Source organism: Tinamus guttatus, unplaced genomic scaffold, assembly GCF_059628265.1.
Source record: "Tinamus guttatus ecotype Peru unplaced genomic scaffold, ASM5962826v1 Tinamus_guttatus_pri_ptg000004l, whole genome shotgun sequence".
Classification (NCBI taxonomy): domain Eukaryota; kingdom Metazoa; phylum Chordata; class Aves; order Tinamiformes; family Tinamidae; genus Tinamus; species Tinamus guttatus.
Window position 1 is genome coordinate 9,853,349 of NW_028288538.1, and position 143,100 is coordinate 9,996,448.

Sequence of the window (143,100 nt, forward strand, 5' to 3'; positions counted from 1 at the left end):
AGCACAAGCATTTCTCCTGCTTATGGAGTGCTTGTTTACACAGCAGCAGTTGATTATACAGCAAAAGTTACTATGTCCTCTCAGGTATGCACCCACCAACAGGAATTTTCTGTGGCCCAGCCTGCAGTGCTATGGAAAAAAACAAAAGGTTCTATATTACTAAAAATCTTTTATAGAGCTAAGAATGCAGTATACATTTAGGCAAGGCTCCATGAACACTCTCTGTATCATAAACACAACTTCCATCTTTAAAATCATCTTCTCTAATGGTATTTCCATTTGACAAAATTCCTCAAAGGCAGATTAAGAGAGCGACATTCGATGTCTAACGTAGGCAAATCAAAACCCAGTTTGTTTCTCTTCCTTTTTTTTCCTGGCTTTGTAAGAGTAAATCTTAGTTTTTGTTAACTAAATAATCTATCAGACATTCTGATTTCTACTGTTTCAAATTCCTTAAATTCATTTTCCTTTTTTTTCTTTTTTTCTTTTTTTTTTATCTCTTCAATGCTTCTAGAGAGTAACAAATGTGCTGATAGGAAAATGTGTTCAAAACCTCAGGCAAAACCACAGCATGTTATGGCGCAGCATATTAGCATGTTCTATCATGTTCTTGAGTATGGTAAAACTAATTGTATAGGCAGGTCCTCCACAATACCTTTCTATATATGGTTTGATTTTGCCTATACAAGTAAGACCAAAAGACTTTCTGGCACAGTTCCTTCATGTAAGCTAAATATTAAAAGGGACACTGCGCCCATTTTGGACAGCAGTTAGTATGATACTCAACATCAATCTGCACACAGGCCCCAGTCTTTAACATGAGGGAACATAATCTTGTTGCTGTCAGAACTTTCACAGCAATTGCAGTTATTCTGAGAAAGGTATTATACAAGAACATAGGGTTACTAGTATTATTCAGTCCTAATATCAGAGTGTCTCAACTCACTTTGATATTACTCTGTATGTGTGCACAGTACAGGACGAGGCATAGAGCTGTACTTAACTTCTCCTGGGAAGTTTTGCATATCTGGACACTTACATGAGTGCAAATTATTTGAGTCTTTCATGCTACCCACTGCTGACCAGACTACAGCATACCATTAAGTACTCCAATAGGATTCAACCCCATTTTTTTGCACAATGAATCAGTAGAGTTTGAAGCCAAGCATCTTTCTTCTCCTGTCCACCTTGATTGACTTCCAGTTTCCCATCTGATCTTCCCAAGGGAGAGGGGGATGTTATACCAGCTTCTCCAGGTGCTGGATCCCGCGGCACAGGAGGCAGGGAGCGCCAGCTCTGCTTCCCTCGTCTCCAAGCACAGCATCTCCGGCCGGCCCCACTCTGCGCCGGCACTTAGCAGGGAAGACCCCAGCCCAGCACCTCTGCCCAGCAGTGCCGAAGGGGCGCGCGGTGCAGGGAGCTCAGACACGGGCTCCGCGGCGGTGCTGAGGGGGCCAGCACAGTCATGTAGTGGCCAACATTTAGTTATTGTGGATGTTTAACCCAACATTTGCAGCATCAGCACATAACCCCTCATCTCAGTGTGTCCCCTTCATGGCTGCTTGGAGCTTGAGCAGCTTTCCAGGACACTGTACCAAGAAGAGCAGTGAGACAAGAAACGTGAATGTGCAAAAGGCAATGTGTAAATGTGCAAAATACAGCGGGCCCTTCCCTCTCGCCTAAAGGGCGGAGTTGAAAAAGAAAAAAAAAAAGAAAAAGTGAAGTTTTCGGCTTCCCAGGGCGGCGCACCCCGCTTGCCTGGGGCCTGTTCGCAGCGGGCGCGGCCACCCGCGCTGCCCGGACGAGCCCCGCGCGCCGGTGACGCGGGGAGGGGACCCAGGGGGACACGGGGCCCGCTCGCAGTCCCGCCCCGGGCAGCGGGGGCGGCGCCGCGCGCGCCCCGCCCCGGCAGCCATGGCGGCCTAGCGAGCGTCTCCTCGGCCGCCGCGCTGGGACATGGGCCTGCCGCGGGCCGAGGCAGCGGGGCTCGGGCGCGGTGAGTGCGCGGCGCCGGGCGCGCGCGGGAGCGGGCCGCGACCCTGGGGGAGCTGGCGGAGCCCAGCGGGGGCGGGCGAGGGGCGCCGCCTTGCGCTGCGCAGCGCGGAGGCCCGGCGGGGCCGGCGCTGCCGGGAGCCTCGGGCCGGCTCCGCCGCGGTGACCTTGGGCGGCCCCCGGGAAGAGCGAGCGGGGCGGCCGCCGGGGGGGTCCATGGCCGCGCCGCCCCGGGCGCCGCAGGGCTCTGCCGGCCCGGCCCCCCCCCGCTTTAACTCTCGGCCGGCTTTAACCGCCTCTCCGCCCCAGCGAGAGGTGACGGTATTTGCTTTAAACTCGGCCTGAATAATCCCCCTCTCCTTCCTGGATCTAGCCTAACTTTCTGTAACGATTCTGAAAGGAATTGCCCTCCCTCCCAGCCCCTGACAGTCCCTATCAGCTGAACTGTTGGATCAGCAAGCGCTGCCAGAAACGATCGTGCTGCCGCGCAGGGAGCGAGGTGCCCGGGCTCGGCCCCGGGCTCGTTTCCTCATGCTGCGCGGCCCCAGACGGAGCCGTGGCCCGTTGCTGAGGGGCAGCGCTGGGGCCTCCGCGGCCTCGCTTGGAGAGCCGCGGTGGTGGCAGCCTGGCTGCGCCCAGCGAGCTGCGCACCCCAGGGCGCCAGTACCCCAGAGAAACGTGCGGCTCACAGGGGTCAAGGCAGCCAGCGGATTTCAAGGCACAATCACATTAGAGTGCTGTATCTCCAGATTAATACTGATATCCTTAAGAATCGGCACCTTTCCTGTCCCGGAGGAGAGGAGTAAAGCTTAATTACAAACAAATGGAGAGGCTTCGTGCTTGTGAGAAACCCTTCACTTCTTTGCTCAAGTCTTGGACACAAAAGTCAGTGCAGTACTTCACTGCATACCTGCATTGGCAATGCACAGTGCCACCGTGTTAGTTTATTTCAGACCTCCTTAGCGTGTGCTCCTTGCAACATAGCTGCTGCTGTGCGTTGTTCTTGCCCTGGTCACTGCACTTGCGGGTTACTCATATCCTTAATAGAACAGTCATAATAATTACTTGTAGAAAAACCTGTTGTCAACAGGTATGCTTCTCTGTCAGCATAGAACAATCTATTTTAAGTGTTTTGAATGCTCATAAATATCCAAGAGAGACTTTCCTTACATTTTGGGGGTGTTACCCTTATTTTGAGCAATCTTAAGTATGAAAAAGGAGCCTGAGGCAACATCTCAGTCATGGATTAGGATAAATAGATGCAGAGTTTGATCTTAATTTTTAGGAGAGAGGTTACTAAACCTAAGTGGGTTGTTTCCTCCTCCTCACAGACTTGATTAATAGTAGATATAAGTATTATGACTTAAATCCATTTTTGTGTTTATGGTTTTATGATCTAGTTTTCACCTCTTCCTGCGGAGGGAACTACTGTCTCTCCCTTGCGGATGTATGAAAAAGCCACATACATTATTTGATGGGTTTGCTGTGCCTCTGTTTGGCCTTTGCATTGGAGGCTTGATTAGAAATGTGACAGGAAATGGAAGGCTTGGTAAAGCTGAGCACAGCCTGGTCAACACAGACTGGGCCAGCAACAGTTTCTCCTGCTAAATTGGATAAGGAATGCCTCATCAAATAAAAGCGCAGTTCAGCTGCTACTCCTCTAGACAAAACAGATACAGATACATTACAGACTGCACTTCACAGTAGTTGGTCTTTCTCTGTGCATTTTGCTGCTGTGTATTAACTACTCCTGACCTGTTTTGTGCAATTTATTTTGCTGCAGGCAGTTACGAGACCCATTCGGTTGGGAATAGGGTACATGCAAAAAACTTACGTTCAAAAATGGACACTTACATTTTGATTGAAAGGCACAAACTTTGATTCTGATATCAGAAAGTCTTCCTACTACCTGCTCAATTCTGATAGAGCGAAAAAAAACCTCTTTCAGTTGAGGTAGCAAATGGTGAAGGATAAAGGGTGACAGGCCAGTAAAGTTTTTGTTATGTAGAAGTCAATAGTCAATAAAGAGGAACATAATTTGACTTCAAAACAATAATTGGAACATAATATCTGATGGCTTTATGATGAAAACATGAAACCAATAGTGCATAAAAATAATTGTGAAAAAAATCTGGAAGGTCAAAGGAGAAGTAAGAGTAGTTAGGTGTGAGTTTCAGTAGAATCTTACAAGCAAGGAAGCGTAAATGCAGTGGAAGAAGAAACCCATGCCCGATTGCAAAAGTGGGCCAGCCTCCTGGTTTAGGAGGGTGATGATTCTAGTGCTTGGTCCTTGTCCTTGAAGTGTTTCTTGTCTCATACAGACAGCTTGTTTCCTGAAGCGTTTTTCTTGCACTGATTTTGCAAAGATTACTAGCAGCAAGAAGGCAGCAAATCGCAGTCTTTAAGCAGTGGCTAACAGCTGGAATGAGGCGAGGAGGAGGGAGTCTGGGCTTAGGCTAAGAGACAGGGAATAACAGTAGACTTGATGAAATAGTATGGATGTTAGCTGCTGCAGGGCATCCAGCCTAGGGTGCAGGCTTGCCCAGGACACATGATAATAGATCAATTTACCACTTAGGAGGAGAGGGAGGGACAACTGGGGGTGACAGTACTCTTCTTGAATAACGTGGTGTCTGTTACACTTTTCAGGCCAATACCTGGTATTTTGGGCCCATTGTTTTTCACCTTCATTTCTTCTTCTGAGAGAAAGACTGCCTCCCTTCAGAGGGGGAAGCTCTAACCACTCAGTATTTTAAAAATACTGTGCCAAAATACATTAAATACATGGGTATACTTGCATTTGGATTTTTTTTTTTGACTTACAGGAAAAGAATTATAAGTTTTTACTTCATGGGACTTCCTAAATTTTAATCTACAGTTTAGAAAAGGATTGTTGCATTGGTTTTGTTCATATTTCACAATACTAAGAAAGACAAGGGACAAGAACCAAATATGCTTCTGAAAGTAGTTAAATATTTCTTACTGCTACTTGTTTTTCAGACACAAACTTTGGTTTGGGTCAGTCTGTCATCATAAGCAGAGAGGCTTTCATCAGACTCAAAATAAACATAACTGTATCACCAAACACAGTATGGCCAGAGTTGGTGCCTGCCATTAGGGACCTCAACAACCTGAAAAGCACTGAAAAGTTTATTGTCACTCATTACACTACAGTCAGGAGTTCGAGCTTTGTTAGCATTCTCATTTTTGTCTAATAACTTACTCTTCTGCCCCAATTTGGAGTAATTGCTTTGAAAAAGTAGCATCAGGGCAAATCAAGTTAAAGTCACATCCTAAAGTTCAGTAGAAGCTTAAAATGTTAAAAGTCTTTCTGAACTAGGATTCAGAATGGTCAACTCTGACAAGTAGTGGTTAGTCTTTAGAATCTAACTAGGAAATTTTTGTATTTTTGCTGCATAAACCTCTGAAAATACTACCTATAGCCACCTAGTTAAGTTCTGTACTTGAAGAATGAATTGGAGACTACAATTGAAATTTCATATTTACTTATGACATATGCTGTATGTAATTCCATTAAGCAAGCTGTTGGGAATCGGGTTGCTTTTTCTGGAAGAGTTATTCCTAGTACATCCCCATTCATTTTACTGCAGCATATGACATGAATTGTAGTACTGTGTAAGATGAAAAAGTAATGTCTAGTTTGTGAGATACTGTGCAAACAGACTAAAAGGAAGTGGCTAGTAGCTTATGTCTGGGGAAAAAGAAAAAGAGTGTGAAAGTCTCTTGAGATCAGAAAATACAGGCAAATTTAGCATTGCACCTAGCTAGCAATTTTAAAGCCTGCAGTTACAGCTGCTATTGTTCATAACACAAAAACATGAAAGTTAAAGTGTTAAGTGTTGTATATTAGCTTTGATTTTCATATTAAAAACTCTCAGATTTTTTCTTTTATCCTGTAGCTCTACTTTTTTTTTTTTTTTTTAAATAGACTAGGTCCAGAAGACCTAGTCAGCAACACTTGAGAAATTAAGCCACACAATGAAAGGCAAGAGAGGCTAGCATCTCCCACAGAATCTTTTATTTCCTCATGCACTCACAAACATGGTAACATTATTTTCATCTTTTTCAGAATGCACATTCAGTTATAATACCTGCTTAAGTTTGTCACAAGTCAATCAAATCCTGCCTCTTAAGTTTCAGAAAATACTTGTTACATAACAAAGTAACCTTAGAAGATATATTTAGAAAGGACTTAAAGCTTCAAAGAAAAGTCTATTTGCATTTCCAAGAGGAAAAAATCCAGTTAAAGATACACTCTAAAGGCAGGATTAGACAAGCAATGTTAAAATACTAATAGGAATGAAGTTTTCCGTGTAACTAGGATTATATAAAGGCAAGTCTTCGTTTTAGACAGAAAAAACTTCAGATTGGGAATGTCCTTTAGGTTCATTTGTTGGTTTTTACCAAATCTGATTCTTCAGTGAATTCTGTCTCTACTTTCAACACAGAATACTTCATGAATACCTCATACTAAATTAAAAGATTGTAGCTGAACTTTCCGTGTGAGATTTATGGCCTATTCATGCAGAATGTAAGATTAGCAAAGTTTGACCAGAGGGGATTATTGAATCATCTCAGCTGTTTGATAGGTACCCAAACAACTCTTTCACACAAAGAGAAAGACAAAAGTACATGAGAGTTTAAGCATGTCCAAGAAGTCTCAGATCGCTTTACCAGTAGTAATCTTTCTCCTTCACCTTGACTTGCCAAGATGTTGTAAGTCACCTTTCTGTGGGTGTAGCAGCTATTTGAGGTCAGCCACAAGTGAGTCATAAAAAAATATCCATTAAAAATTTCCGAATACAGGCAGGTCAGCACACTTTTTATAACGCATTTAACTGGCTTTATAGTCAGATAAATATGCAGGATAAGATGGTTATTAGAACTTGTAAGTCATTGCAAATTTCTCTTTGTTTCATTATATTTCTAGCATCTGATACATACTGCATATGCTCTTGATAAATCACCTAAAGTTATTTCAAATAATTCTATCATTGGGGCAGGGAGGATTAATTTATTTTTTAAACTATTCAGCTAATCTGCTTACATCAGTAATACTTAGAACTGGAAAAGGACTCTGAAAGGATGATTACGTATGATTAGCTGCAGTTTAACAACTACAATATTATTCCTCTAACTTCTGGCAGAGAAGTTTTGCTGACTCCTAGAACTAATTTTTTTATACTTGTATTAAAAATAATTGCCTAGAATAAGTGACAGAATTTTCATTTTAAATAGATGGATTTGTATTTTTCTAGACTAATATCAAAGACATTGGCATGCTGATACTGATGCAGGCTGGATAAGGTACTGCAACTCCAAATCATTGCCTGACAATTAAATTATATTCAGAATTCTTGATTACAATATAATCTCTAACTGCATAAATTCCAGGTAGTCTTGTGTTACTGGTAGTTGACAAAATAGAACAGGCTAAGTATTACAGGTAACTACAATATCTGCATGAAAAGTAATTAATGGAATATAATTGTAGGTTTTTTTTTTTAAACCTTTCTTTCTAACAGACAAATATCAATAGAGACTTCCAAGTAGTTGCACCATCCTAGAAGAGACACAAGTAACAACATGCCTGCTGTGGCATCTGTACCTAAAGAGCTGTATCTCTGTACTTCATTGAAAGATCTCAACAAGAAGACAGAAATAAAACCCGAAAAGACCAGTACAAAGAGGTATTTAGGCTTTTGTTTTGAATAGTTAATTCATAATCAATTGAAGTAATCTGCAGTAAATATAGTTTTGTACTTATGTAAGTTAAATCATTATATATTAGGTCTTCATTAGTTTTCTCTTTGAGAAACTCTTACCTTTAGAAGTATTAATACTATTTTTCTGAGTCAGCTGCACTCGTAACTATGTTGTGGACCTAAATTCCCTCAATTATTTTGTTAGGTATTGCATCTTTGATAGACTTTACAGATAGATTTCTCAATTATCAAATGAGATATGCTTCCTATCTATAGCAGATAAGTTTGCCCACTGCCAAAACACACCTTGCACAATGCACATGAAAGCCTGAGTGCTTTGAAAAAGTCTATGTAAGCACAAGTTCAAAAAAAAAAAAAACAGTTAAAAGCTGAGCAAATGAAATTCTACATGGGAATAGAAAATATTTTATTCCTAGCATTTTTAGGCAATCAAACATTTCATTCTGCTTTACTGTGAAATAACAGGATGGGGTGTTTGTTTTGTTTTTCAAAAGAAGTGGTTGTTTTCAGAATAGAAAAGCTCGTATATATATGTTTCCATATCTCAGTCTGCTATTTAACTATGGAAGATTCTGTTTCAGAATCAGTTCTGAATCTGTTTGATAAACAGTGTAGTGAAGGGAAACATTGTTTGAGGAGCCTAGTTGTGGCTCATTTAGTGAAAAGCTTATCCCGAGCTAGTAAAGTAAACCTTTAATAGGTGAATAGAGACTGTGATCACTTAAAATGGCATTTTGTGCTGGGAAGGTGCCTGGGGTAAATCAACAATCACTTGCTTTGCTGCTCTTTATTTCAGTTATGTGCAGAGTGCCCTTAAGATTTTCAAGGCAGCAGAAGAAAGCAGATTGGACAGAGATGAAGAAAAAGCTTACGTCCTGTATATGAAATATGTAACTGTTTATAATTTTATTAAGAAGAGACCTGATTTTAAACAGCAACAGGTATATAAGCTTTCTGACTGGCTACTTCTGTGTTGGCAGAAACATAAAACAGAATAACACAGAAATAAAAAATATGGACACTTAAAACTAATGCCCATTCAAATAATTATGCTGATAGTAAATAAGTAGTCTCATTTGTGCTGACACTTCTTTCCTATTTTCTGTCAGTAACTGTTTTCACACTTTGCTTTGGTCAGTTACATTTAAGGTATATAAATTGCCAGATGTGTGGATATTTTTAATGGAGAGGAAATCTTTTAATCTTTCTCAGCCAGACCTTTCTTGGTATAGTACAAAGCAGTTTGGGCTTGTGTGAGAGGGTGTTGTATTCATTTCAGGCCAAGGTCACTGACGAATAAGTGAACGTAAACTGAGTTGCCATGAATACATACACAGACACACACTCCAATAAAGCTGTTGCATTTGCTAATGAATATTTTAACAGGAAATACCAGATTTAAAACATTTACTTTTGTTGGCATTATCATCATCATCCTATCACTTCTCTGTGCATTCGGTGCTCTTGATATACACAGGAGTAGATATTATTAAACAGTGCTGTTAATATGGGTGGTGATGCTTGTAATTTTAGGATTATTTTCATTCAATTCTTGGACCTACAAACTTGAAAAAAGCTATTGAAGAAGCCGAAAGACTCTCAGACAGCCTTAAACTCAGGTACGTGAATATAATGCATAGATACTGTTCTTTATACCTGAACCTGAATTTGCAATTGCAGGTTTTCCCACTACACACTATATTTGCAGTAGTTTGTGGATACCTGGAACTCTTGAGAGCTTTAACAATTTATCTAAGAAAGTGCGTTAGAGATAGTTTTTGCTTTTCCACATTTCAGTAACTTGCTACTATCTATATGCTCTCAACTATCATTTGTTGATACCTTCTCCTGTAGAGATACCTCATTTTTTTGTTTAATATCTCTAATGAAACAAAACCTCAAAATTTGAACTATATTTGATTTAGAGAGAAGCATTTCCTTATAATAGTTTTCATCTTGGGGTTATACAAAAGCCAAATAAAGTAGCAACATGCTCCTAAAGTTCACCTGTCAAAAAGCTCTCCTAATGTAGATTAGTTTAGACTAACGTAACCCCTTTTGCGCATTTTCTATGCCTCCATGTGGAGACATCTATATGGAATAACACAATTTGACCACTATTTAACTGAAGTGATGAAAGGGTTTTGGTAACGCAACTATAACTATGCTGTGCTAAGACTTAAATGTCTTTGGTCCCTAAGCCACAAAATTGTGACAGTAAGCAGATAGATGGTGAACTTCCTATTTAGGTTCTGCTTAATACAATATGTTGTCTTTTCAGGCTTGTTTGCTTATTTCCCCCCAGCCTTTCTCTGTCAGCAATCTCCACTCAGCTAAGCATATGCTTTTTCCTCTTTTGTCTCTATATTTAAGTAAAAGCACCTTGTAGACCCTTCAAAGTGCTAAACTACCATAGCTAAGCATGATTTCAGTTTGCATAAGGGAAGTAAACCTGAAGAGTAATGACTACAAAATGGAACCCAAAGCAGGATTTAAGAACAAGGAAACAATTACAAAAGTGGGAGAAGTGAGACCAAGCAGTCAGGAAGAAAACAAGTTCAATGGAAAACAGTAATTTCACAGTACTTGAATTTTTTTCCCCCACTTCCTACTCAGAGACTTAATGATTTTGATGTTAATTATACAAGGCTAGACAATAATGAGATATTTTAAAAGCACTTTTTTCCTAATAGATACGAGGAAGCTGAAGTTCGGAAAAAACTTGAAGAGAGGGACAGACAAGAGCTGCAGAAAAAGCAAGAAACAAAAGATGATGGAAAGACTTCAGCCAAGAACTCTTCAGAAAGCTCAGCAGATTCCAAAGGAAAAAGCCAAAGGGTAATCAAAAACAGCTACAAATTCTCTAATTAACTTTAAATACATAGTCTAGCATTTTGTTTCAGCAGCATTTCTAATTCAGGATCAGGGTGTTGGATTTTGTTATTATTGCTATTTGGTTCTTTAATAGCTTTTTTATTATTAATCATTTTAAATTCCCCGTAACTTTTCTCTGAGATTTCTTTGGAACAGGCCTTCCAAGTTCTGAGATGTGCAGAAAGTAGACTAGCTTTTTACCAAGTCAAATTCTGTTTATAGTAAAAATAGACTTAATGGCATTGCCAGAGCTACGTCGCATGCGAAGCCCAAGGTTTCTGTGTGATAAGAGCTGATGATGTAGATTACATACCTTCTCTTTAGGAGCAATAGTATAGTGAGGAACTCATCTCTCCACAGATGCTTTAGGAATTTCATCTAGCAGATTATATAGTCCTACATTTTTTTTTTGGCCTTTTTGATTGGTTTCTGTCTATATAGGGCAGCCACATTTATCTTTCTAATATTTTTGTCAATGTAACTTTAAGAGGCTTCTTCTACTTGGGTTTCTTCTGTGACTTTCAGTGTGACCAGTTTCCTTCAAGCTCTGTGAGAGTCAGGCACAGTCAAGCTGTGTGCTGCTTATCATCTTTCTGAATATGAGATTACCTCCCTTACACCTTTTTTGTCTTCTTCTGTCAACACAGATCAATGGTGAGAAGGCACATTCCCTGGAAAAAAAGGATCAGTCTGACAGTCTGAATGGTAAGAGATATATGCTCCCACCACTGTGAAAAGAGGCTGAGTATACCTGTGCATCTCACTTCTCCAGCTGCAGTTCTTTATAGAAAGAGTAACTTCACAGTCAAAGCAATTTGCTGAAATTGCTGGTATCCTGCATTTTGGTAACAGCAACTTAGTAATTAAAGCCCTGTTAGAGCCTTCATCACTTCTCTTGAACTTCAGCTTCTTTTCAGCTGAAGCAAGTTTAAAATACAGTGTAAAAATTAAAGCTGAACTGGCCCAAGAATGATCAGAGTACAAACAAAATGTTGCTTCAAATGATAGGAATAAAATTAGGCAAGGTTGAGATGTGTCATCTTTCCTAGTTAAATGAAGAGTCCCCTTCACACTTCTCCCCGCTTTTGTTTTTTGCTTATGTAGTAAATAGGAACACCTGCAACATGCAGTTTGACACGCATTTGCAACTGCACAACTTGATTTAAATGAAACCACAGAAAGCTTAACTAATCCTGGGGGTGTTCCATGTTGTCTAATTCAGCACATCCACTGCTGATCACTGAAGCAGTAGAAACTACAGGAGCCAATATGTTTCACCAATCATCACCATGATGGTTTGAAAGAATATACATGAATGGGTTCTGTAGACACGTTCCGTTTCATCATAGAATCATAGAATCATAGAATGCTTAGGGTTGGAAGGGACCTCTAGAGATCATCTAGTCCAACCCCCCTGCATACGCAGGGACACCTAAAGCATGTGGCACAGGACTGCATCCAAGCGGGTTTTGAAGATCTCCAGAGAAGGAGACTCCACAACCTCTCTGGGCAGCCTGTTCCAGTGCTCTGTCACCCTCACTGTTAAGAAATTTTTCCTTAAGTTCCTATGGAATTTTTGATGTTTCAGTTTCCGGCCATTTCCTCTAGTCCTATCAGTGGCCACCACTGAAAAGAGACCATGACCGTCCTCTGCACTCCCTCCCTTGAGGTATTTATATACACTGATTAGATCCCCTCTCAGCCTTCTCTTCTCCAGGCTGAACAGGCCCAGCTCCCTCAGCCTCTCCTCATAGGGCAGATGTTCCAGGCCCCTGATCATCCTTGTGGCCCTGCGCTGGACTCTCTCCAGCAGCTCCACATCCCTCTTGTACTGTGGAGCCCAGAACTGGACACAGTACTCCAGATGCGGCCTCACCAGGGCTGAGTAGAGGGGCAGGATCACCTCCCTCGACCTGCTGGAGACGCTCTTCTTAATGCAGCCCAGGATCCCATTGGCCTTTTTGGCCACGAGGGCACACTGCTGCCTCATGGTCAACTTGTCGTCCACCATGACACCCAGGTCTTTCTCCGCAGAGCTGCTCTCCACAAGCTCAGTCCCCAGCCTGTACTGGTGTCTGGGGTTATTCCTCCCCAGGTGCAGGACCTTGCACTTGGCCTTTTTCATTCACTTGCAGTCTTGACTCTCAAGTGAGATGTGTTTATAGCTATCTCCATTTAAAATGTAGCTTTTTGCTTATAATACCTTTTGTATCTCAAGGAACAGTCACTGCTGAGAAACTGTTTGCAATGATGACAGACAAAAACATTGAATTGATTATAATGGACACTCGAAGCTCAAAAGATTATCAAGAATCCTGTATTCCAAGATCTATCAGTGTCCCAGAAGAAGCAATCAGTCCTGGGTATGAAATAATGTTAAGTAATAGTCAAATACTTAACATGTCTTATTACTGCCTTATTATCTTCCCCATGTATAAACTGACTGGGAGGGAGGGGCAGGGAAGAAATCACTGTGCTATTAAAGCTTGTTCACTTAGTTTAGGGGCCCCTGTATGTGGTGAGATATCTTGACAGCTTTGCTTTTGCATGTACTGACTATAAGCCAGAACAGATGCATTTTATCCATAGATAAAAGCATATAAATGTAGGGGGATTAAACAAGTAACATTCTGTATATGTATATGTTTATCTTTAAGTGCATGTTAATACATTTCAGAGTTACCACAAGTTGGATTGAAGCTAGACTCCCAGAGGATTCTAGAGATCCATGGAAGAAGAGAGGACATTTTGATTATGTTATACTGCTGGACTGGTTTAGTTCTGCAGGAGACTTAAAACTTGGAACAACTCTGCAAAGCCTGAAAGATGCACTTTTTAAGGTTGGTGATTTTACTCTCTGTATTCTTTTATCCCCCAAAATAAGAGGCTCTGAAAATATATCTAAATACAAAGAATATGGGAGACTTGAAAACTGAACTAAGATATGTGCTAAAGCATCTCAGGATTGCTTATTTTGATAGCAGAAGCTGAATGCAGGTGTTGTCCCTACTTTATGTAGGTCACTCTTGTAAAAGAGTGCACAACTTTATTCAGATTCAGGCAGTTCTCCCTGTTTTTTGCTTTACAGAATAGGCTGGGAACCTTGTGCATAATTCATGCCCTAATACTGAAGATCTCAGGATGAAACCAATCTTGAGCCTGGGCTCTCCAGGCTCTTTCAGAAAGCTTTATAAAGCCTCTAATCATATAGGGCAGGGCTATCACTGGAACTGAAGCAAATGTAAACATTGGTTGTGTGCGGATGATCATTACCAGAACTAGTAACAAGTAGTTCTGGTTTGGGGGGGATGGGGGAGAAGCAAATCAGATTGGTCAATATAGGTTTAAAAAAAAAAAAAAAAAAAAAAAAAAAAAAAAAAAAAAAAACAGGAGCCTACAGCATTAACTTTCTCCAAACACGAAAGGATTCCCTGCCCCCAAAGGAATTTTGCAGCCTTTTTTTTTTTTTTTTTTAATTCAAAAATAGAATCATAGAATCATTCAGGTTGGAAGGGACCTCTAGAGGTCATCTAGTCCAACCCCCTGCATACGCAGGGTCACCTAGAGCACGTGGCACAGGACTGCATCCAAGCGGGTTTTGAAGATTTCCAGAGAAGGAGACTCCACAACCTCTCTGGGCAGCCTGTTCCAGTGCTCTGTCACCCTCACTGTTAAGATATTTTTTCCCTAAGTTCCTGTGGAACTTTTGGTGCTTCAGTTTCTGGCTGTTTCCTCTAGTTCTGTCAGTGGCCATGACTGAAAAGAGGCCAGCACCATCCTCCTCACTGCCTCCCTTGAGGTACTTATAGACACTGATTAGATCCCCTCTCAGCCTTCTCTTCTCCAGGCTGAACAGGCCCAGCTCCCTCAGCCTCTCCTCATAGGGCAGATGTTCCAGGCCCCTGATCATCCTTGTAGCCCTGTGCTGGACTCTCTCCAGCAGCTCCACATCCCTCTTGTCCTGTGGAGCCCAGAACTGGACACAATACTCCAGATGCAGCCTCACCAGGGCTGAGTAGAGGGGCAGGATCCCCTCCCTCGACCTGCTGGAGACGCTCTTCCTAACACTTCCCAGGATCCCATTGGCCTTCTTGGCCCTGAGGGCACCTGCTGCCTCATGGTCAACTTGTCCTCCACCATGACACCCAGGTCCTTCTCTGCAGAGCTGCTCACCTGAACCACTCTCTTTGTGATCACTAGATACAGAAACTTCTACGAGTTAGGGTTAAAAAGTTTCTTTGCCTTTTTTTTTTTTTAATCACTTAATCTCAACCTTTTTCCTTGAAGTGGGAAAGCCAGCCTCTACTGCAGAACGAACCTTTAATCCTAGAAGGAGGCTATGAAAACTGGCTCCTTTGTTTTCCCCAGTACACCACAAATGCTAAAGTAACTCCACCGCAGCATGGCAGGAGAGAGGCAGTGACCGTTTCTTGTAAGTATAAAGAATGACTCTTCTGCCAACATTCATACTTTAATTTGTAACTTTAATTTGCTCAAGTATATTTGTGATAGCTGTGTTCTTGCCTTTTTCTCTCTCTAGTGGATTTTACTTATCCATCTCTGGAAGAGCCAGCTCCTGTTCCACCTGTTGCTGCTATAAAGCCAACTCCAATAGAAATAACTGAGAATGAAGAAACAGGAAGTAACTTGGAAGAGAGACTAAAATCTCTTAACAGACCAAGGGTACAGGCTGCAACTATTCCCAAATCTGACATCTTATCTGGAGTTAATCCGGTACCAATTACAAGAAGTATCCCTGAGGTAAGTTGTGTTTTTTTTAAGTCAATGCTAGTGTAATGCTAAGCCACTGGAGAGTCACTAATCATAGAAGCCTAAATTCATAGAGAAATATTTTCAGTAACCATCTTTCCAGGTACTGCATTATGTAAGTACAACAGTGCAGAGACCGCTGATGGTCTATGAAACTACAGTAAGTAATGCACAGAGCTGGATTAAGCTGGACATATTTAACATACTTGTAGAGTTTTCAATGAAGATTTTGTCATGGATGGCTGAGAAATTGAGGGTCAACAATTACTCACTGGTTCAGAAACTCTGTAAACAAACTAACCTACTTAGAGTATACATGTTATGAAATAGGCAGAAAAGAAGTCTTACCTTGGTTGTTCCAAGGCCCATTTTCCTGAAACATTCTAGGTAGTCTCTTGCTACTCCCCTTGTATGATGAACCATTCCCCTCCTTGTTTCTCCCCTTTACAGGAAACAAACTTTCTTTACAAAACAAAAAACTTGGTAAAATGCTTATACTAAAGTGATTTGTTTTCCTGGGGAAGAAACATCCTTTAGATGCTTCCTCTAAGTTAAGATTTTAAGCTGAGGCACCCTAACTTGTGAAAATGATCGTATCTCTAGTCTTAGCTCTTCTCTTCCCTGAACTAGATCTTCCCTTTCACTATCAACACAACCTGCTGATTTAGGTCTGACCATCAGCTGTTCTTAAATACCTCTCCTCATGAAGCCTTAATCATTTGCTGTGTCATATGATTGAGAACACCACACCCCAATTAGGGAGTCTTGATTGCCCTAAAAGGTTCATTTTTGAAAGCTTGAAAATAAAGACTGAGTTGTAGTAATGAGTGCTTAATACCATCCTTATGATTTTGTAGAGCTTGTTAGCTCTTGCCTCATAGCTGAAAATAAAGTGAATACTTAATTTCCTTAATAAGGAATCTGAATGATAAAATTTGCTGAAGTTGAAAGTTCATTATCTCTGTAGCAGAGGTAGAGTTGATATCATATTTAATCTCTCACAAATCTCACATACTTAGAAATAGTCTAGCTAGCAGAGCAGTAACAGTGAATGTGTTGTTCCACACTTGGCGCTACAGGTTGATCGCACTAAAAAGCCTTCACTGAAGCAGCCTGATGATAACAGACCAAAAGCTGAGAGTACAGTCCCTGACAGCCAGCCTGTTGAGAACGGGCGAATCATTCCAGACCGGTCCACCAAGCCTCTGCATGATGCAAAGAACATTCTGACAGAGGAGGAAAAGAGTCGCATACATGCAGAAACTGCTGCCATGTTAGAGAAGAACAAGCGGGAAAAGGAATTGAGGGAGAGGCAGCAAGAAGAACAGAAAGAAAAACTCAAGCAAGAAAAAGAACAACAGGAACAAAAAGCAAAGGAAGAGAAGAAAGAAAAGGAATACAAAGAAAAGCTACAACAAGCCAAAGAGCATAGAGAACAAAAAGACAGGGAAGAGCAGATAAAAAGAGAAAAAGAGGAAAAAGAAAAAGAGCGAGCACAGAAAGAAGTAATAGAAGCAAAAAAGCAAAATAAAAATGAACCGGAAAGTATTGATTTGAAAAGTATTGAGATTGAAAAAATACCTATGGATGAAAGAGAAAAGGGAACCAGAACACCAGAAATGCAGAGAGGTGCACTGGGTGATGCATCTCAGACCTTTGGGACCACCTCAGGCAAGGTTAGTAAGACAAAAAAATCATCATCAAACTTTAAGTAATTATTCAGTATGATTTGTGAATGTACCTTGGAGTAACATAGTATAAAGCTGGAAACTTTAAATATATTTGAATGTTATCTATGCCTGCCATTTTTACATAAATACAGAGGGGAAAGTTGGAAACAATACCCAAAGGGGTAGATTTTTACAGACAGCTTAGAGCACTTTGAGTCTGGCTGTAGGTGGACAGTATAGGATTCCCATAGGATTAAAAAAAAAAAAAAAACTTTCCACAGATGTGGAAATAGAAGGAATGGCCCATGAGCTGCTACTTTTTGTGTCAACTGTAGAGAGGTGGTTAACATACAGTCTCTTGTGTCAGCCCTAGTATATGCTCTATTATTGTAACACATTCTAGCAAAGGATCAAATCATATTATCATATCAAGTTCTCTAATGCCTAAACAGTGATACACAGAGGGATTATTTCGTTGACTTGCATGGAAGCAGAGTGATACCCTAATCTAGTATTGGTTAAGAGCAGCCAAGTCCCAAATCTTCTGAAGTCACATTTCCTTCTTTCCTCAGACCCATGAAGAATTTCCAAATTCTGTAGGTATAAAATACTCAAGTGATTGTGGAAGAAGGGGCTGCTTATGAAGTCCAGTCTTATATTTAAATAAATTTTAAAATCCACTGTTTTTATTGTAGAGAGTGACACAAAATTGTGGAGAGAACACAAAATTCATCTATAAAGGCTATTCCAAAGACTTGTTATATAGAAAAATTAAAAATGATTAGTTTATTTGTACATACCAAGAGCAGGTGAATTTAACAGCAGCAGCAAAATGTAACTCTGCTTTTTCCCAATTTTGCTTTCTTGGCCTTGTTTACTGACATCCCACATGAAATTTGAAAGCCTTCTCTCAAAATCTTTTACAGCAAACTGGGGTTAAAGGAGAACCAGAACCAGGAGCCATTAGAGAGGATTCTGAACAAGATACTGAAAGACTTAAAGTAAATGCAATGTGTTGTATGTAGCGAAAAACATACAAAATATAGATGCTTTATTATCTCATATTATGCTAAATTTCATCTCATTTTAATGTTCACATGTCTCCTCCTTAGGAAAAGACAGTGCGATATTCTACAGTTGCATTTGCTTTTTACATTTGTCATTCATTTTCAAAAAATGTATTTGAAACTTTCAGTGGAAATCATTATATGTTTTTGATGGGTATTAACAAGTATTCCACATGTGTTCATCATCTCATTCATACTTCCTTGCATCCCCCAAGATCATCCTCCTAATGCAAGCATGTATTCCTAATAAAGTGGCTGCTTTAGGGAAGGTACTTACTACCATATTGTTGTTGAAAAATAAGTCACATTTCTAGCTGTAATCAAGGACTTTTTATTGAACTGTTTTTGTAAAATCATTGAACCACAAGAGAAGTTGCATACAGATTGTTCCTCTGCATAACTAACTGTACATACCTTACATTTCCATTGCATTTACTAGTCTCAGCGGGAGCCATTAATGAGAGCACGAAGTGAGGAAATGGGAAGGATAATACCAGGACTGCCTCCAGGTTGGGCAAAGGTAACTTTCTATTCTGAAATTTGTGCAATTTTGTAGTGAATTTTAGTTAAGTCATATTTCTAAGTTTGATCTAATCTTGTTTGATTTCTTCTCTTAAACTTTCCCAGTTATTTTCTGAATCCTAAGATTAATTTTTAAATAAACAAGTGGAGTTCATCTCTAGCTTTTTATACCGAGCTGTTGCTTGTTTATTTTGGTATAAGTGATCTTCCACTAAACTTAAGCTATTAAGCATTGAGTCTGTCACTACTGTAACATCTCAGTGTTTGAAGTTCTTACAGTAGCTCATACCTAGGTAAGCAAGTTGATTATTTTTTTTTTGAACCTGTCTTTGAAACAATTTGTTTTTTTTTTCCCAAGTTTCTGGATCCAATCACTGGAACCTTTCGATATTATCACTCGCCAACAAACACTGTTCATATGTATCCACCAGAAATGGCTCCTTCATCCACTCCTCCAGCTACCCCGCCAACCCATAAGCCCAAGCCCCAGGTGACTGCTGAACGGGAAAGAGAACACTCCAAACTGAAGCGCTCCTATTCCTCCCCGGATATAACCCAAGCCGTTCAGGAGGAAGAGAAGAAGCGAATTCCTGTAACCCCTACAGTCAACCGTGAAAATAAGTAGGTTTGATAAGTTACAGTATTACAGTCTGTGCACTCTGCCAGATTTTAGGAGTTTGTCTTTATCCAAAATTATCCGTTAATATTTTCTAAGTACTTTACAAAGGCATGCAAGAGTTTTGCTGACAGACTTGCATTGTTGCAAGTTCAGAGAGGAATGTGCTGCCAAGATTCCCGTTATCATCCAGTTATATGAACTTTGGAGGTCACAGTGTTAACTGGCCAATAGTTGCTTCCTGTGGTAGTATTTGAGTTGCTTCCTGTGGTAGTATTTGTGTCAAGGCTTCTGACAACTTGTGAAATTAAGAGTTTCAGTTTTAAACTGAGTAGTTAAATCAACTACATTCATTTTTCATCTATGAATTTAGAAAGAAATAATTTTACTCTGTAATTCAGCTTTCTTATAGGCCAGTATGCATGCATTTCTCATTATTGCATTGATTAGTCTTGAATACCTTAAATGATGGATTTGGTGAATTCCTGTGACAGAATACCTCATATCCCGTGAGGGAGAGTTAAGTTTTGTCCTGTTAAGCTCCGTGCACACAGTCTTGCTTTTCTGTGTCCATTGCTGCTGCGAGACCACCACTCGCAGAAACAGGGATCTCCTCAGAGGCCCTTGGTACTGCTTGGCTGGAGAAGACTGTGAAGCGACACACGGCGTGCTGCTGGCCTGCTGCTCACTGCCAGCCTCTGAAACAGGCTGCTTCCCAGAGCGTCGAAGGGGAAGGCTGTCTGTAGGACAGCTCGGTGCCGCACGGCCGATGGAGCGCTACGCTGTGCCTTGTACGGTGCCCAGTCTCAGAGAAGTAACAAAACATCATTTCTTCCTTACAGACCGGTCTGTTACACTAAACCTGAAATTTCAAGACTCTCTGCGTTACAAATTCGGAATCTCAATCCTGTGTTTGGGGGATCGGGACCAGCTCTGACTGGACTTCGTAATCTAGGGAACACTTGCTATATGAATTCCATATTACAGTGTTTGTGCAACGCACCACATCTGGCTGATTATTTTAACAGAAACTTGTATCAAGATGATATTAACAGGTAACAATTTCTTCTGTTTTAATTTATAATTGAAGAATGTCTTTATATTTTTTTTATATTAGTGATTGTAACGGACCTAGCGTTTTAAGAAAGAAAACACTAATTTCAAATCTGTGAGTTTCCTCGAGTTCAGGTGTGGGACCAGATGAGCTAGACTAGACAAGCTGACTTAAATTATGCTCACCACATTGAGTCTTCTGATTCAGACAAAACACGTGAAAGCAGCTTACAAAACAAGCTGAAAATACTTGTTCTTTCCACCAACCCAGTTTTGAATATGGAACTAATTGTAAATGGAACTGTGTAAATTATATAAAAAAAATTGTGAATTGTGGTTCAGTCGTACAGGTAGTTATTCTGGGTGCAAAGAAATTACACTAAAATTGGGCTAAAGTTTTGAATTAATAACAATCTTATTTGAATGCCTCACTATATATTACCTCTGTTTAATTGTACAGGTCAAACTTCCTGGGGCATAAAGGTGAAGTGGCTGAAGAGTTTGGTGTAATAATGAAAGCTTTGTGGACAGGACAGTATAAATATATCAGTCCAAAAGATTTTAAAATTACAATAGGGAAAATTAATGACCAATTTGCAGGATATAGCCAGCAGGACTCCCAAGAACTGCTTCTCTTTCTAATGGATGGCTTGCATGAAGACCTAAATAAAGTAAGTAATACACTTAATTATTTATACACCTGTCAAATGATTGAGAGAAATGTTAAAAGTTTTTTACTTCATAAGGGGAATTAAGTAAAAAAGTTTTATGCTAAGGCAAAAAGATTTAATTTTTTTTTTTTAAAGCCGGCTTCTGGGTATGCTTGAACAAGCATTTCTGCTGGCTTTACCTTCTCTAGTGCTGTTCAGAGGCCAAGTCCTGTTTCCTTGACCTCCCTCTGTCCGGGAGGTCCCAGAGTTTCTAAAATGGGAACTTCCTTTCCCTCTGTTATGTACAATTGGAGGTGTTGATGTCTACTCATTTCTGCATCACCTGCCAGGAGTCCCCTGTAGAGGGAAGCTTTAGTGCTACTCCAGGCCAAGCAGTCGAAGAGGCTGAACCCAAAGATGCTGTGGTTTATAGAATAAAGGGATAGTAAGAGAGAGAAGAGGTAGCAGTTTACTTTATATCTGTGCCGTGGGGGGAAAAAAAACGCCTTTCTTTGACATCTTTATCACATGTTAACATACAAAAAAAGTTATTTAAGTTTCTGTTATTCAGGCAGACAACAGGAAGAGACACAAGGAGGAAAACAACGATCATCTTGATGACTTCAGAGCAGCGGAGCTGGCTTGGCACAAACACAAACAGCTCAATGAGTCCATTATCGTTGCACTCTTTCAAGGCCAGTTCAAATCCACAGTGCAGTGTCTTACATGTCACAAGAAGTCCCGGACATTTGAGGCATTCATGTATTTGTCATTACCACTTGCATCCACTAGTAAATGTACGCTGCAGGTAAGGTGGCACATGAGAGAAACAGCTTTCACAGGAAAAACATTTATTTTCACAATGTTATGATGCTGGTTCTGTTCCATCTCTTGTTGAAAGAGTTTGTCAATATGTCCAGCTTAATTTACACTAATCTAAAACATGAATATGCCTTCCTTTATGTTTTTTTCATTTCTCCTAAAGTTAAAAGACATTTCTTAAAAGTTTTAAAATACAAGCAGCATGGAAATCCTTAAGTCACAATGACAAAAAAGACTTAATACTTACAGTATTTGTCTTTGTAGGTCATAGTATAAATGTTTGGTGTTTTTTTTTGTTTGTTTGTTTTATACAAAACATTGTTAGTACATTTTGGAAGACTTGTGCCTGATTAAGGTATGCACTAAAATCTACTTGTGCACTTGCAGCTACCTCAGCCTTCCTCATCTTTGCAAAGCAGAGAACACGTTTGTGCCGTACTTCCTGGAACACCTGCCCTTTACAATGTTTGCTCTGTGTTGCTTTAGGAATGCCTTAGGTTGTTCTCCAAGGAGGAAAAGCTCACGGATAACAACAGATTTTACTGTAGCCATTGCAAAACTCGAAGGGATTCTTTGAAAAAAATAGAAATTTGGAAACTACCACCTGTTCTTCTTGTGCATTTGAAAAGGTATGGCATGGAGTGGTGACCAGGGCACTAGAATGAGGTGACTAGGCTTTCCTGGAGATTGCTGCAATGCAATTGCTAAACATGTTAACTAGAGAAACTTATACATTGTGTATCCATCTGTAATGCTGCAAGAATTTTCATTTTCACCTGATGCCTGTTTTGCTGGACTGTCATTCACAGAATACTTCTAGCAGCCTTTTAAATTTCCTGTAGTAAGAAACATACGTGTGCAAGTATTAACAGAACTGTGGGCAAAGTTCTCTCTGACTGTTTCATCCTAAACTGGGATTATGACCAGGTTAAAAACAGAGAAAATGAACTCAGCTTAGCATTCTCGGATAGATTGTGGAAAACCTGTAACTTACAATAATGCATTTTAACTCAATAGATTTTCCTATGATGGAAGATGGAAGCAAAAGCTTCAAACATCTGTAGATTTCCCCTTGGAAACTCTTGACCTGTCGCAGTATGTTATTGGTCCAAAGAACAGCCTGAAGAGATACAATCTATTTTCAGTATCAGTAAGTAATCGTGTCACACTCCAAAATTTACCTGGTCTTTATGTCAGTTTGTATGATTGTCTGGGTTTCAAGGCACCTACCTGGTTGCAGACAAAATTGCAGGCCTAAGATAGTTTGGTATTTTGTCAGAAATCTCATATTCCAGTTTCTTATCCTAACCAGGGAACAAATGGCAGCTTTCAAGGCCATAAATTATTTTCTTTTTGTTTTACAGAATCACTATGGTGGGTTGGATGGAGGACACTATACAGCCTACTGCAAAAATGCTGCAAAACAACGTTGGTTTAAGTTTGATGACCATGAAGTATCTGAGATCTCAGCATCATCTGTGAAATCCTCAGCTGCATATATTCTCTTTTACACCTCTTACGAACAGCGAGCAGTGGATATGGCCACATAAAATAGTGTTGTTTAAGAAAAATAGCACTAAGATTCCTTGTATAAGAGCAAAATAGCTATGGGAATGCTTATAAATATGCAAAATTGTGACAGAGTCACTTACAGAACGTGGGGAGGGTTGCAGCAGCAGCACTATTGCTTAAATCTGAGGACTGATTAAACAAACGCTTGTGGTAATTCTGGCGTCTGTGAAACCATTTAAAAGGCAAACTGGCATTACCATCTATTTAAAAACAGCTATATTTTCAGCCTGCTCCCAAATTAAATTCTAACCTAGTCATTTGAAATCTATTAAGTAGTAGTTCAAAATGTCTTAAAATCCCAAGGCATATCTTGAGTTTTTTTTTCTTTCACTGTTATGGCCTTTTCACATTTCTAACCTTAAGCTTGATTCTACTGTGAATACTCTAGAATGATGTAAACAGTTAGGAATGTAAGTGTACATATTGATTGCATACTTGCACATCAAAACTATGTATATAATAAACTGTTGTCCTTTTTGTGAGAATCCCTAAACTCAGAGGATTGCTTTTTTTTTTGCCAGCTCTAAGTAATTGCAACACTACTAAATAAAAAAAGCAGAGCTGTATTTTCTGTTAGCTTTTGTCAATATTTGTGTACTTTCCTTTTTAATTTTTAATATTTCATGTACACATGCATTAAAAACTTTAATGAAGAAATTATTTAAAAATATAATATCCTCTTAAATACACATTTAGATGTGTTTTCATTTACTACCATTTGTATAGTTACATACATAATTCTACATAATGACAGTCTAACTCCTGTTCACAACTTCAGAGTTTCTTCAGATGCAAAAAGAATGCATTTTCTAAACTAATGCACTTTTAGACAAATAGTTGCATCTTATGCACTTCTCTGATATTGTTTTGGGTCAGTTTTGCTTTTCCTAAATCTTAAATCCTAGGCTTTTATCTATACATGTATATTTTACTGATGGAATTAAGAGCAGGTTTGATTGTTTTCCAGGAGCTTGCAGCCTGGGAAGGAGTTAGAGATGCTAGGGGGAACAAAAACAACATGAGTATTATGGGTATAATAGCATCTTTTTGTGTCTTGTCATTAGTGATTGCTTCATCCCTTCCTGTTTTCTGTGCTTTCACCTTAGTAGCCTACTGTAAGCTTCTGAAAGGGACCTTAATTCAAATAATAGAAAAACAAGATTTTTCAGGCATCAAGTGCTTCTGCAGACTCAGCATTTATATTTTCCTTTTTTTTTTTTTTTTTTTTTTTGGCTGAGGAACATCTGAATTTTGGAAAGCATAAATACTGGGCCATAGGCAAATGGAAGTGCTCTATGTTCCTCAGTGGGCTTGAGAGACAAAACTCCAGAGTTTGCAATAGGAATTACCTTCTAAAAGACCACAGCAGATTATCCAGTAATGCAAATACTGTAGTTTATTGATGAAACAGGACTGAGTAAATGCTACCAATGAACTTGGATCACTGGCTTACTCACTGTTCAGTCTTTCACTGCTAGTGGCTTTTTGTGGGTGCAGAGAAGGCTTGGCAGGTGTAGAAGAGGAGATAAGCTGCAGCAGTCTGCACGGAGGAGCTGGGGATCGCCGTGATCTGCGCATCATCAAAGCTGTACCAGCTCTTGGTGACTGAGTGCCTGCAGAACGCCGTGTAGTGGCCGCCGTCCAGAAAGCCAAAGTGGTTCTGGAACAAGCAAGAGGGTTTGTTAAAACAGAAGGGTCTCCCTCCCCGGCAGCAAAAGCTGGGAAATGGCTATCATTTCCTATATGGCATGTCTGCATGTGGGGGAGAGGTTCTGGCTCTCTTTGGCCTGCAAAGAGGACTATTAATTTAAATAAATACTTTAAAATGGAGTAAACAATCCATAGATGATGACTGCGCTCTCCTATTTTGCAATGTTAAAATTACAGCCCAGCTAGTAGTCCTGATACGGGTTGCTATAAGCAGGTCCTGGCTGGCCATGTTTGTGGTAGAACAAGAGACTGCTGGTTCCTTATTTACAGACAAGGTCCATGCAGGAGCAGCAGAGTTACTGCTGGGAAGGCTGAAGAAGCTGCAGCTTTGCAGTGTTGGTCACTGTCCAAAACTGGGGCACCAGGGGGAGAGGGAGATGCGGGTAGTAACTTTTCTCCTCTTTGGTTACAGACTGTTACTGTATTATGATGTTTGTGGAACAAAAGGATTTGCATGTATGAAAAAGTAGCAGCCCTAGGGAAAATGTACATTAGGAACATACAAGTTTAATATTACTTATAAATATGCTAAATTATAATTCTAAAACTAGAACTTTTCTATAGCCATGTGTCTTATTACTCAAGCAAAATGAGACCATCCTCTCAGACTCTGGCTGCAGTGATTACAGGCAACCAAATGCAGTGTTTGGACTAGAGCCTGCACCACCTTCTCACTAACGAGAAGTGGGTTATTTTTTATTACTGACATTTTTATTTGGGAAGCACTTCAGCTCAATGGACACACTTGTCAGTAGAGGCAGAGTGGGGTTAGGGCTGTTCTGTTTTTTTTTTTTTTTTTTTTTTTTTTTTTCAAGCCTCTGAAGTGCCTGGAACAGAGACAACTGCTGCTCTGCCCAAGCCCAGGCAGCGGGAGGTCACGCAGCGTGGGGCCGGCTCGCTCACCACCACGGCGCACAGGCTGTACTTGGAGTTCCTGCGGAAGAGCGGCGAGCTGTAAGGAGACAGGTCCAAGTTGCTCAGCGGATAGCAAATGTCAGTTAGAAGTTTCTTTTTGTAGTTGCCTTGACAGTCAAACCTGAAATAAAAAATGGAATTACTTTAAATACCGGTCATCTTTGGTCTTGAATCGTGGGAGTTTCTTTAATGCTACCCTAGCAAAAGGGAAGGAATAAACCACACTAAACTACTGCACAATCTCAAAGACCTGTAGTCCTGGGAAGCATTATGGTAAACTGACACACAATGCACTAAACCCACAGGAGATGTTTAGCAAAATAAGCAAATAGCTTCAGCATACTTCTGCTTATTAAAATGGCCCCAGGTGCCAAGAGCAGTCAAAGCTCTCGTATGAGCATCACTGTGTCCCACAAGGTTTGGACTGCACCGTCACTGACAACAACTCTTTCTTGCCAAGCTCAATGCCTCTTTACTATGTAATATTTAATTACAATGCTGTACTTCTATCTTTTACAGTGTGGCCATGTGTGTGATGTGGGAGAACAGAAGCTAAATTCAGCATGTAAAGGGAAAAGTGTATTCAAAGAGAAATACTAGCATTATATAACATAGTTATACACAGAGTGAGCAAATACTCAGCATGTAAGTGGTGTGTAGTACAGAATAAGAAAAAAATAGCTCTTGAGATTTTAGGAATGCAACTTGAATGTATGATGGGTCTGGTTTTTGTCACTGCTCACCTAATCCTCCATTTTGAAACCTCCAGGTTTCAAAATATTTAAAAGACCCAGTTCTAGTGATTTTTATCCAAATATAAGTGGCTGTCTTTCATGTCTCACAAATCTCTACCATATGTAAACTGTACCTCTTTAAATGAAAAATAATTATCTTTGGTGCCTTGGTTAAGTTGGCCTTTACTGCAGCATCTTGTTTTGTCCCACACCATGAACAAAGGATTTGGTTGTTCCAAGTCAGTTTGTCTTGCTGAAAGAAGCATCTGAGACAGTCCTGTTGGGAGAAAATAAGTAAATAAATAAGATCAATAGATCTCTTCCCGTTACTTCTGCAAATTGAGGTGTGACACAGCGAGGCTCATGAACACTCACAGCTGCTTTTGAACAGTTCTTCACATGTCTTTCACCCCATGGCAGCTCAGGGGCAGCCCTCCCACACTGTCACCAGCCTCCACACAGGCTACAGGCTGGTTGAGAAACCCCCCTCTTCACAGAACCCAATCCCCAGCTGAAGAGCATCCCTTAGGCCCCAGGGATCCATAGCAGTTAAAAACCTGCATCTTCTTAGTAACATGTATTAGTCTAAACTTCCCATCTCAAGCAGAGACCACCAGTATCAGACATCCTACCTGCAGAGAGCACGCACTCTCAGAGGGGATGGGGAGAGAAAGAACTGTGAAGATCTCGGGTTTGTCAGTGGTGGTCTCGCATTCCAGGCATGTAATATCGTAACTGAGTTGTCCCTCAAATAGCTGTGTGATAATAGATGTCTCACCGACGATCACTCTGTTTTCTCTTGCACCAGTTGCACTTCCTTGGCATCTTCTGCTGCTTGACTATAAAAGGGGAAAAAAAATTAGCAAAATACAAGTAACCCACTGTTTCACAAGTGCCTTCATAGCTATTAATGTTCACAAGACTGTATCTCATGTCTTGACAACTAAATCTGCAGAAGAAACAGAATGAATTACAGCTGCTCATGCCATTAAAATTTTCATCATATACTTAACAATTTTTCAAGAGAGTCTATGGATAACAAGGGCGTTTCTAAACAGTCTCTTTTCCATCCTCTTTTCCATACTATTCCATCCTCCGCATTACTAAGAATAGTAATTACCCTTACCTGAATAACACGGTTCATGAAAGCAAGCTGCCATCCCTGCGATGCCCAGGAGGGGACAGGCTCTTGCAACGTGACAGTTAATCATTGGATGTCTGTAATCTCATTATAAAGTCCCAGGGTTTTCATTGGCTGTAGCAATACTTACAGGTATTGACCAGAGCTGTGGCTTGGTTTCTAAAGAACTAGAGTCAGAGGGTCCAGATAAAAGGACAAGGCGGCATAACCAGTGTTCAAAGTGTTTTGTCCCAGTGCTATTATTATCAGCAACCCCTTCCAGCTCCCTATTAGCTTGGCAGCCTTGATCACAGACTGACAGACACGGTGCTTTGGCCACCCAGGGTAGGTCCATGTCATCCCAGCAGCTCCTCACACAGTATCAAACACGAGTGTCTGTGAAGGATGAGCTCCAACTTGCTCAGCGGTTCTGAAGAGGAAACAGTGACAGCCCCAAAGGTCCCCGTGGGCTCTCACCTTCTTGAGAGCCTCATGGAGTTCATTGAGCACACAGATCAGAAACTCCTGCGCGTCCTGCTGAGTCTGCTTGGTAAACGCCGGGTACCGCTCCCCAAGGACCGAACGAAAAACCTCCGGGGAAACGCAGTCAAACTCCCCCAGCCACATGTCAGACATCAGATAGCCAAAGGCAGTCGCAGACTCGCCATTCTCCCTTGAAAAACAAAAAAACCCAAGTTTCAGGTAACGTATGATAATGTGGTAGCTCTCCTTCCTAACAGGACCATAACAGACAAGCTTGGAAAGCATATATAGGTACAACTCTGATTGATTGCCTCTGTTGTTTGGTTCAAGGGTCTTTGCAGATAGTAGAAAGCAATAAGAATCATCAGTGAGCCAAAAAAGGCAGTAAGAAAAAATAATCAGTGTGAATAAAACAACTTACTTGCACAAGGCCGCTACATACTTTCCCGAGAGGAAGTACTCCACAAGGGGTGACATGCTGCAGAGGCACTGCAGGACGGCGTTCATGTAGCACGTGTTGCCCAGGTTTCGCAGCCCCGTGAGCCCTTGGTACAGGTGGTTCATCTTATCCATTGAGTCTTTGCTGGAATCTCTCAAGTTCTCCAAGCAAACAGAGCTGCATTTCCAACTAGCAGGGAGAAACACACAGCGGTGCAAAGTTAAGATGCTACAAAGCACTTGGTATTGAGCAACTTGTCTCGAGGCAATGTTTTCTGCTGCGTCAAAATCATTGTAGGTCCATTCACATTTACTTTCCCTGAGCTAATACAGTGATAAAGACCTCCTAAGCCTATAAGTCTGTAGAAAACTACATAGGCCACACCGCTAGCATCCAGGTAGGAAAAGCCATCTCTAGCACTGATCACGCTTCCCTCCGTCCTAGGCAGACCAACGTCTCCCCTCCCTGCCTTGCACTTCGCTTGTTCCTCACTGCTGCACCCACCTGAGATTTGCCCCTGTTCCCCAGCAAGAGGCTCTGCTCCAGCCCCTCGGCCGCGGCGCTCCCGCGGCACCACTGGGAGAAGCCACACGGCCGCTTTGCTGATTGCAGCGAGCGCAGCACATGGAAACACCACCCGGCCAAAGCACCGGGACGGCTGCGCCTTGGCCGGGCAATGCAGCACAGAGCCAGGGAGCGCTCAAAATCAGGAACTAATTTTGGACCTTGTATGGAAGCTGGATTTTTGACAGAAAACTTGAACAAGTGCATACGCTGTCCACATTTCTCCATATTTAAGACAGTAGTAGTACATAGCTTATAGCAGTATTACTGTGAATTAAATGAGCCTTCCTCACTGGAAACAGCAGTGACGGCACATCACAAAGATAAGATGGACACAGGTTCCCTCTTCTATCAAATGGTTCCTCCCAGCCAAGCAACTTCCAAGCTTACAGTTTTAAACTTCATTTTGATATGGAAACATCAGAAAAGCTGCACTGCTGGAGAGACAAAACCCGTCACCTCTCCCAGGCTGAGGGCTGTTTTCAACCATCTAACGCCCGCACAGCCGCAACGGTACCGAGAGCAGCAGCGTCTCCGGGCAGCGGCACCTCTAGCTCTGCGGCCACCTCGTGCGGCCCCCGCGGCCCGCGCAGGACTCACAGGGAGTACAACAGGTCGGCGTCGTCGGGAGCGGCCGGTGCGCGGGCTGCCATGTGGGGCCGCGCGCGCGGGAGCCGCCGCTCGCCTCAGCCTGCCCTGCTCATGCCACCCCGCGCCCCCCGCGGCGGCGCATGGCGCGCGGCTCGCGGCCCCGCAGCGCCCGCCTCCGCTTTGTGACGCTCCGGGGTTCCCCGGGTTCCTGCATTCCGGACGCCCGGCGCCCCCGGCTTCCCTGCGCCCGCAGCTCGGGTGCCTCAGGGCTTGTAGGGGGTGGGCGCCCTACGGGAAGGGCGGCGAGGGCCGCAAGGGCGAAGCGAGTCCGCCCTGCCTGGGCCTGCAGCCGCTCTGGGGCCTGCAGCCCCAAAATTCACTACAAGTGACAAAGTAACTAAACGCAAAATAACAAATAAACCTTAGTTAACCTTTCTCCGTTAGCCTGGTACTAGAAAAAACAACAAGACATGTTTTCTTATATGGACTTAACAAGAACATGATGTGCCTGGAGAAGATTGAGAGGGATCGATATGTAAAAATACCCGAGGGGAGAATGATTCTAAAGAGGATGGGGTCTAACTCCTCTCGGTGGTGGCCAGCGACAGGACAAGGGGTAATGGGTGCAAATTGAAACCCAGACAGTTCCATCTCCATGTGAGGAAGAACTTCTTTCCTGTGAGGGTGACAGAGCCCTGGGACAGGCTGCCCAGAGAGGTGGTGGAGTCTCCTTGTCTGGAGATCTTCTAAACCTGCCTGGATGCCACCCTGTGCCACATGCTCTGAGTGTCCCTTTCTGAGCAGAGGGATTGGACTAGCTGATCTCTAGAGAGCCCTTCCAACCTTAACCATTCTGTGATTCTGTGATATCAGATGGAAGAAGCTGAAGATTTTACCTAAACTTTAGGGAAGGCTGAGACAGGGCTGTAGCACAGGCTGAGAAACGAGCACCAGTACCTGACTCAAGTAGAAGTTAGAGCAGATCCGTGCAGGAGGAGATCCACTGCTCAGCTGCAGCCAGGGCTCCAGGGGAGGGCAAGACCCTTCCCTACTGTTACTTTTGACAGGAAGTTTTTTTCCTCCCTCACTAAAGGCCATTTTGGGGCAACACCAAGAGACAGAGCTGCCAACCAGTTGCAACGGTTGTTACTTACATCTTTTGAAAAGAGAAAGCCAGAAGTTTCAACCTGAGAAAATAAATCAGCTCGCCACTTATCCCAACTCCAAAGCGCCCTGCAAAAAAGGGGTCGTCAAGTGCTGCTCAAGTGGCATCTGTCTCGACCTCCCCTGTCACCACCCAAGGGCCCTCAGCAATCACCATCTCCCTCCCACCTCCAACACTGCTTACAGAGCAGCGATACGACACAAACATGGGAAGCACCCCCGGGATTTGCTGATAATAGTTGCTAGTGGTTTTTGGTATGAGTTTGTGTCTTTGTCCTTCTATAAGGTTAAATAATATTGAGATAGATATCATTATTACTAATAAAATTGTAATTATCCCTGTAAGACCTGCTTATCTTACCTTTCCTGATCAAATTCATCTGAAATCTCCACATCAGGAACTTATTCTCTGGTTTTCTTGGAAAGCCCCTGCTACCTGGCTGCATATTCTTCTCATCATCTGATGTGAGAAAGCAAATACACAAAAATAAATTAAACCCCCAAAAGCTTAACGTCTACAGATCACTGAGCTTTATGTTTACAGCCCCGTATTAGTGCCAGCAACATTTTGTAATTTAGTACACTGAAATTCTGGCCTTGCAGATGGTCTGCACAAAGCAATTGTATCTTGATTTCACTAATAAATTAATTTTCTTAGTGTGACTGAACCATATATTTAGAGCAACTGCAGTGCTGCTCACTACGGTACAGATCTAGGTATGTCTAGTTAAATATTTCTCCCGGACCTGTATCTGCCAGTGTAGCCAACGCTGCACCCGACCCACCACCCATTAACACAGCCTCTCCTGGAAAAGGCTTACTCTTTCCTGGCATGTTTCCCCAGAGGAACGTCTTCATACTAGGAAAGAGAAAATCTAAACAGCACAAAAAAGTAGATGAAAAAAGTTCAAATAGCGTGTCAAAACCAAACAAACAAGAACTTAGCTTTGCTCCTTAGCAGCAGACTGGGTGCAGAACACGGACACCTTGGTTCTGTTTGGAAAATTGGCATCTAGAACCCGCAGCCAGGTCCCATTTTGAGGTAACCAAGCAAACGTGTTTCACAGCAAAGGCTGTGAAACTTCAGGATTTTGCAATTCTCTCCTGTTGCATACGGAAGTCCCAGGGTATCAGTGTGGATCCATGTGAATTTCTTGATCAAGTTTTAAGGACAGCACAGAACTATGGAGTATGGTTAACTTGTAAATAAATCTATTTTAAAATTCCGTTTGAAATACCCATTAAGATGTGCTCTAAAACAAGCCAAGAGAGGTGTACAGATGAATGGAAACTTTTTGTTGTCTGTATAGGATGCCAGACAACGGCATTGCAAAACACATAGCAGTCCACAGCACTAACGAGCATTGGTTCTGCTTTTACTAATTGTTAAAAATGTTCTTATTGAAAATAACCGCATTTGCCTTGAAGAACTGGGAGGCAAAATAATAATAATAAAAAAAGAGAGATAGATGACTTGAAGAAAGGCACTAAACAGAAAGTACTAAGTTAAAATACAGGTTGATGGCAACATTAAAAACTTTTCAAAACTATTATTGGGAAACATTAAGAGCTACTTATATTAAATTCAACCTGTAAGGGCTCTCATGCTGGTATAACAAAACTTGTACTGGGAATCAAGTCACTAAAATCCTGAAAGGCAGTGTCAATATTTTAAAAATACTATAATCAGATATCTCAATTTTATTCTTTGTACTGAAACTCTGCTGAAATGCATCATAGTAAAATCCCAAAATATAGGCTATTCCTACTTTTTGTGGAACCCACATCAAGACCTTGATTATATTATTTTAATGACAAACTCATGCGGAAATTCCCTGTTACCTGCTGCAGGCTCTGGGGTTTAGAATTACTCTCCTATGCTCTAAGATTCTCGCAAGGAAAAGAGATAGTCATAAAAGAAGAAATGCAAAGTCAGCAGGTCTTTTCAGAAACTTTTGCTTGCTTGTATCTTTTCTGTTCCCCTCATTTATCTCTTGCCAGGATACAACTTGAACTGTTATTACCATGCTTCCAGCTGGGATCTTTTCCCCTTTCAGTCTCTTGAAGTGGGAAGTGGTGTGGCCTTAAAAGAGATGCTGCTGTGGGAAAAAAGCCTTTTCCTGATGGTGTGGCTGCTGATCAGTACTAGGAAATCAGGTCCCCAAGAGCTTCCTCTGCTGTGATTTTGCCACAGTGAATTTGGCATTGCCTCGTTCTGAAGCATTTCAGCACTTAAAGTGCTGCAACAAGGCAGTCAATGCTGAACTTGATGTATTATTTTAAAAGATCTAATTAGCATATTGGTATATTCGAGATGATCTGCATAAAGAAATGCTGATGTTGGAGGGAAAAAAAAAGTGCAATTTAAAACACGAGTAGCATAAGCAACCAACACTAATTTGGGTGCATAACATTCAGTTTAACCTGATTTCAAGGGAGTTTCATTCTAATTAAAAATATTCTGAGGGTTATGGGAAAAACCAAAACCACCTGACAATACCATAACTTACCTATTCCTATTTCTCCATGTAGAAAAAAATCCTTAAGTGGTTTAGTTTGAGAACTATTGAAGCATCTCCAATTTTTACTAAAAATAATTAGAAAAAGTTTGAATTGATATCCTCGTACTTAAAAACTAGCACGTAAGAACATATGCTGATGCTCTGGTTTGGGTTAGTTAACAGCAGCTCTATGATGTTCAGTGGGGCCTCTCCTTTCTCCTTACAGCTGAAGAGGCACAAACGCTGCTCTGCTCCTAGGCAGGGACGGACACGCGCTGCAGGAGCGGGGAGGTTTCTGCAGAGGAGCGACACTCCTGATGCACTCAGCCAAATTAAGCTCATTTTGGGGTCATTTTGATGTGCCTGCAGCTTAATTTAAAAAAAATGACAGGTCAATAGCACAAGGCAAATCCTAGCAAGGCAAATTACTACTACTACAAATTTTCTTTGCCATCATCTCTTTCTAATGCCTTCTCTGAAGAATATGGATTTGTTTAATCTGCTGGTCTGAGAGAAAAGACCATGTGTAAAGTTGCAGTCAGGCACCCAAAGAGAAGTTCCTAATTCAAAACAACTATTTTAGGTTTAACACATTTAGGTTCATTTACTTATTAATCTTATCATACATTTTGTGCATTAGTCGAGTTTCACACTTGTCTCATTTGTGGTTTAAGCCAAAGTTGAGATACCTCAAAGACGAGCAACTGCTTTGATCCAGCATGGCAAATTCTACTTTTCCACATAAAGAGTTACTCAAATTCAACCAAATGAACTTTCAGACTAAGATGGACAGCAGAATTCTGTAAACAAGAATAAATTTATTTTAGATTCTTTAAAGATTTAATGATATACAAAATGTATACAGTATTATATCCTTATAACATTTTACCTTTCCCCGTCAAACATAAAACACCATTTAAACAGCTATTGTGTTCGTGCCTTAGGTCTGTATCTATAAGATACACTACTGAATAAAAAAATTTATAGAGCTTTATACTGCCCTTGTAATTAAAAATTACAAATTAGTACCTATGTAACAAAAAAAAAACAAAAACAAAAAAAAAATCGCAGCATGAAACTTCAGTTGGACAACAGGTTCTTGTTGCTGAATATTCAACAATATTTGGGACAGTTAAATTACATTTTATTGGCATAAAGGTGCATTGCAATCTCCCGTACTTTACATAATGATAATCCAACCCTAGTCTCTCTTAAATAAGTACCACAAATAACATAACATTAAAGATGTTTCTACACAATTTTAAATACATTTAAAAGTTATGTGTACATTCGGTTTTGATATACTGGTTTTACGAGATCTTTGGAAGGCATAACTTCTGAAGCAGTCACTACGTACAAAGAAAAGCACTTCCAACTTGTGTTCTTACAAGGCAACTTATTTGGACCAGTACATACTATTTCTTCTATTAAATGTGATTATACCAGTCTATCATGGCTTTGTTCATTTTACTATCTGACGGTGACTTGATAAAACTGAAATGTATAAAACAAGAAATTACATTATGCACAATTAGGGCTCTAGTCCACAAAAAACCCCAAACGATACAAAAACAGCTTTACAGCCCTGAAGCTGAATCCTGATTCAGGAGACTCTCTCTTTCCTGCTCTCTCTCTCAGAACAGATCAAGTTTCTGCCTTCAACCTCAGCCCATGGGTGTGCCCACACACATCCCTCATCTGAATCTGTCCACTTAAAAAAGACATCTGCCAAGAAAATGTTAGCAAAACACTTCTGAAAATGCTCAGAGAGTACTCTGGCATCACAGAGGTAGGTGCTGTCTCCTTCAGTCTTTGGCTGATTGACAGTCAGACAGCTGCCAAACAGACACTTTACCTTAAAAACATCAACTACCAAAATCCTTTTGGTTGAAGGCATATTGCACACCACAGGATTACAGAGAGGAAATCCTCCACTAAACCAAAGCAAAATTAAAAATAAACCTTCTGCTAAAAAGCCCCTTTAAAAACATATCATAAATACTTGTCATTATTCAACCTTCTAAAATGATCAGCTGCCAAGCTGTTCTCTGTAGATGGTTATCACAAGTTGTTAGGTCCTCAGATTTGGACCACCTAAAATTCCACTTATAACACAACGATCCTTGTTTTGATATATCTTTCTTATAAGTGAAGACAAGATAAGTGACAACTTTGTGACATTCCATGAAGTTTGGATGAAGCCACTGATTTGGTCACATCATTTTAGAGCATCAGACGAATAGAATTAGCTGAATCTGATTCTTTGGTGCAGCTTCCAGGCTGAATTGTCAATTCAGGGGAATCATCCTGAGGAAATATAATCTTGTCAGGTGTGTAATCATTCCTCTTCAGATCTACAGAAACAAAATGAAGTCATATGGATTACTTTCAGTATAGTAGAATCACTGAAACATAAAAACCCTTCAGAAAATATACTTTCTTCCAGGTTCAGATTGTGTAAGCTTAAGGATTTATAGAAAGAATTCCTCAGTATGCCTCCACTGTCAGAAATAATATTTTTTACTATACATTCAATGGGAAGCCTAAGGAAGCTCTATTAAAAACAGAAGTGATGAAAATTTCAGAATATTATTTATAGATATAACAGCAAATATTGAGTCATTCTGCAAATAGAATTTGGATCTTTCCATAATCTGTTTTGATATTACTAGGAGTTCCCAAATCAAAATTAAAGGGAACAACCCTTCTTCCTCTGACAACCAACTTGGAAGAGAAGTGTGAAACAGGCAGGAATCCTGCAAGTTTCCTTATGTTGTTCTGCTGGAATCTAAACCCCAACACAGAAGAACAATTTGATGGTTTGAGAAGAGCACTGTTTAGTCCATGTAACAGAAGTATCCAAAACCAAATGTGTTAACAGAATGGATCTCTGCAGTATAAAACATTTTAATAACATAACTCCCCCACCACCATTTTGCACAACATTTCAAAACTTTTGCAATTGTCTTAATCTGCTTTTCGTTTTTATCCAAGACCTTTTTTTTTAATTTTATTTATTTTTTTAGAGTGACTTCTGACATCTAGATTTTTCTAGTGCACTTTCCCAAAATGCCCAAATACTGTGCATGTGGATACAGAATACACAGACATTCACAATTTCTCCATTTCGGGTTTTATTTTAAAATGACATATCTTTTTAAAGATGTCATGTTTTAAAATTACAAAACTGCCGTTCGTTCATTACCCCATTTTCATATTATGACACAGTTATGGCACAGCATCTCATACAACATACGACACGAGTGTCTTAGAAGAAAAATATCAGCAGCTCTTACCAGGAAGCTTAAGTTTCCTGCAACAGGAGTTACAGTGATGCTTAGCTCTGAAGTTTTTTATTGCATCCTCTCCTAAATTGGCCGGCCCAAACACCATATCATATGACCTTAAAAATAAAGTGTATGTAAGCAGGGATTGTATGAATTCAAGTTCATTGAAAAAATAAAAGTTTTTTTTTAAATCCTCCTTTTTTTACCTTTTTTCTCCAGCTTTTATCACAGAAGGATCTGTTAAATTTTCACCAACACCTTCAGAAAGCACACGAAGAAAAAGTTAAATCTGATATATTACATAAATGCACTAATATTGAAGGCTCTGTTTCCTCAAGAAAGGAGGGAGGGGGAAATCAAAATGATAAAAGGAAACTTTTGCCATAACACAAATTGCTTCTAAACAAAGACTTTGCTATTTTTGTATATGCCAATAGCTCTTCACTTTTTTTTTTTTTTTAAACCTTTTTTAAACTAAAGAGAAATTTCCCATGCAGATTTGCTCACAGCCAGAATATCTGATAAAATTCAGGTGTTGCAAATCATTAGAAAATAATAAATATTAATATTTTAAGCCCACCATTGATTCCAGTTACCTAGATCAAGATGCATTAATAACGCTTATTATTTATTATGGGTATATGCATTATTATTAGATGCTACAAACCTTATCTTGGGCCCAAACACAATTTCAAAATCAGGACGTTACCTTGCAGATCAAGCACCAACAATTCCCCTCTCGTATACTCGTAAGTCCAATGGCTGAAGGCTAGCATAACCTCCTCTAGCATGTTAGTTGGAATTATTTCATCACCATTGTTGTTGTTATATTTTCTAAACTCTCCAGTCATGCACTCTTCAACCGCAAACCACTGACCAGCAGAGTGGCAATATAACAAGAAAACTTCCAGGAATCTAGTTAAAAAAAAAAAGTTAATGAATATGTTTCTAAAACAGGAGACAAATATATCATTTTTTAAATTGATTTACAAGTCATTTACAGGTTTTGAAACTACTATAGAAAGTCATTCATATTATGATACTAACTTAGAATCAGTACAAAAGTGTACAACCAAGGCTAACTGCAGTTTACACATTTCTAACAATGCTCTGAGACATCTACTCACAAATAAGGACATAATGTATTGAGCCATGTGTTCACAACTTTCTAGGCACCCTAAGTCACCAATGTGTAATGCAAGGAAAGCTTAAACACACTTACCTTGGAGAGTATGGAATAGATTTGGGCTTCATCTGATTGAAAGCAAATGTGAGCTTCTGTGCTGCCCTCTGTTGTTGAATTTCCTACAAGTCAAAGCTCATATTTCAGTAGCCGTACTATACAAGAGGAAACATTATTGAAAAGATAGCAGGAATGGTAACTGTCTATGCCTACAAAAAGAGTGGAAATCATTTCATTTCTTAATTACGTCTAGATTTTAAAATACTGGACTATTTGAGCAAATAAACCATACTGGAGTACAGTTTTTAACCCTTTAGTTCATGGAGAGCTTGTTATTTTTTAATAAAATAAATTATATAAACATACATTGGTTTTCAAGCGGAAAAAATCCTATTTCATATTAATATTATGCCGGTGTTTGATAATTGACAAGAATAAAACTTACTCTCAAGCACAAATGTAACACAGTGTCCTCTTTATAAATGCTTGACCAAGTATTCACAACTTCAGGAAGGAAAGACTTGATGATATAAAGATGTCCTGATTTCAAGATATCATATTCTGACCATGTGCATACTACTTTAAGGGCTCGACGTAAACCTCCTCCCATCTCCTCTTTACTTAAAAATTCAATTTTAGCACAGAGTCCCAGCTGTGACCAGGAAGACATGCTGTTGTTCAAGATGTTGGGAGAACTTTCTTCGAGGCGATACACAGTGACCGGTTCACCTAAATTACAATCAAAAAGCAATTGCTGCATTTATTTTTCCAAGTTTAAAAATACAAGCAGTGAAAACATCCAATTCCTTAAATTTCAACACAAAGTGATGTTAAGTTGTTAATAATATTCTGAAACACTGTAAAATTTTAAACTAGCCAGTGGGAATATCCCTCTCTAACTTCTTTCATAGAGCAGCAAGGTAACACTGCATTTATATCCTCCTGATTAGAATTATTAATGACACTGTCTAAACAGTGTTAAGAACACCATTTATTTATTTATTTACATTTTATACGAGTCAAAACAAGTCTCTATTTAAGGACTACTTCCAGAAGAGTTTGTTATAGAAACTGTTTTTTACTACAAGACCACTATCAGCATTCCTGAGGACAAACAGCCAACTGCCATTAAACACTGTGCTAGAAAAGGTGTCATTAGACTCATCTGAGTGCTGCAAGACAGATGCTAGATATTATTTTAGTCCCTTATCTACATTTAAGACGCTATGAGAAAATGTCAGGTTTGATTTGATCATTCCATATTAGAAGTAAATCTATACTGGGTTTTCTTTTCTTCCCCCAAAGACTATATTGAACCAATTCTTTGCACTTTGACCCTCTGTCCATTAGAAAGAATTATGTTCTTACCTCTTGGAGGCACAGGAGTGAATGGGATGCTCTGTGATAACCTCATCAAGTTATTTCTTTCTACCGCTAGAGAAAAATTATAGCAGTTGTCAAACTTAAATAAATAAATAAATAAATAATGTAATTAAAATATGAACTGTTAGTACACGAGACACTAACCTGAGTAATAGTAATTGATATCCATGATAGGCTTGAAAGGAGAAGCAATACCTGAAAGAGATCAAGAAATGAGAGATACACTATCTGCTACCTACGTTGGATACTAAAAATCACTACATGTAAAATAAGTTTTCAAAGCAACTAGTAAGTCTGAAGAAGATTTGATAGGCAGAGGGTTAAGTATTACATTTAGCTCTTTACTGAGAGCGCGCAAAGGTGAAAAAACCTACAGGGCTCAATGGTAGGCTATTTATTAAAAGAAAAATCATCATCACAGTATTATCTGTACAGTAAGATCGAAATTAACAATAATTAAGTACATTCTCATACAAGACCCGAACTATTGCTTATATGAAAAGCTCCCAGTTTGTTTATATGAGAAAGAGTAAACTTACCATTCAAAGCATCTTCTTCAGATGGCCTGTGAAATGTTCCCCCCCAACAGAAAAAAGCAGTCATTAATTCTCAAAAAACTTGTTTGGTATTCACCGATTTTGCCACATTATTCTGGAGTCACCTTGTTAACTTTACAGTACTGTTTTACCCTATTTTTCAAGGGCAGTACAGGTTTCTTAATTACAGCAGAGTAAGGGAAGGCTGTTAAGTAGCCTCCTGTTTTTAGAGCTACACTTTAAATACCAGATCACGCACAACATTATGGTAAGCTTGCATCACAAGAGCTCTTTCCCACAGAGGTGCTTTAATTAAGACTTGTTCACAACAGCTTACCCTTCCCTTATCAGATTAATAAGGTAACAATTAACAAACAATTTAACAAACAATTAACTCGGCGGATAATTGTTAACAAGAGCAACAGTCACACGATTTCAGAGAACATTCACAGCTTGAAACATTGGGTAAAGACCTTTACCAGGAAGCCAACTCCTTAGCAAGTGTCAACATAGACCTCTTCATTTAAGGACGTGCTTAACCATCTGATATGTGATCCCATTAATTTACATGGAACTTGTCCAAGCATTTCACATGCGGAACAAATTCAATTACTTAAATAGAGAAAAGCCTTTGCCTTGTTCTTGCATTAAACATACTGCTCTAGCAATAAAAAAAGAACACACACACACACAATTCAAAACAGTAAGTTATCATAGAGCTTACTTACATTTGACTGCTATTTGAAGGTCTACCTTGCAACCAATCCTTTAAACCAAAGTGCAGAAAAAAGGGGGTTTCAGTTGCATAAGCAAAATTAGTGTATTTAGTTTTCTTGGGGGTTACATGTTTTAAGAACTTGCACCACAACCTGTATACTGGAAATATTTCTACAGACTGTTCTAAACTGTGTTGAAAGAAAAGACTTGAGCACAACTTAGGAATGGTAGCTACAATTTAAAGAACAGAAAAGGCATTATATGCATCACTCTTTCAAGAGTTATTTAAATATTCTATTCTAAAATACAATACCTATACACAAGAAGCAGACTTTCTTGTCACAGTTCAAGTTGGTCCCCTTCTGTTCCCTCCTTGACAAATAAGGGTCCCAATATCATTATTATTTTTTATACATTCTGTTTCTTTTATTCATTCAGAGCTTCTTCTACTTAATAAATATACAAACCGTCAGCAAGGCTGCTTTAGAGTCTATCTGCTGAGTGTCTTCACTTGATGCTCTTCTACTCTTGTTATACACTACAAATAAAAGAAATTCATAATTGGACAAGGAAAGGAGTATGACATTGTTACTCACCTATTTTCTAATACAGGGAGTATCTAGACAGTTTAATGCAGCTCTTACAAAAAAAGGCTTGATCCACACGTACATGACTGCTGCAAGTTTCCCAACCAGTCTTGGCTAGATCACTTTGCTTTTTACTACTTCAACTATTTGTGACAAAGGCAAAATAAGAGGATTCATCTGGCATGACTAGAAGAACCAGAATGAAACAGAACCAGATGCAAATAAAGCAGTAATGGATGTTAAGATGATTTAACTTCTTGCATTTCTTTTGTATCCTCTTTGAATACCTACTGTCAACATAATTTGGAGATAAAATTGGGTAACCTGAAGAGACAGCACACTTACATTCTTCTGAATGAACCACCAAAGGGTTCAGGGGATAGTCAGGAAATCCACCACAAGAACTAGACTGCCTCAGACTGGAGTCAGTTTGAAGACCCTGAAAAGAAATACCATTATTAGTCATCACTATCCCTGTTTTCTACTGCCAGTCTTTCAAATGAAGACATTGGCAATATCAAAGCAAATAGGGTGTTTTTTTTGGGTTGTTGAAAACGTAGCATAACTACTTATAGCTCAAATCCCCTCTGTTTCCCTCTCACCCACCCCCAAAATAAAACAAAACATTACTTTAAGGCTTTATGAATACTTTTTGGATAAAGATACAAGAAAGTAGAGTTTCCTATTTTAACTATAATGAACAAATTCAGCATTGAGGAGCAACCATGGCTCTAATTAACACAAAGAGTCTTCACTTACCTGAAGTCGAGTTGTCTCTATGCCCTCCAAAATGGCTTTTTTGAAGTCTTCCTGTTGCTCCTTTTAAAAAACAAATATGGCAATTTGTAAAATTATTATCAGAAATAGACAAAAATAAACTTTGTGGTCACATTATACATATTAGATGGTCCAGAAGAAGCACCTCAACAGAACTTTGGCACTGCAAACAGTCTGACTAAATTCTCATGTCAGAGTCTACCTCAAATAACAGGCAACTGCAAATGGGAATTTGTATTTACTAATACATTTATCTTAGCAACCAAAGCAAGAAAAACGGCGCTTTTTAAAAATATACGATAGCATCTAGAGAACAAGTTTCATATGATTAATAACCTTACTACAGTTATTTTAATTATTCTTTAAGGATACTGAAATTATACATCACATAGAAGTCTCCTAGAAAAGTCTTTTTCCCGCCTTGGAAACATAATGAAATTTTTGCATGGTCACTTCCTTAAGTCACATACACTATCATCTTGCTCTATCACTAATCACTAATTCACTGAAATTTTGCTACACCCATCCTGAAGCTTATGAGTCAAGTGTTTCATGTGACAACACTAAAACATTCTAATTTAAATATAGTTTTATCTTAATTTTAATTGATAGTTATATTCATCATCTCAGCTTTCACACAATCAGATCTTTCTTAACGTTTCATTAGTATCATATTACGAAGCAACAGTACTGATGGGCAGTTAAGATTGCATGGCTTTCCACTACACTTTCATCATAAAACTGAATAGATACATAAACATATACTGGCAAGAATGCATGCGTAAGTTCTGTAATTATATTTGCTCTTACATTTTTTCAAAACATATTATGAAGTTAACAATTTAAAAAAAGCCACTATCCCCATTAACCAAAGTTTCACAGAAAATCTTCCAAGCTTACCTCAATATCAGCACTCCTTTCCTTAATTCTGTTTGCTGCCTCTTTAAACCGCTGTAATTCCATGCTGTCCCTGTGACCTTTGACACAGTGAATTAAAAAAGAGTATTCAAAATCCCAGGCAGTGTGCAATAGTCTGACCATGCCAAATAGTTTGTATCATCATCACAAAGGATTACAAATCAAAGTTTCCATTTAAGTTGTGCGTGCCTGATTTCACTAGAGAAATTTTTCCAAATTCATAAAAATTATATCAAATTTTGGGACAATATATTTAGAGAAAACTATTGCTTTTCCCACATTAAGGTGCAGAGCACCACATTCAAACTGCAAATCTAACATTCTAAAAAATTCACGTGTTTAGGTCTTACATGAAGCAACTGGATAGACCAAATTGCCATATTTTTTGCAAGCATGATAAATGAAAGAAAAGCAGACAGTTTTCTGTAGTAGCTTTTACAACATACCCTCCATTACCTGAGCTGCCAAAAATATTCTTGAGCTTGATCAAGCATGTGGTTTTACAATAAATGAAGACCCATTTGAAGTCAGCAGGTAAAGCTGTGCCCTACCAAAAGTTTCACAAAATCTGGGCAGTAAGAATGAAGAGTATGTTTTAAATGCTACATATCACAGGATCATATGATAAAAAAATTGGCTTTGATAAAATAAGTATAGTTAGTATATGAAGTTATTAGTGGTGAAGTACATTCAAAGATCTAGATAGAGTTATACAATCACCAAAGCAGTTATTTTTTAGTCTTGCTTTATGAATAATAAGTGTTTTGTTTCTTAAATCATGAGGAAGTTATAAACAAGTAGCCGGTGAGTGTACAAATACTCTTCCTACAAATACACAAATCTAAAAATGCTAGTGCATCGAGTTATCTCCTTCGCACTCCAAGTCTTATAGTAGAACAAGCCCTTGTCTAAAGAGTTAAAAGCTCACATCTTCAACAAACTTTTGAAATACACTGAAAACAATAGGGATATTATAACACTTCTACAGGCAACTTGGCAATTCTAGATCGCCATCTTGTTTTATAAGCTAAGCCTAACCTAAAGCATTACCTATGTTGAAGTAATCAGTTAGTAAACCCACACCTGTGTTTTGCAATGAATCTGCCACTGTTTTACCATTCAAATGTGTAGGTACTCTAACCAAAAATATACATCTTTTTACTGTTAAGCAAAACTCAAGCAGAGGCACGATGCTGTATTTAAGAAAGGGACTTTGGAAGCTTCCAAAAGGACTGCCAAAAGATACATTAGCATAGGCAACAGTGGAAGATCCCAATTACAACTGTGTTTAGAAACATAGTACAGGAGGATCCCTCAGCTTGACACAGATACCACAAAGATATTTGTCCAGGATTCCATCAGCCTAAAAAGACTTCTGTAATTTTCGTCAAGAAATAGACAATATTTTTAGTTTGTGCAATGAGAAGGTAGGATCTTTGTAATAAGTTCTCCAAAGTTTGTCTACCATGCCTACATGAGGTAGAAGAGATGCTAATTGCACAAAACTGCTGTACTCAATAGCTATTTTTTTTCCTGAAAAATATTGTCTATGTGACAGAATTGACAAGAAATAACAATTTTTAAGTTAAAAAAAATCCAAGCAACATAAGGAAATTAGAGATGTTAAAAGCAAAAAAAAGCAGAGCATAACAGTAGAATAAAGTCACCTTCAACCGGAATACACCCAGATTACCATACAATTCTTGGTAAGTCAAACCTTGTGGTTTAGATTTGGTCCACAGTTTTTGAAGTAGTCCCATAAGGATGCTAGAACATAAATCTTGATTTTGTAGTTCCATTGCAAGGACATGTTGACTTTGGGAAAGTTTGTCTCTAATATTCAGTTTTCCATGTGAGTCACCACTTGTGTTACACTTGACTGTTGATGTCACGTCACAAGTTGGCAAAGGCAACTTCATTTGAGTATTGTTCTTCGATAAGTTGACAGAGGTCTGCTGATCACATTTGTCAACTCTGCAGCTGTAGTTATCATTAGTGTCACTCTCGTCATGAATAAAACCGCAATTAACGTATCCTCCATTTTCAACACAAGGTTGGGTGAAAGCAAGGCAAGCAGAGCCAGAAGCAAGAGGATAAGAGCAGCTAATAATGACTTCAGGACATTTAGAATCTACTTTATTATACTTACCCACAAATGCACCAAATTCTACATTATTATCTCCTTCTGTAGCCTTAGAGCAAACAGTCTCTTCATGCTTTATTGAAGAATCCAACTGACTTTTACAACTGGGCCGAGATGGCGTGCTAACAAAAAATTTAGCTGTTGGGGATGTTACATGTGGCATGCTGTTGGATGAATTGCCTAATTTTTTACTCCTGCTACTGGATTTTGAGATCTCTGCAGCCTGTATTCGTTGACGAAGTTCTGGAGGAGAAACAACATTTGGAAATAAGGCACTGCCTGAGGAACCTGCCTCTTGAAAGTTTATTTCTTCTCTTCGGGGAACTTGAGCTAATTCCTGACCAATTGTCTTATGTTGGCCTTCTTTGTCATCACGTATAGAAATGTTACAGAGTAAAGCATTATTTCTTTCAAGGCCTCCTTGAGGAAGAGTACCAAAAACATTTCCGATGCTATGTTTTTTCCATACAGAAGATCTTAGAGAGCCATCATCAATGAGGTTTTGTGCCAGATGTTTTGAAATGCTCAATTCCCGTGTAATTTCATTATGAACCTTGCTAGCTTCTGAAGCTTTCTGTGCAGTCAGTGTTTTCAGAGTGTCCACAGTTAGAGCAGACAGATCCTGTAGATGGCCAATCTGTGAATCTAAAGACTGCAGTGACCGCTTTATATAGTTGACACGATCACCAACTTCCTTTATCTGAATGCACATTTGTTCCACTCTAAGAAGAAGAAAAAAAAGAAGAAAAAAAAAGCATCTGTGAAAAATTCTCAATAGGCAAAGGAACTTGCAACCTTCCTGCACATCTAAGTGGGGAGGGGGAAATCTCTGAAACTAGAAAGGTGATATAAGAGCATTGGACTGATTTCTAACAGTGTTTGTAAACACTTTTGAACCACAAAACTAACACCCATCAACTAAGGGCCTACAGCTCCTTCAGATGTATTACCTTATAAACCATAACAAACAACTAAATTACACCATATCTTCCTCCCCAAGCTATAAGTTTCTCTGTTCACAAGTTTTATTTATAAATACTATACCGTTCAAAAGTGACTCGAATCCTCTCTTCACTTCCAGAATGGAATTTATCATCTTTTTCATTGAAATACATCTCAACACACAACTCTTCAAAATCATGAAGTTTCTTTTGATCTTCTTCTGTCAGGAAGAGTTCTAAAGAGAGAAAAAACAACAGGTCAAGAGATGCATATATAGTAAAGTAGTCGAGGTGATGAAAATTCGCAGCCATAACTTTACAAAAGATGACAAAAGAAAAAACACTCGATGCCTTATAAGTCTCTCTCTCTCTCCTCGCCACAGAAGAATCTCAACATCAAAGGATTCAATCAAAATAAAAATACTAACTCTGAGATGATCTGTGCACAATGTGCATATTCTTATGCACCTCCAATACTTTTTTTTTTTCATTTTTATGATTGTGAAATAGGCTAGCTTCCTTTGCTGGATTTTATAATTTGAATCTTTTTTGGGGGAAAAAAAAAAAAAAAAAAGAGAGAGAGAGAGTTTCACAAAAGGTTTTAAATAAAGACGAACTGTGTTTTTGGGGGTGGGGAGGGAAATGGGCTTCCCTCATTAGTATTATCAAAAGACCAAGTTAAGTCTGTTAAGTCTTTCTATTATTTATTTTTGATGAAAGTTAGCCTAAAAAGATTTTCTAGGAGCCATGCCCCTTGTAAGAACATCTCAGAACTTTGAAGAGAATTAGTGTTATGCAAAATTAAAAATACTGAATACTAGAAACTACTCCTCCCTTTTGTTGAAAGCAATATGCTTATGAACATGGAAGTTAACACTTTTCTGGCAGTCTGCTTTATTTGCATAAAAATAATAAAACAACTTTTTGGATAAGAACTGTTCATACTTGGCCCATCTGAAGTCTTGTCTTTCTTTCTTCTTTTACATATACAACAAAACAGGGAAGCCATGTGGCTAAGAATAATAAGTGGTGGAGGAAGAACGGGTTTCTCATGGTAGGCCATAATGAAATGATAACGTTGATACTTCCACACTATGTTTGAAATAGCCTTTACTTGTAAATAAACATTGCTGAAAAGAAACAAAAAGAAGCATTTTAACACAGCAAGTATTTTACTTAATTGTCTTCAAAAAAATCAATTTAATTACTGAAGTGTAAGAAAGAAAAATGATTTTAATGGAAACTAAATACATTCTAGAAAAACTTGGCTCTAAAGCTAGCAGTTATGAACTTGTTTCAACTAAGCTCAGTACCTTTTTACAGAAATTTCCAGTCTGTTAAATCTATTAAAAGACAAATATAAATCTGAAAAAGGATTAACAAAAAAATAACAATTATCAATTATTCAAATACTTACTTGAAAAATGCAATAAGGAGATTAACCATAATAATGTACTGTACAAAGAGGTAGACGGCTTGAAGAAATGGGGTCAACCATGTTCCTGGCCCACAGAGATGAGTAACTTTTTCATCAGAATTTTTTGCACATACTATTTTGGGAAAAAACAAACGAACACACATAGAAAATAGGTACAGCTTTTAGCACTCACAGTTACAACAGAAGACAATTGCCTTTGTGAAAATATAGACAAAAAGACCATTTAGGACCATGACACACTGTTCTGCAATTCACTAAATCGCCATATAGTAGCAATATGCTAGATAAGGTTTGATTAATGACACAGAGGAATAGCACTACAGTGGGAATCAGATAATTTCTCCCTTTCTCCCCAAACACCTAGCCAAAATTTTGTCATGATAGCTGTATAGAAAAGAATATTGCTAAGAGTAACTTCACAAGAAATTCTGTTTGAGTTTAAGCCATCAAAGATTTACACAGGAAAATGAAAAAGTGAGAATAATAGATGTCAGGCCAAGAACTTATGCATGTGAACACAGAGACAGTAATTCAATGACCTGACTCAATATGTCAAAACTACAAGGTATTTCACCTCATAAAATAGGAGCTTCAGAAGATTTTGTCAAAAAACGTCTTTTATAATACATTTAAGAACTGCAGTGTCTTACCATCAATTTCATATGCATACACTTCACCAAAAATCATCCAGTATGGATAAAACACAATGTCTCTAGCAAGAGTCCAAGACGGTGCTTCATTAGGATACAGTATTGCCTTTCTAGGAACACCAAAACTAAGCAGTACAAGTGCCATAATCACCACAATGTAAAACATGTTGGCCACCTATTAACAAACAAACAAAAAACAAAACACACAGTTAATCCCACAAAGTCGTAATTGCAACTTCTCACAGTTACAGTATAAGCTTAATGGATTCTGTATATTCCATAATGAAAAAAGTTTAAAGCACTTCATATTTCAATTGAAAATTTGTTAGCTAAACACTCAGAAGATTTGTTTCCTTGCCTCCTTGCTCACAGCACATTTACTTTTCTTGGCCAAAAGGCAACTGATAAGATTTTCTTCATAATGTTTAAATACCTATTATATGGAAGAATAGAAGCTGATAAAGCAAGAGAAATATCCTTCCTAATTTTTTGAATAGCTGTACAAAATACATGTGCAGTTTTCCAAGGGCTGATTATGGACTAAGAAACAATACCTATGCCCCAGCAATAAATCAAAGTGGAAAATCATGTAACTGGATCCTCTAAGGAAGGGGGTTCAACTTTGTAAGAACTATTTCATAGGAGGCAAAAAAAAAAAAAAAAAAAAAATCCATAACAACACAGTGCCGCTATGCATGGGTACTTTCAGCTCCCAACTTTAAAAAATTATGAAAGGCTACCTAAAATAATTTACAGCAACTCACATATAATGACATGAGAAATAAATAAAAACAATTCAAACTTTTTTTTTGATATCAGAAGAACAATGAGCCAGAGGGCAACACTCCTTGGCTTAGAAGTAGCAAGTAAATATGAAAGAAGACATGAACAGGAAGGCACAACCCATTTTGGGTCTTCCACAGGCCAAAATACAAAGGTGTTTTAATACAAAAATATAAGTTAAAGTTTTGTGCTAGAAACTTCATAGGCAAGAAAACCCAGAACTAATACTTACCATTTTACCAATCATCATAACATAAGGGCCAGCCTGTTGATTTACAGCTAGAAAATCCAGTAATCGCACATACCAAAAAATTATATTGAGACAGTATGTTATTCTTCCAGCAACAAAAACATAATTTTCTTTGTAGGTATTTTCACCAAAGTTCCCCTTTGCTCCAAATCTTAATGCAAACCCAATGAAGAAAGTGACAATAGCAACTGTGTCACTAATATTGAAGTAATCGCTAAACCACACTTTAATCTTCTGATTAATCTTCCCAGCCTCTGACATAAAAATCTAAAGAAAGAAAGAAGAAGAAAAAAAAAAAAAAGTCAGGTCTCCTCACACTTACTGCATGCAGAAAAACATGCAAATTAGTATAATTTTTTTATACTTGCAAACCTAAAATATCTACTCAAATGTATTACTGTTTACATGTAAAAACTGAGAGATCCAAAAAGCTGTATTTAACCGAATCAGGTTCAGAACTCGAAGGCTGTATTATGTTCCTATCTGCTTGAACAGTGTATAAAGATATTGCTTTTATTCTGTTCGCTATTTTTCCCCGCTCTGCCCTGAGACAGCTATTGTTACAAAAGTAAGCTCTAGTTTTTGTGTTCCAGTTGGACCTTGAAGTACCAGGTTAATGGATTAGTGCTTCCAGTTTAAAAGATTCTTTTAGGATTTTTTTTTTTTAAGTCTTTAATTTATCAGCAAGTTGTAGCCATAATAGCTATCTTGCCTGGGTAAAGCTTTTTGGTTTTATTTTGTCTTGGTCGTAGTGGCAGAATCTGAGTTATATTTGAAGGACGCAAGAGGGAAGGGAGTAGGAAGAGGAGAAAGCATACACAAAACCCCAAGTAAGCCTAAATATAGCCACCTTTTAAACAGAAAGGCGCAAAAGCAAGTCCAAGAAAGCTTTTGTATCAAAACTAGCAGTTTACATCAGAATTTAAGATAGAGCTATTACATCATGTACTCTGATGTTCAAGGTTCCCTAGGTTTTTGTTTTTAGGGCAGATTAACGCATATTGTTGTAATTAATGATGAATCACGGAGTCGCCAGTTATGCAGACATACCTCCCGAACTTTCTCAATTGCTGATGTGAAAATGTAGGCAATGACAAACCACTCTTGAACAGATGGCAATTCTTCCATTTTCACAAGCACCACAAATGTGTAAAGCATGAGAAATCCTAAGTATGCCAACTAAAAACAGAAAGGAAAATTATTCATAAAATTACATAAGTGTTCTTTATAAAGATATTCAGATTCTTTTGATGTAGGATAAAATAAAAGCTTCATATTCAGTTACAGTACTACATTTACCTTAGTGGAAAAGTTATTATTCAGAATGAGATACATTTTGCTCTTACTGAGAGGAAAAGTAGCAGCAGTAAATTATTTTTTCTGTAATAAAAATTAGAGAGTTTAATACTACGATGCTTCAAACAAAGTTGTCCATGAACACTTCTTGCAAGAACACTTTTTAACCTAGATTCCCTGCTAAACACTGATGAAACTAGTTGTTAGACCCCAAATAAATGTTCATGCTAAATACTCCTTCTTAATCACCTTACCAAGGGGGAACAACAACAACAACACCACCACAACTCGATAGAATTACACATCAAGAAAAAACCCAAATTTGTATTAGATTTCCAAACAGAAACACATTACACAGAATACCTCCTTTCAGTGGTGGCCACTGATAGAACTAGAGGCAATGGCCACAAACTGAAACACCAAAAATTCCACAGGAACTTAAGGAAGAAACTCTTCACAGTGAGGGTGACAGAGCCCTGGAACAGGCTGCCCAGAGAGGTTGTGCAGTCTTCTTCCCTGGAGATCTTCAAAACCCGCTTGGACGCAGTCCTGTGCCACGTGCTCTAGGTGACCCTGCGTGTGCAGCGGGTTTGGACTAGACGATCTCTAGAGGTCCCTTCCAACCTTAACGATTCTATGATTCTATGAATACACAGAGCAAAACTCACCGTATTAAACCAAAACTTCACAATTGGGGCATGATAAAATGCATAAAATTTCTGGGTAATTGGAAGCTTTTTTGGCTTTGCTGGTGTCTCCATATCATGCTTTTCTGAAGCATTGTCCAAGATCCTTACTTCTTTAAACACCTCCTAAAAGGTGATGAAAGGGTTGTTAACTTCAGATACAGAAATATATGATTCTGGAGATTTGTTTGGGGATTTTAGCTCTTATTTTTAAAATGTAATTACTATTTATTTTAAATTAGAAGAGTTGTTATTTCTGCACCCTTTTCCCCTGCATTACCATAGGTATTTCATCTACAGCGTTTTGGAAGTTGTTTTCACTGTCATCCATTGCCATTTGATGTGCATCCTGGGACTGAGGGATATGTGACATTTCAGCCTTGGTTTTATATTCCAACAGCAGTATAGCAGGAGGCAATAAAATGCTCAGTATCACCTGGAAAAAACGAAGACTAAGTGCAAACACCCTTAAAATAGTTCACGGCTATATCAAAATACCAGAATACATCAGTATACAGAATATCCCTTGTAACAGTACAAGCAAAATTTCTCTTTGTTAGTGAGACCAAAAAAAGTAGAAAAATAATTAGTTGCTGTTACTTATATACATACTTAAGAGGCAAAGATGACATACATAGAGTGTTCCTTGACCTGAGGAAATAGGAAAGGGGAATAATCAATAAATGCCAGAACCAAAGGCCACTAGAGAGAATGTGCTCCAAGCCTGAAGATCCAGAGATGACCCATTTACACTCTGCTCCTCAGTTTAATGCCCAGAAACTCTGGAACTGTGTACTGCCAAGACAGACTTAAAAGTATACATGAGTGTTACTTTTCAGCTCATGGTAAAAAAAAAAAAAAAATGAAAGCTAAGGATGGGGAGAGAGGAAAACAAACAAACAAGCTTTTTTATCATTAGCCTGTTAAAGGGCAAGCAAGAAAATGGCGAATCGGTTATCGAAGAGGATTTTAGTACATCACAAGTTGAGCGATGCTTGTTGGTATTTTGTAGCAAAGTTGTATTTCACTGTATGTCCAACAGCAATAAGTTTTTGGTACGCTATCTCAAGGAAATATGCAACTCTCATTTTGGTTCACTTGATCTGTGCCATACAGTGCACCATTAGAAAACCTACGGCCGATTTGCCTAACTTGTTTCACTCTGTATCCTCCCTTTGCTCAGTTTCTGCCTTCAAAATAAAGTATATAAAAGATTTTCTACATCTAGTCACAAGCACAGCCTGAAAAGCCAAAATGCATGAAACTATTCTTACAGTTTTGTTTTTATTTTTACTGTTAATTTTTTACCACTATATTTTTAGTAGTGGATTAGTATTCACATGATCTATTTAAGCCTCTGAGTAAAGGCTACTTGCCTGTTTTCTGCCTTCTATATTTCTGTACCTTATTTGAAAAGACAATAGATTATCAAAAGAACAGTTAACAATAAATATTTCCAGCTTTGATTATGTTATAGAAGAACTATTTCACAGAATTACTAACTTAAGTAGAGGTGGTAAAAAATTGTTCCAATAGCATTAAACACACATGTTTTCCTTCCATTTAAGCATAATGGAAGTATATTCTGTTCACTCTTCTTATACCAATAATGAACTGTGATGATGCTTACCTTGTACCAGGAATTCTTCCTCATATTCAGTCTTCCCATCCACATATCTGATAATAACATTTGTGTACAAGTATGTGCCACAAATGGACGAAGCCTTGAGGACACTGCTAGCTTCAGACAAGTCGAGTTACTCCAATTTTTAAGCTCATAGGTGAGTAATTTCATCGCCATGGTCTCATCTTGTCGGAAGGACTGCTCTAACAGTTCAACTGCCAGCTGACCAAACTCGCTAGAATGGAAAGGGGAAAAAAATAAAAATAAAAATAAAAGCATCAAAGAAAACAAAACTTAGTATGTGCACTGATGATCTTGAGCTCAAGCTTTATGTTCCTGTACAATCAAATCTTTAGCAATACAACCTGAGAGATACCTCCCCTGCTTTCTGGCAGATGCACCTTATTGTAATTCTAAAGAACATGTGCATTTGTGACTTCCACTAAGAACATACACAGACTACATAAAATTGTTAAAACACTATGAAGCAAAAAGTCATCAGAAGTAAAGTTATATTGGCATTGAATGTGCCATTTGATAAATAAAGTGGGAAATACCTAATACACAACAAAAAAACACATCCCCACCACCACCACTTCAATTTTCAAGCATGCTGAAAGAATATTAGGGTTGTGTTCATGTGTAACCTACTACTCTTTATAGCAAATTCAAGAACAGATCTTGAACAACAACAAAGTGCAATTTACTTGGAATACTGTTTCAATTCTTCTGAAGTATCATCAACAAGGTCACTTTGTTTTGCTTCATACGCCATTGAACGGTACACTTTGCAAGCAACTAAGGCTTTAGCCATGGATTCTTCCCCATGCTGCCAGAAGAAGAGGGCCATCTTCTGCCTCTTCATTAGCACTGCCCAAAGTAAGAGCTCGTTGAGAGGATATGCAAAACGTCTCGTTTCGGGATCATCTATGTCTACTATTTCATCTTTGGTTCTTTTCTTTTTTCCCTCTTCTGCACCAGTGTCAATCTTTAAAATACAATCAGAAAGGTAAATTTTAAATCTCCGAATTGTTCATCAGAAACTGTAATAAAACACAATGATACAACAGCTCAAGTAATATGCATTCAGAAAAACAGAGCTGAATTTCTGAACATATTTAAGAAGCAGTTCTATCTCCTTCAAAAATTCAATTGAATCTAATTTATTCTAGGAACTGAGAGACTGAGCTGGTTTGATTGATAGATTAACAGAAAAGCAGTAACTAATATAACCTAAAACAAATGACTTATAGTAACAGAGCCAAATCATGCCCGTCTGCACAACCATATATGCAGCAGCCCTGCCAAGAAAAAGCTTTTGCTCCTTCACATAGAAGAGTTTATCTGGGAGGGGAGACTATAATAAAGTCATTCTTTACACAACCCTGTAATCACGCTGGAGAGGTTATGAACAAGCATGAAGGCAAGACTGAAATTCCAGCTTTACACTAAAATAGTTGCTATTCATTTCAGTGGCACTCAGATGTCACCCAGGTTCTCTCCTCTTTAGGATTTGAAAGGAAAGAACACCGCCGCGTGCCCCCTCGCATCTGTACCTTTGGTTTGTACGGCTGTGCTGTTTTGATGAAGTGATTATGTCGCATTTTTTCTTTCTTATCTGCCCTGTTACCAAAAGGCTCATGGCTTTTACACATCTGAGGAGTATTATTTGAAGGATTTCGCCCAGATCGCTGAAACAAGAATGACAGTAAGATTTTTTTTTCCTAAACATCTACCTAAAAGATATTATACAAATCAATTGTTTACAGCCAAGTGCTCAGCTGAGCAACTAAACACTTTGTCATGAAACAGTGATAAATTTATACATAGCATTAACAGAGCTTACATTCAATGTTTAAGTATCAAATTTAAAGCAATTCAAAAAAATAACTAAAGCAACGAGCATAATTGTCAAGAAGCTGGGATAGTCTTGAAGAGGCAGTATGTTTAGCACTCATTCTCCCCCTGCAAGTAGGAAAACGGGGAACAGAAAAGGAATTTGGATGCTAGAGCAAGGAAATGCTTTACATATAAATATATATTTTCATCATAAATATATGAAGCAGTCTGTCTTGTTATCCAACTGCTACATACCCGATTGTTCCCGCTGAGACTATTGTATATAGCTCTAAAGCGTTTTCTTGTATAGGTGCATCTATAGGTTCCTCCCATCAAATATTCAATAACCAGCCCCACATCAATCAGGTTGATTTTATAGCCTGGAGGAAGATTTCCCTAGAAATAAAAAAGTACTTTTAGTTTCGCAAATTATAACCTTAATTTAATCTCAGAATTAAGATCAGAATATTTCTACATGTTACATCATAACTCTAAATCAAAAAGAAAAAAAAAATCAATCATTTCATGATAAAAACCGATCTACACAGCTCAATATTTAGTAGTTTCAAAGTAGACAAGTTTGTACTTGTTCTGGATGATCTTCCCTGGCAGATCATGCAAGCAAGAAGCATACAAGCAATGAAAACAACAAGTTTTGCTGCTGTGGGTTTTGTCTGTTTGTTTTAACAGCCAAAACAACTCCACCTGCGCACATTGGCTTCCAATCCCTCAGAGAGCAAAACAAATCAGAAGCAAGAAGGAAAAAAAAAAAAAAGACAACTGTCTCAACAGGGTTAGCGCACGGAATGACAGCAGAGAGGTAGCTTATTGCTTCAAGCAAACCTAATCAATAAATTCCAGATTAAATTGACAAACAAGAGAAATCATCAAGGAAAAAAAAACAAAACACAAACACACCATAACCACCACCAAAACTCCCAAAAGTCAACATTGAAGTTAATATTGCTAGTTTACAACATACCTGCTTGACATCCCGAACAAGGTGAAAGAGCGTTGGATTAGTTGGGCCTTGTTTCTTTATAAAAGACAGAAAAAAAGAAAGTTGGAACAAGAAATTAGAAGTGCAAGGACAACATAAGATCACAATAGAAGTCTCCCAGTCTTACCACATGTTGTCCTAATCTTTAAAAACAAGTAGTAATCATTAAAGACAAATATTTCCAACTGTAATATTTAAGTATATAGCATTTCCTTATTGTATCATTCTGTAACTTTCATGATATTTTTAATTTGGAACCTAATTAACACACCTATACTTAGTCAACAAAGGAAAAAAAAAAAAGAATGCAAACAGCACCAATACGCATACTGTTTGTTATAAAATTATAAAAACAAGCTTTAGTAAATAGTCATTTTAAGTCATGGGAGCACAAACAGGCAGATACTCAGGTTTAGGGAATTGAAGAATCCACTATAAAAGCTCCTTTACTTCTTTAGTTTGTAATCTGAACATCCCCACTTCTTCCTAAGATGATTTTTCTTCCTTTTTTTCTGATTGTCCCTGAAGGTAGGAACTGTTTTACTTTTAGACATATGGTTACCCTGGCACCAATACAGATCTTGATAAAAAGCAATTCCATAAAACATTAATTAAAATTCTGTTCGTGCAGTATACAAATCTATTAAAAATTAATTTCAAGGTTTTTCTTGTCATAACCAGATGAGAGAATTAATGCAACTCTAAAACTTATTTGTATACTACTCACTACTCATTTTTGTCAAAAGTTTTGTGTGTAAGTACTTAGTGCTATACAAAAATTACCTTAATTTTTAAACGTTTAAATCAGCATTCATGAAAACAATTTTTCAATACTATGTTTATAACCATGTAGGTTCACAAAAAGAGCTATTTCTACAATTACTTATTGTAGTAATACCCATATGTCAGACTCAAATGAAAATCCTGCTGACAAACTGGCCATGGTGCCATTTGTGGGGAGGCTGAAGGCAGCTGGGGCACTCGAGAGCAGCCAGACAGCTTGCACTTCTCAACCCTAATGTCCTGTGAGGGACTGTCCTGAGCAGCAGCACATGGCACCAGGCTAGCGCACGTGACCCGCCATACAACACTCAAAGAAAAAGCAATCTGTCTAAAAAGCGGTCATGCACTTACTGTATTATAAAGTTCTTCCAGTCTGGGAATTGTAAGGAACTTGTGCATGCTTACACCATTTTCAATCAGAAGTTTTACAAATGCAACTCTATCCATCACAAGGGCATCTAACATAGCCTGTTCCAGAGAGCCAACCTACAACAAAGAAGTACAGGGTAGAGGCAGGACAGAACCAGTGAAAATGTTTTGAGAGAAGTATACTTAGGTTACAAATTGATCTCATTCCTTTATAGAGGGCAGATGCTTTTATGTCTGCAAAGATGCCTCCTTGGGTTCAGGAAATCCCCTGAGCTTCATACAACACCATGAGGAGGGAACATTCTGAGGACCTATCGCTGTTTGCTCTCTGGTCTTACACTTCCATAGAGATTTCTTATGGACACGCTCAAATACAGTGTAGTGGGCTAAAGTGACATTTAGTCTAACATAGTTCAGCTGTTCTCATACTTTGATGCCAGATGAAAGGTAGGAAGATCTAAAACATTTAAACTGCAACTGGCTTCAAAGGCAAACGCTCAAAATTATCACTGCTATCAGCAAGCCTTCCAGTATGCACTTTTGACTGCACAGTCCCACAAGACTGTATTTTATCCTTACATTAATAGGGAAAAAGGCAAGATCACTTTTTCAAACTCATTTACAAGCCACAAAACATGTACTTCTCCCCAAAAGGCACAGCAGTACTGCCAGCCAAAGTTAATATATGTATTTTATTGGCTTCTTTTTAAGAACGTCATGATTGCATAACTAAAAAATAAAAACAAAAAAAAAAATTGAACAGCATGAATTCAACTTTCACCTTTTGTAGTGTCTTTTCTCCCCTTTTTTTTGGGTTACTCAGCACATTTTTCTAATTCTTGGACTATTTTAAAGTACACAATAATAAAACTATTACAATTCTATCAACTATTCAGAAATTACTGTCCTAAAACAAATGTGCTCTATAGACTATTTCAAGTCAAAAGACTTATTCTTCACAGAAAATGGCATTCTGCTTAATCTACACTCATACATACCAGCCACTGTTGCCCATAAACAAAAACATGATTTTTGGCTATGTCAACTCTATCCCACGCTAGTGTAAGGACAAGCTGGTCAAATGCAGAGGCGTTCGTGCCTTAAGAAACAAAACACAATGAAAAAAGTTAAATGAATTAAGACATAAAACCTTAAACATTCTTACTTCTCAAAGTGGACAAATTAAGCAATACAATATAACTTTGTAGTAGGTATTTTAGTAGTTATGACATGTAGACGACGATGACACTGTGAAATGAGAAAATAGTAGATAAATATTTGCTTAAAAATAAAAGTTTCCTACAGATTATAAATAAATATTCCAGTATCAAAAATAAATAAATAAAATCACTGAACTGCAGTATCTGAAGATTCTAAATTCTCCTTAAGTCTCACCTTTTAGCAATGCTGTAAGTATCGCAACGTCAATATCTTGATGCTCATCTGACCCAATATGAAAAACAGTAATCTGTTCAAAACAAAATATATGATTTTCAAACACATTCTTGCTATTCTATTGGACAAAGCTTACTAGCCCCAGTCTTTTATATTAGGAACAGAAATAACATTGAAAAATCTTCAATGCATATTAAACCTACCCTCTAAATAACTTTTACCTTCAGTGTATTCTTTAAAAAACTTTTCCTAAGTGGAAAAGGGAAAGCAATGCAAAAGTCCTTTACACTCCTCTGAGTCTTTTCTCTCACTATGATGAGAATTTCCTACTGGCTATCACCATCTGCCTATCAGTTACCACATAGTGTTCTATTTACCTTCCCACTTCATTCTAGTTTAAAAGATTAACCTGCTAGCAAACATGTTTAGCCGAAGATGTCCATTTAAAAAGTTGGAACAGCATAATAAGGCCTCCATATAAGGTTTCCATGAGGGACACCAGTAACTGAATTAAGGCTATATAAGTTATATATAAATAGTTTAGACTCTATTAAGTGCTTTAACTTCAAGCATTCAACAGTAGCAGTCCTTCATTTGTATACTAATAACTAAAAGACAAAGCAAAACACCTAAATAGGAGCTTTGAAAAATAAAACAAAATCAAGAAAGTAATCCACACACAAAATACACACATTACTATGCACAAAACAGAATATACAACAACTATACACAAAACAGAATTTTATCAGTTGAAAACAAATAGGATTAGAAACAAGGAGGAAACTCCATTTACCAGGAGCAATCACAAGAATTAAGTCTTTCTTGGCAAAAAGAGATAAAGCATACAAGAAAAACCCTGGATTTGGCTATCTTCTGTGTTTGAAGAAATACATTATGGCCAGAAAAGATTTAAGATCTTAATCAAAGAAAACATTGAATTACATTTTAGATACACAGATGCATGTACCTTATAGAGAGATTTTCTACAGTGATATCTACTTACAAGCTCTTTTTTTTTCATGCATTCCAACAATGTCTGAAACAGATGAACCGCTTCACTTTGACCAAAGTTAAATGTCTTTTTGATGGTTGAAATTATTTCAGACTCTGCACCTTCAGGAACATTCCTGAGATTATAACGAACAGAGAAACACTAATTGTTACAAATGAACAGCTAGAATGGTCACATATTTAATTAGTCTGAACATATAATTGTAATTGTTTCAGGGACAAAGCTTGGCTAACTATTATAAAGAAGTATAGGTTGCTTAATCTAAAGACTTGCAGCTACTGCTGCCTAGAAGTAATTCAACCTCCCTCAAACTCAGTTCTGACATATTCTCAGGTAAGTATTCACTCCTCTAAGCAAGACCCTCATCTGATCTCACTCTCAATGCAGAAAGCTGTCTAACACCCTATTTATCTTCTCCTCCTGGATCTGAGGCAGTCCATGCAGCTAGTATCCAACATATTTAAGAAAATAAGCACATCTGACAACTAACAAGAAGCTACTAAGGACTGCGGACCAGCAGGAAACCACACTGTTCTCTGCACAGAAGTTGATATAAATTTAAATTTTAACAGTATGCAGAAGAAACAATATAAATACTGTTCCTTTTCCTGCAAGCTGCTACCATGCAACACCTAAATACATAGAAGTAGTATTTCCATTCAATCGAGTGATATTTTCAAATAATCCAGTAATGTATTCAGGATATGTTATTCTCATATCTCTGGAAGATCTGGCCAGTTCTGAGTTCTGTTGAGCAAAACACTGTATTTCAGATACTAAAAAACAGTCACGTTCGTCAGTTAGCAGGTTACTGCTGCTTAGTTTACATCTGGAGACAAAGCAGACTGAGAGCATTTAAATTGATAGTTGGGTGCTCTAGTTAAAACAGCATAACACAGCTCAGAGTAGTGAATTAACATGTGCAACGTTTCCCCTTATTTAGCTTATAAGTGTATTTGCTCTTCCTCTCCTTTTACAAGTATTGCTAAAGCAACCTGCCAGTTGCACCAAGTTCTGTAGATGGCATGTGGGAGGAAACCAGAACTAGAAAGAAATCCCAGTCTTTAGCAATTCTTCGTATCCAACCTAGCAAACATGACCACATGCACGACTAAATTCTACTTTTAGCTTTTATGTTTCCATGGCTAAAGTTCTCGCACATCTTCATCAAAGGAATACTCTCAAAAGAGATCGCTGTATAACTCATAGCTTCACTACAAGTACTATGACTTACCCTCCCTCCTCCGTTTGCTTGTGAACATAGGCCAGTATGTCTGCAGCTCTACCAGTCCCTTCACAAACTACCACCGGCACGGGAGGACTTTCTTGAAGGAAGTCTAAAACTGTCAGTATGACATTGGGTCCACCTTCAAATACCAGCGCTACCACAGGAACACCTTGGCCAATTCCTACGAAGTTGAAAACAAACCCCTACTTCAAAACATTTTTTAAAACCTTTGTCAGTATAAATGAAAACAGAAGCAAAAAGCATTAAGCATTTAATCAGGTCTTGCAAAAGAAATTTTTAGTGGCAAAGTTACAGGAGGGGCGTTAAATATTATTGTCATTATTTTGTCTTCGTAAACGCAATAATGATGGTAGACATTTCACATATCTAAAATGAAAAATATAATGTATTTCAAACCATCTGGCACTTCAACTTACTTGAAGCTATTTATATTTATTTAGCTAGATCATATAGTGAGAGAAAAAAAAACACTCAGAACTTGTTGTGAACAAGTCAAACACAGGTGCAAGATGAATGTGAAGTCAAGAATCCTCCACTGGATAAATGCAACTGGGATTTCTTGCAGAACTGATGATGAAGTAGTGATCTATTTGTGGATGTTTGCAATAATTGCATACACCTTTGCCAGCTAAAAACAATTCAAGGAAGCAAGGTAGCAGGGGCATATGCACTGCTAGGATTCACTTTTATTTATTCACTTATTTTTTAAACAGACTAAGCATGCCCATTGTACTGGATGAAAGTTAAATGCTGTTCAGGAAACATTTTTACTATTGTTAATGCAGTTTCAAAACCGTTCTAGGGAAAAATTGCATTGCAAAGCAGCCAGATAAATAGAATAGAACACACAGAACAAAAGAGATTCTTTCCAGGAACACTCCCAAGCTACTGCAGAATAGTGATTTTTTGCCCACCAGTGATTTCCAAAAAACAGAAAATGTACATGATCCAAACACAGGTAACATGGAAACCCTGCTAACAGGGAATATAATGGAAGAAGTCTCAGAAAACATCCTCCCCACACACGAAGTGATCCATAGTTGGGAAAATACTACCCAAAGCCACTTCCTCCTCACACAGCTGATCTTTTACAAACTCAATTTCTCTACGTGGGACTGCAGTTGAACACTGTCAAAATCAATCGGATTGGTAAAGCTTAAGTATATGCTGATAATTTAAGTGAGGTATATCTGCTTTATCAAAGCAAAATTACGAGCTCTGTTCAAATGAGGAACTTTCCTCTCAGGTTTCAGAGAAATCCTAAGTCTTTCTGCAACTCCTAAGGTCTAAAGCGGTGGCTGAAATGATGCGCAAAATGGTCATTTACCAGAAGTCAGGTTGAAACATGTAAGAAACTCTTTTTTGTTGTTTTTTGATTTTTTTTTTAATTTCTCATTTGAAAGTTTGACATAAACATTCAGTAAGGCACAGTAACTTTGGTCAGTCCTTGGTCATCATGGTTACTTACTTGCATGGATCCGTTGCAAATTTATAGTTTTTTCCAGTTCTCTCCGTAATTTAACTTCTGCTCCATATTTTCCGACTGTTCCATCATCCACCAGAATGAAATGGGAATGAAGATTATTTAAGACATTTAGCTTACTTAGTGGGTTTAGCAAGGTTTGATATGGAGCAACCACCTAAGTACAAGCACACAAAAATATGTTTTAATTTAAAGATTGAAATTCTTTGTGAAACCTAGCTGTTTGTCTAGATACGACAATTAGAGGGAAAACAACAAACACTAACACATGCAAGCATGCCTTGTTTGAGGATACACCAACAGCTGCAGCTAGCTACATAACTTTGTGCAGGGAAACAAGTAACTATCACAAAATAAGCGAGTTCTGGAGGATAATAAAGAAAAAGACTATTGAAAATGTGTCCGTACACACAAAAAAACTCATGATTGTTCTGGCAATATTAGCCTGGAAGACTCAGCATCAAAAAATTTCAGTTTACTATCCTCTGTAAATGCAAATTCTCCATAAAACTTGAGCATTTTTGCAATACAATCCACTAATGCTAATAGGCAGACAAGGAAGAAAAATAAAATAAAAAAAGCACCCACAAAGTTAAGAACAAGGTCCTCCTCTGCTGCATTTACATTTTGCAACTTGTTTACCCTAATGATCTTTCCCAAGTCATAGATGTCAGTGTATCTCCATGGTAAAGCAAGCATTACAATGTTGCAAAGACAGTGAAAAAACACGCTTAAGCAAATCTGACAAAAAGTCACATAGATAATTATTTCAATTAGATTATCCTTACATCTCTTCCAACAAGGTCGTTTCTGTTTTCAATTACTCCCCATGGAGCAATCCCAATAGTGCAAATCTTCCGAGATGATCTGGAAGCATGTTCTCTGAGAGCATCACCAACATGTTTCGCAACACCTGTTTGTGCACAAAAACAAAACCATTAAATTAAATACCATGCCTTATTAAACAATAACTTTAAGAAATAGACCTCTTCTATTGGTTTGGCCTGTTAAGAAGCCTGATAACTACTGGGAGACACATGACCATATATTAGTAATGCTACAAAGTAAGTATTAGTCTAGAGAGAACTATGTTAACAGCTTCCAGCATTTATTGCACTTGCTTTAATCACAAATAAAGCAATAAGAAATGGAAGTTTTTCCTCCCACAGTTTGAAAACCATTGTGTTGTTTGCCCTAGAGAGACAAGAGACTAGCCTATTTCAAGCTATGTATGTTCAAGTATAATAAAACATTTTATGTTTACTTGACCAAACTAAAACTTGAAAAAACATTTGGCTTTAAGATACAGCTAGGCATCTATTAAATCTTTGGGCTTTTATAAACCATAATCAAGTTAACTACGCACATTCATTTGTGCTTTTCTTACCTGTGTTAACTCCTCCAGTTATAATCCAGGCTCCTGTTGTTACTGCAGCTTTAATAAGACCTTTGCCAAGCAACTGCTTGATGCGTGGGTGAAGTTCGAATTTCTGCATGCCCCCGTGTACAGATATAACAAGCTTCGGCAACTCCATCTGCCATTCTTTAAGCATAAGCTGCAGAATAGCTTCAGGCTTAGTGTCATATGACAATCGCACATACTGAAGACAAAAGAAAAAAGGCTGAGTTAAAAGGTTCTCAGATGGTTCTTCTAAGAACCATCACACAATCAGCAAGGAAAAGGAATAGCCAGAACACATTTTAGGAAATTTTGTTTTTCCTAAGCCTCGCTACAGAAAATTTGACTTATTTCCATGTAGCATAGTAGATCCAATAAACGGACAAGTTTACATCGTGCCCCAAAACTTGGGCAGAGACATAGTTAATAGTTAAGAGTTAGGAAAATAAGTTTTAGAAAGAGGAAAAACCTATAGAAATAAAATGTTATTTCATTTTGCTGACACAGTATCCTAGAAAAATGAGTTTTTGAAAATATTGGATTATTTCTAAATTCGATTTTTTTAAAAAAAAATTTCATCCACCACCTTTATTAAGATATTTAGAAAAAAAAAAGCATCATAAATACCTTAGCCCTGTAAGAATGAGAGCCGCCTTGAAAGTTGATGACACCATAAGCATCGGTAGGAGTCTGTTCTGTATGCTTTTCCACTGACCATTCTTCTGTTTCCTGATTATTACAGTTTTCACCCAGCTTCACATCGGAGTATTTCATAGCAAGACTCGCAGTAAAACAGGCATGTTGCCTGACCAAGCGGCCGCAACAGCACCTGCACCACAGCACATCATTTAGAATACTTGAATGAATACAAACATCAGAAGGGTAGTGAGAAAAATTATTTTATCTATAAGAGAGATGGAATAGATTTAAGGTAAAGTTTCTAAATACCATGTAACCCTATTCCCTGCAAGAAGCCTTGTTGCCATAAGTATTCGAAACAAGGATAAACAGTAAGACACATAATTATGCAAAATATTCAAGTTTACTGACAAAGAAAGTTATAGGCCAGAATAAGAGGCCAGAAAAAAAAAATCAATATTTTGGGTCCAGGTACTTTGCGTCATATTTATAAATAAGCAATACACATATTGCAAATGGTTCCTTTTTTGAAAAAAATAATCTTCTAACATTTCATGTTGAAAACTTTTTAGAACTCCATTATGAAAGCCTATATTTAATGGAAAGAGGAAAAAAAAAAAAAAAAAACACTAAAAATAATGAAGAACTAAAAGAACACTTACCTGACAAGCTGCTGACAAATTTGACATCCTGGAAGGCATCTATAAGAAATACCATTTAAATATACAGGTTAATTCAAGTTTAAGTGTTAACAGGAAAAAAGTCACACCACTTCACATGTGCAAACTGATACCTCGTATGTAAACCCAGCTGAACTGTACGTGTGGGAATGGTGTTATTTGATCAGTGCTAAATTGCATGGGAGGAGGGAGAAAAGATGTCTGAGTAAACTTTATATAGTTTTACACAGTTATTTTATTATGTAAAAAACTTTCAATTTCTAACCTTTTCTATCTTAAGTATGTACCCTGTTTTCCTGCTAATTGTTTTAATAAAGTTAAAAGAATAATTAAGCTTATATCACCATTTCCTACAGTTTTCAAAGCAGTGTTAACCACTCACTAGCATACAAGTGAAATATACACAGATAAAATTGCAGAAATTACACACTAATTTCAAACTTTTTTCAAACTCCAAGCATAAACAATTGCTTAATTTTATCCTTGAATATTATATTCTATTGTTAATTTTTTGTTTAACTAATTCTGGCAAATTATTTAACTAATTCTTGCAAAAACAAATACCAAAAAAGTATTTACTTTTTAAAAAAAAAAAAAAAAAAAAAAAAAGATTGCCTACATATGACATCTTGGATTTTGTCTACATCTGAATCAGTTACACATAATTTGGGTACAACAATATATGATTCTTCGAAACTGATAGAAAAAAAATCTGATGGGGAAGGTGTAAATTCCCTTTTATGCTACACATGGGTTAAACTGAAAAGACAAATGTTGAAGACCATTTTGTTCTTTTGAAAAAGGTCTGGAAATTTTAACAGCTTCCTAATTACTTCATTTACATTTGCAAATTTTCCATGTGCTACAATCACAGCCATAAATTCTAAAAGCTTCCTCAGGTCACACAGTTTTAAAGCATGTGATGAATAATTCAAAATAACTTTAAAACTCTAAAGGGTTTGCTTTGTTCCTTCTATTCTGCCCAAAAATAAGTTCCTAAAAGAAAAAAAAAAGAAAAAAACATATCTTGGGATAAAAAGAAGAAAAAGCTACAGTGTCAGTAATTTTGGTATTTTGAGGTAGACAAAACAGTCTTAAAACACAAAATTCAAAACTGTTTTCAATGCGTTTTTTTATTTCACATCAGTGATCCAGATCCTATGGCTATGAACACCAAGTTAATTCATTGTAGGAATTCTTAATTCTTCATTTCACCTATGATATTTAGCAAAGGTAAATTCTACAAGTAAGACTAAATTCTAGAAGAAATAAATGCTACAGCTATCATTAAGTTCACTTGATCTTTAGTAGCACATATCTAGTTCAGTATAAAAGTGTTCAAAGAGATTTAGAATCTCTCAGTTAAAATCTCTTCCTTAGTTTCCACCTCCTCTCTAAAATCCCATTTCCTAATTTTTACTCTCACTGTTTCTTGCAGATCTTAATGGTAAGCAAAGCAAAAAACACTTATCAAAATGCTTCCTTTTTATTTTCCCTGGAAGTAGAGCTTTGTTCATCCTTTGCTTTGTATCTATTATTAGTCTCACTCCTTTCAGAATATTCCTTTTCCTGCTCCTTTCTATGAATCTCTCATCCTTTCTTACACCACTATTAGCTTTACTTTTACACATCACTATCACACTAGCATTGTTGTTCTTCAAATCTATATAAAGACCAAACAATTCTATGGGACTTTCTGATTTTTCAGAACTCCGCACAAGAAAAAAGAAAATTAACAGAAATACACAGAGAACACCCACTGCAGAGACTCCAGTGACACACCACTAAAAGCAGCAAAGAGTAGGCCAACACCTATCGAAAGGTTTCTGCAATGCCAAGGTTGCATAAGAAGAAAAAAAAAGTTACATAAAAAGGAAAAATAAATCTAAGAGACAGAGTGAGACTGCCCAGACATAAAGGGCAATTAAACACAGTATTTCGCTATGGATTGAATAGTGTTCCACTACTCTCTCATACTGCTAATTTAAAAGGTAACAGGGATTTCTCACACTATTTCTAGCTTACCTGTGGGGGTCTTTTGAACTTGGTATAATATATACGCACTCCCTCTTGGTGAAAGTATTTTCTATCCAGGATTTCTGGGACTGAAAAAAAAAGAAAAAAAATGAATAGTATTATAAAACACAAGTTATATTATCTTTATATGCGCTGCATTCTCCACAAAACAAAATCATGTATCAGCCTCTAATGACATCTAACACTGCTTGCCTAAACCTTGAGATAACCAAGACCATATTAACCAATTTCTTTAACAAATGCCACTTACTGCAATATATAAATCCCTTAGAGTCTAAAGTAGTAGTTTTCAAAGTTAACAATTAAATGGTATTAATATCTCTTGTAGTAGCCACATAAAGATGTATAAAAACGCAAAATACGCTGTTTAGATAAACTGTCAAAGAAAAAACGGAGTGAATTAAAAAGCCAGTCACCTCACTATACACTCAAGTAAGAGTACTTTCATCTACCTTTTTAATAAAGTTAAAAAAAATAATAATGCAGGTTTAAAAAGTCATCTAAATAATGGCAATGTCAGTCTTCTCTAGGGGCCATGAATCTGGACAAGCTTTGTTCTCAAGGAGAAAGCTTCTCATCTCAGTAAGCAAATGTCACGAGCATCATTCCAAAAGGTGTTTTGAGCTTAGCCTCAAAACATTTCCCGAAACTTACAACCAAAGACGCTTTCTTCATCACTTATTTGCCTATTTTAATAGCTGGACACTAACTCATTGGGTCGCTTTAACTCATACGCAACATTGAGAGTTACAGTAACTCTGAGATAATCTTGGAGTTACTTGCTAAACATGTGAGATGCCTGATGCCTGTGTCAGCTTCCAGCACCACACCAGGAAAGGAACTCGGATGTGATTTTTAGTAATTCAGAACAGGAAGAAACTTTGTAGGTTGATCTGCACCTTATGCCACATAAGTTGTAATCCTTATTAGGATTGCATCAAGATTTCTTCTTTGCTAATAGCATGTTCTCCTTTAAAATTACATTCCCCATTTAGATTTTTTTAAGTTCCTTATTCTTTCTAAGGAGGAAAAAAAGAGACTGATGTATATCATTAATGGATACCTGTAACAGTTCAGTATGAGAACTATGAATCAAAGATTGTTAGACCTGTTATAACAGAAGATTCAGTAAAGGCATCTGGTCCTTCACCACTGCAATGTCAAGATCACTTTAGGATAATACAGAGAAATCATTACATGAACCGGTATAGGTCTGCTTGTAATGAAGCCCCCTGGAAAACTGGTCCTCAACTGCCTGCCCTCTTTCAAAGCTTTCCTCATATCCAACAGATCTTTCCCACGTTATTCCTCCTGACCTCCTGCCAATATTTTGTCCTTCTAAAGTCTGGTTGTGAATGTGCCAAGCCAGTTCCCAACTGTGCTCTAGCTGGTGGCCTTCCACTCAGAGGCACCAGGCTCTGCTGGGAGAAGGGGACGGGGCAGCCTCCCATTTCCCAAGAGTGGAAAAGGAAAGATGGGAGAAAGCTGCTGCACAATCCCCACAGAGCATGACTCGGGGGACACAACAGAACAAGCGCCAAACCATGTTGCACATTTAAATTTGTATTTTAACCACGTGGAATGGGTAGCCATGGCCACAGTTGACCTCTCTCTATCTCTAACCCCTTAAAAACAAAGGGTGCGCTCTAGGCAAGGAAAGGACAGCCTTGCAAGAAAGACATGGGTTATTAGATAAGTGTATATATGTGAACACAACGCAATGACATTCAGGTTCAGATTCAGGTACACTGAGGCTTGCCCTGCCTGGCCTGTCCTAGGGATTAACAGTTGGGTCTCGCGGCAGGAGAGCGAGCAGTGAGTCACCACACGCGCAACCTGCGCGTTCCCGGCACGTCTGCTCCTGACCTGCCGCTGTGCTCAGAGCGGCAACGTCTCCTCTCCACCTGCTATCACAGTATTAGCAGTATATATTTAAAAAAAAAAAAAAAACATGCAATCCTTTTATTTTTATAGGAATAAGCATCTAGGGGCTAGCCAACACCGCAGTGGTTTAAGCTTGTTATCGTGAAGACGATAAGATAGAGAGGAGTAATTAAAATATTTTGGTTAGCACATCTTGAAGCAAGCCATCACAGGCCTAACGTGACAGACAGCAAAGCCTGGAGTATTATAAACCACAAGTAATCGCATCAGTTGCTCCATGAAATATTGCTTATTAAGTGGTGATCAAAGCTGGGAACAAGGAAAACTAGTTTACAGCATAAAACACCAGCCAACATTCCTGCTTTCAGTTGGGGCAGGAAAAGAAAGCAGTAAGAGTAGAATAATGAAAATGAGACATCTCCCATAACTGTGTAAAGAATAAAGATCACACACACACCAAAAATAAAATAAAATAAAAAGGTAGAAAGAACAGTTGCACAGTAGTGCTTTCTATGCCATAAAAGTCACTACTTATGGAATGCTGCTATGATGACCAGAAGGAAGATGATGATGTACAGGACAGTTAAGATAACTCAGTTTCAGGACAGACTCAGAAATACTTCCTTGTGAGTAAAGGGTTAAAACAGGAGGCTAGTCAGCAGCCAGAAGCCATACTGAAGTTATCAGACTTTGCATTTCTTAGATTTTGCTCCCAACTTCTGCTTAGGGGAGTGATAAGGATCTATTTTGTGGGGGTATCTTAGAGAGTGTACTTTACATGATGGCAACAGCTCTGCAGTATTGCAAGAAGTTCAGATTTTAGGAAAAAGTATATGTAGTAATATAAACATAAAATGGGGGCTTTCAATTGTGTATTTTCTTTCCTTTCAAACTTGCATCCGAAAGATGAACAAACCAAAAAACTTTCCATATTCTCTCATATGCATTTCAAATCTGCTAAACTAAATAAATATTTAAGAAAAATATTAATACAGTTATTATTCCAGAATGACCTTCATTGTTTTTTCCCCCCTACAGATGGAAGCTACATATGAAAATATCTCCACCTTAAGACGTCCGGTATTCCCAGTTGGCAGGATCACCTCTGTGCCCCAGAAACAAAACTTGCAACATCTCCTACATTTCAGGAGATGTTTTGCTGGAACCTACCAACTCCTAGCTCTGAAGTTGCCAACACCACTTTTGCTCAGTTTTCAAGCTCTGGAGTGTTATGCAAGACACTTTATTGTGCTTCCACTGATTCTGGGGTAGATAGTTAAGTCCACTGTGTCTTTCAGCATTTCTGAAAGAACTTTAAGAAACAAAAAGCGCATAGATTTGATACAATAAGCTAGAACAGATAAACTCATGCTGAGACCATGATTAAAGGAAATACTTCAAACCACTTCCAGTAAGAAAGTCTTTTCATAACACTTTCACCAGCGCTAAAACAATTGTAATGACTATTTGAAACAAAACTTATTCTAGTAGTTGCTGAACTACAAACTCAAGAGAACATGTCTGAACTGGAGCATGTACAGCAGTATTTTTCAGGCTTGAGAAAGTATTCAAACACCCCCCAAGAAACTACAGCTTTTTACAGCACACAAAAATTTTACCATAACATTTTTCACTACTGGTTATTTTTACTTCAGCAATAACATCAGCACTTCAAAGCACCACTTACGGAAGTAAAATAATTTAAGTATACCTGCTAATGGTAAGAGAATGCCTCAGGTTACCTTTACTGAAATTTATGATGGGTATTTCTAGCAAGTCTCCCTACAGAATGACACTTTGGTTCATCCAACAAATTTGACTTTTATATGTAGAAAAAGATCCACACATCTTCCCTATTTAGCAAGATCTCAAAATAACCTGCATGACTTAATAAATCCATAAACACAGCAGTTGTAGGGATACTAGAAGAGTTGACAATCATGATCTTGTTCATGTATGAAGGGATTAATTTATTCTCCTTGTTCATTTATTTGTTAATAATACTGCATGTTGCTGGAGGGTTGTGTGTTACGGAATAGTTGCTACAAAAGTATAAGCTTTTCCCCAAATATCACTCTCAAACCTGACACCCTATACCAACCTAGCAGTTCTGCTAACAACTTTTCTATAAAGCTGAACAGCTGGATCAGGAAACTGACCTGGATTAAAATTAAAATAAACCCAAACCAAGACTTGATGGAAGGAGAAGAAAACAGAAAGGACAATTACTGATTCTGCAGATGTTTGACCTTAGTTTCCAAGTTAGAAGGAACACCAGCTTCTATAGTACCTCACATTCCAGATTTCTGCTCTTTGTACCGAACGGATCTTTAATAAACACAATAGCTTTTAAAGGAAAAGATCTTCCAATTTTGTTTTTTCCTTAATAAAAACAAGTAGGTTCTATACATTTCTTTTTCTTTCCTTACCCACCTCCAATTTTCCAAAAAGCTGAAATTTCCATTTGTGGAAAGAACAAACATGTAAATTTGCACCTTCCTGTTTTGGGGCTTGCTGAAACGGAAAACGTCTGCAGCATAAGTATAGCAGTCACCACCACACAGCCACCAGCTCTCCTATACGTCCAGGTCACTTGCAACCAAAGAGCTAAACTTCACCACATTTGGAACAGACATTCTGTACTTGAGAATCTCCTGTAGTTTGTCTCGTCAAGAAGAGACCCATGGACAAGCGGCTGCTTCTTACATGCTCGTACGTACTGCACACACTCATGTGCCCCTTCAGAAGGGGGCTCCTTCCCTCTGGAGCTGCGGACAGCACCGCGCTCCCTGCCCCGTAACTGCGGCACCTCTTGGAGCACTGGGCTCCTCTTGCTACACCGGAGAGGCAAAAAGTCCAAACTAACCTTTACCTCTTATCATGATCGGATTCAGTGTCTAATAAAATCACATAAAGCCAAACATTCAGGATGAACACCACCACAATTTAAGTTAATGCATATCAAATAGTTTAGCATCCACACAGCTTTTTTTTTTTTTTTCCTTCCCCTATGGGGAGAGATGACATGACATAAAATGTGTTCCCATTGCAAAGATTTCCAGCAAAGTTTCAAATCTGTAAGGATCTCCAGTCTAAGTATCTAAGCCTGTTCTTAATATAAGTTCACTGAAAAACACTCCGAACGTATAACCCAGAAAAAAAATAAGCAACTAAAGTCACTGTGTATAGAGTGGAAAGTATCTGAAGATCGCTATCCATGCTCTTCCCAAAATAAGATCCTAAAACACCATGTTGAAGAAAAAAAAAAAAAAAAGGCAACAACAACAACAAAAAAACACACCTTTGTTTCTCAAGGAAACATTTTTCACTAAAAGAAAATCTTCAGAACTGTAGAAAATTTTACGTAAATATGGGGGAAAAGGGATGGAGGAAAGGTAAGCAGTTTGATGCTATATATTTACTAACATTTGTTTTAAACTCTTGGCTCCAGCAAGCCACTTCTTTCCTTACAATTTAAAATTACATACCTCTATAATTACTGCCCTTTTTCTTTTTTCTTTTTTTTTTTTTAAAAAAAGCATTTAGCTACCTAGCATTATGTCCTATATTTAAAATATTCCTTGCTGAAGAATTCCAGACTGTCTGCCCAGAGACTACATACACACGCACTTAGGAAATCTGTTGAATTAACAAACACAGTATCACTAAACCTTATCATTTTCAAAAATGTTTTGTAGAAGTTTATGGATACGTGCAATATTAGAAAGATAAGTAGGCCTTATAATCTCAGTGCCAAAAATATATTCATATAGAGTGCCTTGATATATCCTTATCAAACATTTCACCCTAAACAATGAATGATACTGCTTGAATCTACAAGTGCTGCTTAATAAATTAAAATGAAAATTCTTGCAAGTGTATTTCTGCATTAGAGGGAGGAAAAAAAAAAAAATCAAAAAACTTAATTTTCCCTGTAGCTTTATCTACAGGAAAAAGTTGCTTAGCTTGTTTATTTGCTTTTCCAAAATATTGACACACCCTCTATCAAAGAACCCAGTTGGTTCAGACGCAGACCATTCCTACCCTGCACGAAAGATGTCACTGCTATGTCACCTAGCTTAACACCATTGCTGGGAAAGCAACAGCTCTAGTTTTCTGGGTTTAAATATTTCTCCAAGGAGAATATTAGTACATGCCTGAAAACACTGTGTCTGAAGGCAAAAATATTATTTTTAAATAAAAAGCATTGAGAAAACAGGGAAGGAAAGAAGGCAGTCAATGGAAGTCTTCTGTTAATTCTACGGCTCACTGTATTCAGAAACAGACCTCAATCCAGTGAGCAGAGATACGAATCTTGCTATCAATGGCTCCCTTACTGCAGAATAAAAACCTTCAACAACCCTATTCTTTATTACAGGGTTCAGGAGATTTGCTCTGAACAGTCTTCCCAGCAATCTAGGTCTCAAACAGAGCAGCTATTGTTTTGTCAAATTCTTCTCTGACGTAACAGGTCACCATTTAATTCACCACATCCATTCACAGGTGTGGATGCAATGAACACTTGGAACTTCTCAAAAAGTGATTTTCACATCTGTCTCCTAAACTTTACTAACATGATTCTCATGTGCTTTTTATAGGACAGGTAGCAAATGTGGGAATTTTATCAAATAACCATAATGCACCATATTCGATATATATAAAATATGAGTCTACAAGCTTTTTTTTTTTTTTTTTTTTTTTTTTTGGTAACTCAGAGGACCACCAACTTGCATCAAATTTAACATTTTGAAGTCTTTATTTTTAACTTTGATTTTCCAGAAAAAAAAGATAATTATTTAGGGAATAATTATTATAAGATATAATATGAATATTCCATATTTAGATTCAGACTTAACCTACTTAATCCACATTATTGGGAATATTCCAAAACACATACCAAAATTTCTATCCAAAGGCAACTAACTGGGAGGTAGCACCCCAAGTTTTTAAAGGAGATTAACTCTTTCCCAATCAATCCCTCCATTTATAAAGGAAAGGACAGAAAGGGAACACATGGTAATCACAGTGAGAAAACACCAGCCACAGCTTTTCAGACAGCTTTTTCAGATTTAAGTCCAATTCGCAGTTCATTAATATGAGAGACTAAAGCAAAGACACCAACAACGCATCACATCACCAAAACAGACAGGGATGTTTTCAAGCTACCAGCCATACAGACATTGCTTGTTTTTGCTAAAATCCCGTGTTCGAAACCCATCTTTAACGAAGTCCAGCCACCAGTTGAAACCAACCCCAAATCACCCTTCTATTTGTAACACAGTCTACTTTTCTTTCCTTGTCTATGGCGAGGGAGTCATATAATCTACATCCTCATCCCCCTCAACATCGGTTATTTATCTGCAACCCACAGTCATTTTAGTCTTACTGTTGACTGCAAACCTTCACATTCCCTCACGGGAAGGGTGCCAGGGCTTGGGGCGAGCGGCGAGGGCAGACGGCCGCCCGCCCCGCTCCGCTCCTCTCCTCTCCCCAGCACGCACTGTGATAGGCCCAGCGCGTCCGGAGGAGCCCGCGCTTCACAGCTCACCACATCCGCTGCACGTGAAGGAATTCCTCTGGTCCAGACACTTGCAGATGCCTGGGAAGTACTGGCTCACCTCACATAAAGCACACAGGGTACAGGAGCACACAACTCTATAAACTCCTTCATTTTCAGAAGGAATGAGGCTCGAGGTGAGCTACCATGGGAAGAACAGTTCATGGTGCCTGGATGTGTTGGCTCTGTTTCCCAAGCAACTTCCAATCCTTCCCCCATGACATAAGGGGTACGGATTACAGGTATGAAAAAAGGAGTTAGTGGTGGCCACCTCAGGAAAACAGAGTAGAAGCAGGCTCCTGTTCACTAGCCAAATAAGTTATCAGATCCTCAAACTGTTTCTAATTCTCTCTATATATATACATAAAAATCTCAATTCTGAAATTTATTATGCATAACCAGCACACAAGTTACAAGTTCACTTTACCTAGTGTGAAGAACATATTGGAGCTTTGTATGTCCGCAAATTTAAATAAGGTCCTCCCTTTCTTGCTCATGAAGTACAACTGATTAATGCATTATGCTGAAGCACATTAGAACTACAAAAATCAAATTGGAAGAGTCTTAAGTTGTTTGTCCTGCTCTACCACTTTTTAACCTGCTTCATTTAGAGATCTGATTTATTTTTATGTCACATGAAGAAAGGGACTACTTCTCTATCATTACAGTGAGGATTTTGGTGCCTGACAACCTAAGTAGGCTATTATTAACTCATTAGAGTAATGGAAACTTATTATCACTGCAGGATGCTTCACATAGTTAGAATAGGACAACCCTCTGAATATCTGAAAAATAGAAAGGCTTACACGCACTTTTAAGTTATCACAGGTCAGTAATATTTAAGTAAATGGCAGAGGCAAGAAGGGGAGAATAAGAGAACACGAGTGGGCATCTGAAATAGGTGACAGTGCCTGAGCACAGCTAAGGACTGTGAAGTTTCAAACAACTTGTCTTTAGGCAGCATCAGGGAGAACTTTTTTTAAAATTAACCAAACTAAAAATGCTTAAAAAGAGCCCCGTTAGCAAATATGTAAAGAATCACTTGAAAAGAAATCTGGCACTTAATTCGCAAGAACCTTACTGTGGAGGTTACTGCCTTAACTCCTACTCTTTGCCTTCCCATACACATTTGCACACACTCAAATGTTCCCACTACCGACTCACAGCAATGGGAAAAATTGCTGTTTTAGTCAATGCACCACAACGACCAGAGCTCTTAAGAGATGTTGCAAACAGTGTCTCACAATCCTCATCTGCACTTCTGCATGTGCAAGTTCAAGAGCATCTGACTGTTCACGGGATCTTCCTGTACTCACAAAGGACACCAGGAGCACCAGTAATCTTAGTGCTCCTATAATTGTAAAGACAAGCTAGACAAGATAGTGTTTTGCATAGAATCGTAGAATCCTTAAGGTTGGAAGGGACCTCTAGAGATGTCTAGTCCAATCCCCTGTACACGCAGTAAGACCTAAAAGTCATTCATTCCATCTCTAAGCTACCATTGAGGCTGTTAGAAGTGCTCTGTTTTACCATACCGTTTACGAAAATACCACAAGATTTTCTATCACACCATCCTTCATGTGTGCACAGAATTGCAAACTAAAATACAATCATAGACATCCCAATTCTTAACTACTGATTTAAATCTAGAGTTGGATACCTCTAATAGGGAGGTAAATAAGACAACTTGTTTTGATTTCTCTTATCCTGGTCTTACGCGGCTGCTCTGCAAGTGTGAGCCCTCAAGCTAGGTATCAAAAGGAAATACAAAACTCTTATCAAGCACTTCTATGGACTTGAATGCTCTGATTTGCCAAGTGAAGCATTAGCAGCTGAAAAGCAGAATCGTTTGTGGGGACAACATTTTTTTTTGATAATTGCACAGAAATACAGCTATCGTCTACTTAAGCAGGAAGAAACAGCAAATTCCAGCTCTCCCACCAAACCTTGATACCGAACCGCAGGTTACCAAAAGCTGATCTACCTGCAAAGTAACCACACTAAATACCACAAGCCTAAATAATAACGTTCCTAAATATATTATTTAACAACTTCTGAAAAAGAAGCAATTTCTACGACATTGAGAGATTACAATATTATTCATGTAAATTAATCTTGTTTATTACTTTTTCCAGTGTACCTACCTACTTCCAGTGAAACCCCACAACACAAGAGGCAGTGTAAGGATACTGTCAAAACGTATCAAAGTAATCGCCCCCAGCAACCTTCTTCTAGAAACCAAAAAAATAAGAGACTTGTCACATAAAAATGTATTATTTTTAAAGCAACTGTATCCTGATGTTCAGGAAAGAGGAAAAAAAAAAAAAAAAAAAGGAAGTTAAAGCAATGTTTCTTTATTTCAGAGAGCTGCCAATGAAGCAAAAAGGGTCACAGGCAAAAAGCCCAGGGTCACATATTAGGCAAGCAGATTCCCTGGGTTTGAGAATAACATCCACTCTCATGGGGCAGTGAAGACAGTTCTTTTTCTAAATCACGGTATAATTAAAATCCAGCTATTAATATGTTAATTATTCACACAAGATTCCTCGTCCTACATGCAGATCTTTATAAATATATCCAAAACACTAAAAAAAAAAAAAAAAATCTACTAGTTATACTCAAGAGACTCACTTCATCTTAGCAGTGCTAACTTTTCTAGCTTCTTTGCTGAGAATTAAGCAAAAATTCAAGAGGAAATAGCTGCTCAGACTCCCTCTCCAACAAGGGTGCCTAGGGAGACTCATTGCCTAAATTAACTCCTGTGAATTCTCCTCATAGCTCTCTGCAAGCTCTGCCTGTATTCTACTGCATTCTACAGATTGTCTGAACGCATGTGTATCATCCTCAAATATTTTTCACAGGCTGAAAATATGACTTTTCTGAAGGTATATAAAAAAACCTTGCATGTTATCTACACCAGTTTAAAAAAACAGAAACACACACATGGACAAAACACACTCAGCCCAAGATTTAGCACATGTTCTGCTACCCGGCAGATGTTATCGTAGTACCAAATATTTCTTCTGGTGGCCCATAGAGCACCAGCTATGACTAGATCAACACACTCAAACAATAACTTGATGAGCAGCAGCTTTCATCACTGCAAGACATTCACCTGTCCCACTAACTGGAGGCACAAACTAGCACAAGGCGATAAGTGTTTCTGTCCTCTCTCTCTCCTCATAAAGCAACATAATTGATCACACAGTTTCATTCAAACAATTACAAAGAATTTAACAGTTAAAGAACCCCAGACCCTACAAAGAAAGCTAGGTAAAGATGGAATGCCTAATTTGCAATGAGAACAGCACACGTACAAGCTGCATTTTTCATACAGCTGGAAAACTTAAAAGGATTTTTCTGCATAAGGTTTTTATAAAAGAATCCAAGAATAAGTGAGATCAATTGCTTAATGAAGCAAAGGCACAAATCCCCATCAAAAACGTTTGAAGTTGGTGCAACCTAAAGGGACAAAGGTTAGCGAAGGGGACACGTCTGCGTTTCGGCGCCTCTGACCGCACAGCCGGTTTGGGAGGCTGGTGTCCGTCCCAGCCTCCATATGGCTGTTCACTGCCCCTCACACAGGCAGTGCAGGGGCTAGCAGAGCTGCCCCAGGGGCTAGTTGAGCTGCCCCAGGGGCTAGCTGGCAGCGCCAGGCCATGAGCACTTGCTGCAGGACACAGAAGGGGTCAGTAAACCTCAGCGTGTGAATGGAAATAGGCTTCCCAGCAGCTCGGCCTCCAGAGGCGCTGGCACTGCAATGTCAGACCTGTTTCCTAGAAAGCTGTCTGGAATATTTTTCAGCTGTAGCATCACTGGCTCCCTACTCTTTTCCCAGGGGTAGAAGATTACTACCACGAGCAGGAATTCCTTCCAGATCGATCACTCCCTGCTTCACAATCTCGACCAGAAGGTCACCCTTGACCACACACCATTTAACACTTTCATAAAGAAGCTCTATTAAATTTGCTGTTTAATGGAATTCTGGAAATTACAGTTTGGACAATACCACAGTCAGGGAACACAGGAGAGGCAGGTAATACTTTAACATTTAAAGCTTCATTAACTCACTCTTGTAGATTAACTGATCTTTTTATTTGAAGAGAAAGCTGATTAACAGTTCTATAATTACACAACTGGCATTTTGAGGCTCCAGTCATGTGTCACGTGTCAGCCCAGCCTGTTGAGGTGAGTGAGGTCGTGCCTGACTCAATATTTGCACAATTCTTGCATGATTCCTTGCTCTGAAAGGAAGTCGAACTTTTTCAAACTGGCTTTAGCCCCAAACCAATATATCCGTCAAACTTACTTTAGTTTTAAGATGGTTATGTCCATGTACAGCATAACTGAAATTGCAAGTCTTAATTGTATCAGAGCTACCGCTACACTAATCTCTACCAAACATTGGTAGAAAGAGGCTTCACTACCTTCTACCCCAAAGAAAGTGGTTCAGCCTCTTGAGAAAGCTAAACAGAGCCAGGAACAGCTCAAAAAGCAAATAAGCACATTAAGAACAGAGAGAAAGAAACTAGTGATATTTTGTTACATGAGACAAGTTATCAGAAGTGGATTTTTATCCAACAGAAATAATAGCTTTATGTGAGGGCCAAAGCTCATCTTGATGCAGCAGTTCGTAAAGAATACGACACAATATAACTGGCAATATTTTTTTCCTTTCCTTTTTCTTTCTTTCTTTTTTTTTTTTTTTTTTTTTTTTGAATGCATACTGGCAAATATAAAGTAAGCCAAGAGAAACATCCTCTATTAATATGAAATTAAATATAAAATTATTCAAGCATAACTAGGATATGCCAATAGTATAATTAGATGGGACTGTAATAACCATCCAGTTGATACTTTGAAAAACACCCGACTTGTAACAACAGTTTCATCCATCCCTGTACATAAGGCTGCAAGATTTAGGTAACACTGAGGTAGAGTAGCGTGTTCACAGAGTAATCCAGCCACTTATTAATGTCACAACAACACGACTCAGTTCTCCAGCACCGCAGAGCAACATTCCACAGTAACTTCGGCTGGTGCCAAGCCTGGTGTGCCACAAGCCCATTCTCCTAAGCCCCTGCACATGATCCCAGCCCATGTCACACCAGCACTGGCATTTATGCAATCATGTGGAGAGCTGATTCAGGGAAACGACCGACAAAAGAGCTAATCCTCAAAAAGGGGAACGATTAGATTTTTATTCAACACAGATCCTGAGGCAGCTGAGCAGCCAAGTGAAGCACAAGCAGAGCAGTGGGATGGTGGCAGCCTGAACCTAGGTGAATTTAAACTGACCTAGAACCACACCTTTAAGAAGAGTTTTTCCAGATTCAGGAGTGACTTTTAATAAAGTTATGGACTTAAAACACATTAATCCTGCTTCATGTCTGAGATTAGTATCCTGTAACACAAAACACCTCAACTACTGCAATCAGTCTTTGGGCTTAAACTGCTGATGGATTAATTGTAGGGAGACCTGGACTGTTAACTAATGCTAGCTTAAAAAGTGGCTCAAGTCCAGAAATTTTTAGACAGTAAGTGCTTGTGAAATACAATATTCCTTACAGAACAGCTAGAAATTAATTCATACAAGGTATGAATTTCAATTGTAAAAATCATGACTGCCCAGCCTGCACTTCTGAGAAGAAAACTGAGGGGGAAAAAAAAAAAAAAAAAAAAAAAAAAGCAGGTATTAGTACATGAACTTCCAACCCCAGATCCTGCAAAATTTCATCAAACAAGTAAGTAGACTATAAAAGGAAAGCATCACTTCTATTCGCCTCTCAGCAAAGGTGACAAGCAGCAATAGATAAGGTTGAGATAATAAATACCTGTTTGGGTAGGAAGAACGGGGAACAAAAGAGGGAACAAAGGGAAGTATTCAGTCACACCGTGTTAAGACTGAGGGAGCTATACCAGACACTTTCCCAAACCTTGAAGACTACAGTTACATTATCGTGAAAGACTTAACAAAAAGATCAAATTAACTGAGTTGTTGCTGAAAAAGTATTCAAAAGCAGGAATGTCTTGTGTGTGACAAAATATATATACTGCAGAAATTATCCAAGAGATTCAGACAGTTAATTTAATTAAAAAAAAAAATCAGCATACCAGAATTTAACAGAAACACGTCAATTCATAGAACCTATTGTTTTGTTTGTTTGCTTTGTTTTTATCCCAAGTCAACCATTGCAGGCAGAATCCCCCAGCTCTGGGAGGCAGCCAGCCTAGGCTTTGAGAGGCAGGACCTGGCTGCCACAGACCTGAAGGAGCTCCAAAGCTCTCAAGATCAGGAAGATCCCCACCTCATTTGCACACATTCATGTGCACCAGCCACACGAAGGCTCTGCTGAAAGCCCCACTGCTTCCCCAGCCGGTAGCCCCAGGGCTAACAGGAATGCAGCAGTTCCAGGAGCAGCAGCTCCAGGGCGAGCAGCAAGGCTGAGGCTTCAGCTAAGACCAATCCACATATCCAGAGCCCCAGTCACCCCAGCTGTAACAAACACTCAGGTGCTGGTTCCAGTTCCACTGCAGGGCGTCGTGAAGTCCTAAAGAAGCCTGGAAGAGAGAGGCAATCCTGAAGATGGAGCCACAGATCCATTGGGAACTTTTTCAAAAACTTTCATTTGGTCAGAATGTTTCAAACCAATTCATGTAGTGAAGAAAATATATCCAAACCACCTTAGAACTGTAAATCCAGCATTTCAGCAAGTTCCGCATTGGGTTCAAATGTCACTCTTAAATGAAGGGAGACAGAATAGAAGCAATAAAGGCAATAGCACTGGCTGTTGTTTTATAGATATAAAATGACTCTTCCTTGAAGGAAGAGCTTCCAAATAATTTCTGCTACACATTTCCATCTCGCCCTCTAAACCAAACATGTTATTGATTTTTTTTCCCCAGGTCTAACTGTTTTAATGCTTTCCCTTAATGTGTGAAATTCTAAATTGCTATTACCACTACCGACAGTAAGTCTTGACCTTGTTAAGATCCACATCAGTACATGATTTTTCTGATGTAAACAAAGCATGCGCACACACTGAGATCAACAGAGTTGCCTACTGTTTGCAAAACACATTGCACATTTAAACAAAATACTTCACATTGGACTGTATATTGATGCAAGTTAGTGATGTCAATGGAAAGGTTAAAGATAAAGTAGAAAAAAAGCTTCACGGAAGTTTTATAGTAGCTATTTTTGAAGTAAGCTTCAAGGGGAATCATATTCTGAAAGCACTACTTGTCAAACTACATGCCCCGAGCACCCATTTCACTACTTGGTCAGCAGATTACACTGATTTTGTGGCTGGGGAAGCCAACAGATAACGCCACCACACGTATCACACATATCACATGCTATCCTCCTTCAACTGAAGTAAAAATGGTTTGGGATCTATTAACTCAACCATATGTTTTCCATGCATACAGAGTTCAAATATTTTAGTTATTAGGGGAAAAAATATGGATTATTTAATACTTACACTGAGCAATATATAACACTGATCCAATTTTATGGAAATATTTGTTAAAGACACTAACGTACAGAACAGATTATTTAAGTTTATTCTTATTACTTCTTTTCTTCTTCCCCCCTTTTTTTTGGCTATTGTTTTTTAAAGTTTTAATCCAAACCTGCTACCTAAGTAGCAGTAGGGGAAAAATGCATAAGTTTGGATTGAAAGTTAAATCTGTTCTAATGTGCTGTCAGTTTGCTACCATGCCTTAAATATCATCCTTGGCAAAGAGCTGCTACTTTTATCTTACAGATTATTCCTGCGACATCCTCACACCACATGCTGTCAAACCATTTTTCACATTTGAATATCCTAGTCCTTTCATGTCCTTGTCAGAGGACGTTCTCACTCCCTGGTTAAAAGGAATAATTTTCTTCACTATTATGGCTATTCTTCAAGATTTTCCCCACTGCATGGCAGCCAAGTATTTGCCATCTATCATTACATCAGAAGAGCAGAAGTTTTTCTTACAGACCGAACACTGATATAGATTAAGTTCTGAGTGACTGTTAGCATGTTATATACTGTATGTATGTCATAACCAGAAAAATAACCACATAGCTATCTCTCACACATATAGAACACTTTCTTCCACGTCTTGGAAAGGAAGGAAGGAAAAAGGGGCATAGTGAAGGAATAATTCACTGTTCTTTCCTTGTTGGAAAGAACGGACAGAGGGATAAGAAATTTCCTCTGCCTACTTAACAGCTATCTGGCAGCCTGCATCCTCACAGCACTGATACCGATCTGCCTTCCTGCAAAAATTAGAGGTTGACGGGAGTCACACGTGAACACCAAACTTCACTGCAACGTAGTCTTTCCCCTTCTACTCCTCCCCCAAATTCACTGGAAAAGATTTTTTAAAAAATCTCAGGCCAAATAGAACAGCACAATGCATTTTCTGCATTAAAACACATACTCAAAGACTGCAAAGGTGCCCTACTAGGAAATAAAGGACAGTAATAAGATCATTGGGAATACAACTGCAGAGAAAGAAACAGTTTCAGGAATGAGAAAGGGAGTAAACAAGCCACAGATGGTTCTTTAGTTCTTTTTAACAGGTGAGTCAGTATTCCTGACTATTTTTATAGCAATAATGAAGCACAGAGGTTCATTTGCCAAAGGCCACCACTACTTGTCAGTATCAGAAGTGACATGATCTTTAATGACCATATAAATAACTTATCTAAATACACACGCAGAGTAAGATGATTTGATACTCATTTTACATGCTGAAAAATCATCTAGCTGCCAGAATTTCAGGCAACGAAGGTAAATTGTATTGCATAACAGTTTTAAAGAGTACTAGAATCAGTATTTGTTATACTTGCAATATTTCTAAATATTTCAACAGCTCAGCAAACAGATTTACAAAAAATCTATAGCTCTTTCATAAAAAAAAAGTGTTAAACTCAAGTGCTCAAATTTTAATTATGAAAAAGAACAAAGACTATTTTGATAACCATCAATGCACAGCATTTTATTTAGTTTTATCACTATACACCAAGAATTAGGACAGCTTTTCTAAAAAGATTCAGCTTTCCATGCAATGTTAAGCAGTTCACCTACCACCCCAGTCTCCCCTCAAAACAGAATTATTCAGATTAGAAACATGAAATATCTACAAGAAAAAAAAAAAAAGTTCTGCAAAGCATGCACATTACCTTCATTGTCAGTTTGCCTTTAAAAGAGTAGAACAATAAAATAGAACAAACATTACTTGCCTCGGCAAAGTTATATGGCATGCAAATATCACAGCCAAAGTAGACATGGTTAAAGGAAAGAAGAGAATCCAAGGGAAATAAATATCTGTTAAAAAATATATTTTTCGGATTAAGTATATTGGCCTGAGAAGTATCGCTTCATTCTCTTGATTTTTCCAAGTACAAATCATAGAATCATAGAACGCTTAAGTTTGGAAAGGACCTCTAGAGATCATCCAGTCCAACCCCCCTGCACACGCAGGGTCACCTAGAGCACGTGGCACAGGACTGCGTCCAAGCGGGTTTTGAAGATCTCCAGAGCAGGAGACTCCACAACCTCTCTGGGCAGCCTGTTCCAGGGCTCTGTCACCCTCACCGCTAATAAATTTTCCCTTAAGTTCCTTCTTTTGGTGTTTCAGTTTCCGGCCATTTCCTCTAGTTCTGTTGGTGGCACCCGCTGGAAAGAGGCCGGCTCCATCCACCCTGCCGCCCCGCGCGCCCAGGGAGCGGTGCCGCCACGGGGGGTGCGCGCACACGTCCCCCATTATCATTACTTCAAAATCCAATCCCAAAATTTTAAAGACCAGAATTACAGACTTGGCTTTGTTTCTGCTAATATGCTGACATTATCAAAAGTTTAGTATTCTAATACCTAGAATATTAATATCTAGGTATTAAACTTCTCTTAAATAATAGGCTAATCAGAGTCTTTCTGGAAAATAAAGTTAAACTTGCCATCCTGCCAAGTGCATAAGCTATAAATTATACAAGTGTCTTCAGACACTTCTTTACAAGCCTTCTTATAGATTTATTTGCAACATTTGGGTGCAAAATAGATAAACAAATGCAATCAAATCCTATCATGTCAATATAAATTCCATGTTCAAAGCCAGATTGGTTTGTTCAGCACATACTCAACTGTCTTGACAAGACAAACCATTACAGAAGTGGATCTCATAGAAAGACATAAAAGAGACAGGAAAAGTTGCTAGTCTTGTTGCAAAAGTTCAAAGAAGGGGAAGCACAGCGAGTGGTAAAGATGACTATGAGAGAAAGAAGAGGAGCTTGGATGCTGAAGTCTATCACCAGCACAGCAGATAAAGCAGGGCTGATGAGATAAGACTCAGAGAGACAAGTAGGCAAGGCTAGAGTTACACAGAGCCTTGAGAAGCTTAAAGTAAAATAGAGCACCTACATTCAAGAGAGGATCCACATGGGGAAACAAATGATGTGACAGAGTATCTTTAAATAAAAGACAACTGTTAAATGTAACATCATATTTTAAGATGATTTCAGATGCTTCCATTTAGATGAGAAGTGAAAAGTACGTGTCCATCCTTGCCCTGAGCTCAAGCAAATACAAAACTCAAAGCAAAAGAACTGCAAACTGAGGTATTCCTAGTCCAAAAGCAGCCCACACAGCCGCATAAACACAGCTCTCTGCTCGCTTTAAACAGTCAAGGCAAGAACCACTTCAAACTGGAATGAGGAATTTCAGGGCTGATCTAGCTAGCACTTATCACACAGAAAAGTTAACTGAATTCTTAGAGTTGTCTCGCTAAATGACTCACCTGCTGGATCTTCACTAGGATAATTACTGGTTTTAATATTAAAGGCTGTCTGGCAGTTCTTAAGACTTGCTAAATACATATGGAGTGGCAGGGAAAATTTTAGGATGTTTTATGCAAATTCAGTTCACTAAATTCAACTCAGGCAAACAGCCTGGTAAACGCAGCCTCCAAAGTATCATGAAATATTAGATAAATGCCAGGTAAGTATAAAATACTGCAAACCAGCTACATTGCCAGAAAAAAAAAATGATGGGCCAGTTGAAGATAAAGATGACTAACAGATAAGACCAATCTGTATATTTCTAAGCCATGACATCACTAATGAGTACAGCACAAGATGGCAAAAACACATTAAAAACAAAAAGCTCAGTTGAGAAGAGTAACATACAAGTGAAAGATACCAAGTACTATTTCAGCATAGAAAGGCTGCTCTTTAGGCTTCCCTCTATAATTGGCAAATACAATACTTTCCTAAGAAGAGACAGCCCATATTTCCACCTAGTTCACAAGTACAGGCAGAAATGTAACATTTAATAGGTACGTTTCAAACCATCTACCGAGTAGTAAAACGCTCTGTCAACTCAAAACATCTGGCTAGCAGCTCTGGGGGAACTGCAGCAATGCACAGACCTTCGCCCAACACCAGGATTTTCCAGATATCAGAGCGCATTTCACATGACCGATCACCCAAGAACCTCCACAAAAGCCATTCGAGAAACAAACTCGGAGAGCCCGAGGCGCGCTCAGGCGCAGCTGGACCCGCACCGCGCTCTCGCCGCGGAACTTCCGCGGCCTTTTTCTCAGAGCCTACGGGCTCCCTCGAGCATCGCAGCGCGGGGAAAGGCGGAGAGACCGAGCCGAAAGGGCAGCTGCATCCCGGGAAACAAAACAGGTCGTCAGGAAAACCCCGATCCTAGAGAAGCGCATTTATTAAGGAGAAAAACGGCACAGAGAGCGAAGGCCGCGGGGCCGAACAATGGGGCCGCGGCGGCGCCTCCGCGGCCGGCGGGGGAGGCGCGGGGGCGCCAAGCCCCGGGCGGGCTCCGTTTGGGGCCGCGCGCGGCCGGGCCGAAGCGCCCGCGCCGCCGCCTCCCGCCTCCCTCGCGGCGCGGGGAGAGCCCGGCGCGCGGCGCGGAGCCTCCTCCGCAACGGCCGGGCCGCGCAGGGCGGGCGCGGGCCGCGTGCGCCGAGGCGGCGGCCGGGGCTGCTCGGACCCGCCGGCGCTTTCCCCCCACCGCCGGCCGGGCCGAGCGCCGCCGCCCTCACCATTCTCCTCAGGGCCGCGCTGGGTCTCGGCGCCGACTCTGGCTCTCCTCGCGCCGGGCAGCTCCCGCTCGTGGTTCGGCGTCGGCGGTGGCGGGGCCTGTCTCCATCTATCGGGGCTGAGCTCGGCGGCTGCGGAGGGCCGGGTGGGGAGAAGCCGGGCGCGGAGGACACCGCCGGGGCGCAGGGGAGCGCGGCGCGGGGAGGACGGCGCTAGCTCGGCTCCGCACCGGGACCCAGCGCTGGCGGCGGCCTCGGCCCGGCGGCTCTTTCTCATAATTGTGCGACTCGGCCGGCGGAGAGCAGCGGCGCTGCCGCGTCAGCGCGCACCGCCCCCGGGAGGAGGGGGCGCCGCCCGCCGCGTGCCTCGCCGCGCCGCGGGGCGGAGCGGGGTCCCGCGCGGCCGGGCGGCGGCCGCGGCCTCGGCCTCGCCAGGGCGCGGGGGAAGGAGCGCGCAGAGCGCGGGAGGCGCCCTGAGGGCAGCAGGAAATGGCCGCCAGCGCCGCCGCGCGCGCCGGGGTCTCCGCCGCCCTTCCCGCCCTCGGCGCGCGGCGCCAGCCAGAGCCCGTCCCGGGCGGGAGGCCCCGGCGTGACAGGAGGGTCCCAGCGTGACGGGGACCCGAGAAGGAGGCTCTGCTCCCCAAAATATGACGTGCGCCTCTGCCCAGGCGTGTGCCTACTTACGTATTTGTCTGTTTTTAGTGCAGAAAAGCACATTAGCTCTAAAATGTGTCACTAAAGCTTCTGAGAGGTGCTGATGACTGTCAGGAAGTCGCTATTGTGGCACGTGAGTTTTTCTCGTGAGGCCTTACTCTGTGCCACTGAGACTTCACGCTGATGCGGGTATCACCCATCTCCTCTTGTTGACACAAAGCGAGCATTAACTCCAAATCAACGTTTTGGAGGCTGCATATCAACGTATGGAGATATATGGAAATGCAGGTGTGCGCTCAGCCCTGAGCCTCCCGGTCACAGAGCTCCTCATCTCACAGCAAGGGCTGGGGAGCTTGGTATCCTGCTTGGAGTCGGGCACTCAAATACATTGCAAATTCAGTAGACGCGCTCAGCAATCAGAACAGGATGATCCCGACCAGTGCCTCACTGATGAACAAAACATAATCAAAAAACAGCAGGACTGGCAGTCCCCGGCAGATGCTGCCAGCTTCAGTTACGACATGTTCAGCAGATGAACCAACATTAGCGTCTTCCAGTTAATGCAATGTGATTGGTGCAGTTCAACATGAACATCAATGAAGTAACTGATCCAGAATTTTTAAGCATACACACTCAAAACGGACAAAGAAGCACACTTTATCCTGAAATGAATCAAATCCTATGATACACAAGCCTTAATATAGAATAATAAAGGAAAATTAAAATAGATATCAAGAAACAAAATGTCCTTGCACTAAAAGTGATTTAGCAATTCGATAATAAATTCCAATAACATGAACTGCCAAAAAAACTACCAAATCATAGAATCATAGAACCATAGAATGCTTAAGGTTGGAAGGGACCTCTCCCTTTGCTGCCAATAGCAGACCCACTTGTGAGAAGATTCAAGCAACTAAGCAGCCATAACTGGGACACTGGACATTCAGCTCCATGTTACAGTGTTGGCCCTCTCAGCTGTAAGACCTAATGTTTGTTCTTAGATAACGTCAGAAGAATTTGTGGTATCGTGCATAGGTATGTAAATTAGGCTCCTAGGCAAGAAAATTAGGTCTTTTCAGGGAACAGTTTGGGACACTTAAATTAGTTCTGAATGCAGGTTTGCAAAACTAACAGTCTAAATTTGCTCTCCTATTGCAGGAGAAATCCCAGCCTTGCTGTTCCCCACGGCTTGTTCTCCTCGTTGTTGCCATGTGTCAGTACTTGTCGTCAGGCAGCTGAGAACTAAGCCAGGAAAATGAAGAATTGCCATCGCTCTACGCAGCAGCTCTTTGAATCCATCTGGCCTATGGCAATGCCAGGATGCAGACTGAGGGAAGGATGAGGCTGCCCCTTGGCAGGCAGGCTGCACTTTTGTTGACTTAGCCAGTCATTAAATGATACCGTGAGTCACCTTTTGGGGACTTCTGAGCTTTACAAACAGTCTGCATATCCAAGGGCTTCGGGTTTGACAGGCTGAACCTTTGCCTACCCTAGCACTGACAATGATCTGACCAAAGATCAGTGCTTGCTGAGGAAGAACAGAGGGAGCAGTGGCAGCTCAGTAAGAATTTCTGGAGATAGTTCAAGAACTTTCCAAAGGAAAGCAGAGAAAATGTGGTATTTCTGAATTCTTCAGCTAACACTGTAAAGGACTTAAAATAAACAGTGGCCCATCAGCTTCCTTCCTTCTCATGTTCCCTTTCTGGTTCATCTATATCTTCTCACATCCTAAACGAATTTAATGAGAAGTCCTTCAATGACTAGGTTCTTCATCTCATCTCATAGCAATGGTTGGGCTGTCCTGACTTGTCCCAGTGATTGCATTGGTCTCCAGACCCCTGGGAATTGTGTGCACATCTACACCAGTTATTTCAGTGAAGAACTGGAGAGCCCCACTTCATTTGAAAAGCAGTACCCCCAGTGTAGGTGCCGTTTCTTTTTCTCCTAGGACTTTTTTTTTTTTTTTCAGTACGCCCTAGAGCCTTTTTTGGCAGTGAGTGCACTCTGTTGCACTGTCTTTTTATCTGCGAACTCGACTTTGTACATTTGGACTATTTGAACTTCTCATCTCATAAAAAATACACATGGACAGATCTGTGTGTCTCCTGCTGGAGGAGTTCAATACTGGGAATCCAGGAGGAGCAGGGGAACCAGGCAGAAATAGCAGGAGGCCAGCCCAGGACACCAGGTGAGACTTCTTGTTCAAGCTATTGTTTTAGGGAACGTACTTGAGGTGAGGAATTTTCCGTGCCTTTTTTTCCTGTTGATGGTGTAAAGCTGTAAAGAGATTGACACCAAATTGTTTGGGAGTTAAACAGTTTGTGATAAGTTCAGATGGAGGGACAGCGCATTGTTTCACTGGAACAGCTTGTGAGGAAAATGAAGGAAAAATGAGTCATCAACATCCTCTTTGCCTCACTCTTTCTCTGGGGAGGAACATCAGTCTTCAGAGGACTTTGTGGAAGGGAGACAGGACATAGCACCACAGTGAATTAAATCCCCATGACTGGGAAGTGATGGCACATGGCGTAAGGAAGTCACCTTACATCCTTGTATTACCTTGAGCTGTCATGCAGAACATTACACGATCTGACCCTAAGTTAGCAGCATTAGTCACCCAAAGAGCACAAATTATTCTCCACTCGGATGTTAAATCTTTTGTTTTCATCACTGAACTTCAAGCTATTTTTACTAGGTGCAGCTGGTGAGGGGAATTACATTTTCAGATATTAATAAAGAATTCCTTAGAGGGCTAAGCAATAGGATACTTGTCAGCCTAAGTGTTACCTTCCAATTTTTCTGACACCTTCTTCCAAGTGAGACAGCAGCCAGCTGTAAATTAGGAAGAAAGAATGACGCATTATTTTATAGACTTGTATTTAAAGACCTTTAACCTGAAGCAAGCTTCTGTTATCTGAAATAGAATCTAACCGGCTTAAACAGAACTCCTTTTACTGTGTGTTTTCTGCATCTCCTTTTTATATCTCAAAGCAAACTATCAGTCTGTCACTAGCATTTTGTGTTGGGTAATTATTTGTTATGTAATCATCACCAGAACTAGTAAAATTTGTTATGTCAAACCTAATAAGCTTTACATCTCATTAAACCAGTTATAACTTGATCTCAGTGTGATAAGTGCTAAAGGATTATAAGAAACCTCTTTAAGGAAGCATTTATCACAATATTACACTAACCAGTAGTCAGGAAGAGGCTATTTGACTGCTCACTCACCCTCACATAGATGAAATACTGAGTTGTGCTCAGAAAGAAAGAAAAAAGTACAACATTCCTTTTTATGACAAATTAAATGAGCAGCCATTGAGCACAAGAGTAATAAGGTTTAGCTTTTTTTGAATCCATTATAAGTTTTACCACAATAACTCAGCAAATGTTAATTTAAAGTTGCTCAAAACGTGCTGGAATTCATGTAGTTAGCTCAGATGCAATTGCCAACTAATAAGGAAATCTAGTTAATATCCTACCAGAGGTCAAACAGATTCTGTAGAGAAACAACTTTTGTCCCTTGTAAGAGCATTCATGGCAGAAAAAAAATGCATAATCAAATCACTTTTCTTATTCTTTTAACCAGGGTGAATTCCACCAAACCTGCATGTCCTGATTTTTTCACAGGTTTGTCCATTTTTAATTTATCTCTCTATATCAGCTACCTCAGCTCTAGCTAAAGTGTCAGCACACGACTTACATTCTGACTGCTACTCTTCATTAACTCTGAAGACACTGATCTGTCAACATAAAAGTTTAAAATTTGTCAAGTAAGGCAAAAAGTATAGGGTGACCCAGGCTAATGGGATCTGTGAGTCCTATGTGTTATTGCTGGAGTTGTGGAAATTTTTGTGAAAATATTCTGCACCTTTGCGAAAATGCCTAACACCAAATAATATTACAAGCATGGAACTTTTCAGCAATTGAACATACGGTATTTCAAAAAGGGGATGAAATAGAAATAGTTTATTACTGTTAATCACAGTAACTGCATTGCTTAGGAAACACAACCTTACAGGAGTCTTGTTTCCCCTGAAGCCAGTGAGAATAAATTTCCAAAAATGTATCTTAACTGCAGTTTTAAAGCTATTGAGAAATTTTGGTTATTCTTATACCATTTTATTTCTTTATTGCTTTTGATACATTCCAGTGTTACACATCCTTTTCTCACCAGGTCCCACAGGTTTAGCATTTTTTTTTGCGTTACACCCATAATCTCCAAAGTAGGCAATCATTACTCTCGGCACTGAGTTTGCACGTCTTGTCTCAAAGAAAACAAGTGCTTCAGCTATGTACATTGAAGAAATGGGTTGTAAAATCTCCATTAAATGTAAAATGTATTTGGAGAAAAATAGTACGTAAAAAGTTAATTTTGCATACTTAAATTACTCCTTGCAATTGATATAGACTGCAATCTCACAAGCAATGTATGTATTTAAATCTAATGTACTTAGCACGTTAACTTAAGGCTAAAGTGTTATTTCGCTAACCAAGTAAACCATTTATTTTGCAATGCAGACATGGGTGAAGCTAAGTGAGGGCTGTTAGGCTTTCAGAGCTTCCTCATTTTTCTGGGACATATGAAAGGACAGGCAAATTATCTCAAATGCTAGGAAAGGACTGTAGAGTGCTTTTTTATGGTGGCAATGCAAAGGGCTGATGACCAAACACTTCATACTCAGATTGTGCAGAACCAGTAACGCAGGTTTGGCTTTGCGGTAGGGCTTCTCACATCCAGATTAGGCAAGCAAGAGTGCTAGTTATCCAGTTAAAAAATGTGCATTAAAGATATTCCATATTAATATGATTCAAGTTAATAAGCTCATTAACTTGAATATACAGAGCAGTTCTGAACGAGTGATTTTTTTCCTCATATACATTGCAGAAGTGTGTGGAAAGATTCCTTAGCCATCCAAACAAACCCTGGATGTGGGAATCTAGCACCTTCCTTCCTGCCTCGAAAGCAGGAGCGCTTAACCAGCCCAGGCTGAGGTCTCGCACAGAACTGCCGCGGGTGCCTCCCAAAGCCTCCACCGACAGGCGCAAAATCCGTAGCTGCCCGGGACAGCACGGGGCCGAGTACACACAAGGGGTGACCCTTTGCAAGGTTTTATCAGTGCCTGCCTTGGAGAAATAGCTACAGCGAGTTTACTCCAGTTTGGCTCCTTCTGGACTTTCCCCCCATCCCTGGAACTGTTACAGAGCGGATTAAGCTGGTGGCAGTAACTGCTGCATTTGTTTTAAGAGCATCAGAAAGGCTAAACTTCCTTGTGAACACTGGACTCCGTACTGGAACAGAGGCACAAAACAAAGCTGTGCAGAGATGCTCCGAAGTGTGCTGGTCTTGCCATGGGAGGAAAAGGATGGGGAGAAAAGGAAGGAGGCAACAGCAGGAACAAAAAGGCACTGGGGCCAGCGGAGCACCCCGCAGCATCCCTGAGAAAGAGCTGCGTGGTGAAAAGGTCTTGGAGCTGCAAGAAAAAAAAAGAAAAAAAAAAAAAAGTCCTCAGCTCTTGGATTCCCTCTGTGCTCAGGGAAACAGGATCTTGCACATTCTTTAGAAATAAGGTAGATTCCAAAGATACTTGATGCTCCACCATCAGCCTCTCTCAAGAATGCAAAACCCTGAACTTTGATCAACCACTTTTGACAAAAGGGATGACGGCCGCAGCTGCTCTCCTCCCTCCTGCCACAACAATTAGTTAACTAAGTAACTTTGGTACTTAGATAGGAGGGATGAAAAAAACACCTCGGTATATCTCATGAAATTTCAATTCACTTAATATTATTGATACTGTCTTGCCTTGAACATTCACAATAAGAAAGGACAAATAGTAAGAGCACAAAGCAATTACTCAATTTTTGCTTTTTTTTTTTTTAAAGTAGTAACATTTATTAATAACATCCTTAAGATGATAACTTAAAAGTTGCAAGGAAAGGGATTTTGTCAGTAAACATACAATGAAAAGCAGTAAGATTTTATATTAACTATTGCTAGAAAGGTTTTAAACATAGTGTTTAGCCCAATCAAATTTAAAATTACAACATTCAAAATTGCTAAGTGCAATTTTGCAGTCAGTTCTTCTGAACTTATAAAAACCCATTTCAGTAGTCAATACTAACCTATTATTTATACAAAAATTTAAACTCCATTCTTAATTTTTGTAAACAAAGCACCTAAGCATTCAAAAGAAGAAAAGAGTTAGTTTACATCCCATCAAACCAGCATGTGTGTGAAACCTCAGGCATGATCAGGCATAAAGCATAATTAGGCACAGAGCAATAGTTTTAACAGCCAGCTGCTGAATACACTTGCATACGTTGCCAAAGGTCTTCTTAATTTACACCAGCTCCATTATCAATTAGAGCTAAAAATTTAATAAATCGTCTACGTAGAAGATTTCAGAGACTACACAAGATTTCAGAGAGAAAAAGAAGTCGTATTACATAGTTTGTAAAGCTTCTAAAGGCTTTGAGTAGTGCACGACATTGAGCATGTTATGACTTCTTTATCTCTTTCAAAGGACTTTGAGGCACTCACTTGGGCAGAGACTGAGCTTGTTAGAGCTCATGGGGGCACATTGGGACAGGGGTCTGCAGTCTGCACCAGAACGCTGACATATGCTGGAGTTTGTTATTAAGTGCCAGTCATTCCAGCTGCCTCAAAAATTAAGATTGGGTGCAAAAATCATTCCGTTCTGGGGCTGTCTGTTCAAGCTGAGATCAGTAGAGTACTGAGAGGCAGCCACTGATGTCTGAAAACTGCTGGTCTTTGTTGTTGTGGAAGGGAAGTTGCAATTAAGATAGTTATCTCACCCATATCAAGCAGCATCATCATAAATCTGTGTGTATGGCAACAACGGACATTCACACTATAAACTTGCCTACCTCAGGACTCCTTAGAAAAGTTTAAACTTGATACAAATTAAGCAAAGCAGTACATTTGTGGTGAGTCTTTACACCTGCCAGTATGAATTTGTCTCAATTAGCATACTTCTAGAATAAATCTAGCTAAACTAGATTTAATCCAGGTAAATATGCCTCCAATATCTAGAGGTGACCTTCAGACCAACACTGAGGCACCTGGGTGACGCAGTGCAGGAAAACCTGCATTGCCTTTGCCCAGCAGGTGCTTATTCAGTTGTTTTCTCTAGGTTTCTCAAACTTGCACTGACTATAGGAATGACATTCATTTAAAACATAGGAAGAATGTTTTAATGACAACCTGACATGAGCAGTAAGTGAACTCGGTGGTTTCCTGTTGTTACCTTCTCCAGTCTTCTTTGGTGTCAGGTGTTAGCATTACAGCTATACAAATGTTCTATGCCTAATCCCCCTCAATTTTCAGTTTCCCAAGAAAGAAGTGTGTCAAGCAAACAAAATCAAAAACTCTTCTAAATGCAAACTAATGATTTAAAGTAATTTTCCATTTCACATTCTTTAGAGTATTGAAAAGATAAGATAAATTAGGATTAAACCACAAGTTAATCACATGCATTGACTTGAACTAACACAGCAAGACTAGCACTATTTAAACCTGTTGTCTGTCTATCAACTGTAAAGAATTTTCAAAATACTTTCCAAAATGCAGGACTGGTTAGATACAAAGCTATAAACCACCCCCCCTTTTTTTTTTCCTTCCTCTCCTCCCACTAACCCTTTGACCTGATCCACAGCCAAATGAAGACTATAAATGTAGACCAAGTCTCAGTGGATAGAAGAGCTGGGCCAGAGTTAAAATTCAGGGGCTCCCTCACTCCCCCCTAAACAAAATCCCTTTTGCCTTTAGCACCATTTTGCTTCCTAACTATCCCAGGAACTCCCTTTAAAATTCTAGGGCCACTATATAAATAAGCCAATTTTAAAAATGGTTGGTAGTATATACAATAAAAAAGACCACTACCACAGGTTAAGGTTGTCCTGTTACCTCTTTTATGGCTTACAATGTACATAGATTAACATAGGCACTGTCTACTCCATTACTTGTAGTAGTGGAATTAGAGTTTCATTTGTTGCTTCCTATAGGTTCATTGCCTTCAGTCTGTGCATTCAAAATCAATAAGATTTTAAAATGCTATGAAGAGTACTACTAATTTAGAGATATGAAACTTGACCAATCTTACTCCAAATTAAGAAAACGTTTCATACTTCAAGGTGATATGGGCAAGAAACTTGTATAAAAATATATTGTATAGAAACACGTTTGGAAAATTGCATAGAAAATATCCTTTTATTTAAATTGAAATAAGGCACGGTTTTACTAGCTACGGTTTGGCTGTAAAAATGCAAATCTATAATCATGTCATTAACAATATCTTTCCATAAAAATAGAGGTGCAGAAACACAAAACAGAAAGAAACCCCAAACTTTTATACAGAATGTGAAATAATCTGTTGTAAAAATTAACCAAATTTACTGCAATTCACTTGTAGAAAATTTGAACACTATTTTAAGTCAGAATCCTACATGTTATTATCCTTCAGGCTGTTCGCTGGCTGTCGCTGTTCCTTCTTCATTTCCTGCATAATCCTGATGTTCCATCATCTAAATGCAAAACAAAGATTACTCTTTATATAGAAATACTATTTTTCCCCCATTGGTCCAAAGTATTTGTTAGCTAAGAGAAATGTAATTAAACAAGTGTGAGTGCTTTAGCAGCATATAGATAGAAAATCCTCTACAAATGAGAAAAGCATTCAAGCCAAATAATCACAACTCTTAATTAATGCTTTCCATTACAAAAGCATATTCAACCCAAGGATCCAAGTCTTCTACAAGAAATTAAACCTATGAGACAGAAGCGTTCCAACAATTAAACACAGAAAAATAAAAGGAAATTGAGTTTAAGGAAGTTTTTCAAAGACACAATTAGCAGGACTTGAACTAGGCCCCAGGATCCTGCTTAATATTTACAGATAGCCTGAACAGAAAAGACTGTCTTCTTTTTTTCATGCCAGTAAAAGCTAACTATATTACAGTTAGCAAAAACTAACTGTATTAGCTACTTTCTTTGTAAAATTTCCTTTTATATATATAATAAAAGGATTTGTAAAGACCTGCTGCAGAGCACAATCTAAATCAAATTATTACATAGACCGGTTATAGTTTCAACTTAAAATAACTGGCAATAAGCCACCGAGGACATTTTTGTATTTTTCCTGGTAAAAGGCAGCTGCTTTCCCTATTTGTTGTTGCACTGTCAGAGTGCAGAGCGCCCTGGTTTCCTCCCCGGGAGCAGCTGCACTGGCAGCACCGCACACAGGTTAGCGGGAGCAGCTGAGACCCTGCGCCCAGGGGCTTTGCCCTTAACCTTGGGAAACAAGAGGCCAAGGGCTGGGCACTAGCACTGACTGCTGACAGCCACAGGCAGAAAATAAGAAAGCAGCCAAAAATGGAGCATGTTGAGGAGCTCCAATGCCCAGGGTGGCAAGATGAAGCCACAGATACCTTCTAACAAAGGCAAAATACTTTCAGAAGCAAAAGCACCCCTGTTTTCTAAACTAGGTAGAAAACCCTACATATTTTTCCCCATATTGAGGTATCCTGCCTAGTAGTAAAAAGGCTGTTTCTAAAAGAGTTACTGAATGCCTGGGTTTTAATAAAGATTCTCCTCCTAGTGCTAATGGCACAATTATCTTCTCGCCAAACTGGCGACTGCAGTAGGGGCCTTGGCAAGGCAGAGGCAGCCTCCAGTAATGCTGTGGGGTTGGGTGTATGTTTCAATCCAGTATAGATCTATGTACAGAACCAGAAGTGCAATTCCATTAACATGCCTTCCCCAGCCTTGTTCCCATCTCTGGGCAAACATTTTTAGGGTGGCAGGGATCCACGACCTTTTCTGACAATTTAAGGGCAGAGGGTCAAGAGAGATAAAACATCAAGTTACTTTAGTTATAAAATTACGTTATTACATAACATGATGGACTATGTATTAAAAAGACAAAACAACAACTAAAAAACAAACTGGAAATACCATCCCAACTGCTACTAGTAAAAGATTATGTAACATCTATACGTAGACATGAATGCGAGGGTCAATCTGATGATGTGACATTCATGAAATTCTTAAACCCATGGTTATAATTAATTTGTAAATATCCAAAAAACACTATTTAAATTTACAGGATTAAATGGCAGATACCTTCTGTGTAACATGCCAATAACAAGCATATTTATTTATTTTTTTATTTCAAAGAGAAGTAAGAAAGCTTTCTAAACACTTCAAGTGTGACAAATTCTGAAAAAGTTGCAAGACTGTATTGACACCTGAAAAGCTTTGAAATTGCATAACTCTTGTAGGTTTTTCAAAAAAAGACCTGAAAGATTATACTGATACCAACTAAAAATGCTATCTGTACTTTTTTGTTATTGTTGTTGTTTAAAAAAATATACACAAACACCACCCAGCAGCACACGCACTAAAGCCACTTGCTCCCTTCCTGTGTACTGCACAGCTGCAATATTGGCCAGTGGTCATGGGAAGTAGATGCAACTTCCCCAAGACAGACCTATGGTGCAATGAATTGTTCAAATATTTTCCTGGGGAGTGATTCAATACAAATCAAGATTAATCCATAAAAGTCATGAACAGCACACCTACAAGTTACGACTGCATTATTATGCTGAAAGCAAAATGCTCTCAGCTAAGAATCACAGAGCCTAGGACCCATCATAGAGAGTCAAATATTTCCCATGTGAACAAAGCAGTAATTGAAAAACTGTGTTAGAAATGCTATCCAAGACTTGAGTGCAGACAGCAGGACAGAAAAGTTTTAAGTTATAAAAATATAGGCTCACCATCTGATTTTAATTTGCACTCAACCTTTCCCACTTCATAAACATCTCTTGGGTTTGTATCTATTTTCTTTTCTGCTAAGGCTCTCCAATCAGATTTAAATTGTTAAAGTACTCTATTAGGCAAAAGAAGCTAATGAAAAAATACACATTTTAAATTCAGGATTTAAGACTTGGTGTCCAAGAGTTCACTCTCTGAAAATTCATTGTGTAGTGCAGACAAATTATACTTTATAAATACATGTATCAATAATTCTAGACTGCTGATTTAATTTCAACAGAAGATTATATTTAAATGCTTATATGCTCTAAGAAGCTTATTTGGAAAGCTTGCCCTGCTCTTCCCGTGTTGTGCTTAAGACAACAGACAGTCAAAATAAACACGATCGGTGTTAACCAGCATGAGCTGTAGCCTAGGAGAGGAACCAGCCTCTTGCTGGGCAACCCGATCCCAGGGAGATCGCGGGCCCGGTGACTACGGACACACCGCAACACTCAGCACAGAGGCAGGGGACACAGCCCTGCTGCCTGGCACTAGCCAGGGTTTCATAACGCAGTGGCAAAGTAGGTGAAGGAGGAATTGTGCACCTGCAAATATAAGTATTTGCACATAGATACCTGCAGGTAACTAACCCATCTTAAGTGTTTGAAGGTACTCAGAGGGGGTGGGAAATTAAGGGGTAGTGAGGTATACACGGCTGCCCTTCAGTCTTAGGAATCATGGCTCCATTGGAGAGAAGGAAAAAAAAGAAAGTGTAAGAGCAGATTCACTTCTGCAGCTTGTCTTCACTTAAAAATTTATTTTAAAGCAGTTTTTGTCGGAAAAATAAAAACACTTTCATTTTGATTGGAAAGTGAGAATAAGTTAAGTAAGCATAAGAACAGGAAGAGAAGAAAAACGTCCTTTATTACTCTAACGAAGCAATGGAAGCACCAGACAGTCTTCATTAGTTGACAAAGGAGTCAAGCTGCTGCAGAAATTCATATAAAATTATTCTTGGATAAGAAAGCTTCTTTTTAAGGTAACTTCATACCAATGCTATAGCAAGGGTATTTAATTTCAAATGCCATGTTAATGGAATTCTAAGTTCAAATTAAATATTTTATAGACAAGGTATTCAGAAATTGTCATTTGCCCTCCTCTGATGAATTACTCATATATTTTTTTAAATAAAAATAGATGCAAAAAAGAAAGAAAACAGGAAGCAAAGATAAAAAATAGCAAAAAGAGAAACCATAACATGGTTAATAACATTGCATTAAAAGAAGGCCATAATCACACCTTGTAGCAAAGGCGTCCTGCAGGAGTCCAATACCTAAATAGAATTCATTCCATTATTAAAATCACATGCAACAAAATCATAAAGAAAAACAAAACTCAAAAGAGATAATGAATTATAAACAAACAGTGGCATTCATGAAGTTATCTAAAAAGAGTCTGTGTAAAACTAGGTTCTTGTGCCCCTACACTTCAGACCTTTACCCCACCGAGTCCGCAAGGTTTCCGCCTCTGGAGGACAAGCAGATCTCACCCCTCCAGCCCAGTCCAAACTAGCATTTTTTCAGCAGCCTCGGGGTAGATAGTTACTGCCTTTCTACATCTTTCTTTCTCAGAGATGAAGACTTGGACTTTTTTTTTAGTACCAAAATAAAGAATTTGTTGGAAGCACATGTGCAAGAGAGCAATACTAGGGTGATAAAGAATTTTGCAAACGAGTAAATGAGTTTCCTCTGGGGAAAAAAAATGAATGTAGATTTTCTGTGCACAGTTCCAGAAAAATAGTAATTTTAGTAAAGTTACATGAGATGTTCAATTACAGACAAATCTAGCAGGGGAGGAAGGGGAAGAAATCAACATTCTAAATTGTGCCAGATATGAAGTCATCTGACCTCAAAAAAAAAGAAGTTCAGAGCAGTTTTAATCCTTCAAAAAAACAGTTGAAAGGACATGAAATAACTACTATGGCAACATAATGCTTCCAAGTATGAGTTTTACTGTGAGAAGTGGAAGAAACTTTGGTTTGGTAAGAAGAAGCTTGCCAGATTTATTTAGGTCAATCTTACTCAGAACTCAAGTGAGGAAAATAAAGTGTGAAACTAACTCCCCAGCAGACCCCGAGTTATTTGGCTTTGCTTGTGCAGCGCTATGCATTTTAGAATGACAAAGAGTCTCCTCTCTACACCCAAATGCAGGGTTCGTTCTGACCTACAGAGCAACATTTCTGTTCATTACACCTGTGAAGGGAGAAGGCCACTCTTCTTTAGCTCATTTTCAGCTATCCCCTAAGTAATGTCCTCACTTAATAAACCTTTTGCAGACAGAGAGGCAGACAGCCTAATTAAAGCCAAAGATCTTTTCCCGAGCAGTTTCAAATTTAGCCTTCAGCTGAAGCAGGTGTGGAGTATTTGCCCGGTCACCAAAGTGTTTAGATGGCAATACTACAGGATCTGTAAGACTGCAGTTTTACATCTCCAGGAACTAACAAAACCCAACTCCCATGGTTTCATCTCAACTTGGCAATCCACAAGTTGGAGAGGCAGAAACTATAGCTTTCCTCTACCAATTTACCAACAAACCCCACCACTCCCTCACCCAAAACTCTGCATCTACTCTTAGAGCTCCTCAACAGCCTAGATACAGGACATAAAAGTAGCCTCTTAAGTGTAACAGTAGTGGCCTTGAGGTCTCTGAGGCCATCACAAGGCTGGTCTGTCTTATGACAGCACAGTGTCCGACTGCACTGTGACACAACACAGTTATGTAACCACTGGATTATTTTGTCACCGATTCCTCCACATAATGGAGGACAACATAAGACACCAGGGGTGCATGGAAACATTTCTAAAATCTACTTGATCACTACCTTTTAAAAACTGTATCTTAATACAGGACTACTGCAGATTGGAATTCGCACACTCAGTGAGCTGAGTTACACCACATCAAGGTGATAGATGAAGACTGTAAAAACATTTAAAAGTGGGGAAAAAATGGTTGGTCTGTGTTTTTGTTTTTTCTCTCCTTCTTTATCTTCTTAAATACTGAACCAACTGTTCTAATTCCCTTCAACTTTGTTCTGGCAAGCTAGCTAATAAGACTAGGAATTTTTTAGAATAAAGCCTCCTTTTGCTTATTCTTTCTGAAAGATAACCACCAGTAAGACTAGCAAAAATTGGACTGCAGGTAATATATTATTAAGTACTCAGAGAAGAACATACACAACCAAAAACATAACAGGCATCCAACCTACCTGATAACTGCTGCCCTTCCAAAACTTCTTCATCTCTTTACGTCTCCAAGCAACAAGTGAGCAAGTAATGAGCGTACATGGCACAAGATAGAGCAGGGCAGGTTGTCCCATCTTCATCAGTGCCAAAACAACAAAAGTTAGCACCATACCAACAGCATAAGCTATAAAAAAAAGTACACATAGATATATATTTACATATTCAGAGTCAAGAATAGGTGAAATTTTATAAAATCACTAGATTAGTAAGCAAAAAGAAAGTTTTTATGTAATATTTACTTCTTTCAATGTAATTGAAGAAGAAAGATTGCAAACATATAGCAACCATTCTCAAAGCAACTGACTACCATTAAAGAACACTCACTTTAAACACAGAGGAGTACATTATAAAACACTATGAGGATATTCTTGACAATATTGAATCTTTACCTGGCGAAAACTAACTAGTTCTGCCACTAATTTTTTTTTTTTTAAAGTAAAGGATTAACATTTCTGAGTGTCTCATAATTACCTATTGTACAGGAAATGTAATATACTGAAGAGGAACCTGTTTGAACATCAAATCTTCGACAATATGCAACCAGAAGTCCTTGAAGAGGGGAGAAAAAAAAAAAAAAAAAAGTAATGAGAAAAATTAGCCCTCCTCAAATATCTCCCCCTTCTCCACACCAAAGCAGCACAAAAAGAATTTACAGTAAGACTTCCTATTATTGTGTGTTCTTCCAAGTTTCTTATCTGGAAATTGTTATCTTACGGAAAGCCAAGACCCAATTTAAGAAATCCTATGGTAAGCCTCAAAATCAAAAAAAACATAAATATGCTAGTAAGCATGGTATTACATGTTTTTCTTCCTTTAAGTCAGCTAATTACAATGTGTTACTTCCTACTTTGAAGTCACTAATACAGAGGAGCAACAACGCAGTTTGAATACTTCCCTTCAGTGGCATTTTAATATCCTTAAGAATCAGCAATTTTGCCTCAGTACAAATCACAAAATAGGGAAAAATGATCCATTCAGGAGATGCCTCTTTGCACTTGACATAAGTAATTTGCCCAAGACTCCATCCATTCATGGCAAAATTCCATTCCAAAGAGAACCGAAAAACTTGTGATAATGCAGAAAATTTGTTTTCCATTACCTTCCCTTTATCTATGCACTGCATGATACAAAATTACTAGAAATTCTTAGAAATCTCATAGAAAAAGAATATTTTGGGATATTTAATTAGTACTAGCAATTGGACTCATCTATGGCACTTATATGTGCAGAATGGAGTGCTACAGAAAAGCAAACAAAAAAGAAAGTCTATTTAAGTATTTGTTGTATTCTGTATTAACAAATCTCACCGCTGCATTTGATTCCATAATTGCTTGGTAGAATGAACTCCAAAGCAAGTCAGTTGAGAGGAAATATCAAATATTGAAACACAAGTTAAAACTGCAACAAAATAGGTGCTCACCTGGGACAATGATGTCTCCAAAACCCAACAACGAAAATGGCACGTCACAGAGTGTTGATGCAGAGTATTCAAGTCTAGGCACTCTAATAACCACAGGTAACTGTAAAACAGTATTTTAGAAGCCCACATAAATCTAATCTAAAGTGTCCTGCTGTTGGCATTTTTTTTCTCCTGAATGAAGAAGCAGTTCTAATATAACTTTAATTTATCAAATTAACGCAGACTTTCAAAATAGTAAAAACCTAAAGCAAAAAACAGAAACCAACACAAAGAGTGGATAAACATAAAGCAATAGATAAACCAGAATTTCATATTTACAAATAATATGCAAGCACCAAAAGAAGTTAAGAAGACATTTAACCATATAGTAACAAAACTGTATTATCATCATCCTAACTATAGAGAGTATTGACCAATGATATCCAGGCCCTGAAGAAAAATTTGGACAGTCAGGTTTTCCCCAAAAGAATAGTCTTTTCAGAGGGAGTGATTTAAAAATCCAGTATCTGAAATACAATCCTTACTTTCTCATGGGGAGCTGAGCGTTCAGTAGGGACTTCCACCAAGTTTCCATCACTCTAGGATCAAACCCAAGTCAACAGGTATTTAATACTTAAAAGAAAACAGCAAAAGCTGGCTATATTTTGTGAGAAGGTTATGCTGAAAAGCGCACTAATTGCTAATTGAATTAGCTGCAAAATGTCAGTATTTGTATGTTATATATATAAAACATCTATTCCTACCTTTTCACTATTTCCAAAAGGACCAGCTGCAACTTCAACCATTATACTTGCCCCGTTCTGAAATTAAGGTTTTTAAAAAAGTTAATGATTTAATATATCAAAGGCTTCATAAAACACATAAAAACTGCTTATTCCTCAACCGATAATTCCAAATTGGACAAAACCCTGACTATAGAAAAGGAATACACTAAATTCATACAATATAAAATTGTACACATTGTATAGAATGCAGTTGTTTAGTATAGCCTAATCTAAATTGAGCGTCAACCCCCTCCATACACACATACACAAAAAACACACAAAACCCATGTACAGCCAAAAGTTCAGCTGAAATTCTGCCTTTTCTGCCATGATCTTTCTGCTTCAAAAGAAGAGACAATACACATGCATACAGGTCAAAGTACACTGCAGGCAGCACTGCAGCACATTCTGACATAAACTCCCAGGAACCAGAAGACAGTCATTTTTCATCATCATCCTGTCACATAATCTGGGACAGCTTATTGCTGGTCATATGACTGCTGTAGTGAGTCACTCAACACAGTTTATGGCACCTGCACATGCCTTGAGCTCTATGGAACATACAAGAGGAAAATTTAGGTCAGTGCTGTCTTGGGTGGAGGAGGGGACAGAAGTCAGTGCATATGCATCAGGAATACTGAAAATGCTAATCTGTTCCGCAGAATAGTGCTGCTGCGATCAGAGAAGTTTGTTTTTTGTTTTAAAGAGAAACTCGCAGACATACCTTTGTGATAAATGGTGTTATGAAGACAAAAAACACATCATATAAAAGGAGAAGGCCTAGAAGTATCACACAGGACTGGTTAAAAAAGGAAAAAAGAAATATTATATTACCACAGGTTTCCATGGGCTGGATTGTTAGATCCCAGTACCACAACTCTATCACAGTTTTAAAAAATAATATCCTTATTCCAACACAGCATTTAGAACTGAATTTTTGTTTAATAACTGGCATTAGAAACTTTGCTGTTTTTAATTATTTCTTGGCTGTTGAAAATAAACTTCCTGGGACTACACACACACACACACACACACACACACACGTATGACATTCATACGTCGTTTGAATGTTTTATTAAGGAAAACAACTTACAATACCTTAAAGTTGGGCATCTTCAGTGTTTTAATAAAGTTTAGGCAGAAAGCAACTCCCAAGATATCTTGCAAAATCCAAGCCCACCTAAAAAATAAGAACAGTTTTTCACACATTGTTTAAGCTCACTGCTAAAAATCTAAGGACAAGAACAATTTTAGCTGTTACTGGAAACAGTAAGAGTACAAAGTGGAAAGGAAAACACAGAGTTAGTTTTTTGGAAGTACTGCTATTGAATAGACAATGGGATAGTCAGTTCACACTATCCTGTGATCACAAATTGCTAAGTATTCCTTATCAACTTGCTAAGAAGAAAATGAGTTGAGCAGGGGTAATAAAAGGGCCCTGCTACTCACTTTATGATTGCTCACTTGCTTAACATGCTGTTGACAGGAAGACCCAGTTAAAATGTCTGGCTCAAGAAGATACTTTGCGTTGTGCTATAACATTGCTTATTTATAGTTCTATGCTTGCATTTCTCTTTTTGCACTTTTTCTCCCCTCTGTGGTCATCATTAGCAATTGAGTTCCTCCCCTCCTTCATAATTTTTTGTAACTCCAAATAATCATACATTGTTATTCCCATGCTTGCTAAGTTTCATAATCATTTTTACACCCTTTTAAATTATCAGTGCTGTTTAGAAGGCTCCCATATTCCAGGATTAGTTGCGCGTTTGGAAGCTTGCTAGTATGAATTATTCATTTTACTCTTTCAAGTCAGAATGCATCACTTACCTATCTTCATTTCGAAACACTGCCCAGACAACAGATGCTGCTATGCAGAACCCAGCAAGAAAAATAAGCCTCACTTCGATAGTTTTGTTGCAACATGTAACCCTAAAAGATAAACATTAAGTTAAACAGAAAATCTGCAACAGTCAAAACACATCCTTATGCCATGACAGGTCTTTAAGCTGACAAGGTGTTCTCACCTCGGGAGCTCCTCCTCTGCCCCTGCATTGGAAACAGAACTCGGGTGCAGCCTGATCCAAGCCTTCTCCAGGCTACATTTAAAAATGCCCACAGAAGGTGGACCAAGTTAGGCTTCTATGGCCTCATTTTAGTAAGGACATTCAGAGAAGAAGGCAAGCAGATGAGTTATTAATTAATACACTTCTGCTGTGCAACAATTATACCAAGAGAACTATGCCAGTGAAGGAATGTAAGGTCATGATTCCAGGAGGGGTGGGGAGAAAGGAAATCAATCTGGTTTTAGGACACCTAATACAAGATTAAAATGGAATAAGCATGCACTGCAAAACTGAGAACCAGTATCTGTTTCCATGGAGATTTAAGAGGTATACAATACCTGCATAGCCCAAATGGTACTTCTCCGATTAATGCAGCAAGACAGTTGTAGAGACTCATTGCAGATGCCAGGCAAAAGACTGATATTATGACATACACTAGATAAAAAGAAAGAAAGATGGAAATCAGTGACAAAACATAGTAGGAAAAAAAAAAACATAGCAAGCAGGAATTAAATAAAAGGATGTATATTTGATATAAACTGTTCTCAGCTAGAGTACTGCTCGATACATTGGCATGAAAAGATGACAAAAAACACTGAAATCAGTAAGGCCATTCCATGCTGCCAGAGATCTCATCAAGCAAAGACCTGCATTTGAAGTTTCTGAGTGGGAAGAATGCAATTTACTTTTTTCTTCTCCTCTCTTTAAAAAGATTTTCACAGATTTTCTTTAATGATGGCCAAACTAGAAGAGCTATTCTATGACTACTTTAAAAAAAAATTTATAATATTCCCACTTCAAGTTTTCCCTGTAGTGCCTTTTGTATGCTCAGGAGGCAGCAAGGGAAATATTTTTAGCTTATTGGTACTTGGTACTACCTCCAACTAAAGATACTGGGACTTGCATTCTCAATCTCTCATAGAGATGTATCAATCTCCTCTCCCTCTTTCCTTAATAACTACAGAATTTCCCCTGGACAGCTTCCTTACCTTCAAAAAAATTCAGATACCTGTTCCAAAGGACACAGAACTGGGCTCCTTAGCAAAGAGCTACTACATACAGTCTTTGTACTATTTACATTACTTCCTCCCCCTATTTAATTAATTACATTGTCCCCCTTCCTTTACATTTTCCCTTTAAGTGGCCTCTTTCTTCACTTCCCAAAACTCACCTAAAACTCATCTCAGAGCAAGCAGCAATAGGGAATTTTCAGCCTAAACATTTTGATCAAATTAAATAACTCAGGCTTTAAATCGGAAAAGTTTAGCAGAGGTAGCATTCCCAGTAGTTTAAGTAGCCAAAGTTGAACAAAATCAGCAGTCGCCACAGGAAAATTTCTTTTGCAGAAGCAGGAGGATAATTTTTAACAAGTTCTATGGAAAGAGTGTAGATAATAAGCTTTCATAATGAAGTTACACTGCTCTTACTAAAGAATGTAATTTAAAACAATGTGTGTCTGCCGGTTGCATGATTCGAGGGCAGGAAAAATCTGCCAGCACTTTGGAAACCAGGTTTTACTGTCCCAGTGTCACTGAAGAACTTAACATCACTGTTAGGGGGTTGAGGTTTATTCCATTACGGCATTGCCATATATCCTAACACCTTAAGTAGGGCATTTGAGCCACAGACTCGGGGTCAATGCAACAACAGCTAATAAAACTTTCACTTTAAACACAGTTAAGGTATCGTGACCCTCCCAGCAACATCAATAGACTTTACTGCTGGTCGCCAGTCACCCCTCCTCCACATTACTTCAGTTAGAGTTAAGAACTGTCAAGGCAGCCTTCATAAGCAAAGTTTTATTCCTTTTTACATAGCAGCTAGATCTCTTCAGCTCTCTTCAGTCTTCAACTCCCTTAAACATGAAGAGAGCAATTAAGGAGAAAAAAAAAAAAAAGCATTCATTTTAGTTCAGAAATTTGGCTTTTCAGACTTACAGACATAAAGAAATTTTGCAGAAAAATATAAACCAAGTTAGATGTTCCATTGTTTCTTACCGAGCCATTTGTAGAAGAAATAAAGCAAAACTAGCATGACACAACAGATGACAACAAACAAGATGACTGTTAGAGGGGTGAAAGTAACATTTTCCTCCTTCTTTCGTCTTGTTTCTCTCTCTCCAGGATTTGCCATAGCTTTCAAGTTCTCACTGTTTTAAGGAAGTCACATACACATTTATCTCAGATGACAGATTCTGAAAGTTTTACCAAGGTCAGAATTGTTTGTTATAAAGCATGTTACAACATTTTACTTTAAACTTTCATATTATCATTAGACTTCAAAAATTTCAGAAAAACGGTATGCTGATTTTTGAGTTTCTCTCCATTTTAATGGAGATGTGCCCTCTTAACTGAGCTTAAATCACAAGGAAATGATTCTTGAGAACCTTTCCTTTCAACGATGATGGACTCATCAGCTTGCTAAGAAGCAACCCCCAGTCAAAATCCCAAACAGCATGAGCAAAAAGCGTCCAATAACAAAACCCTGGAAGCTCCTTTTCACAATGTGTGCCCTCAGCTGCCTCAGTGCATCACCTCCAGCTTCAGGACTTCTTGGGCTAAATGTAGGCAGCCACTTTTGACTTACTGCACTTTTATGATAAGTCAAAATCATGTATATTGCACACGGCTTTGAAATCTCGACTATAAACATTTCATTAAGTGTCTTCAAAAATGTAAGTGTTAGCAAAAGGAAGCTTGCTAGCACCAGTTCTTTTACACTTCTGCCTCATAATTAAAAGAGTAAAGGAATGGAAACAGGAACACAGAGACTTTCACTGAGAGTAAAAATTCTTTTGGTTTCTGGGCATACATACTCCATATTTATGCCTCACCAGAGAATGAGGAAACTGAAATTGTTGTGTTTTACTCTCTTCTTTGAGCAGACAGATCTGCTACTCTTTGGTACAGACACTGGTGAAACTCGCCCATCAGATAACATGTTCCCAATGAAACCCAGGACCTACCTACAAAATGCTGAATTCAGCACTGAAACAACCACCTTCAAAAGAAAGCCCATAGAAGCAAGACATTTTGTTAGATGAATCACTGCCTTAGAGGACACGCTTTGAATAAGCGGCTTTAAAAAAAAAAAAAAGAAAGAAAGAAAAGCACCCTAGATTTATGAAAGTGCACTTCTAACAAGCTTAAGGTAATTACATCTAGTTTTTGTTCAGTATGGGAGACAGCATTACATTTTGTTATATTAACATTCAGTGCAACCACACCCTATAGCACTGCAGGGGAAAGAAGCAGCATAATCAGATCCAGACTTTCAACTCCCCCCTCTGCCCCCTCCACCTTTCTACTTCTTTCATCTCTTTCAAAAAAATCATGAAGATTTGCATAACAACTAGTGGGAAAGAGGAAGCCTCTTATCACTCAGGATCCACTCCCACTTTTCTGTGAATCAGGGCAGCAGACCAGCATGGGGAGCGGGACACCCGGGCAGGACGCTGGCCTGTTTGGGATGCACAGACATCCAAGAAGCAACGCAGAGAAATCCTAAATAGCCAGCTGAGGGCAAGTAGTCGTACAGATCCCTGCCAGTGCAGGCAGTACGTACAATGTACACACACATGTACCTTTCCCAAACCTGCGCTGGTCCCGATATGGTCAAGCTGGTCAGGGCAGCTGGAAGGCAGCTGTTGGCATTGATTTGAGGCTTCATATTGCAGCCCACTTGATTTTAAAGATGCCATCACTAAAATACCTACATTGTCACAAATATTGGTGTATTATGATATTAATTTTAAGATATTTGACAATTTGTCAAAATATTAAATTAGAATTAAATACCCAACTCTTACCAGTTTATGCCCAAATCCAAAAAATTATTTGACCCAAGTTGCTCAAGAAGCTCATGGCAAAGCAGATAAAGAATTAGAGGATCTACGTGCAACTAACTAGTGCCACAAAGGAAATTACTCCTCACTGATCACAGCCTTAGTTTTCACAAAATTTCACATCTTGAACAAACTTACAGTTCTGATACTCCACTCCAGTAGCCTCCCAGTGCTACAGTAAACACAGCAATTACGAAGATGACAACCATACTGCAGTCAAACTCCGGCAAAGGCGGTGAATAGAGAGTCACATTAACTTCATTTCCCAGAGTCTGAAAAATAGCAAACAAGTGAGTTCATAAGGACAAGAAGGAATTATTTTGCTTATTTTCAATACAATGAACATCATAATTTCCTGCTCTTAACTTACACAATGTGAAGAGCAAATTTTCAGCTTACTGCACAAGATATGCTTTCCATGCCACTTTCCAGGATGCTCAGGTTTGAAAGCAGCCCTACTGCTTGCTTAGGGAACAGATACCACGAGGCACAATGATACTTTTCTGAAATCTTTCAACACTTCTGAGAACTTGGGACTCTAGCCCAAACACGTTTTTCATCCTCAAGTATACCGAGTGCAACTGAAGATTCTGCACTGCAGTAGAGCTGATTTGGAGGCAGGTTACCTTGAAATACACAGATTACAAGGCTCACTGAGATACACGAGGGAAGGTCTGTCTCTAGTTCCTGAGACCAAGAAACTCCTGGTTCAGAGGCAGGCAAGATGCTTCAGACAGGTGTTCTCTCGGGAGATGGTAAAAAATTAAGGTGGCAGAAGTCATTAACTAACAGTTTTTCAGCAACGTGATTTTGATGGATTCAAAACAAGAGGAAGAATAAAAAATTGTCTGGAAGCTCTTACAAGAAAAGAAAGATAATAGCAAGAAACACACATCTGAAGGACACTAAAAGAGACTGAAGAGAATAAAGAGATATAGATGATACCGAAATGTACAAAAAAATTGAAAGCAAAACTAAGATGCCTTAACTTGACTGAAAGATAAGATTCAAGAAACAAGGATGATAATTTGAAATGGAAGAAAGGAGAAAGGTTTGCTGTCGTAGGTGAAGTCAGTCAGGACATCTATAGCAATCCTGCAGTGAAAGCAGACTTTAGAGATGTGGCAGAAAAACAGATTTGTTAACAGCCTACACGTGGGATAAAAGCAAAAGAGCTGAACATGTCAGACAAGTTTGGCTACAGGAAGATCAAACTGGCAGTGGAGAGACCGAATGGGAAGTTCAGTAGTCAGAGGAATACACCAGCCATCTGTGCAGAAAGCTGATTCAATTCAGTATCTGAATTAGATGATTGCAGATATTAACCTTAGTGCAGCCTAAAGAAGTCAGAATCATTCCTTTGCTTTAAGTTTGTTACGAAAGTTCAGGTAATCAGATTTTTTAAACCAGGTGAAAACACATCAAGAACTAGTGAAACATTATAGTTGTCTGATGTGAACATTTTAGATAAAGGCAAAAAAAATCTGTTCAATTACAATTAATTCAATTATGTATTTACTATTCAATTCTCCCCTTATTTTTTCCATTTTTCAATTCTGAAGTTTTTCTTATAAGTTCTAAAATTCTTATAAAGTAGAATTCATGTTAGAATCCATATTGATTGCTTCCTTACTGTTCTGCTCCTTGCCAAGAACTTGCTAAGTGTCCATTCCCATCACAGGAGAACCAGAGTGAAAGGCATCTCATCAGCTCTCACTCCTGCAGAAGAGCTGGCCGCTTACTAGAAAGCTTGCGACGTTCTGCTCTTGCTACCAAAACTCATCACATATCTGATGCAAGTGGTAAAAGCCAACAGAAATGAAGTCTAATAAGAACGAGTACAGAGAATGCTTATATAAACTGGTTCCCTTTAGACTGGTATCATCTCTCTTAATTAAAAGAAAGAGAGAAAGCTGGAGGCCTTGGAAAAGTTCAAACAAAAATGCAACTAGAAATACAACTAGGCAGTAGGAAGGGTGCAACGGCTGCCAGATCCTAGAGCAGCATCTGTCATTCAAAACAACTGCCAGTGACATGACGAATGGCTCTGGCAAAAACTACATCAGAACTAAGAAAGGATCACTTGCAGCCGAGGCTTTGTTTCCCACACCTTTTATGAAAGCAGCTTTCATTTTAAGACAAAGCTGAATTTCTTGATGTCTCGTACAGCCGTTGAACCATTGGGCACACTGATCTACTAGAAAAGCTACTTCACTCAATTGTTATAGCTACAGAGACGTGATTCTACGTGACTCCATCCCAAACAATACCAGGCAATAAACTGCTGCAGAGAGAATTCAGAACAAACCAGGGGTCTAACCTTGCCCTAATTTTCTTCTTCCTGTTCCTATATCTCAAAAACACTCAAAAATGACATCCACCTTTCCTGAAGGAACAAATTTGAAGACAACAGAGGATAATCTAAAACCAAAATGCAGTATTCCTCAATGATTATGGCAGAGTGAGAAAAGAAATCACAAACTTTCAGTCACGGCAGTGCTTTGCATGAACCAACCTTTAGTGAGTGAACAAACATAAAACAACCCAAATCCTATATACATATATATGTATATATATATATATCTAGGCACAGTTTTAGTTTTCATACTTACCTAAGACAACTTTCCATGGCAGCTCTAAAGATTAAGAGCAGAAATAGTGAAAAGCTTGCAATTCAAGGAGCTAAAATTATGCAGATTAGTACTGGCCTCTGCTATGCATACGAAAATAGTGCAACTGCAAAAGTTAGCACTTATTTAACACTAAGTCAAAACAAAGTGAAACAGTACGTTTTCTTGTTCAAACCCTCCTCAATATTCTGTAACATATTATTAGATGTCAACACAAAATAAAACAAAAAACAAGTTTCCTTTTTTGCCTAAAAGCGTAGGAAATACCACAACTGCCACATTTTAAAGATACATGCTTGGTATCTCACCATGAGTTCATCACCTCTGACCATACTACCCAAATTCTCTGTAACAGATGCTGTCATGCTATGGAAAAAGAGACAATCAACACAAAAAAAAAAAAAAAAAAAAAAAAAAAAAAAAAAAAACCACGACCCTCACTCTTTCCTCAACATGCAGCCTGCTAAGGTGCTGCTTGGCTACAAGGTGTCATGCCACCACATAAAAGTTTAACTATCTTCCTTTCTGTGCTGACAGAATAGACCTCTTGGGCTAGAGCTTTCTATGCATGTCAGGCATCTGCAATTCCATTTATACCTACTGGATGGCTGTTCAGCTGTAAGGATTCTAAGACAACTCTACCTACAACTGGGAATTATTTTTCATATTCTTAGTCTTCTAACCTGGCATTCTGTAAAATTAACTTGAAGATGAAAGACAAGAGTTTCCATGACTTAAAATCTTCCTCTTCTGTGAAACTGAGAACAGCATCTATGCACGTGGAGGTCATCACAAAAACACTCGTACGTGACAAGTTTTTGAACAAATGAATAAAATCATTTTAAGTTTACATGATCTATAACATGCTGAAATTATACTACTTACCAGCTGCATATCCATTATATCACTATATCTTATAAGAGCAATTGGAAGAGTCACATCTTTAAACTCAGTCTTGTTATCTGTAAGGGGAGACTAGAAGAGAAAGCATCAGTGATAAGAATGTCCAGCTAACTGCCTGAGCAGGTGGCTATAAACAGATTATCCTTTAAATTTCCATGTGTTTATAGGATTTAAATTTCCATGTAAATTCCCATCACTTTCTAATGGAGATAGAAATAGGTCAGGGAAAACAGACAATACTACCAGACACCTCTGAATTCACAAAGGTCTAATACTATTGCAGCACTATACGAGACAAGTCAAAACTCAATTTATGTTCCCAAAGCTTTTGAAGAGTTCTAACTCGTTAAAATCACCCAAAGCTATTCTGAAATGGAAAATACCTGTACATATATTTTCACTTGTAATAGAGAGCAAAAAAGCAGCAAAAATATCCGTTGAGACACTTCAAAAGGCCTTTTTTACTTCCAACTCTGGATGACAATTTCCTGCTTTTTTTTTTTTTGCTGCACATTGTGTTTAAAACAAATTATCACCTAAGATTAAAGGGCGTTCAGAATACACCAGAATTAGGAAATAATGAAGACAAGTATTTGCATTCAGAAACATGAATAAAGATACAAGCAACAAGTTAAAAACAGAATTCAGCTATAGATTGTTTCCAATGATAGAACAGGGTTGCAGAGAGTTAACTCTGAATGACCCTCTGGTCACAGAAGGCGCAGGTGCACTATCACCGTGCCCTGCAGAGCAGGCGAACTGCCGGAATCCCACATACTCGTGGGACTTCTCTCAGCTATCTCTGCACAACACTACATCGGGCCAATTTGATAAAACATGAAAATCACATGTTGCAACTTACTAGCCCAGGTTTACTGGCAATCAGCAGCATTTTAGCACCCAGACTTTCGGCAATTATCGCTTTCTCCAGAAAAGTGCAGTTTCCTCGCATCACTACAACTGCTTTGTCCTTCAGTAAGCCAGGAGCAACTTCCGAAGAATTGCAGAGTACCGTAGAAGTCAGGTTTTCCAGGATCCTGAAAGTCTGTAGAGAGAAGGGGAAAGATAAAAAGAGGAAAAACAGTACTGCAAAATAAGCTAGAACTCTAGACTAATACGCTTCCTAATCTCAGTTTTGCAATAAAGCCAAAAGAAGTCAGGAACATGTAATCAGATTACCAGCTGCTGCAGACTGCAATACTGAGGAACTTTTAGAATAGTGTATCGCTGAAATACCCGGCTCTTGCTAAATGCAATTTCACAGCAGACTATAATTTATACAAAAGAAATCAGTATATAGGAAGATCATTGCTGGTTGTTCTGGAGAGTCCAAGTGTATACTTTGTGACATTTGCAGATCTCAAAAGCCAAAAAAACATGGATCCAGATGCAATATAACCAGTTCTGAAGTGTAACGCTTGTTGAAAAACAATACGTCAATTTGACAAAACAGTATTTGCTTAAACAAGATTTCTGTCCTTATTTTAAAGTTCAAATTAAGATTGATAGTGATTTTAAAGCCACAATCAGTTTTCTTCAGTTAGTCCAGACATCTCAGTGGCCAGTGTAGCACAGTAGGATGTAGGATGCTTGAGCAGAGGATGATTGTAGCTTCATTTTGTATCAAGGTAACCTGTTTACAAATGACAGCAGAGAAGGGGGTGGAAATACTGCGGCCTTGATCCCTTCCAAGCACAAATTAGTTCCTATTTATATTAAAAGTGCCAAAGGAAAAAAAAAATGCTTCTTTGAGCCAAAGTAGGATGTGAGACAGAAAAACACTCAAAGAATACGGCGGAATAACAGACTCCAGATAATCTATTCCACCACAGGTTTGCAAGGCAGTTAAACAGAGGATGAACCCAATGAGCCAATAAGCACACTGCACCAGGATGAGCCATTTGTTTCTCAAGTTTGTGGCATTTTTGTAAACAAGTACACAAAAAACTGTACTCCCAAATCTAAACTAACCTGCACATACTGATGACACTTGAGATATAGAAAAAAAAACAAAACCAAAAACCACAACAATATCAGAAGTGCATTCAAAACTAGCTTCTAAACAGAGAGAATACAATTTTATAAAACTTCAGAAGTTGTTTTTCTCTTTTCTTTTTAAGTGGAGAGATGTTTATTATGGAGATCATTTAAGGTGGGGGAATCAAAACCCCAAAGTTAAGTATTAGAGCTGATCCAAATTCATATTGGCTTTTACTTTTCTTAAGAAGTATGATTATAAACTCCTTACAGCATTGTTGAGGCTTCCAGGAAGAGTCGTCCAATTGGAATTGTATATTATACAGTAATCCTTTGTTTTTGGAGGTACACCATTTCCAGCAGCATGCAAGATTCCCTCTTCTGCCCTTATCTGCAATAGACCAGAATTTTCTGAATTAAACAAAACCCGGTGCAGACATCCTTCTAAAAAGATGCTAGGAAGACTTGGCAAAGGAGATGTACTCGATTAATTTACTTTCTATGATGACCGATTCCATGAAAGAGGTAAATAGCGAGGAAGAAGGAAAACAGGTAAGAAAAATGTCACTATATTATGCTACTATTCTCATTTCAAAAACAATGTATCCATTACATGGATATATGTGTCACTGAGAACAATACTAGCAAGAAATGCAGGCGAGTGATTTCAGAATAAAGACTCTACACTTTCTACAAGAGTGTAAGGTTTTAAATAGAAAGTAATTAAAACACTACATGAAAAAAGTGAATTATAGCCTTTCATTTGCCAGCTTGCAGGCTTTGGAATGCCCTCTACCAATAATGCGGCAATTCTTGGAATATTTTTAAATCAGACAGTTATAAACATTAAGAGATTAATTAGTATACTTCGAGTGAAAAATTGTTCAGGAAAATCCTTGTCCCTCTTTAATATTACTCTCAAAGTCTCACATGTACTGTGACACTTTCTGACACTTAAAAAACATACACACATTATTAAAATGATGGTTTTAAGAATATACACTTATCCCAAAGTATTAATATACTAATAAAGGTCAACTTTCTAAGCAGATAATCAATCAGATTGAGAATTAAAAACAGTTACTGCTACAGAGTAGTGAAAACAAATAAGCATTGCTTATCTTAAAACGTCACTTTTAAAAAGAGGTCGATGATCTCATTTGACTCTGACTGACCTTCATATCAGGAAGTGTCAGGACATAAAAAGAAATGAAACCTGCTGCAGATTCCAGATTTGCCTGAGAGAACACTGAGCTATTAGGCCCTAGGTACACTAAGATGTTAAGATAAGAAGTAGCCACTGGTGTGGGGAGAAAGCCCACATATTTGTCAGGTGCAAAAGTCTAATTATTAACAAGCTCCACTGAGGCATTTCTCCCCAGGCCAGCATATCAGTATTCTACAGCAAGTGAGACCTAGGGAGAAAAAGAAAAACATGTGACATTGTTTCAGAGGTCTATGTCTGCCTGGTTTGAATAGCAAAAATCCTTCTTCAGAGGAATCCATTATATTGGCTATAGAGCACAAACATCTGCTGGGAAAACTGTGTCAAAGGGCCCGAGTACATTAACTGTTTAAAATAGAACAATTCTAGCTAACAGCTCAAGAACAAGTTCCTCTGTGATTTATGATTATTACAGAAATCATCAAGCTTTCCTCTTAAAATGCACTCCTCTAAAAAACATAAACTAATGCAGAATTATGTGCAACAAGGACTTCCAACAGGCCTAAAACTAACAGTGATTATTTGCTTATTTGATATGCACATTTGGCTTGGCAAGCCTCCCTTCCCTGGGAGGGCAATCAGGGAGAGCAATTCTGCTTATAAAATGGGGGAGAGAATACCACGGAGCGATGCTTATCCCGACACATTCATCGATGAAATAAAATTAAAAAAACAAGTGTTTGGAAATTAAAGATAAACATTACATGCTACATCTTATTTGGAGCATCCCTACAGCCCTACTGCATGTGACTAAAGGGTTTTTTTATATTTATTTTTGCTACTGCAGCAGCTTCCTTGTTTCACAGCAGAAAAGGGCGGCTAGTCTGAATAAAAAGTCTTGCAGTAAATTTTGCTACTAAGGAGCAGACAACAAATCTTACCCTTGTCATTCTTCAAAAACACGAATTTCTTATTGAGCACAACATTTGCAATCATGCTACTTAAGCAGAGAACTAAGACTCTGTCCTAAACAGATTAACCTACTTGCATAGGGTGAACTAGCTCCAGCAGCAGAACCTCCCCACATGGAGGAAAGGCTTTACAGCTGCCCCGGCTCCCAAGCATCAGCATCACCTTAACTTTCCAGTTCTCTAGTCACTTAGCTTCCAACAAACTCTTTGCTGTTTTTGACAGCTGGTTCCTTCGCCATATCTATTTCATTTAATAGCTTTAAACTCTCCTGAATTATTTCTCGTTTTGGCAGAGCAGAGGCCAACTCATGCTGTTTCCCATCTTCCCTATGTCTCTGCTAGGGCAGCTGCATAGGCTTGGGCTGACCTGTTGGAATTGCCAATTAGCTGCGGGAAAGCACTGGAAATCCCACATTTTATGTCGGGCAAATTACAACACAAACCTCAGAAACATAAAGAAGTAGGAAAAGCACAGGCACGAACGGAACAAGCAGGATTTCATGGTTGTGCAAGCTGCGCCATGACTCTCTCCCTGGTTCCCACGCAGATGAAGGGGCTGGTCATGGGGCTCTCTGGCCATTACTCCGCAGGAGGACCAGCGCTGCGCGTTAAAGCAGGTGAATTGCTGTAGTGGCCCTGCCACGTACAGGTGGCACCTCCCGGAGCACCAGCTCCTCAGGCTGTTCCAGTCCTTGGATACAGTCCTTGAGGCTGAATGACCTGACCTGATCGCTCGCTGCCCTGAGAGCCGGCTCTCTGCGGCACCTGCAGAGCGAGGGCGCGCGTAGGGCCCGAAGAAAACCCACACTATGTAGTTGATGTTAAAGATGCCAACGAGGGCTTCTCGCGGGAGAGCACTCTGGATCCCCGCCTTACCGATCCAGGGTAAAAAGCACGTTTAAAAAGCCCCAAGGACGGTGTAAAAGCTGGCAGGGCGGGCGGCCGCGGGAGAGGCCGAGGCACCGGGGCACAACCGCGGCCCCGGCGCGGCGCCCGGCCCGGCCCGGTCCGGTCCGGTCCGAGGGGCTCCGGGCGGTGGAGGAGGCGCGAGGCGGCCGCGAGCGCAGCCCCGTCGGGAGGCCCGAGGGACGCGGAGGCCCCGCGGCGGACGGAGCCGCCGCCTCCCCGGCCGGGACAGGCCCCGCCGCATCCCGGCCCAGCCCTTACCGGCCCGGCGTGGCCCTTACCGGCGGCAGCAACAGGAGGAGGCCACAGAGCGCGGCCGCCGGCAGCACCGCGGCCCGCATGGTCAGCGGCCGCCGCCGCCCGCTCAGGGAACGGCCTCGGCTCGTCTCGGGCGCCCGCGCCCCGTCACGGAGCCTCCTCACAGCGGCGACGACCGGCGGCGGCGGCTCCACTTCCTCTTCCGTCCGCGCGGCCGCTGGGGGCTCCCGCTGCTGCCGCCGCCGCGCGCGGCCTCCGGCAGAGGCGCTGGGAGAGCAGCGGGGACGGGGACGGCGCCGGGCCCGGGAAGGGGGTCTCGTGGCGTCGCCCCAGCGAGGAGGCACCGGAGGCTCCTGGTTGGGCCCGGCTGCTCCGGGGGCGAGGGGGAGGCCCGGAGAAGGCAGCAGGGAAGAAGGGGTGGCGGAAGGGAAGAGGAGGCCAGGCCGGTGATAAATCAGGGCCCGGGCCGCTTGCCCACAGCGGTTACGGCAGTCGCTGCTGGGGGAGGCGAGAGGTTCTACCCCAAGTGCGTGGGTTTCCCATGGGCAAAACCAAGGAGCACATCCACAGGGGATGCTCCCCAGCAGTTTGCAGTAAGCTGCTGGAGATCTAACAGCAACCTGTACCTAAGAGTACACAGGTATTTTGTTTGATAAGTCAGTTCTGATGCTAACAGGGGAGCATTTTTTTCCCAGTGATAACCAGGTATTCAGCACTATAAGCCTGTACGTCTTGTAGATCTGCTGGACTGCAGAAACGTGACAAACATTTCAACATGCTTAAGCAGTAAAAGGTAGCAGCGCACAGGATGCAGCTCCGCGACCCGTATTCCTTACGGAAACGGTGTTTCGAAGACAGCGAGAACAGCGTCTACCTGTGCCTTTCTATTTTGGTACTGTTGTCAGAGCAACTATGACACTTTACACCAACTACTGTGTATTCTTATGAATTTAACAAGACCTGGGTGACACACCACAGATGACTTCAATAAATCTGTCGGCTGTGATCTGCAGAGTGCTAAGGTTACGTATATGACAGTGCCTTAAAGGTAGGGGAAAGGTGTGTGATTGGAGTTGCAAGTCTGCAGCTTCTCACGCGATCAGAGACCACCGGGTTCTCCTCCTTCCCCCATACTAATCATGGGAAGGCATTTTTATTCTGTCTGCAGCCAAGAATAAATGGGCTGAGGAAAAATACACATTTTGGGCCAGCAATTTCACTTTAAAAAAATATTCTCCAACTGCATTTGGTCTGTTCTCCTCCTTTCTTGATAGGTGTCTAAAGTTATTGCATAAATATCTCTTAAAATGAGAACCTTCCCTGCAGCCTGTCAGGACTGGTCAGGTAGAAACACCTGCACTCCCAAGTCCTTACATTATTTCAGAGCAGGGCAGTTCATACTCAGAGCATCAGTGCAAATTAGGTTATCTCTGCTGGCAGCTTATAGTCCCTATTTTTTACTAGTGGCTTTGTAACCAGGAAAAAAAACAAATTATATAGTCTCAACCTTCAGCACTATAAGGAAGAAAAATCCTGGATAATATTTGCAATTGCAGACAAAAGAAAATTAACTTACAAGAGCCTTTAGGGTCTAAGGAAGGATTTTAAGACCAAAAAGGTCTTGTTTGAAGAGGAAGCAGGGCCAGATGATCTCCTCAAGTCCCTTCTAAACCCAACTGCTCTGTGAATTATATCTATTAACTTAGCTTTGACAATCTAATTCTATTAATTTTGCATAAAAAAAACTCATAAACAGAAAATAGTTGTCTTGTTAGATACACAGATTTGGAAGGGTAAGTATCAGCATTAGATATTTATGAGAAAACTGCATAGTTTTGGAAGGATTAAGATTGTCGTAGAAGACTGTGCTCGCTGGACAGCTATTTCACATGAAAATCAGGAACGAAAGGATTTAGGGTTCCTTAATATTTAAGCTTCAAAACGATGAAGGATTATTATATTGTGTTAATTTCTAAGAACTGAGAGAGACTACTGGCCAAAATACTGAATGTAAATATGTTTCTAAAAAATTAAGTAAAGGCAGAGTAATAGGACAGAATAAAGCAGATGGCACCAAAAAAAAAAAAAAAAAAACACTGCCTGAAACTAAGAAAATTCACCCTGCCCTAGATGCTGTCTCTTTCAGCATCTCATTTTCACAGGTTTGGAGGTGCAGCCTGGAACTAGACAGCAAAGTATCAGTGCAAAAGGCCTTGATTGACATGATCTGGGAGCACTGCTGGGGAGAGGTGCTGCCCCCGCGAGACACGGCCACGCAAACGGAGACATCCCCACGTGGCAAATGAGGACAGGCACACGCTGCGTCACGCTGTGACTCTCGCTCCTGGCAAGAAAATGATCCAACGCATCCAGACTAGTGTGCATGGATTATTTGCTCATAGAAACACACATCCAGCGAATGCCTCCTATGTACTACCAGCCATGTGTGGAAACCGATTAACGTCAATCTAGGCAAAGAAGAGAATTTAGGCAGCAGCGGGAGAGCAGCCAATTCACATACATTTACAAAGGCGATGTTTGACCTAGGGGAGAGGGAAACTGCGGAACGCCTTCGTCACGCACCAGGGTGCAGCAAGGTCACACTGGCAGGCACGGTGAAGGTCTGTAAACCTCATTTTTGAATTAACATTCCCAAGTTTATATCACGCCCTCAAGAGGAATGACTTGGGTTTTAGTACTTCCTGATGGTAGAGATTGAGAGTGCAAACACAGATAAGTGCATTTAAAAGCACATTACTTTCTCCATTAGTATGCAGCTTTGGCACATGTGGAGACTGGACTTTCAAACTTACATGTTTTACAGGTAAACAGGATTACAGGTTTTATAAATAGATTTATATCTTAAGTGTGATCATTTGGCCTGATTTACAAATCCTTAATTTGAGACAGCTCAGTGGAAAGAGGTTAATTGCTGGTTATCATTATAGTCTTCATTCACCTTTGGACGCATTGCAGATAAGCTCTGTAAAAGGTACGTGTCTTAAGCACCAGCAAGATGAGATGCATGTAAAAATAGTACTATAAAAATACTATTTCAAATGGTATTCTCCAGTTCTTTGATGAAGAATTGGAAATTAGCCATTCACTTGTACAGGCCAATGACAGCTTTAAACACACACCAGTTTCTCTCCCAATAGTTTAAATGTTGATTTGAATCCAGTTCTAACCTCCAAGATTCCACAGAAATTATACTAGTTCTAGCTGAAAAGAATGAAATTATTTCCTTCCATACTACTAAAGATGAATGCCTACATATATATCAAGCGTATTTCATTTATGCAAATTAAGTATTCCAGCATAATGCTATTTGAAGTTTCCAAAATCTAAGAAAGCTAGAGTCTAAGAACATCATTCAAATTGTTTTCCTGAATAAAAGTTTGACCTCAGTAATAACTTGGTTTTTGTCCAGTTTGAACATTTTGAAATACAACAAACAATAATGTAGAAAGAGACTCTTCTTCCCTCCATTTACATTGTTTTAATAATATATAATAGTCAAATGTCTCACTGAATGCAGCTTTGTGGCCTCGGTTTCAGTAACAATTTACTGTAACAGCCTCAACAGATGACCCAGAGCCCAGAGCAGACATTTCTGCACATCTGCTATGGCTCTCCTGTAAACAGCATTGAAGTTAAGAGGGCTTCCTCGTGTTGTGACTATTTTTGGGTAACATTTTGTGCTTTTTTTTATTAAGTGCTTTGTGTTACCTCTAAGTTTTATCTGCTTTACGTTTCATGGAGCTTTTGTTGGAGGTGAGGGGCCTCAGCAGTGACCACAGCTACAACTTGGCATTCATTGAGAGAAACGCTGTTGCATCTTCCAGATACAGTCACCACCAGCCTCTGGAGACTCCTGGTGTCTCCGTGTTTTCTGCAGACAGCTCTGAAACACACTGGCATCCATTAAAATAACTTTGGGAACCTGTGTTTCATTCAACAGAAGGGTACAAAGTCCCATCTTAATCATGCATGTAAGTGCCCAATTTCCTCAATATACCACTTCTGCACACTTTGCCAGCATTTTCCATGGTGGTGCCAACAGCATATGCACTGCAGGAATCAAACCTATCGACTTGCACATGTTCTGTCCCCTGCAAGCTCCTCGCAGGGCTGAACACACATCATGGTGCCTCTGCCCACTGCCCAAATCTGCTTCAATCACCCACCCCATTTTCCTGCAGCTCCCAAGAGACCTGTAGGCCTCTTGCATCACCTTTCCTAGAGCAAAAAGGATTGTGTCACAGCAAGGAGAATTTGTGCTGTGGTGTAGGAAAGCACAGAAGGGGCTCAAAGCTGCATGTAGCAATAGGTCCAAATAACTCCATACCTAGAACAGGCTCTGTCGAGGAAAGACATGCCACATCCGAGGAAGGCACTAGTCATTGCAGTACTAGGGGACTTCATACGTATTTTAAACACTGCTACCAATAGGAAAAAATCACTGATATGACCGACTTGTGCTCTGCATACTAGACCAATTTCTGTGTATGAAGAAAGGGCAGTTTGTCTGCAGAAGATCAATGACCAACTCCACAGAGCACCCCCTTAGCTGCCCTGGGACCTCAGGGGAGGGGAGATCAGCTGCCGTTTCAAGTTTCAGGCAGTAACCGCTCCTTTGTATCCAGACCTTATGTTGATCCAGTCTGTTAACACTGAAAGATATATGGTAAGAGTACTATTATGAGCTAAAGGAGCTGAAGTGTGTGTCAACACCTTTATAAATGTATATATAAAAGGATTTATCCCCAGCAGGCCTGCTTTTCTAAGCACATTCCACTCCATTTATAGTTATTCTGTTTTCTGCCTTGAAGCCAATCACTACTCAAATGAAGCAACAAACTTCCTATTTCAGGACTCTGCACCTTCAGTGTTAACCCTGTGGTGCACAACTCATCCACCTTGCAGAATCCAGGATGGAAAACCCTCTGACAAGTTATGAGCTGGAAACACAATCTGGTAACTATTGCAAATGAGAACCAGTCTCCAGACCCTTCTATTTAAGCCAAATGCATTGAAGAGTTTGCTCTCTTCAGGGTGAATGGCTGAGGAGGCTGGAAGGTCACACTTATCTCTTACTCCTCATTACCCCTACCATTATCAGAATCATTTCATAGCACAGTGCTTGAAATGCCTGCATGAGATGCCTGAACAGCCACATCTGCAGGACTGCAGAGCATCTGCAAATCTTACAGGAGCCTACTCTGCAGGGAATGTCTTTTTGTCACACTTGTAACAGCCTTTTTCTCCAGATTCATCTCATCTCCCCACAGAGATTATGAAACACAGACAAGAATATTCTTATCCTCAACTGTTAAGATTACAGCAGTGTCGCTGTGCTGATACCAAAGTGCAGCTAAACACAATCAAGAGCTGCCCTGGGTTCACTTTCAGTTGAGAGTTGATTTTTCCATACTACTTAGTAATCCAAGGAGTTTCATAAGGACACCTCCACAAGGTTTAGCACTGCCATTGTAACTCCCTTCAGTAGTTACAAAGCCCCCACAAGCATTAAGGGAGATACCATGCTGCAGAAGATAAATTAGCTTTTTTTTTCCTCCCCTCCTTCCTCTTAAAGTTAGCCCAGCTAATGCTGTAACTCTGTACAGCACTGAGAGAGTGGTTAAGCCCAGCATGAAGGCTAGCAAGGAATAAGATGCAGCTGTTTAATTACACATTGTCCACAGCACCCTCTTTTCAAAAAGACTCTGTGCTGAGTCGCTGCCAGACTTCACATGAAAGGCTTAGGTCCTGCTCTGCCAGCAAGTGATTTCATTTTACAATTCCATGAGGTCAAAGCAGGAAAATTTCATTGCCACATCGTACTAAGACAACACTGCACAGCAGGTAGAAGGGTCACATCCTTGGTCTCCTTTCCTGTACTTTAGTCCAGTTTTTAATACTAAAAAATGCCCCCACACACACACACTTGAGTAGATTGTACAGACAAAAACCAGAAGAGACTTGAAGGAAAATTGTGCTCTCTAGTGGATAACTGAATTTGTGCAAGAGAGTTTCAAGCTACACTGATCCACGAATGAGGTTTCAGTGCAAAGTATCCAGATTTTTACAGTATGAGAAAAGTGAAAGTATATTTTAACAGATTTATTATCAGCTAGATAGGTTCACACCAGCCAGTTACATGACAGATAACAGGTAGAGAAGGGCTGCACTTACACAATCAAAGAAAATTAGTGAAGTCTCAAGATATGTTTTTATGTTTGTTTAAGAATGACTCCCTTAATGCAACGAAGTATTTCCTTTAGCAATTAATATTCAGCTTACTTTAATATGGTCCCAGAGAATACTGATAATTATATCAGATATTTCTGCTTGGTGTATGGACTGAAGACAAGTTTTTTCTAAAAAAAGAAAAAAGACAGTTTAATAACAATTCTCTGTGGAAGTAGTCCTAAAAAGAACTGACCAAATCACCAACTTAGTGTTATGTGCATAATTAGAAATTAATTTTAAATTGACTGAGCAGATCTTCAGGAAATAGGAACCCCGATCAGTTTGTTTTCCCACAGTACAAAGGAAGTGCAACCCATTTCATCGCCGCTGTCACGGCAGTTAATGGTGCTCTACTTTCTGGGCAGGTACAAACCAATGACCACATGAACTTAATGGCAGATGAATTAACATTTATATTTTAAAACAGCTTGCTCACTACATGCTGTCTGTTTACAAGAATTATCTAGTTTGAATACTGTATCTTAGCTAGCTTCCTAGTATAAGCCTGAGGTTAGCAAAGCAGCAGAATTATGAAAGACTTAAAAAGCTAGGCATGCACCCAACTTGCACTAATTTAAAAGTGTATTTAAAATATGGCATGATTTTTAAAGGGTAAGGATCCAGCAAGACATGGATATTAGATTTCTGTTTTATGTGGTTGCCAAATGCAATGGCCTGTTATTACAGAAATAATATTCCCTCTCTTCCTCTTCCGCCTTTAAAGAGGAAATGTGGGAAGGGCAGGGGAAATGCTTTTTTGGAACAAAGAAACACTGTGCAGGCTCTCATACTTTAAAATCCTTCTGTATATGCAGAGGAAACAACTTAGTAAGAGTTATAAGTATCACAAGCCATGAACAGTATCATATTTGTTAAGAGACCTGCTAGATACATTTTTTCGGAAGACAGATTCTCACAGGAACAAAAATTTATGGCTGATCTTATGCCTACAGCAAAAGGGGAGAGTGCCACTGACTTGCAGCATGACCATGCTGTTTTGACAGGAATTCAAACGCTTATTTAAGCTAGTCCCATGACAGCAAGCACATTTCCTCTATTTCTGGATGGTGGTTGTTCATAGTTTCGAGCTAGGGAATAATTGTCAGTGATTGGGTAATCTTGGGTAGTCATTATAGCCTTTTAATAGCAAGTCCAGTAAGAGCAGAGTGATAAACTGTAGCCTGTGTGTGGCTAAGTATTCACATACATGAAATGCTGGAACTCTGCAGGACTTTGTTTTTGTTTAATGGCCTCCTGCAGGTTTTCACAATGTTCTTTCAGCTTCCATCCTACACATGACTGTATCCATTAAGCCGTCTATTTTATTAAACCATATAGTTTAAAAACATACATAAGATTTTACTTAAACTAAAGAAAGCAGTCTTGAAGTTAAAGTTAGAAAGACAAATGGACTTCCCTGGAAGTTTTATGTGGCTACTGTTAAACACAGGTAGAGTGATCTTAAGTTTAAAACTTAGAAACATCCATGCAAAATTAGCATGCAGCTCTGAATATTGTAGCTCCATTTCAGATTAGCAAATAGGTATTACAGCAACAAATCTAACAGTACATAACTACACCAGAGTGATGGAAGGGAAGCAGCCCAGTAATTGAAGAAATATTGCATCTTAAGCCTCATTATAGAAAGGGTACATGTGCAAAAGCTGGACTTTTAGTTAGAGAGACTTTACAGTAAGACAGAATCTTCACTGGGCTCCTGAACACAGCTAACTGCACTATGTTAGAGTCCATTCCTATAAAACATCATGAGGAAATACCAAAATACAAACTAATGCATTGGTATACTGAGCTGCAAGGCATTCAAAAAAATAGCTCTAAAGTTAAGGCTACAAGATCCTACTTAGACATTCAATTTAGCCTGTGGAGGAAGTGCAAACAATGATATCTTCCAGTTAAATCAGTCTCTTTCTTGAGGGGAGATATTAAAGTCCAGGCAATTTGTACCAACTTCCAATCCTGCCCTACAAGACAAGGGGGCTTGTGAGGACACAGCTGGGAAGCCAGGAAGACCTCCAGTGAGGCAATACAGGTGTTACTGAAAATACTACCACAACAAACCATTAAAAAAAAATTATAGCAACTTATTGAGAACTTCTTGAGCAAAGAAAAATCAAAGCTTGCACTGACCTATTCATAATTCAAGGACTCTCTATAGTTCATCATAAGATGTTTTAGATAATATGAAAGCACAGTCCACAGGGGTCTTCATAAGGCAGAAAAAATTTTAGCCTTCTCAGTTTTCTATATCTGAATAGTTGCAGAAGTACCATTTGTGTAGCCACCTTTGGACTTCATGTGGTCCTGAATTGATACAGCCTAGAGAAAAAAAAAAAAAAAAAAAAAGCAATAAAGACATCAGTCTGAGGAAGCAGACGAACCATGTGCTCACAGCACTGGGTCCCAGCAGTAGTAGGAAGAAATGAGCTAAACATTTTTTTTTAAGACCATTCTAAATTGGTGCATGAAATGGATGATACAGATGTAGTGGAAGCACTTCATAGTAGATACAATATCTGTATCTAGAAGTCTCTTACCACCTTACCACACATAAAAATGCTGGGCACATCAGTGCCTCCGCCAAACCCACAGCATTGCAGATGCACAGCTCACAACACAAGTTATTCTCTTCTGACACTGGCCTAGCACAGGGCAGGGGGAGCAGGTGTTTTCCCCTCTAAATGTTTAGTATTTTAGCAGCTACTTATGGCACAAGTTACTGAGCAGAGATTTGCCCAAGCCGTGCACACTTACAGATGGAAAGCCACTGCTCATCTCTCTTGCCCCAACATGCGCCGTGTGCACAAAGTTCATGGGCTCTCCTATCATATCCCGGTCCAGTCTCCGACGCCTCTTCTGCAAGAAAGAGGATATCTACATTTCCATCCAAATAAGAGCAGGCTGCTTTCAGCAGAAGCAAGCAGCTCTGTTAAATAAACTCATCACTACCAGCCCTCAGTGACTCGCAGAGGCAGGAGGGAGCTTTCAGACTGCTCACAGTAAGCATCTAACTCACTTTTATTATTGCTTTTTAGTAAAGCCTTAAAGGCTGGAAAAGTCAGTGCTCACACAGCATGTGTGTGAGCTCCAGGCAGTCACAGTACAGTAACTTATGGTAAAACACACACACACACACACACACTTTAAACATGGTGTAACAGGTCCACTTTTAGCTTTTGCTTTCCTTAGCACAAAGCAACAGGGCAAAGAATTTTCTGCGCAACAGAAAGAAATTAGAAATCTGATAACAGACAACAACTGTGCATCTACCCACCGGCTGGGGCGGCTCGCCGTTGCACCAGCTAAAACACACCAGGAACTCCGTCATCGTATTTCCTTGGGGGATTCCAGGCCTTGGCAAGTGCTGTTACTCCTTGCAGCTTTACAGCAGCACAAGGAGCAAGAGGCAGCTCCTAGGGAGAGCTGAGGAAGGATTCGCTTGTGTAGACCCACAGGTGAAGATCACAGCAGGCATATAACGAGTACACCTGCAGAAATTGTTATTTAAAATACAAAACTTGCTTTTAGCATGTTTTGGTGCAAGTTACTGAGCAATAAATACTTCAACAAAACTGAAACAAGATTATAAGAGTTTCTAAGCATATCTGCATAGTACAATAATGTTAACTTAAAAAAAAAAGTATATTTCTGCTAGAAATGAGGGCTAGGATTACATACATTTACTCCCAAACAGACGAAGTAGGAAAAAAATTACTTTTCTGTGAAGAAGCCACTATATCAAAGTAATGCTAGAATTAAGTTAAGCTTTAACATACAGTCTGTGACCCCCTTTTAAGCAGGGCTGGCCAACAATTACAGAATTGTTAGCATTTCTAGAGATCATAGCTTTGAAGCCCAAACTAAATAAAATATTCAAATACATGAGTACTTAAAAAAAAAAAAAAAAAAAAAGAGAGACAAAAAAAATCCTTCTTCCTTAAGTCTCACATAATTACTCCTCTGAAACATAGTGGAATTTAGAAAACAGAAAATTCTACAATTCCATAAAACCAAAGCAAGACTTTTTTTCTGTTTTTACAACAGCAACAAAACAGCTCATAGAGCAGAGCCTACAGCTTCCCAGAACACACAAAACCACTAACACAGGAAGCCTAAGCGGGGGTCACAACCAGATAGCTGACTAGGAGCCCTCTAAGTTATAAGCAAATATGTATAAATAAATAAAAAACAGCCAGCTTTTAACCACTTCCATGTTATACCATCCTTTACACACCAAAAGCAGGGCTATACAGTGCCTTTTCCTACTGATACTTTTATACTACAGCTTATCATAATAAAAATTTAACTTACAGAAAATATTTTAAGAAAACTTACAAATCAACAGAAGCTGTAGTCTCATAAAGTCAGCCCTACTGAAACCTTTACAAACAGCATGAGTTCCTTTATCACAAACATTTCCTATATCACCCCCTAATTAAGTAATCAGCCCCTAATTAGGCAGTCAGCCCCCAATTAGGCAGTCAGCACATCAAGCTCTTTCACCTTTGCAGCTCTCGCTCACTTCACCAGTTCTCCTGTATAGCAAGGTTGCATTTCTGCTCTGCTATTTATATTTCATAGCATTTGCCTTATTCCCCCCTGCTTTATCTTTAGGTGCCTCCATGCTACGTTATTAACAAATGCAGACTGTGCAATTTGTCCGGGGTGGTTTTAGTGCACCTCCTTGCCTGGCCAATTTGCTGTTTTTGCTGCACTTCATCCTCTTGGAGAGGCCTCTATTCTGCGGATGCCTCAGGGAAGGGCAGCAAAAAGGGGACCTGTAGGCGCCCGGGCTCCTGCCTGCCTTTCCCTTTAACTATACCTCATTCTGGTTTGTTTCATGTTACGGAGACTGTGCTGAAATTAGGATTTCCCTTAAAAACAACCAAACGTGTTGCTGCAGAGGATCATCCCCCTGTGGCAAGCCGACCTGCTGACACATGGAACGGGTTTCCCAGCGCTGAACTAACCTGCGCATTAGCCCTGGCTCCGGGCACCTGCCCCAGGGGCTGGCACGAGGCCGGGCCCGTCGCTGCCGCACGGCTCCCGCTCCGGCCGCTGCTTGGCGCGGAAGCGGCAGCGTGATCCCGCGCCGGCCGTGGCTCCCTGTGCTCCAGCGGCGGCGGCAGCCTGTCCTGCAGCGTGCTTGATGCTTTCCCACAGGTGCTTAGCAAATAAAAAGCAGAGCGGGAGCCAAAAATAGCGCTCTAGTTTGGCGCGGAAGCGGCGCGGCAGTGCAGCCTGCTCAGCGCTGCCCGCACCGCTCGTGGCTCCCGTCCACGCGCCTGCGGCAGCGCTGCGGGTGTCATCCAGGACCCGCCGTCCCTCTGACCGACTTGTCCTTCCCTCGCGTGGGTCACAGAAGCATCGTCCAAAGCAGCCGTGGCCGCAGGGCAGCCCCTTCCTCCCCTTCAAGGGGCTCAGGCTCGACACGGTCGCTGGAAAAGTGTCGGACACATCTTGTGTGGCCGGGCTCACGCAGGGCTAATGAGAGCCCAGGGCAAGAGGCCCCCGAGCGAGGAGAAAAAACAATGTTTTGTCACCGCTGGCATGGAGGACAATGTCCTGTTGTTCCTGCCCGCTGTTTGTCCCCGCGCGCAGACACACAAAGGGCCGGGGCAGCGGCTAGCACGCGCTCGGCTGCGGATGGGCGCACTGGCCGCTGGGCTCAGCGGCGCCCAGAGAGCCCGAGAGCTTTCGGAGGATGCAGCTGTACGCGATGGAGCCCGGCGTCCCGCTCGTTCTGTCAGTGATCCTGATTAGTAACGTACAGACCTGCGGAACCGCAACCCTCCATCGCAAGCGGCCTGTAGGCTCTGGGTTCGGTCGCAGTGAACCCTTGACCCTGGGCTATCAAGACAACTCCTATGAAGTTACTGTGTGTTACCTGCCTCGAGGCAACTCCTCGCTACCCCATCCTGATGGCCTCGTGAGCCAGGGTAGCTCCTGCCTTACCCACATTGCTGCAGTTTTCATTCCCCCAACTTCAGCCCTTTTGAGTTGATGCGAGAGAAACATATTTTCAGCCTTGTTGCCTCTCTAAGAAAATCACAATTCTGTACTTTAAATTTGCAGTTAACAGTTGCATGTTTACATACTCAAATGGCAAGGTAGGGTAAAAACAGCAGAGCCTCCATTTCCAAATCAAAAATTAGCTTTGAAAGCAGCACTTGCAGAGTACAGTAGAGGTGTCTCTACCATTAAAATATGAAGAATAGCGACAAAACTACCAAAACTTTGCAAGAACCTCAGAGCTGACCAGCAGAAATCTGCTGTACAGTGAGCTTGACTGCTCGGAGGTAGGAGCCTGATTGCAGTGATACCAGGACACCAAAAATGTGGTTTAAGTTGTAGTCCTTAAACTACCTCACACTATTAGGTAATCTGGCCGTACACAGGTCTTGTGGAGTCCTGAGCCTCACAGAAACCCGAAACCCGGCTTTTACATGAGACCTCTGCTAATCTAGGTGTACTGGTAATGTTAAACTAAGCGATTTGGGTACAGTCACAGCCATTTTGAAGCTTCTCCTTTTAGAGACTAAGCAGACATGAAGATTTAGGAAAAAAAAAAAAAAAGGCTCTGGACATCAAAGTGGGAAAAAAACAGTCACAAGTCTAAAAAAAAGCTGCTGCCACCTCCTCCCTTCCCCCCAAAATTACATGTTCTGATTAAATATTCTGCCTGGAAGATAAAAATAACCTCTGGAGAGATCAACTGGGCCTTGGCTAGGGCCTCCCCAACAGAAAGTGAGTATTGAAAGGAAATGAGAAGCAAGCAGGAGGTTGCCAAACACTGCTGATGTGAACACACAAAATTGTTGAATTATGCAATTATGGATTAAGAACAAACTCCAATTACGCTTAAAATTTGCTGTGAGTCTGAGTTTTACTTCCACACAACATGGAAAGGCCTCGGCCGCTCGAGGCAGGCTCCCTCTGGCCCCCTCGGCCCCCTCCGCATCTCCTCGCTGGGCCGCGGCCCTGCGGGGCCTCCCCTCTTCGCGCCGCCCCGGGCCCGAGGCCCGCACGAAGCCCCCGCGCGCCGCCGCCGCCGCCGATTTCCCCCTCTCCCCTTCCGCAGGCGCCGCGCTGCCATTAGCGCAGCCGCCCCGCCACCCCTGCGCCGCAGCCAATGGGCGCCGCCGAGGGGCCGGCGCCGCAGCCTATCGGGAGCCGGGCGAGCGCACCCAGCCCAATGGGTGGCCGGCAGCGGCGCGGCGCGCGCGCCATTCGCTGCGGCGTCGCGGCCGCCGCCCAATGGGCAGGCGGGAGCGCGAGGGAAGCCGCACGCGGCGGGCGGGCGCTTCCCTTTGCGGAGCGCCGTGGTGCGGCGCGGACCCGCTCGGCTGCTGCTGCCCCGGCCGCCATGGCGCTGCCCGGCAGTTGACGTTGGGCTTCTCCCCTCTCTTCTCCCTTCTCCTCCCGGCCCCTCTTCCCGGCTCCCGCCTCGGGCGGTCGGCACCGGCGGCGCCGGGTGCCCCCCTCCGCTCGGACACAGGCTGTAGCGGGCGGGCCGGGCGGCCGCCGCCCGCGCCATGAACATCATCATCGGCATCGGCGGGTGAGCGGCGCGGCGGGCGGGCGGGGGCGGCGCGGGTCCCCCACGGGCCGCGGGGCCCGGGGGGGCCGCACGTGCCGCGGGCGGCGCTGGCGACGCCTCCGTCTCGGCCGCTCTCGCCGCAGGGTGACGAACGGCGGCAAGACCACGCTCACCCGCAAGCTCATGCAGGCCCTGCCCAGCTGCAGCGTGGTGCACCAGGACGACTTCTTCAAGGTGAGCCCGCGCGCCCCGCGCCTCCCGGCCGCCGCTTACGGGGCCCGTGGCAGGCGGGGATCCCGGCGGGCTCGGGCCCTGCTTGCCCTGGGCTCCGAGGAGCGGCGCTCACGGAGCTGCTTTTCTGTGCTTGTTTCAGCCTCAAGATGAAATAGAAGTTGAAGATGGGTTTAAACAGTATGATGGTAAGTCGTTTTTACAATGGTATCAAACTGTAGTTCTCCAAGACTACTTGAGTATTATTTTTGTGCATTTTTTTTGTAGTGATTCTAATATTAGTACAATTTTTTTAATGCTGATTCAAATTCTTAATTACTATTTACTGGTGGCTGTGTGTTTTGCTTTAGTGATTAGTGCACTGGACATGGAAGCAATGATGAGTACCATAAACGCTTGGATAAAAAACCCAGTCAAGTTTGAACGCTCTCATGGGATCAATAACACCCTGGATGCCCCAGTCTTGCAAGACACAGAGGGAGGAGATGACACCATCCACATTCTTATTGTTGAAGGCTTCCTGCTTTACACCTACAGGTAATCATTACATTTCATGATTTTTTTTCTGTTTGTTTATATTTTTTACATAACCTAGATTAGCCTTCAAGGGAATAAAAAGTCCTGTTCTAAAGCAGTAGTTAGCAGCTGATACAGGGTAGTGGTGAGTTTGTGTCACAAGTCTGAAGATAGTTCTAAGTAGAGGAAACAGACGGAGCTTTTCTATTTCTTACTACTAATCCCATAGGCTAGCCATAACCACTTAAAATACCTACTCTTTCAGGCCACTGATCGATGTTTTCCACCATCGGTACTTTCTTTCCATTCCATATGAAGAATGTAAAAGGAGAAGAAGGTAAGTTCATCTTCAAAAGCGCCTCTCCTAAACCAGGAATACAGTTTCTCTTTAAAGACTTTAAAGATGAGAAAGGATAAACACTGAGGTAGGTGCTGTGTGAGTTATAGCTTCCTTCACTGAACAAACTCCCAAGTACTCTGCCACCCTCTTGTATACCTCAGACTAGTGTTCAAATTCAGCAAATTGAATAGCTTTCTCATTTTCCAATGATTGTGGTTTCTACAGCTTGATCTATCCTGGGGTTTTAGACTTGGCTATATTGTTGTACACATAGTGTTCTTATTTACAAATGAAACAGGTTAAAACTCAGAGAATAGATAAGGTGGTTGGTCTAGAGAGTAGAGAAACTGCATGCTTTATGAACACTCTAATAAAACTGTAATTAGGCTACTTATGTACAATACTGTCTTAATACAGTTCAAGAAACTACACTGTACCAGATCCCCCTGGACTGTTTGATGGCCATGTCTGGCCTATGTATGTAAAGCACAGGAAGATAATGGAAGATCTTGGAGTTGATGTGGGTAAGTTTTTACTGACAAAAGCACTGTTATACAACTGTGTGCTTTTCAAACCTGGCATAAATATTCTGGTCAAGTGAGAGGGACTGAAGCTTTTTTTTTTTCTCCCCCCCCCCCGCTTTTAACATTCCTATTTCAAGTACACTTGAATGGAACCAAGTCCAAGGAGGAACTGTTTAATGAGGTGTATGGACAGATTCAGAACAAGATTGAAGAACTACTTAATGTGCAGGTACATGTTGATCCTTATCACTATACCTGAAAGGCAGTGGTGTAATTTTAAATGAATACATAGCCATTTCTAAAGGCTAAGGTGAAAAGCATAAAGCTTTAACTTAGAAATGTTCATATTTTTTGTTTAGAAATAAGCTGCTCTTGGTCCTTGTGGGTGAAGAAGCTTCCTGTTTGCTCCAAGATTGTGTACCTGACCACCACTAAAGTTCCAGCTTCTGTGAAGACTCTAACTCTTGTTCAATCTTCCCTTGAAATGCAGTTAAAGGAGGTCATAATTAAAAAAAAAACATTTCCCCCTCTCATGTTGTCTTAATTTGTGCTTGAGACTAGCATTGGCTTTACATGCAGCTTAAGTCATTTTCTCAAGAATGAAAGAACAGGAGCCTGTTCAGACCGCTTCACTGACATTTATTTAAATCCAGTGCACCCTGATTACAACCAGGCTACACCATTTAGGGTCATGTATATGTAGAGTTACATAATATAACAGCTTTAAACTGAATGATTGCAGCACAAGATTCCAGGAGTGGCTTCTAGTTCAAGGCAAGTCTACAGTTTTCTTCAAACTGCGCTGTGCAGTTGAAAGCACTGTAAGGCACTGATGTAAGTGATGCACTTAAATGCAAGTGTAAGTGCACTGTAAGTGTACTGATGTACACTGATGAGTGTAGACGAGTGGTAAGAAAAAGAGCAAGGCTTAAACCCTCTTTTAGGGGGAAAAAAAAAAAATCAGTTACCTATAAAGGAGGCCAAGAGCAAGGAGAGCTAGTGATCCATTCAGCAGCTGGTCGTTTTTCTTCAAAAGTGGTGCCTAGCATCCAGCACCATCCCTTACTTCAAGCCCAGGTGCATCAGTTTCCTGAAAGGAGCTGGTCCTCCCCAGTAGCCCCTACAAAAGCAGAAGCTTTCAACCAGCTGCATGTGCACACATGGCCAGGGGCAGGGAGGCAAGGGGGGGCGGTTTGGTGTTGGGTTTGTAGAGCAATCTTTGCTTCAGCTCTGCTGTTGTAAAGGAGGCAGGAGGGGCCCCTTATAAGTCAGCCCCAGTCTCTCTCCTTCCACAACTCCTTTCTATGAGCAAAAGTGCCAAAGTCCCTGAGAAAGCCCCAGACTAAGCACAAGTGCAGTATGCCCTGCACATCTAGCAACTGCTGCTTTCCTAGTGAGGAGTTTCAAGCCAGAGCAGAGATCTGTATCTGGCTCTGTTCTGTATGAATTACCACCTGCCCAGACTTACTTGAGTAAGGCATTCCAGTAGAGCAGGGGCATCACATCGGCTTTCATGTGGTACATGGTTACCCTCTCTTTGCTCTGGTCAACGGGAAACGTCTCCAGGGGCTGAGCAGCATAGTCAAACTCTGCCAGAATCACCTTGTTGTAGCCAGTGACCAGCGGGCAGGAAGTATAGCCATCGTACTGCAATAAAGCACATGCCCATCTCATTGTGAGTAAAGTCCACAGGCTGAAATATCACAACCTACGTGATTAGCATTCATAGTTCAAAGCCAGTTTCTAGGAGGTTTCTACATCAGCACACCACTAAAATAGGAAAAAGAAAAAGTGTATACTAATAGTAGCAATCTTTGGGGGGGTTGCTGGGCCAGTTAGGCAAAATAACCATAATATCAAAACACTGTCTTTTGAATGCAGGTTGTGCATTTGCTTAGCGGCACTACCAGTATTAGTACTGATCTAGAACAGTAGAGATTTGTCTCATTAATTGCCAGGTATTCTTATATCCAGCAGAATAGGTGACCGGTTAACTAGGATGAGCTGGTATTAGATTTAATAGACAGCATATAAGCACAATTTTGAATATAGTCATAAGAACTTGCAGACGATCACAGCAATAAGGGCTGTGATATTCAGGTTAGTATTCTCAGAAAAATTAAGTCAGAAGCTGTACATAAAATGAGAGAAACTATTCATGGTCACTGGCAGAACAGCTGCTTCCACTTAGCTCCACCTCAGCCGGTACAGTTCCACACAGAGGAGAAAAACTGAATGTAGTGCAGATGTGTAAAATTTGCAATCTTTTCCCCAAAGAATGGAGGGTAGTAGTTAATCAACAGTTTTGCTCTGAATAAGTCACTTGTATTATTGAAAATTCCAGCCTTATCAGCCTTGCCTTTCCAGAAAAGGGTACATGTTTAAGTTGGCTGACAACTCAAATCAATAAATTACACTGATAGTATTATTAAAGACAGCATTAAGGACGGGAATTACGCCACTAAACGACTATTACGTACAATACTTAGCCAGTTTTTCAGCACTCACATTCCTGAAACAAAGCCCCTTCTGTTCACTTTACACTGGTTAACTTCTTGCTTAGCAAGACTCCTCCCCCATAAGAGTGGAGAAAATACTCAAGGTAACTTTTTCCTAAGAGAAGATCTCTAGGTACCTTTTTAGTTGGTAACTGGTTCTTCATTACCATGGAGATAGTTTTATCAAGCACTCCAGACTGGGCAGCTACATGAAAGATAAAAACAATTGAATTAAGGCTTTGCTACAGGCAAAATTATTGTAGTTATTGTCAGCACTAGAGCAAACAATAATACCTGGGCGTGTTGCTAAGTCGACTGTAACTGAACTTTTATTTCAAAGCCATTTGTGAACTTTACAATCCCAGGTAGGGATCACATATGGAAAATTCCATATTGGAATAATGCTTTGGCTTTATTGTTCCCATCATGCAAAGGCTTAACAAAATTTAAGCTATATAGCTTTAGCAGGAGTTTTGCTATGCCAAAGCATGCTTGCTCAGTCTTCCCAAACACAAAGCACTGAAGTTTTGTTTGTTTTGTTACATTTTTACCACTGCAAGCGAAGCACTCCAGCCTCATTTCCTGGAAGAGCTCAATGTACTTTTCTTGGAGTGACACCAGTATTACAACAAACAGGCTATGGCCTTTCTGTATGCATGCACACACATGTTCAGCCTTACATTTTATATTGTTTTTAAGTTCTGGTACAACATGCCTAAAGTGCTTTTATACTGGATCCTGTGGCAACAAGTACTGAACACGTGATTCTTCAGGAGTGACTTATCAGCTGGCTGACATAAACGTGTGAGCTTCTAAGATAGAGCACGAAGTTTTTTACTAAGTAATGAACATGGGAATATTACATTCACTTTATGCAATTCTGCACACAGGGAAACTAGAAGTAACTCAAATGTGAGTCATGTAGAAGAGCACTCAACTCTGGGTTAATAGTGTCACTATGCTGGCACCTCACTAACTGTACTACGGAGGTTGGCTCAGGAGATCTAGGTCTTTTTGAAAGATGAGAAGAATTGACATCCAGACCTCAGAGTAACAAACTAAATAATATTTAATCTGTCTGGTTTAAAAGCAGCATTCTGCCACTCCCAGCCTTTGCATTATACACACACCTCCCCACACTTTACCTATAGCTGCTGCTGTTCTTGATGTTGGAAGGTTGGTGCAGTCTCCAATACCAAATACATTGGGATACTTTTTATGTTGCAGAGTTTCCGTATCTACATCTACCCAGCCAGTTTCATCGGAGACAGGGCTGTTAATGAGCACATCAGGTGGTCCCATTGGGGGGGTGACATGCAGTATTTCATACTAGACAGAAAATAAAGATACATGAAAATAAATATGAACTGTTTATCAGAGAAAATCTTACCTGTGCTGTTATAAGGCAATGAGAACACTATGAAGAGGGTGGTTTTTTGTTTGTTTGTTTTTACACTAGCATAGATAGTGGGAAAAAAATATTTTTTCTCAAATTTTACATTCACCCTTGCAGAATTCTTCATTAACATGAACCTTATCTTGAGATATTCCTCAGTTGTATTAACAATATGCATAGAACTCTGTGTAGGGCTCCTGAAATATATATACATATATATTTTTTCTCTCTTTTTGTTCACTTGAATTCCTAGCTTTTGACTCATCAGCTGAAGTTAAGAGACTAACATTTGCCAAGGAAGCAAATAACATATACAATGGAGCAATATATATTGTTATTATAATGTGGTTGTTATGTTTTAGTATACATAAGGAAAATAAATAGAATCAGATTAGAGGTCCAAAAGCTCCTAACCTGATGAACTTCAGTGACTCCTGGTTTGTCCAAGTTTTCAAACACAGCTTCCTGCTTGTCTGCTCGAACTTCAATGAGGTTGCGTCTATAGTTAACAGTAATATTCCTCTCCTTTATTATTTCCAGCAATGCATCAGCATACTTCTTAACACCAAAAATGACGCCAAGCGAAGTATTGAACATTATGTTCGCTTTGGATCGTTTTCCTGTCTGCAAAGAAAGATAAGAAAGATCAGATTAGCCTTTTCCTGCCTAGAAGGTGAGATAAGCTAGCAGAACCATCAGGAACTGAGAACTGTGCCATGCTACTGAAGAGCCAGTAAAGCTATTAGTGCAGTTCAATTATGGAATAAAGCGTTAATAGCAGAATGCTGGAAATGCAGGTGTTTCAGTTCATGTTAATGCTAATCTTCAGTTCAAACTTCTCACAAGCAAGAAGTGCTTGTGAGAAGAGGTGTTTGCAACTGCCCGAGCGACCTTCCTGCGTGCAGGTTAAGCGTTGGCTCAGAATCACACAGCATTCTGAGACCTGCAGTTCTGTGTGTTCCTCAGATTCTTGCCAGCAGACAGCTCACACAGCCTAGAACGTAGGAAGTGGGACACATCCGCCGGAGGCTGGTGTTTGCCTCCACAAAACTCACTTTGGCACCGAGACCGAGTGCCACATGGAGCATGCAGAGCCCTTTGCAGACTGGCATAAAGACAGGCAGCAGCAGACGTTCTGCGCTCAGGATGTGGAGTAACAAGAATGACCTAATGCCCCCCCAGGATTTTTACGCAGTTCCTAAAGCTTTAAGTTATGCTGAGAACAATGCTGGCTCTACCCACAGGTAGTAGGGTAAGCAGTTAATTCTGTATGAATCCTAAATCCTACAGGTTTCCCCTATATTAAATATGTGCTAAATATTTACATACATTCAGTGTATGTATTCAGTGTATGTATTTAAAAATTTCTCTTGTGTGGTTTTCATTTATTTTAAATAAAGTATAAACTCTTCAAAATAAGTCTCTTTCCAGCTGTAGGAACAAACATTGGCAGAGACGGTAAAATACTTACTTTCCTCCAGTAGGCCTCTGATAAATACATGATTTTCTGAGGAGCCCCTGCACATTTCACTGGAGTGTTTGGAAAAGTGAAGATGGCGTTTCCTTCCTTGAAATCTTGCAAAGCTCTCCACGTTTTCTCTACTGTGTGAGCTGAATAATTGGAACCTATCTTAGGGTGATGAAAACCCTCAGGCAAGCCTTTGATCTAAGAAAATAAAAATAAGGTTTTAAAATACAGGTGGCAAGAATTTTGTTTTCAAGTATCAAATAAAAAGTTATGATCTGAGAAAGTAAAATTAAAGTTTAAAATACTGGTGGAAAGTTTGTGTTCATCTTCAAATATTAAATGCATACCTGAGAAACAGCTATTTAAAAGGCCTCTGAGAAAAAGAAAGTCTATATGCACTAGCTAGTTGGCATTTTTGAAATAAGTCTACCAATCAATCCAAGAGATTTCCGTTAGAACTTAGTAGATGTAACACTCACTGAACCAGCAAGAGTCTGCAAGGTTGGTATTTTAAGTGGTCAGTTTAAAACCAGACCAGACCAAACCAGTTTGTAAAAAAAAATATGAAATTAGGAGCAATGATGCATCAAGCCAGTACCACTTCAGCATAAGTGAAAACTGTAGAGAAACGGCATGGTGCCATTTCTGAGGTGAATGAAGCTCTTCAATAGTAAGTTGCAGATATCTGTTTTTCCTAAGGTGTTCTGATTTTGTTGAACTCTGTCCATTAATTATTTCCTTAGTACTACTGTGCCTGAGTGGTCTCTGAGAAATGGAGTCACCTGTCTGCAAAGCCAGGGGTTACAGAACATTGGTGAGAAAATTGATTCATGTTATATGCACTGCAGAGTGTTTGGGACATTACACTCCATACCAGAAAGTATGCTGTTGATGAAGATACAGTTAAGAGAAACCATTAAACTAGGCACTTGGCTTTTAAAATAAAAAGTCTGTTACTATGAATTTATTCACTAGCAGATTTAGCTATGGAGCAGCAGTGATTAAATGTGTTACATGGCCTCCTCCATGGAATACTGAATTGAGCTTTCCCAGGTTGTGCTGTATAGGGATTTCTACAGCGCAATTCTCACTGTGGTGACAGTTAATTAAATGAGCAATTTGGGAACTATTCAAAGAGATGCTCAAATACACTATTAGCAACTACACTATATTCTGGTCAGATTAAACCACTAGAGTCAAATTATTCAAATGTGTATTTTGTGTTTCTCTCCCCCTATGTATTGCTAAAGGAATGTCTGCTTCAATACAACCATATTAATATTTTCCTTTGTGTGCCACTGTAAAACGCGCAGAATCCTAACGGACAGGAAGGGGCCCAGGATCTACTTAAATATAGCTTGCTTAAATAATGCAGCTGGCTCTTTTGGAAAACGTGGCGGAGAACAGGGCAAATCACCGAGGCACAGCAGGTTCTACCAACTGCGATATTTTCTTCATCTCTGTTTACACAGGAGATGCTTTGGACTGCAGCCACCATACCCCTCTCCCCATGTCACTGCTAGAGACTGCGTTGGGTTCCAGATTCAGCTTGTTGCCCCCATCAGCCACTATTGCCACAGTGACTAAACAGCCATCTTAAAGGAGCTCCCCAAGAGTCATTTGAATTATTACATCCAGGCCTATGGAGAGGCACACTACATTCTTTAGGCTGTCCTCTGCCTCTTTAGTTTGTATTAGTGCCCAGCTTCCTGTACCTGTACCAGATCATTCAAGTGACTCATGAGGGCATGTGATGTCATTAAAAGTCATAAAAACATGATTACTGTAACCAAATACCTTTTCATAATGCAGACTGATCCCAAGGGCAATTATCAGATACTTGTAAGATATCTGTTATGCAAGGAAAAATAATATTTTAGATAAAACATCACCTTGAAGTACATTTAAGTTTTTTTGAGAACATTTAATAGTTACAAGGGAAGGGGATGTAGGGAATATTAGTAACATTAAGCCCGTAGTAATTTGTTACAATATTAACTGCATGAAGAGTTATACACACCATCTTTGCTACACATGAAACCAATCATTTGGAGCAAACTACCTTTTCTGTTCAGGCCACTATAAAGAGGGAAATGCACTATGATGACAATATCATGAGTTGATGTTACTCCAATCTAGCTATCCACAACAATTTTGATTATGAACAGCTCCTAGGATCAAGTACTTCCCATAAGAGTAAGTGAATTGCCCAGCCGCTCCCCATCAGAGAGCTCCATGGGGACCTGCAGCAGGTTGACAGGCAACTCATGACACTGAACAACAGATTCAGAATAACAATTTTGTGCCATTATTACCTTTTTATTATTCTCCAGCCAAACACAGTTCTTATCTGGATCCAACCTCGTAACTCGACACTTGATCCACTCGACTCCTTGGGGCACTACTCGCTCAGTTGGGCGCGCAGAAGCTGCCAGTCGCTTTGCACCAGCACCAACCAGGGTCCAGAGTGGCTGATAGTAATGAGTCTGAAATAAATGTTTAAACGCACTTTTAAGAACTGTTAACTTGACTTTAAGATGAAGGAACTTCAAACAGGAAGCAATTTTCTCCTAACACTTTATTCTTAACGAAAAAAAAACTACATAAATCACCAGGACAAAGCTGGAAATACAGATATAGCTTTAGGCTGGAGCAACAAATTTCATGAGAAGCCATTAAAGACTAGCAAGTGGCTTCCTCTCCACAGTTAAAATCATTCAAGGACAGATCAAACTGATCATGCAGGTAAAATACTTCTCATCACACTGACACCTCATGAGGATTTACCTGGCTCGGCTCCACAACAGCCACGTTTGCTGCGCCCACTTTCCTCTTCATGCGAGCGCTCATGCTGATTCCCCCGGTGCCTCCCCCCAGCACCAGGACCTCGTAGTACTCCTTGGCAGCGCACCGGGCTGCCGTGTGCAGGCCGAGGGCACCCAGCTTCTGCACGGCCCCTCTCAGCGGCCGCCTGCCGGGACGCAGGCGGGAGCAGGCGGCTCCTACCCCGATCGCCGACATCCTTCGGTAGCCTCCGCTGCAAGGGAAGGAGAGGCGCCCGCTACAACGAGAGCAGCAGCGTCTGTGTTAATTTAAATGGCTCAGTGAGTCTCCAAGGCAAGAGTTTTAATAGTAAAATATTTTAACAGCCACAAGAGTGAATTTTCGAGTTGTTTAAAATCAAGTTGAAAAATCAATGTTGGTCTCTGCCAGGAAACTGAAATTTTGTGCAGGTAAATGAATTTTAACAAAATATAAAAATATTTTCCACTTATTTTGGTAGGAAGGTGTTTCTTATCCTTTGACGTAAGCCATAACATTACAGTCTTGAAGAGACAGAATGCTACAAGAGGAAGCAAGGGTTTGTTAGATGCTGCAGATGAGAAATGCCAAACAAGTTCATCTTAAGTGCTATTCCAGTAATCGTAACATGTCAGACAAGGAAATAAATCCCTACATTTGCATTTTAATGTTAACATGTACAAGCACATGCACACATCAAACACGCTGTTCTCCCCACCTCCAGGCACCCATCCAGGGTAAGCGTGCCAGCTTTTACAGTGCTCTGAGTACAGGCACATGCCTTACTCCTCTCTCACAGGGGATGTCATGAGCCCTAAGCATGACAACTTTATCCCACTTGGGATCTTTAAATATTCTCAAAAGATTAAGATTCAACTCTCTGTCCATGGTCACCTCTTGGCATCTGCAACAGGGAAGCGGCTGGACACGGAGGCTGGAAGCCCGCACTCGCCTTGCTAGAGCTGCACCTTGTCACGGGCAAACAGGAGCTGAAGCAAGAAGCACGCGGTGCCTTCACACGCACAGCACAGCGGGGGCTAGGACAACTTTGGTTATTTACAAGACAATCAAGATTAATCCCTATAGACACGTCCCTCTCCCTCCAGCCACTGGAGGGAACAAGATTGCTTCCTGTTATAAATCCATTCTTTACACACACTGAATACCAGTTTTTAGCTTTTCAGTGCTAAAACTGGTGTGACTGATTTTAGTTCCTTATTGCAAAATGCCCAATACAGGATGAGTCAGTATCACCACCTGAAAAAGCAACTCATGGCACAACCTGCATGTATTAAATTACCTGCTCTACCTCCCTGCAGTTAATTCATTGAATCATTAGACAAAGATTTAACCATTTTTTCATGTAAAAATGCTAGATTTATGGCACTTACAAAGAAACACAGTTATAGGCACGTTTTTCTGAGGTCAGCGATATAGACTTCAGGAATCCTGCTTCCTCCTGCTGTGTTAGATAGAGGTCAGTGCTCAGTCTGCACCTCCCCATGCTACCTAAACACCCCTCCTCTCCTAAGTACCCAAAATCTTCAACAAATCCCATTACCACCTGTTAGTTTCGAAGAGGGGGAGGAAAATCTGGGAATCACTCTTCAATCACTCTCTTTCACAGGCAGTTTCCAAGATGGAGACATGTTTCTCTCCCCCCAACACACACACACTCAAAAAGCAACTCTAGAACAAGGCGGTTTTGGTTAGAACACTGTTT

General features: G+C 39.8%; 7 protein-coding genes across 9 annotated transcripts; 2 read left to right on the forward strand and 5 right to left on the reverse strand.

Moving 5' to 3' along the window:
- Positions 1–7,538: 7,538 nt before the first annotated feature.
- USP8 (ubiquitin specific peptidase 8) lies at positions 7,539–24,044 on the forward strand. Of its 2 annotated transcripts, XM_088540016.1 has the most exons (19): positions 7,539–7,703; positions 8,536–8,680; positions 9,273–9,358; positions 10,433–10,577; positions 11,261–11,318; positions 12,832–12,976; positions 13,291–13,453; positions 14,901–15,045; positions 15,154–15,374; positions 16,463–17,059; positions 17,980–18,054; positions 18,560–18,640; positions 19,001–19,263; positions 20,101–20,313; positions 20,772–20,982; positions 21,533–21,769; positions 22,270–22,412; positions 22,801–22,933; positions 23,148–24,044. In XM_088540016.1, the coding sequence occupies exons 1-19, from the start codon at positions 7,600–7,602 to the stop codon at positions 23,331–23,333; spliced, it is 3,351 nt and encodes a 1,116-aa protein (XP_088396142.1). In that variant the 5' UTR covers positions 7,539–7,599; the 3' UTR covers positions 23,334–24,044. The 2 variants fall into 2 exon arrangements, with proteins under 2 accessions (XP_088396142.1, XP_010212542.2); XM_010214240.2 differs by lacking the exon at positions 17,980–18,054.
- A 785-nt stretch (positions 24,045–24,829) lies between these two features.
- USP50 (ubiquitin specific peptidase 50) lies at positions 24,830–28,938 on the reverse strand. Its single transcript, XM_088526048.1, has 6 exons — positions 28,739–28,938; positions 28,312–28,507; positions 27,347–27,553; positions 26,849–26,991; positions 25,969–26,101; positions 24,830–25,015 (listed from the first exon to the last, which is right to left on the reverse strand). Exons 1-6 carry the CDS (start codon positions 28,888–28,890, stop codon positions 24,830–24,832), a joined length of 1,017 nt encoding a protein of 338 aa, XP_088382174.1. The 5' UTR covers positions 28,891–28,938.
- A 5,436-nt stretch (positions 28,939–34,374) lies between these two features.
- On the reverse strand, positions 34,375–86,258 carry TRPM7 (transient receptor potential cation channel subfamily M member 7). Its single transcript, XM_088539965.1, has 40 exons — positions 86,159–86,258; positions 66,649–66,728; positions 64,606–64,644; positions 63,932–64,133; positions 63,293–63,506; positions 62,694–62,818; positions 61,891–62,062; positions 60,408–60,582; positions 59,165–59,288; positions 58,162–58,234; positions 57,765–57,865; positions 56,749–56,883; positions 55,597–55,650; positions 54,870–55,010; positions 54,332–54,466; positions 53,483–53,763; positions 52,782–53,010; positions 51,432–51,587; positions 51,134–51,277; positions 50,220–50,348; positions 49,152–49,436; positions 48,137–48,311; positions 47,466–47,598; positions 46,994–47,178; positions 46,152–46,284; positions 45,114–45,829; positions 42,947–43,023; positions 42,029–42,088; positions 41,615–41,708; positions 41,150–41,220; positions 40,694–40,731; positions 39,969–39,994; positions 39,574–39,624; positions 39,415–39,480; positions 38,492–38,775; positions 38,086–38,168; positions 37,573–37,778; positions 37,070–37,121; positions 36,873–36,979; positions 34,375–35,930 (listed from the first exon to the last, which is right to left on the reverse strand). Exons 1-40 carry the CDS (start codon positions 86,159–86,161, stop codon positions 35,800–35,802), a joined length of 5,685 nt encoding a protein of 1,894 aa, XP_088396091.1. The 5' UTR covers positions 86,162–86,258; the 3' UTR covers positions 34,375–35,799.
- Positions 86,259–94,680: 8,422 nt separating this feature from the next.
- SPPL2A (signal peptide peptidase like 2A) lies at positions 94,681–117,938 on the reverse strand. The gene is made up of 17 exons (XM_088540237.1): positions 117,816–117,938; positions 114,764–114,883; positions 113,378–113,560; positions 112,498–112,587; positions 109,121–109,254; positions 107,136–107,287; positions 105,477–105,573; positions 104,903–105,004; positions 104,174–104,255; positions 103,800–103,874; positions 103,055–103,111; positions 102,836–102,889; positions 102,312–102,411; positions 101,363–101,440; positions 100,855–101,015; positions 98,889–98,922; positions 94,681–95,356 (listed from the first exon to the last, which is right to left on the reverse strand). The coding sequence occupies exons 1-17, from the start codon at positions 117,873–117,875 to the stop codon at positions 95,325–95,327; spliced, it is 1,611 nt and encodes a 536-aa protein (XP_088396363.1). The 5' UTR covers positions 117,876–117,938; the 3' UTR covers positions 94,681–95,324.
- Positions 117,939–126,293: 8,355 nt separating this feature from the next.
- LOC104567422 (CDC42 small effector protein 2-B) lies at positions 126,294–129,047 on the reverse strand. 2 transcript variants are annotated; one of them, XM_088526211.1, is made up of 4 exons: positions 129,033–129,047; positions 127,337–127,485; positions 126,817–126,918; positions 126,294–126,381 (listed from the first exon to the last, which is right to left on the reverse strand). In XM_088526211.1, the coding sequence occupies exons 2-4, from the start codon at positions 127,388–127,390 to the stop codon at positions 126,307–126,309; spliced, it is 231 nt and encodes a 76-aa protein (XP_088382337.1). In that variant the 5' UTR covers positions 127,391–127,485; positions 129,033–129,047; the 3' UTR covers positions 126,294–126,306. The 2 variants fall into 2 exon arrangements, with proteins under 2 accessions (XP_088382337.1, XP_010212544.1); XM_010214242.2 differs by lacking the exon at positions 129,033–129,047 and having other exon boundaries at positions 127,337–127,543.
- A 2,448-nt stretch (positions 129,048–131,495) lies between these two features.
- LOC104567428 (nicotinamide riboside kinase 2) lies at positions 131,496–133,692 on the forward strand. The gene is given in 9 exon segments (XM_088540213.1): positions 131,496–131,623; positions 131,746–131,836; positions 131,976–132,021; positions 132,184–132,370; positions 132,615–132,686; positions 133,107–133,180; positions 133,183–133,213; positions 133,351–133,442; positions 133,573–133,692. Coding segments are annotated over 7 exon segments (522 nt in total). The 5' UTR covers positions 131,496–131,597; the 3' UTR covers positions 133,209–133,213; positions 133,351–133,442; positions 133,573–133,692.
- A 469-nt stretch (positions 133,693–134,161) lies between these two features.
- Positions 134,162–142,081, reverse strand: SQOR (sulfide quinone oxidoreductase). The gene is made up of 9 exons (XM_010214243.2): positions 141,363–142,081; positions 140,891–141,061; positions 140,373–140,426; positions 138,579–138,773; positions 137,522–137,731; positions 136,857–137,040; positions 135,849–135,916; positions 134,682–134,860; positions 134,162–134,333 (listed from the first exon to the last, which is right to left on the reverse strand). Exons 1-9 carry the CDS (start codon positions 141,594–141,596, stop codon positions 134,276–134,278), a joined length of 1,353 nt encoding a protein of 450 aa, XP_010212545.2. The 5' UTR covers positions 141,597–142,081; the 3' UTR covers positions 134,162–134,275.
- Between the last annotated feature and the right edge of the window lie 1,019 nt (positions 142,082–143,100).

What these genes read in the sequence shown, in the direction of transcription:
- SQOR (XM_010214243.2), bottom strand. Translation starts at nt 141,596, where the DNA reads ATGTCGGCGATCGGGGTAGGAGCCGCCTGCTCCCGCCTGCGTCCCGGC. An exon ending in CTGTTGTGGAGCCGAGCCAG is followed by an intron (nt 141,062 to 141,362) that starts GTAAATCCTCAT and finishes CATTTATTTCAG; the next exon opens with ACTCATTACTATCAGCCACT. An exon ending in GGCTGGAGAATAATAAAAAG is followed by an intron (nt 140,427 to 140,890) that starts GTAATAATGGCA and finishes CTTGCATAACAG; the next exon opens with ATATCTTACAAGTATCTGAT.
- LOC104567422 (XM_088526211.1), bottom strand. Translation starts at nt 127,390, where the DNA reads ATGACGGAGTTCCTGGTGTGTTTTAGCTGGTGCAACGGCGAGCCGCCC. An exon ending in ACGGCGAGCCGCCCCAGCCG is followed by an intron (nt 126,919 to 127,336) that starts GTGGGTAGATGC and finishes TCTTTCTTGCAG; the next exon opens with AAGAGGCGTCGGAGACTGGA. An exon ending in TGAGCAGTGGCTTTCCATCT is followed by an intron (nt 126,382 to 126,816) that starts GTAAGTGTGCAC and finishes TTTTTTCTCTAG; the next exon opens with GCTGTATCAATTCAGGACCA.
- USP50 (XM_088526048.1), bottom strand. Translation starts at nt 28,890, where the DNA reads ATGGATAAGATGAACCACCTGTACCAAGGGCTCACGGGGCTGCGAAAC. An exon ending in TATGTAGCGGCCTTGTGCAA is followed by an intron (nt 28,508 to 28,738) that starts GTAAGTTGTTTT and finishes TTGTTTTTCAAG; the next exon opens with GGAGAATGGCGAGTCTGCGA. An exon ending in ATTATTTTTCATTTAAAGAG is followed by an intron (nt 26,102 to 26,848) that starts GTACAGTTTACA and finishes TTTTTATTTCAG; the next exon opens with GTTTGACTGTCAAGGCAACT.
- USP8 (XM_088540016.1), top strand. Translation starts at nt 7,600, where the DNA reads ATGCCTGCTGTGGCATCTGTACCTAAAGAGCTGTATCTCTGTACTTCA. An exon ending in TGAAAGATGCACTTTTTAAG is followed by an intron (nt 13,454 to 14,900) that starts GTTGGTGATTTT and finishes TTTTCCTTGAAG; the next exon opens with TGGGAAAGCCAGCCTCTACT. An exon ending in TGCATGAAGACCTAAATAAA is followed by an intron (nt 20,983 to 21,532) that starts GTAAGTAATACA and finishes TCTGTTATTCAG; the next exon opens with GCAGACAACAGGAAGAGACA.
- TRPM7 (XM_088539965.1), bottom strand. An exon ending in CACTCCTGTGCCTCCAAGAG is followed by an intron (nt 38,776 to 39,414) that starts GTAAGAACATAA and finishes ATTGTAATTTAG; the next exon opens with GTGAACCGGTCACTGTGTAT. An exon ending in TCTATTCCATACTCTCCAAG is followed by an intron (nt 37,779 to 38,085) that starts GTAAGTGTGTTT and finishes TTTTTTAACTAG; the next exon opens with ATTCCTGGAAGTTTTCTTGT.
- SPPL2A (XM_088540237.1), bottom strand. Translation starts at nt 117,875, where the DNA reads ATGCGGGCCGCGGTGCTGCCGGCGGCCGCGCTCTGTGGCCTCCTCCTG. An exon ending in ATATAATGGATATGCAGCTG is followed by an intron (nt 109,255 to 112,497) that starts GTAAGTAGTATA and finishes GCTATTTTTCAG; the next exon opens with ACTCTGGGAAATGAAGTTAA. An exon ending in TTTCTTCTACAAATGGCTCG is followed by an intron (nt 105,574 to 107,135) that starts GTAAGAAACAAT and finishes CTTTTTATCTAG; the next exon opens with TGTATGTCATAATATCAGTC.